At 42.2% G+C, this 142,626-nt stretch overlaps 8 protein-coding genes across 23 annotated transcripts; 6 read left to right on the forward strand and 2 right to left on the reverse strand.

Annotated features, from left to right (window-relative positions):
- Window positions 1-3,203: 3,203 nt before the first annotated feature.
- On the forward strand, window positions 3,204-22,049 carry ldb1b (LIM-domain binding 1b). Of its 5 annotated transcripts, XM_070916788.1 has the most exons (11): window positions 10,243-10,355; window positions 16,029-16,131; window positions 17,040-17,084; window positions 17,368-17,443; window positions 17,530-17,632; window positions 17,770-17,942; window positions 18,452-18,574; window positions 18,667-18,750; window positions 19,920-20,043; window positions 20,137-20,285; window positions 20,709-22,049. In XM_070916788.1, exons 1-11 carry the CDS (start codon window positions 10,322-10,324, stop codon window positions 20,937-20,939), a joined length of 1,245 nt encoding a protein of 414 aa, XP_070772889.1. In that variant the 5' UTR covers window positions 10,243-10,321; the 3' UTR covers window positions 20,940-22,049. The 5 variants fall into 5 exon arrangements, with proteins under 5 accessions (XP_070772874.1, XP_070772889.1, XP_070772865.1 ...); XM_070916773.1 differs by lacking the exon at window positions 10,243-10,355 and adding an exon at window positions 3,204-3,292 and having other exon boundaries at window positions 19,920-20,285; XM_070916764.1 differs by having other exon boundaries at window positions 19,920-20,285.
- A 4,136-nt stretch (window positions 22,050-26,185) lies between these two features.
- Window positions 26,186-48,768, forward strand: armh3 (armadillo like helical domain containing 3). Its single transcript, XM_070917363.1, has 26 exons — window positions 26,186-26,318; window positions 27,535-27,644; window positions 27,735-27,791; window positions 28,576-28,722; window positions 29,943-30,050; window positions 30,145-30,237; window positions 30,339-30,413; window positions 30,518-30,604; window positions 31,481-31,537; window positions 31,656-31,699; window positions 32,244-32,304; window positions 32,441-32,487; window positions 32,825-32,900; window positions 36,154-36,247; window positions 37,803-37,904; window positions 38,183-38,241; window positions 38,321-38,386; window positions 38,739-38,808; window positions 39,046-39,106; window positions 39,204-39,292; window positions 40,151-40,233; window positions 40,536-40,662; window positions 41,116-41,191; window positions 43,255-43,333; window positions 47,341-47,457; window positions 47,872-48,768. The coding sequence occupies exons 2-26, from the start codon at window positions 27,543-27,545 to the stop codon at window positions 47,962-47,964; spliced, it is 2,070 nt and encodes a 689-aa protein (XP_070773464.1). The 5' UTR covers window positions 26,186-26,318; window positions 27,535-27,542; the 3' UTR covers window positions 47,965-48,768.
- A 5,468-nt stretch (window positions 48,769-54,236) lies between these two features.
- Window positions 54,237-66,138, forward strand: LOC139303377 (A-type potassium channel modulatory protein KCNIP2-like). 7 transcript variants are annotated; one of them, XM_070927203.1, is made up of 10 exons: window positions 54,237-54,538; window positions 57,112-57,114; window positions 62,623-62,725; window positions 62,931-63,051; window positions 63,245-63,314; window positions 63,941-64,011; window positions 64,302-64,409; window positions 64,512-64,616; window positions 65,286-65,348; window positions 65,456-66,138. In XM_070927203.1, exons 1-10 carry the CDS (start codon window positions 54,466-54,468, stop codon window positions 65,501-65,503), a joined length of 765 nt encoding a protein of 254 aa, XP_070783304.1. In that variant the 5' UTR covers window positions 54,237-54,465; the 3' UTR covers window positions 65,504-66,138. The 7 variants fall into 7 exon arrangements, with proteins under 7 accessions (XP_070783304.1, XP_070783277.1, XP_070783286.1 ...); XM_070927176.1 differs by lacking the exon at window positions 57,112-57,114 and having other exon boundaries at window positions 62,623-62,730; window positions 62,894-63,051; XM_070927185.1 differs by lacking the exon at window positions 57,112-57,114.
- Window positions 66,139-67,180: 1,042 nt separating this feature from the next.
- On the reverse strand, window positions 67,181-86,886 carry LOC139291084 (junction plakoglobin-like). Its single transcript, XM_070913002.1, has 16 exons — window positions 86,734-86,886; window positions 76,661-76,710; window positions 75,988-76,158; window positions 75,621-75,874; window positions 74,413-74,651; window positions 73,901-74,102; window positions 73,459-73,603; window positions 73,171-73,274; window positions 72,731-73,069; window positions 72,002-72,154; window positions 71,747-71,866; window positions 71,491-71,641; window positions 70,317-70,438; window positions 70,001-70,040; window positions 69,217-69,354; window positions 67,181-68,286 (listed from the first exon to the last, which is right to left on the reverse strand). Exons 2-15 carry the CDS (start codon window positions 76,671-76,673, stop codon window positions 69,224-69,226), a joined length of 2,184 nt encoding a protein of 727 aa, XP_070769103.1. The 5' UTR covers window positions 76,674-76,710; window positions 86,734-86,886; the 3' UTR covers window positions 67,181-68,286; window positions 69,217-69,223.
- An 18,764-nt stretch (window positions 86,887-105,650) lies between these two features.
- Window positions 105,651-119,237, forward strand: hap1 (huntingtin associated protein 1). The gene is made up of 14 exons (XM_070915620.1): window positions 105,651-105,855; window positions 109,666-109,742; window positions 110,011-110,127; window positions 110,234-110,328; window positions 110,876-110,984; window positions 111,736-111,814; window positions 111,903-112,033; window positions 112,262-112,336; window positions 112,896-113,107; window positions 114,546-114,764; window positions 114,958-115,295; window positions 116,217-116,405; window positions 116,655-116,757; window positions 117,591-119,237. Exons 1-14 carry the CDS (start codon window positions 105,651-105,653, stop codon window positions 117,964-117,966), a joined length of 2,325 nt encoding a protein of 774 aa, XP_070771721.1. The 3' UTR covers window positions 117,967-119,237.
- A 4,445-nt stretch (window positions 119,238-123,682) lies between these two features.
- LOC139300836 (keratin, type I cytoskeletal 19-like) lies at window positions 123,683-128,100 on the forward strand. Its single transcript, XM_070924038.1, has 8 exons — window positions 123,683-124,046; window positions 125,239-125,367; window positions 125,635-125,717; window positions 125,996-126,152; window positions 126,368-126,529; window positions 126,670-126,795; window positions 127,315-127,570; window positions 127,686-128,100. Exons 1-8 carry the CDS (start codon window positions 123,756-123,758, stop codon window positions 127,790-127,792), a joined length of 1,311 nt encoding a protein of 436 aa, XP_070780139.1. The 5' UTR covers window positions 123,683-123,755; the 3' UTR covers window positions 127,793-128,100.
- Window positions 128,101-133,010: 4,910 nt separating this feature from the next.
- Window positions 133,011-135,471, forward strand: krt15 (keratin 15). 6 transcript variants are annotated; one of them, XM_070924014.1, is made up of 8 exons: window positions 133,014-133,287; window positions 133,321-133,598; window positions 133,872-133,954; window positions 134,093-134,249; window positions 134,372-134,533; window positions 134,656-134,781; window positions 134,938-135,155; window positions 135,268-135,471. In XM_070924014.1, exons 1-8 carry the CDS (start codon window positions 133,071-133,073, stop codon window positions 135,377-135,379), a joined length of 1,353 nt encoding a protein of 450 aa, XP_070780115.1. In that variant the 5' UTR covers window positions 133,014-133,070; the 3' UTR covers window positions 135,380-135,471. The 6 variants fall into 6 exon arrangements, with proteins under 6 accessions (XP_070780098.1, XP_070780106.1, XP_070780091.1 ...); XM_070924022.1 differs by having other exon boundaries at window positions 133,342-133,598; XM_070924030.1 differs by having other exon boundaries at window positions 133,014-133,284; window positions 133,360-133,598.
- Window positions 135,472-137,259: 1,788 nt separating this feature from the next.
- krt98 (keratin 98) lies at window positions 137,260-140,736 on the reverse strand. Its single transcript, XM_070924039.1, has 8 exons — window positions 140,335-140,736; window positions 139,638-139,720; window positions 139,327-139,483; window positions 138,518-138,679; window positions 138,260-138,385; window positions 137,680-137,900; window positions 137,515-137,525; window positions 137,260-137,408 (listed from the first exon to the last, which is right to left on the reverse strand). The coding sequence occupies exons 1-8, from the start codon at window positions 140,671-140,673 to the stop codon at window positions 137,311-137,313; spliced, it is 1,197 nt and encodes a 398-aa protein (XP_070780140.1). The 5' UTR covers window positions 140,674-140,736; the 3' UTR covers window positions 137,260-137,310.
- Between the last annotated feature and the right edge of the window lie 1,890 nt (window positions 140,737-142,626).

Genomic DNA, 142,626 nt, shown 5'->3' on the forward strand with positions numbered 1-142,626 from the left:
TGTGATAGGCCATTTGATGAGCTCCAAAATCTCTTTCCTGTTTCCTCTGTCTTCTCTGATGCCTTTTCCTCACCTTCTTGTGTTGTGTTTCCTGTCTGTCTTTTATACTTCCACAGCTTCCTTTGTTATGTATCTGTGTTGTGGCTTTGACTATCTGCTAACTGTTAACGTAGGCTATGTGTGTGTGTGTGTGTGCTTGTATATAAATAATTATGGTAAGGTGTAAAACAGTGTGCTTTGCGCACATATCCGCTTGAAAGTATGAACTTGTCAAAAGTGTCTCTATGAAACTGTTAATGTGGGCAGATGTATGTGTGAATCACAGTTTTCATTTGTAAATGTGTGTGTGTGTGTGTGTGTGTGTGTGTGTGTAGAAGCTCATCATGCTTGTGCTATCCTTTTTCTGCCACATTGCCATGGCGACAGTGCCCTCCCGGGGTAATGGGGGACGAGTGCGCCAGAGCTATTTATTCTCTCCCTCCCTCCCTCTCTCCATCCATCCATCCATCCATCCATCCATCGCCCTCTCTTTTACTCCGTCTCTCTCTCTCTTCATCTCTGCCCTCTTCCTCCTGCAACCTCTCTGTCTCTCTCCTCTCTCCATCTCCGTCCTCCCTCCTCCTTCTGCTCTTTCTTCCCCTCTCTGATTGGCTTAACACTCTCCTCCTCAAAATGAGATACTGCCTAATGAGAATAAGGGTGAGGAAGAGAGGTAAGGAGACAAAGAGCAAGTGTCTTAAAAAAAGGAAGTAGAAATATGTGGGGGAGGCGATCTATGCAGACTTGTGTTCCTCGTCGCATGTTAAGAGAGAACCTGATTTCACAAAACTCTGTGATGTCATTTTGGAGGGAAACAGCACAGGATGTCTACACACATATTCCTACATTTAGCTCTGTGTCTCAGCCATGTCCATGTGTGTGTACTGTAATGTACATTCACGTAGTCTCTTGAGGTGTGAGTATGTGTTTGGATGGGGTCATGACTTTTGAAATGGTTTGAAGATTTGAAAATCTCTGAATGAGCAGTGTGTATGATATGTGTATGTTTGAAGCAGAGGTTACCAACCTTTTTGATTTGTCCCCTTAAAATGAAGTCTACCTGTGACCCCTTGTCATAGTTGTAATACAGTGTGGGTTCAGAATGATGAAGGCTGAGGGGCGGAAACTATCCAGTATTTCACAAGAAAGTAGCAATGATTATGGAAAAGTGCCATGAGTTAGATGAGAAGTTTGATACCACCCTCATGTCTGTACACTAAATATGAAGCTACAATCAGCAGCTGGTTAGCTTAGCTTAGCATAAAGACCTGGAAACAGTGGGAAAGAACAAGCCTGGCTCTCTCTAAAGGGAACAAAATCAACCTACCACCACCGCTAAAACTCACTAATGAACAAATGATATATTGTTTGTTTAATCTTCACAATGTGTAAGAAGTTCCTTTAGTTTAAAGGATAAAGCTGTCAACCCTCTATGTTTTACTCATTGTCAACAAATCCCATGAGACGATCAGAATGATGGTGAGCCTCTCAATAATTTCTAACTTCCCAACTCTGTGTGTGGCACTCAGGTCCAAGCCAATTGGTGCCTACTGAAGATTTCAAACTTTTTAAATATATATGCTTTAATTTAAAAAAGGCAATTTCATTAAACAACTGGGCACTGCAGCTTTCAGCAAACACTAGTCAAACAGGTGTAAATAGTGCTTTTGTTGGGGACTATTTTCAGCTGTGGATTAATACACATTTGGAGTTATAGGAAGTTATAGTGAGTATTTACAGCAGCAGGACGATGTGGAGGAGCATGTCAGCTGGTGCAACAGTGTGGCTCCTTGATGGATTTTTTTTTCTCACTTCATAGTTGATTTCTGTTTTGGATTTGTTAATGATAAGTAAAATATAAAATATCACCAGACTTCCTTTAAGCAATCAGGCGTCATCTTGTATATAACCTGGGCCTAACAATTCTCACGCACACGTAAACTTCTAACAGGGAAAGACAATGACATAGTGATGGAAGGAAGATTACAGCGCGATGAAGACAGTGGGAGGGAGAGGTAGAACGGAAGAAAGAGTAATAAGGTAACAGAGAGACAGCGAGGGAGGAGGGGAGGGAGGAGAGGAGGGAGGGAGGGCAGGAGAGATAAATGGCCGAGTAGACAGGAAGATGAGTGAAGCGAGAGAGCAACACTGTGTGGCATACTGCAGACAGAAAGACTAACGGAGCGAGAGAGTGAATGGGCGAGAAAGGGAGACGACAGAGAGAGAGAGAGAGAGAGCGGAGGCACGTCGATCGCCCCCTCCTCTCTCCTCCTCCCTTCCCCCCCCCCCCCCCCCCCCTGCCCTCCCTGCCATGTAGCAGACCTTCGCTGGATGGTAACAAGCCACTCAGACGGCTGCAACACACACACACAAAGCCAGATTTCCTGAAGATCATTTAAACCTTCATGTACGTGTGTGTTCATATGTGTGTGTGTGTGTGTGTGTGTGTGTGTGTGTGTGTGTGTGTGGTGTGTGTGTGTGTCATTGTAGCAGCAGCGGTGAAAAACAGCCTCTACATATTTAAAGGGGGAAAAAAGGACCCACATCACATGGTTGTTATTCTCTCAAATCTGCCTCTCAGGTCACTTTGACAGTCCACTCTCTCCCTTCCTCGCTCTAGCACACACACACTCTCTCTCTCTCTCTCTCCCTCCCTCTCTCTCTCCCTCCCTCTCTCCCTCCCTCTCTCTCTCCCTCTCGAGCACTCAGCCTCTCGTTCCCTCCCTTTCTCTTCCTCTCTTTCTCCCTCTCTCCTCCCACCTGAGCTGTAATTTGCAGGGCTGATGAGGGTGAGGGCAGAGCAGAGGCAGGAACAGAATTCTTCTCTATAACACACACACACACACACACACACACTTGCACACGCACACACGGTGTGATTCACAGTGTGCAGCTACAACTGAGAGAATCCGATCCTTTGTGTGTGTGCTCTTTTTTTAACCTCTTCTTCCCCTCTTTCTCTCTTTTCCTCCCTCGTCGTCACTCTCCCCTCCCTCCCTCTCTCTCTTTGCTCCCTGGTGGTGTGTGTGTGTATCTGTGTGTGTGTGTGTGTGTGTGTGTGTGTGTGTGTGTGTGTGTGTGTGAACTGTGGGGATAACAGACGCTCATGTGAGCAGCCTCAGTGGCGGCAGCAGTGACTGGTGAGAAAGAGGAGAGAGGAAGAGAGCAGGGATAACAGAACCACCACCATCATTCTGATCGGATTCACACCAGACATGTGAGAAGATGTCCGTGGGCGGCTGCGCGTGTCCCGGTAAGTAGCTGCCGTGGTGATGGTTGCCGTTAACGACAGCCCCGCTGCTGCTGCTGTTGCCAGCCGCTGACTTTTTCTGATCATTGTTGTTGTTGTATTTTGGTTGGTGAGTGCAGCCGCTGCCGTGGCGTGACTGGGGCAGAGAGAGGCAGGGAGAGAGGTGCCCCGGGGCCCTGGGGCTCTGTTTGCAAAGGCTCATGGGAGGTCGCCCTCTGTGATGGCTGAGAGGATGGAGAGCAAAGAACATACTAGAATAGATTGATCAACATGTCGCCTGTTTCATTCCTACTTTTCTCTTCAGTCTGACAACAAAGTGCTTTTTCCGCTTAGTTTGGAGATTAAGAGAAAAAGATCTTTGTTGGCGGTGCAGACATCTGGGCACGAAGTTGTTGCCATGGCACCACTAATGCTACTTCTTTTTCTCTTCCTCCGCCAGTTTGTTTTTGTTCTTGTTGCTTCTGCTGCTGCTGCTGCTGCTGCTGATTTCTGACTGATGGTTAACGACAGTGCTCTTTTGAGGTCGGCACAGATGTTACACTCACTTAGCCACAGTGGAAGTCCTGTGAAATACTGGCTGACTGGCCTCTCATGCAGAGGTAGCAGGAAAAAGAAAAAAGAAGGATCAAAGTGTGACATTTAAAGGGCAAAGGTCAACCGGCTTGGATCAAAGGCTTGCACGATTGATTCTGTACCTATTATTATAATTCTTCTTCTTATTATTATTATTATTAATGAATGTTTGATGTTTCATTTAGGATGCATGAAGAGCAGGACGAGAGTGATACAGTCAGATCACTTTTTGTCCCTGATACTGACATGAAAATGATGCATCACCACATTTGTTGGGCTGCAAGCGGTACATCGGTTTCAGCATCAGATGTTAACTCCTACTCTCATTGTTGCCCTGTTAGGGAGTTTTCATCTTCTTGTACCCAGAAGTCCTTTCTTCTTGAGTTCATGGGAGGAGGTCAGTGAGTGCACACCTGAGATGTACTGACCTTGTCTCGCATGTTACGATCACCAGTATCACCATTTATTTGTTGCTGCTGCTTTCCATCACATCTACTTCCCGCCGTGTCTCTGTCCTGTCTTGGCTGTTTTTTTATTTGAGGGGGATCAGACAGACAACCTGGTTTCATTTCAAACTTAAAAGCAAAGTCGACAACATGATAACAAAACAACTCTGCAGTCAGAGTTTTGCTTGTCACTATTTTTAATAAAATTGGTTAAAGTTGTGTAACAGCCACAGAGCTTCTGGAGCTGAGCTACGAGAGCGACCTGGGGGGAGTAATATCCGTCCTATTAGACCACCATATTGAGAGGTGTGTGACTTGTTCACTGTCTGTGAAGGCTGAGGAACTCCCCGCAGTCCCCAAACTGTTGTGTTTGGGTGTTGAGTGCCTGACAGCAAACAGATAATTCTTCTCATTTTACCGACTTTAATCAGACAGAGGAGAAAAGAAAATGAGGAATCAAGGTCTAGAAATAAAACCTGCACCGCTGAGCCTCAAGGCAATATATTAAGTGTTGCAGCGATTTATGTTGCACTCCTCATAGGACGTGTAGGACATGAAATATAATCCTACAGCTGAAAATGTATTCATAATCATGACAGATGTGCTCAGAATCTACTGTCATACAATATACAGCAGCAGGAGAGGAGGAAGTAAGTGTGAGAGAGTTGTGTGAGTTGTTCTGTGTGTGTGTGTGTGTGTGTGTGTGTGTGTGTGTGTGTGTGTAGGGTGCTGTATCACCCTGACGTGGCCGCCTCTCCTCTCTCCTGCCTACCAGGCCACAGTGGCCGCTGTGGTCAACCCTCACACAGCCGGGATGTGGATAGAGAAATTAAGCCAACCATGCATCCAGGATCAGATTACCCTGGTGCCAGTCTCGACTTTAATCATTAGAAAGATGGAAACACTAACTGGTTCCATGTTTTGCGGTTTGGAAAGTCTTTAGCTGACAGATTTGTTTTTTAAAGGCGGAAAGTTTAGGAGGAACAAAACAAGAGACAATGCCAACTCATCTTGGCCTCTACAGTTGCAGCACGTAGTATAGACGGATGAACGGACGATGGAATGACAGAATGAAAGACTGAAGTGGAAGGATCTTGAAATGTGGAAAAAAAAGACAGAGATGTCGGCAGTGTGATCAAACCAGACGGATTTGGTATCAGCAAGGACAAACCCTCTAGACCAGATGACAATTTGTCTCGAACACACAATGGCACAGAGAAACGTGGTGTACCAGTGTTACATTTGACTGCATGCACACGAGAGTTTGTGTGTGTGTTTTCAATCTCTGCGCAGCGCCCCGTGCTATGAAGGCAAACGCTGCCACCTCAGCCGTTAAACAAGACTGCACAGCAGAGGCGGGAGCGTTTGTTTAGAACCGGGCCTTAGCTATCTTGCGGTCAGATTGCATACTTAATCAGCGTGGTCATGGAAATTTCCAAAAAGACGCTACGACCGCACTCCACTTTTGCACTCATATTGTTCTCCCTGGTGTTCCCCTTTCTTTTGGCCTCAGTTTCTCTGCTTTATGGATTCTCCCCTTTTTTCTGTTTGTCTCCAGATTTCTTTGCAGCTTTCGACGAGGGAAAAAAAGGAGAGTCGAGTTGCTTTTCCACATCTTCTCTGGCTTCATTGTGGATTTTTCAAAACTTTAACTTGAAAAAGGCGACACAAGTGATGTTTACACTTTGTCAAAGGCCAACAGGGAATATGAAAAATGTCACAGTTATCATACAAACCTGGAGGTCTGAGCGATGTGTGTGATGAGTAAAACTTCACCTATAGGCCCACTGCTGCTGTGCAACATGATGTAACTAAAAACCAATGTAGAGACTGCCTCCAAATATGGAACAATCACTTCCATTCACTCACGTCAACTTCAAATGAGCCAAAAGCGTGACCCTCCAGTGATGCTGGTTAATTTGCACACTTACCTCAGTTTCTCTACACATTTAAATCACTTAGAGAGTGTAGGGAGATTCTGTTCTGACTAACTACGACAGAAATATAATATAATATGAAATTACAAAAGAAACTACAAAGTCTCTCTGTAGTCGTTCCCCTTCTCTTTCCCTCTTGTTTACATTCCAGAGCTGTGTTCAACACAGACGGATCCTCCCCCTTCTTGTGTGGGCTCAGAGTTTGTATGTGTACGTGTGTGTGTGTGGATGTACACACACGCTGCATGTGCCCCAACATGTGGATGACATAAACAGTGGAGCAGAGTGTGTGTGTGTGTGTGTGTGTGTGTGTGTGTGTGTGTGTGTGTGCTGTACGTTCACAGAAAGAAGTTACACTACAGTATGCTCTCTGCAGCTACAGATGTTTTGTGGTCAATCAGACTCTGCGTTGACCTACCCAGACCTTACATCACACCCCCCCCACCTCACCCATTGCTCCTTCACCTCTATCCTATCTCCCCCCTGCACACTGTTTCACTATGCACTGTGTATATACCTTCATCCTTCCGTCCCCTTTCCCCCTCCCCTCCCTCCCTCTTTCTCTTTGACTCCCCTGATTGCTAGCGTATGTTGCCTGGCTGGCTGGGTGAGGGGAGGGGGAAGCGGGGTAAGGAGGGAGGAGAGGGAGAAGGGGAGAGGGAGAGAGGGAGAGAGAGAGAGAGGGAGGAGAGAAGGGGGAAGGGACTGTGCCCTCTCATGCAGAGAGTCACATGGTGTCCCTGATTGGAGGAAAATGAGTAAAGACTGCAGCCTGGCTGAAATGGCAACAGACAAAAACGCACAAAGGCTGAGCTGTTTAGAAACGGGTTGCACAACAAGAGAGCCTGAAGAGGAGGAGGAGGAGGAGGAGGAGGAGGAGGGTGTGACGGAGGGGAAGAGAGAGGGAGTGAGCAGATACTGAGGAGAGATGTGGATTAAGAGTGAGGAAGAGCAGGAGGAGCAGGGAGGGTGGCAAGAAAGAGAAAACAGGAGAGAAGACGGTGACGGAGGGGGGAAAAGGCAGAGAGCAGAAGAGCCAAGAAAAGAGAGAGAGGGAAGTGGGAGATGAGCACTGTAGGAGTGCAGGAGGAGTGGGAGGGAAGGGGAGACAGAGAGGGAGAGAGAGAGAGAGAGAGATCAGACCGTGTTTCTATGTTTTCTGCAAGGCTGAGCGGTGACGTGATTGGCTGAGGGGGGAGCAGACCTGACTCTGAGATCAGAGACAGACAAAATGGCTCCCAGAGAACAGAGAACGCAGCATCAGGGCACTGTCATCTCCCCTCACACAGCTGTCAGCTGACACCAGCCGCAGCCACACACACTCACCCACATCTGACACACACACACACACACACACACACACACTGACTGTTAAAGGCTAAGCCACCTGCAAAATGCCAGTGTGAGGGGGGAAAATGAGGATGATGACTAATAATGCTGATCATTAAGTTGCTACAACGCCTACATGTCATTTCTTTGGGACACTTTTTTTTATTGAAAGATAGATTATATATACTAATGACAAACTGGTTCACAACAGAGCCTTTTTTTCTGATTTAACACTAACATGTGACGTGCTTGCCTCTGAAGTTCCCTTGTTGCAGTGTGTCTGTGTTGCCTTCCAAAGAAAATCCTGAGTAGGGAATTCACCCAGCTAGTGAGAATATACTGTAGGGCAGCATGAAAACAAACACACTGGCTCACTGTGGCCACAAGAGGGCGCTGCTATCAAAGGACAACCTCTGATTGTAGGTCAGTTGTAATTTCTACACCCCTGTGATGATGCACGGTGAAGCAAATCAAATGGAGAACGATCGCTTTGTGCAGAATAACACCATCATTTGCATCACAGTTTTGATTATTGTTCATTTATGTGGAGTTGTGGTGGTGTTGTTTGCTCCTGCAAAGGAGCTGCATCAATAACAATTTCCTGTCTGACAGATAAGCGGTGGTGGAGGAAGTGTTCTGACCCCCAGAGCAAAACACTTCATTACAAGTAAAAGTTGAGGAAGTAAAAAAGTAAAAGCACTCACCATGCAAAACAATTGCCTCTATGAGTGAATATTTATATATTTTTTATTATTAATCAGATGTGGGCAATAAGGAGAACATCCTCTACCATGGTATATATATAATTTTTAACCATGATATTGCTATTTATTGTTATAAAGTACATGCACAATCAATGTTTATGGATAAAATAACTACATGGGTAATGTCTGTGTTTAGCAAATCCAGAGCACATTATTCAACATAAATTCAAGGTACTTCTTCACATTCATGCATTCATCCCACAAATATTACCATAAAGCAGTCATCTCAGACTATGAGTTTTTAGGCGTAACATTTAATTATAATGGCGGTTTTGATAAAGCAATTAGAAAACAAATCAAACAAGGTGGGAGAACAGTGTTTGCAGTGGTAATCAAAGCTTGCAGACTGACGTTTACCTGCAGACATCCACTTATTTGACCAGTTGATTCTCCTTATGGAGAAGCGTGGTATGGGGTTCCCATACTCTTGACCAGTTCGAAATGTTTCATAAAACATTCCTTTAAAGTTTAATGCACGTGAACAGAAACCGAGTTGGGGAGATTTAAGTTTGATAGAATTGTGCTTCTGATTATTTTTTGGGCTCATTTAAAGAGTGCTGCCCATAAAAAGACATCATACACTGTTTTTAAGTTGCTTAAGAGACTGTATGACAACTATAAATATCAGCCAAAATGACCAATCTCACTAAGTTTTTATCTTTCTATTTCTTTTTTTTGTTTCTTTAAATATGTAACTATGCCCATACAGCTCATGTAGAGGTTATCGTGGAGTTACTGCAGTATAAAGAGCACGGCAAAAATCTCTGATGGCAGATACATTTACACCGCCTCATGTCATATTGCCCAACCCTGCCAATAATTCGCATTTTTATGTTGTAGTTGGCCGAGGCAATGATAATCTTAATTACTTTATATAGTGTTGGAGTGTTTAATCTGTAACAATGCATCATTTTTCAGTCACATTTTAGTCAATGCATGTTTTGTATGTAAAATCAATATAGTAACTGCAACCGTCAGATAAATGCAGTTGAGTGTAAAAGTACAATGTTGCCTCTGAAATGTAGAGGAGTACAAGTATAAAGTATATGGAAGTAACACCGCAGAGAAGTGTCAGTGATTCTGACTCACTGACTTGTCGATTTACAGCTGGCCAATGTTCTCTGTCAGTGCTCACTCCTCCAAAAAGTGGCAGCTTGTCCTTTGGATCTTTTATCAGAGCTGAATCAGACAGATAGATAGAACTCCGTCCCTCCATCCGAGTACAGAGGCCTGCGCTGCCAAATCTATCAAATCTGGCAGATAGAGACCTCTGAAAAGAGCTCCAGAGACATCTAGCTTCCATATAAAGGAATCCGTGCAACTGATGTGTCTACAGTATGTCTGGCTTTATTACTATGAAGTGGTAAAATGCCATGGAAGCTTTGGCGTTACACTTGGGGAGAGAGATGTAGTGAATGCTATGAAAACAGGAGGGCTTCTGTTTTTATTCCTGTTTGAGGGGGAAAGAACGGAAAAAAACAACAATTAACTGATGTCAATCTCATTAAAAGTGAGCTCTCATCTTTAAGGATCAGTTTAGTCAGGGCTGTTCCTACACTCGTACTGACATGAGACTGTTCCCAGATCAGTGTTTAAGACTGTGACTGTGTTGAAGGGAGGGTGACTGGGACGGTTGTTATCAGAACTCTGGCAGATGTGTGTGCTGTTCGGTTTCCTGTTGACTAGTGAGTGGAAGTGGCACGCTGCACACATTTGTACATACATAGGCAAGAGCACACACACACACACACACACACACACACACACACATACACAGACACAGACACACACACATACACACACCAGCAGACACCCGCACAGACATGCACACACACATACTGTAGGCAACCCCCCCACCCCTCCTCGTGCCCCTGAGCCTGACAGTCTGGACATGGGAGATATCAGAGGGAGGGAGAGGCATGAAAACCAAGTGTTTGAGTTACATCAGTATATAGCTGTGAAAGTGCATTTGTAGGTGACAAAATGGCGATGTTAGAACAGCTAGAAACTGAAGGAGGTAAGTCTGACCTTTTCCTTGTCGTATTCCTCACAGCTGATTCAGCAACAAACCCCCCCCCCAGGTCAGTGCTAAAAAATACAGCTGGAAAAAAAAAAAGATTGTTTTTCTTGATGTGTCTCTTGGTTTGTTGATGTATCAGAGAAATGCTCTGCAAGTTTGGGCTCTTCCCTTCTTCGTTTTGACTTTGACAAAGGTGAATTACACAAGTTGCACTTGTAGGTTTAAGTGTAAGCTTAGTGAGAACATCACACTGTGTACTTTCGGGAGTTTATTCAGCCACTGCAAGCCTCAGCTTTAATCACTTATTGTACATGGATTTATGGCTTTAGGTGTGAATGTGTGACTGCGAGTTGGAAAATGAGGCTAGCTGGTGAAGTGAAGGTTAGGCAGCAGTGTGTGTGTGTGTGTGTGTGTGAGCATACTCGCTGGTTGGGGTGCTGGTTGAAGATAAGGCCTGCCCTATGCCTGAGAGCGAAAGAGACGGTGTGTGTAAGCCCTTCAAGCCTTATCCTGACACACCTCCCACCCCCACCTCTTCTCCATCACCCCACCACACACACACACACACACACACACACATGCAGTGGGGATTAACCCCATCATGTACCATTTCAATGGGCGAGCTTTGGAGACACACACACACACACACACACACACACACACACACACACACACACACACAGGATTAACCCTTGTGTGTCCATTTCCATGGATGATTCTTTGCCTCGCTCCGGTTGTGACAGCATTGACTGCTCGTGTTGCCATGGCTACAGGGGCCAGCGAATGTAAGATAGGCAAATCCACATAAGTCACCCACAACAGACACTCTAAGCTACTACTGACTACACCTCCCCCTGGTACTAGACACACAAAGATGCTGCCAAAAGACTGACAGGAGCCTCGTGAGCTGTGAAGTGCTCATGTCACAAGCTTACCATGGTCAAACCAACACACATAAACTCAGCCCAGGCATCTTTGTTGCTGGTCGGGTGAGAGACAGGCCTTAGAGCAGCTTATCCTCTCTACATGTCTGGCTCTGGGAGACGCTGCGCCATCCTCCAGATTTCTCCCAACGTGGGAGTCTGAAAAAGAGGTCCACAAGTTCGCACATAAAGATCTGCAAATATGTCAGAATAAAGCGACACATTCTGTTACAAGGACAGACACAGCCAGAAAATTAAATAAACACACAAAGAACATACAATGAAAGGTCATTTTACCTGGCTTCGCTGTGATGGGTGTTTAACTGATGAACTAAATGATTACATTAATGATAAATCCAATCAGTGAGTTGGTCATTCAAGTTATGGCATTTAATTTAATTAATGATTTTTTTGCCTTCATTTTGGTAATGCATTTACATTATTAGAAAGTTCCTTTATATATATCTATATATATAGATATATATACACACACATATATAGTAAAAAAATATACGATATAAAATTTGTCAGCTGTAACACCTCGTGGAACTGATCCTGGAGTGAAACTGGTTCTACTGACTTGGATTACTCTGACCACTCCTCATCTATAAAATACATTTTTACAAGGTTGTTCCAAGTCATGATTCTCCACACAATCACAGTGGAGTGCATATTTTTGTACCAGAATAAGATTTTATCAAAGGGTCACATTATTTGAAACTGTTGGATTATATCATAACAATATTACCTCTCAGCACCGGTGTGTTCAGATGTGCAGCGTGCCTCTGTGAAAGCCTGTTAACTGTTTCCACAGAGCGGCTCCAGAGAGCAGCTTAATTTGCGAATAAATCATTTATGAAACATTGTGTTTTCGCTCCCTGTGTACATGGGTAGTGAATAAATCAGAACCATGTTCATGCTGGTGGCTGCAACGTCCTGAAATAATCGAGGCGGGGGAAAGCACTTCAGTGTTTGAAAGGAGTTTTTCAACCTGTCAAACATGTCAGGAGTCCGAGTCACTTTTTCCTTTAGGGATGAATACTGTATATCAAATTAGCAAATATGATGACATACACTTGCATAAATATATGAAAAACTACTGACCTAATACTGCTTGTTCTTTTTATATCCCAACTTTGGCCATATGGGTGAGTCCTCGCTGGCTGTGATCTGAATATCTGATTATAATTTGAGGCGATTTAAGCAGATTTAGAGGCCTATGGGATTCTCCTTTTGGCTTAGTGCTTCCTGTGTGTGTGTGTGTGTGTGTGTGTGTGTGTGTGTGTGTGTGGAGAGATTCCCAGTGGTAATGGATTTTTACTGTCCCACCTTGGAGACATTTCAGTGTGCAAACTCAAAGACACAAGATAAGATCTTCATTTCCACTTTTGGCTGATCAGGCTGCTATCCACAGTGTATACATGTCCAGGGTCTTGGCTGTCACTGTCTCAGTTCAGTTGTTTGCAGCAAGCTGATGTGCGCTAATTAGGCAAACATGAAAACCACTTTGCAGTCAGCATGATCTTTATTTCCACACACACTTCCACTCGGCTGCATTAGGCCAATTCTCATCTGTGTCAGTTACAAGGAACGGGATGGGATGCAGGGAGGAGGAAGGAAGGGAAAAAAATGCTTACCAGACAACCTTCATGTGCAGTTGTGCATTAGTAGGGGGGAGGAGGAGGGGGGGGGAGAGGGCGGCTGGCGGTGCTGGGCAGAGGAGAGAGGAGCAAATGCATTGCGGAGGGAGAGGAGGAGGAGGAGGGCCTACAGCTATTGTTCATGTCCTCCCGTGAACAAAGGGCTCATCTGGGTCCGTATGTAAACCCACAGCAGGCTTCAGCCCATTGACAAGGCCTCATGCGGGACAAAACATAACCGACCGACTCCCGCAATTTAGGTCTTATTCCGTTTCAGTCTCGCGGTTTGAGGAGATTCTTTCATTGATCCTATTCAGAGGGACGTATTGTGTTGGTACGTTGCGTCCAGCCAACCGCCGTCCAGCGGGCCTATCCGTTTTTACGCACGGAGCGTACACACGGTCTATCATCACGGATCTGTAAACATCAATTTTCTGATTGGACTTCTTTGCAGGTAAAGGGTCGCTTTTACCAAACACACACTTTTGACTGCAAGGTCTATGCGCTGTGGTGGTTAAATGTTGTTTACGAGCTGCCGCGGTTGTAATTTGGCGTCTTATTTCGGTGATTTCTCGTTGAAAAGGGATTTAACGCTAAGGCGTTAGCAAGACGGCTAACAGCCGCTAACTGGTTACTAACTGTTTTCTGGCTTGCTAACGTTAGCTTGCCCTGCAGGCCTACAAGGCAGTCAACGGTTTGGTTGTTGAAGATGTCGAGGTTATTGCTCGTGATGAGTCTATGTTTACATCGCTGTCTTGCTTGTTAAAAGGAGTGCTGGTTGGTGTTATGTAGTGAAGTTCACTCGCGTCCCGAAATCACCTGTGTTTAACATTTTAGGCTAGCTAACAGCTAAGTGTTAGCATTATGCGCTTGCTGCCTTTCTAATTGCCTTTGTAACAAGACAACTCCATGTCATATGTGCTTTGACCGTTAGAGTTATGAACCACACAGATGGGGAAAAGGGCATTTTAAGTGCCGCTTAATTTAAAAACTTCTGAATCATGTCGGTTTTTGTAAAAAGTTTGCTAAAGTAGGTTAATGGTTCAGTATAACCTAACGTTAGCTATCGCCTATATTGCGTTTGGACAGGCTACTTCTCCCCCCCCCCCAGCAATCATGGTGGCAGTCTGGAGTGGCAGGAGTCCAAAACCACTACAGGTTATTCTTATTTAATGAGGAGACCTGGTAAGTTAATGCTGAATGGGTTTTTGTGTCTGGAGTATCAAATGTTAAAGGTGTTTTTGATATCCATGTCTCTCAACATTTGAGATTTTGCTCTGAAGGTTGGCCGACCATCACTCAAGCCAGGACGATATGTGCATGTATAATGTGTATATATGTATATATATATATATAGTGTACTGTGTCTGCTTGTAAGAGAGAGGAACATGATTCCCAGTGGAGGAAGTGGAGTCCAGCTGATGTGATTGTGACTGCCTGTCATTAACCGCTAACAGGAGAGGAGATGAGCTAATGGAGCTCTCAACAACTAATGGACACATAACCATCGATTATTTATTTATTTATCAACTCCATTTGTTTTCCTCTGGTGGTGCATCCAGCCCATAGCATAGCAGCGATGGCTCACACAGTAAAAAACTTGTTTTTACACAAAGTGAAGGGAGGGCTTCAAATGGATCGAGGTTGTGTGGCTTTTTTTTTCCCCATGTAGAAGCTTCAAATCTTGTTTTGAAAATCTGCGCACCTTCATGTAAAACTCTCTTGTTAATTTACTATCTATTTAACTATAAGAGCAATGATAGACTATGTGGCTGCTGTTATACATACAGTAGGAACGTAGCAGGGCTGTAACTCCTCTCCTTTAGAGATACACTGCTGATATATATGGGATGATTGATTTCAAATTGATTTTAACACAAATGAGTGATTTAAGAACACCAATTATGAATGTTAGTGTGGCCCCTAAAGTCAGTGTTGGGCTGGGCTGTCTGTCCATCTCACTACAGTCTGTCTGCTGATATCTGTATTTATATTACTGTAAAGTCTTCAACCAAAATACAGCAAGAGAACATTTGATAATGCTAGAAAATGTCTGCTTTTTTTACCTCTTCTTACAGAGGAGAGGCTGTTTTACTCTTAATTGTCTTATGGTATACTGGGAATACATATTTCACATCCCTGCTGGGTTCTCAAATCACAATTTCCCCTGCTTAAAAACATCCTATTAATACAGTTAAAGCTTATTTCTTCCCGTCTGTCTCTAGATATATACCTCTCTTTCTCACACACACACACACACACACACACACACACACACAGTGTCAGAGATATGTTTAATATGCAGAGACAAGACAGAGAGACATTAATAAGGCGGGGCTTCACCATGGTGACGGCAGGGGTCGTGACCTAGAGGCCGCCACGCCTGGATGGCCTTTATAGGAGAGCTGGGCAATTAGAGTAGAATAAGGGTTGGTGCTGTGTGTGGGCAATTCATCAGTTTTTTGTTTTTTTTATGTGGGTGTGAATAGAGTCAATATTGACTCTACTGTTTGTGTTTGGTATTTGTAGATGGTGGGCAGCATTTTCTGTAGGAGGGCAGCAGGAGCGCATTGTTTACAGGAGACTCCCTCCTCATCATGTTGTTTTGTGTCTTTATGAAACAAGATTAGTATATTGGGGATGACCTGTGAATGAGTGCGGCCAACTGAAACTGGGCCATACTGGCCAGTTCAGGCTGCATGTGCCTTCAGTTCACCCTCACATGATACAGTCATTCTTGTCAAGTGTCAAAAAAAATGACATTACTCAAAAAGTGAATGACATTACCACTGTAATTCCCAATGGGAGTACCATCTTCTGTGTTCCCTTATTTCTGTCCTTTGGCTTATAATTTAGGTCTTCAATAGCTGGGTCAACATGCAAAATGTGTTGAAAGGTATGCAGTGTCAATCATTGCATTTGTGGATTAATAAATACAGCATTTATTACCAAAGACACATTAACCATGTTTTTCTGGTTAAACTGTCACACCAATCAGGATTTTCTTTCCATTATCTGGAACCATCTAATATCTAACATTTTAAGTAACTTCTGAACCTATAATATAAAAAAATGTTTTTTCTAATTTTTCCTCACCTCTCTTCCAGGCTGTTCCTCCAAGTCATTCAAGCTGTACTCCCCCAAGGAGCCCCCCAACGGCAGCACTTTTCCCCCTTTCCACCCCGGCACCATGCTGGACAGAGACGTGGGGTGAGTTTTATGTCCGTATTTTCTGCTCTGGGGGAGGAGTTCACTGTTCTAGCCTTTAAACATCTACAGGTGTTTGTATTATTGCATACCATGGTTATATGGGCTATGTAATACCATGAGTTTAGTTTTCGTTTTAGTCTTGAAAACATCCACTGGTAATCGATTCAGCTTGGCTGGTTTCAGTGGATAGTTTGGTTGAAATAGGATGTTTCCAGAACAGCTGCCATGTTTTGTCCATTAGAAACTTGAGGTAACATCCAGGTACAGCCCAGGTATGCCTTTACTCTACTGTAAAGGCATAATGTCACTTCCCAGAATCAGGTGCTGAATATGAAACATTTCATGGAGGTGTAGCATACAGTCTACAACACGCTCTGGTAGAGCACTTTTTTTAAAAACTGATTTTGGGGACACTTTGGGTGCAGGAAGGTTTATTGATGATATTTTAGCAAAAGAGGGCACCTGTCAATCTTCTGTCATTTGGTGAAAGGTTGATCCAACTACCTGTGTGTTTTAGTGTAGTGTAAGTTTAGTCTACCAACAACGTTACCCGTTATCCAGGCACAAATGCCCGTTGAGTTACAATGACTCTACAGTGAAAATTGTGGACAGACTGTGTGAGGCTAGTGCTTAATGCTAAAGCTGATTTGACTTGACTGGTGTGGCTCAGTAAGGTTAGAGGGTATATCTCTGCTGTGCCCCACAGCTTGTCTTTTTGCAGTAAGCAAATCAGCTGCAGTTGGTGAATGTGTATGTCTGAGAAGTGTGTTATTTACTGTCTCCTTGTATCGTCCAATTTGTGCCACGTTTGGCTTGCGTCCCAGGGTCGCAAAGACAGACTAGTTCCTGGAGGAGGGCATATTAGAGCTATAGCTGAATGTAATAATCTCTGTCTCTTGTTTCTCCAGTCCCACTCCGATGTATCCTCCCACATACCTGGAGCCAGGAATAGGGTAAGACTACATTATTTCGTGTTATCTCTGCAATAATAATGCAAGTAAAGATAAGGTGGTAGCAAGTTGTGCTCTTATCTCTCTCTTAATAGAGAGTATGCATTTAGTCTGTGACGTGGCTAAATGAGGTAGTGACACAGCCCCAAAAGTGTGGAAGCTGTGAGAGCTTTAACATTGCTGCCATCAGGATGATTTTATTAGTTCCCTTACATCTTTCATAATTCCACAAGCTAACTGTCCTGCTTTTGTTTTCTCCTCTTTCTGGCTCTCTATGATGGACCAGGAGGCACACACCATATGGCAACCAGACAGACTACAGAATATTTGAACTCAACAAACGGCTACAGAACTGGACAGAGGTTCGTAGGCACACACATGCACACTCAAAAACAATCCAATAATTGTGTCTGTGGCTGATCTTTTTTTCCTCCTCTACACCCTGTAGGAATGTGATAACCTGTGGTGGGATGCATTTACTACAGAGTTCTTTGAAGATGATGCCATGTTGACCATTACTTTCTGTCTGGAGGATGGACCCAAACGTTACAGTAAGAAACAAAGTCCCTGGAACACGTTGCCTCTCTGTTTCATACATATACCAAAGTCCTGCAGTCACAAATGGACTACATACTGTAACTTGTTTCCCCCTTGTGTTTTCTCTCCACCTCAACTCTCTTCACCTCAGCAATTGGCCGGACGTTGATTCCAAGGTACTTCCGGAGTATATTTGAGGGCGGTGCCACTGAGCTCTACTATGTGCTGAAACATCCCAAGGAATCTTTCCACAATAACTTTGTCTCCCTTGACTGTGATCAGTGCACCATGGTCACCCAGAATGGAAAGCCCATGTTCACACAGGTGTGTGTTTTGTGTCTCAAGCCATTATTGTGTCCACTCCTTGTTTGGAAATATGTAAGGCTATTTCTATAATTTATTAACAGATATTATTGAATAAAAAGCACTTGCACGGTTTTAAGAGGTAGAAACATTTGAGGTTGTGGCTCCTAAACAGAATCAAAGCATACTGACATCTCCTCATAGATACAAAGTTCATTCTTTCACAAAAACAATGCAAACATTTGAAACGAGTTGTGAGCAAAAAAAAAAGGGTTAAAAAAAAAAAGCTGTTAACTTTCCCGCCTTACCAGATGGTTGGAAACCTCCTTGAAAGGTCATTGTGGAGTTAAGTCTAAGCCTTCTTGCAGTGGTCGCCAGCCACTTGACAGTTTGGAAGTCTTTCTTCAGCAATGTGATCAGTTACAACCCAAGTCTTAAACATGTAATGTGTGCAGCTTGTGCACCCGTCTTTGCATAGATTTTAGAGTCCAACTGCTGTGTACTGACGTCAATCCTCTGTACTGCTGTAGGTGTGTGTAGAAGGCCGCTTGTACCTGGAGTTCATGTTTGACGACATGATGAGGATAAAGACGTGGCACTTCAGCATCAGGCAACACCGCGAACTCATCCCCCGCAGTATACTGGCCATGCATGTGAGTGGGAATGCCTATATATATAGTTCACTTATGTATATAATGATGTGTGTGAGTGTCAGCTTTGTAATCTGTCTATATTGATGTCTCAGGCCCAGGACCCACAGATGCTGGACCAGCTGTCCAAAAACATAACAAGATGTGGCCTGTCGAACTCCACCCTTAACTACCTCCGAGTAAGTGAAGCACATACACAACATTTTGCCTCTAGAATGACGCTGGTCTTGAATGTTTTTCTCCTCGTTGTGTCTTGATACTGGTCCAGTCATAATTTAGTAGGAGCATTTAAGAAAATTTCAAAGTTGACTGTGATGAAGCAGTTCAACATGATGATTCACTTACCTGTGTACAGCATAGATGTTATCCAAACCATAGGTTTTGAGGGTGATGACTGTGTTTTAGTAGTGTAGTTTAGTTTTAGTTTCAGCAGGGGCTGTTGTCAAACAGCAAACAGTCCGTGCTTTTAAATGATAATTACGCAACATAAATGTAACTATTGAGAATGACAGAATATGGTCTGCTTTATAAATGTTGCCATAGATTGTCTTTATGATGCTCCAGTACATTCACATTTTGGACTTTTGTTTTTTTTACATTATAATGTAGAGAGATTTTGGCCAATGGTGGCACTGTAGAGCAATGTTTTGATGATTGGGTCCCCTTATTGCATGTATCTCGTGTTATACCAGCAGACACAGCAGCAATAAAATAAAAGTGGTACATGTTATTTTTGAAATTGGTCTTACTTCTACAAAATATAAACATGCCTCTACATCTTGTTATATTTTTACACCTCTGCTCTACACCTGGTAAAACTACCTGCCATTGCAGCGCCACACTTGTTGCATCCTGAGCCCCACCGTGGTCTTGTTTCTGTTTTTGAAGTCAAAAACTAGATGAGAAGCTATGTGGTCAGAGGCAGCTGCTTGAAATCTGATTCTGACGAGTTGGCCTACACTGTGTACATATGAAATAATGATACTTGTTAGTCATAATGTTTTGTTAGCTTGTCGCATGGTATCACAGGCCATACTAGAGTGCTCACTAGATACTACCTGTCCAGAAATACTGCATCTGGAGTTCTATATGGCTCAAACTCCATGGGGGGATTGATGGGAACATACACCGCTTTCCTCTGCACTTCAGATAGTGATGTGGCTGCTCGGTGAAAACACTTGAACCGTGTTTATTTGTTTGCTTCTCGTCTTTTATGATCTGGTTTTCCGATCTGAAGTCATTTGCATTGAACACCAGCCTATAATGATGGTGCTCGATCAATTGGAGCATCTTTAATTATCTAAAACACTGTGCAATCTCTAACCTGCTGTCTCTCTCCCTCCTCCAGCTGTGCGTGATTTTGGAGCCAATGCAGGAGCTGATGTCCAGACACAAGACATACAGCCTCAGCCCCAGAGACTGCCTCAAGACCTGCCTCTTCCAGAAATGGCAGAGGATGGTGGCACCACCAGGTAGGTGCACAACATGCAGAGATATAGGCACACAACCATGTAAACCCACAGTACACATATCTGTAACTTACTTTCTTCATATCTTCTCTGCAGCTGAGCCATCAAGACAGGCCCCAAACAAACGGCGGAAGCGTAAGATGTCAGGTGGCAGCACCATCAGCGGAGGAGGAGGAACTAATAACAATAACAACAACAAAAAGAAGAGCCCTGGTAGTGGCTTCCCTCTGTCCAGCCAAGTTCCTGTGAGTACATCACTGCCATCTAGTGTCAGTACTCTGCTATTGCACCTCAAAACTGAAACATCACCACTGTGTTCACAGACAGAATGAATGCATTTAAAAAAAAAAAGAAAGAGAATCATGACATCTGGGCTACATTTTGACAGAAGGCATGTGGGAGATGATGAAACTAAGTGGAAGAAAGTTGTATGGTCTAATGAGACCAAATTAAGGTCGTATTTTGGTCGTTATATTAAATGCTGTGTTTGGTGTAAGCCAAATACAGCAGAAACACTGCGAGATAGCTGCACCAACAGGTTTCATGGTGGGGATGGACTTGTGAAAGTAGCCATAGAGGTAGAGGGTAAATGTATACTTGACAGCTGTTGCACCTATTCCTCCCCACGAAAACAAAAAACGAATTGCTTCTATTTTGTGCCTCTGCAGGACGTGATGGTGGTGGGAGAGCCCACACTGATGGGAGGTGAGTTTGGTGATGAAGACGAGCGTCTGATCACACGGCTGGAGAACACGCAGTTCGACGCGGCCAATGGCATCGACGACGAGGACAGCTTCAACAACTCTCCGGCGCTGGGCTCCAACTCACCCTGGAACAACAAGGCCCCCTCCAGCCAGGAGAGCAAGAGCGACAACCCCACCTCACAGGCATCGCAGTAGAGCCCAGAGCCCCGCAACCTCAACACAAACCCCTCTCTGTCACTCCTCAGACTCCACCCTAACAGCCACGAATGCAAACAGTCCATCGCCTGCTCACCAACCTAGACATCACCGTAGAGCTCCGATTCATCACATGCAGGTGGCCCGAAGGAGCTCAGTATGTCTCAGACAATGTCACTGAGCTAGAGGAGGTTTTACAAGTTTTCATCCCCATATTTAGGCACTGTGTCCCACCTCTGTCTCCCTTTTCCTCATCTCACACTCAAAATGTCCCATCTGCTCTCGCTAATTTTCAGTTTGGACAGTGACCGGGTAGATGTAACCAAGGAGGTGCAGGGATTTAATCCAGTGGTGAACTGCACACACTAAACTATCCATACTGAAGTTCACATGTAGGAACGGGCAGGGTGAAGGGGTATGTTGGCAGCGGGGCTTCGAGATGGTGGCGAGTTGCTTAGGGACCACTTGTCCACCTGACATCTAAACATGGCTCTCAATTCTGGTCTGCTCTGTTGATGCACGTCACTCGTAATGTTTCTTAATAGAGTATATATGTGTGTGTGTGTGTGCGTGCGTGTTAGTGTGTGTGTGTGCGTGCATGTGTGTGAAGTGTATGAGGAGAGAAAAGAGGCAGTCTGAGCTTATTTGTGGCTTTGCTGAAGCAGACGGACCAGAATTTAGAATCGGCCTATAAAACCATTGAAATCCACACACTAGTAGGAGCGCTGAAATGTGGCACTAGGGAAACTTCACACACACACAAACAAACACACACACACACAAATAAACATAATGATTGAAGGATTTTGAGTCCCCTAGTGCCCGAGCCATCTCTGATTAGACTACAATGGATGCAGTCTTTCAAACAGAGAGCATTTACAACACACACAAACACACACACACTTACACATTTTAAGAGTTTTTATACAGTATATATTTCCCTAGAATGTTTTTTAATTTGTATTAAACGCCTTCATTTCAATTGTTACTTTTTTATTTTCTACCAATACTGAAAAGCTACAGACCAAGGAGCAACACAGGACTTTTATCCCTCCCCCCTCTAAAATATATTGTTTTTATCTTTTATGTTTATAAAAGAGAAATAATTTAGTGTGGATGTTTTTATTTTGTCTTTTTGTTCCTTTTTTGGAGATTCAAATTTTTGTGTATTTGTGCTTGTATATTTAAGGTAGTAGCAAAGTTCTGTCTGACTGTAATAAAATGTATTCTTACTTAGATTTACCTAAAGCCATCCCGATCTAATGTAAAGAAACAAAAATAGGAAAAAGGAGAAAAAACACTCATGAACCTGATCCTCTATCTTCCCACCTGCTCTTTACTCTTCCCTCTTTTTTAAAACTTGTGTAAATTAAATTACAAATCCCCCGGGGGTACAATGGCACCATGGAGTGATGATTTTACTGTTTCAGTTGATTTTTTTTTTTAATTTATTTTGGAAATTTTAGAAATTCACTGGTATTTCATCTATACAGGAAGTGACTTTTCACTTAACAATCACAACTTTGTGCACTGCAACTTTCAACTTGATGTCAAGTGAATGTGCTCACTGAATTTTAGTTAACCGGTGAATTTCATGTATGATCACTGGCTAAAACAGAGACTTTGAATTTGTTTTTGTCTAAATTACCTTCATTTTTGCCGTGTTTTTCATAACCAACAGAATGATACCATCAGTCATCCTCTAAAGCCAGCTTAACATTCAGTTCAGTCGGCATATTTGGTAGCAATGCTGAGTCTAAAGTGTCAGCTCTGTTTATTGTTTGTACATTTCATTTCGTTACAGCAACAGTTCTGATTGAGTTTGAATGGTGACTTGTACCTTCTCCAATCCCTGTAGAAAAATCATCGTTTGATATATATTTTTTGATTTGGTTAGTTTCTGCCCTTGATAATTAATGTATGGTACCAATAAAAAGATACATTTTCACTTTAAAAGATTATGTAGTTGGTGATTTTCTAAGTATTGCAACACGGCTGTAAATGAAGTTGGTGTTTCTGGGTTTTGAACACTTCAACCATGAAATGATGTTATTGCTTTGTAGTTCTGACACAGCATAGCTAGTGGAAATAACAGGTGTTTTCAATAAAGCTGGAATACAAGGCATGGTTTAGTGTTGCCCTCTGCTCACTAAACCACTGCTGAATAACCAGAGAGGGTATACAAGTAATGCTTTGTATACCCTCTCTGTTTTTAGATTATTTAGACTGAAGAGCCATCCAGAGCTACAGAAAGCATTAAACACTAGCTGAGTAGTTCTCCTTGTGATAAGTAACCTTCAAGTTGTGATCAGAATGAAAGAGGAAGAGTAAAGCCTCAGGTGCTTTTCTCCTCATTTCCCCTTACTGTACTGAGTGGGATCACATCTCTCTGCAGCCTGGCTGCTGCAACCTGCCAGTGAAGATGAGCTATCAGACGAGCTTCCCGGTGCTCCTCAAACCTTGTCCTTAAGGCACAGAGGCCTGCTGCTATTTTATCCTACAGGGTCCTTGAATAAGAATGCCAGGCAGAATGGAAGAGCCCCAGGGATCAGATCGTGGGGCCACTGCTCCAAGGCCTTGCTTGTGGGACAGATTCTCACACTTTCTGCCTCTCCCTGTTATGAAAAACAGATTGTGGTTGGTAAGGTTGGTCCAGGTCCAACTTGAATAATGCATCTCTGCCTTCTTTATCATGTCTGTGTCCCCCTTCTATTGACAGAGGTCAGGTCAGGAGACTGACCCTTAAATACTGGGTCTCCATGTCAAACCCCCTGTGGTACTTCCACACCAGCCTGCCACACACACATCCACCTGCCAACTATCACACTTTCTCCTCAGGCATTTACCCCTCTCCCTGTGTCACACTGTACCTGCAGAGCAGTAAAGGCTGTCAGTGAAGCTTCCAGCCAGCTGAAACACAAAGGGTCTCCTGGGGTTGAAGTAAAGCAGTAACAACCTGATGAAAACTCTCACCTGCATGGAAGAGCGGACAGTCCTTGTCCTCATTCTGGCTATTTCAGTAATCACTTCACACCTGACACTGCCAAGCTCTTCTTTTGGGATTTGGCAATATTTGTGAGTCCCACAAAGACAAAGAAAGAGAGGATATGTTTGGATAAAGGAGCAGCAAGTATATGTGCTGGAACAAAGGTCCTTTAATCAATGCTGCATTATGATATGACGGTGTTGTCCTACGGTGAGCCGTGTTAATTAGTCATCTATTAATATGTTGAGCCACTTAACACGTGCAGCTCTCTGTTACTCTGTCTGTCTGTCATGTTTCTCAGATAAAACTGTTAATGTTTTGCATCGACTGCAGGCAGTCTTCTGAACCAATACTGACAAAATCCTAAAGAAGATTCACAGGTGAAAAAGCTGAAAATGTTTGGGGAGTAAAGTAATGCATGTCGGCGATGAGTTATTCGATGCGTTCAATTTTGATGAACTTTTACTGAAGCTCCCGCTGGTCTCCATGTCTCTGTGTTTGTGTTCTGAAAGGAAGAAACATTTTCGAAAAGAAAATCGCAGCACACAATTCAGAGCACATCAGGGAGAATGATATTTACAGAGCTGCGTCTTCTTCATGATGACTCTCACTTGATTATACTTGCAATAGCTTGTGTAACAATATGAGACATCATTTACTCTCTCACAACAGTGAATACTTAGGATTACCATATTCAAGGGCACCATAATCGACTACAATAAAAAAAGGTTTGATAGAGAATTTCATCTAAAACTGAAGCTTGCTTTGCTGAATGTTGTGTGAAAGCAACAGTCATTCTTCAGGTTTAGTGCAGACTGTGCTACTGTACCACTTTGATGCTCACTGTGCACATGTGCAAATCCATCAGGACAAAGTGGATTAGAATTATCTGTGCTGAGGAACGTAATAGTATGTCTTTGCAGACATGTCTCTGTCAGATGCTGGCCACATGTTGAGTTAAACTTAGTACACTAGTGTAAAACCTAATGAAACACTATCTTTCAGACATGGTGTTCTGCAAAGCTACAGAACTATCATGCTGTTCTGCCACAGTAGCGTCACACTTTGTTGTTGAGCTGTTTCTGTTTTTCACAAAATAAAACATTAACAGATCTTCAAGCTACACAATCACTACCATAAGCAAACTTACAAGCTACAGAAAAGATAAAAACAACCTGCCTTGTGAATGTTTAGTGTGTAACTTTGTCTACCTGCCTCTCTGTGTGTGTCAGCTAATGCTCTCTTCGACTCCTCAGCTGCTATTCTTCTCTCTCTTCTGCTTCTTTCTCATTATATTCTAATTTCCCTTCCTCTCTCTGGCCTCATATCCTTCTCCATCTAATGACACGGCAAAAGCAGAGCTCGTCTCATTTATTCTGGAAATTGAGGCGCTCAGCGTAGTCTTAACCAGAAATATTGCACCCTTGATGGTAAAGTTAATTTACCAAGGGACTCCTGAGGTCAAAACATGGAAGCATCACCTGTTGCTTTAAATTGGAGACAAAACCGTTGTGCAATTTATTATCTGGGCGCAGAGAAACCAGATAACCAGAGAAGAGTCTTTGTCTCGTTCACAAATGTTGACAAATGTGAATCAACAATCTACTGCAGTTAAAAAGCAGTTATACATTTTGCATCTGACTGACTTGTCTAATTTCTTCTGCGGGTGATCAGGAATGCAAAAATGCCGGAAAACTGCCATCAAACATTGTAATCAGTGCAAAAATGAATGTCAGAGGAGAAATTAAGCTCTGACATTTTTATATATATTATATATATTTCATAACATTACTGAAATGTCAGTTATCCTCCACCCTCATGTGCTTCAAATCAGCGAGAAGGGGCCACAGATCACAGAGACAAAGGACCAGGTCCCTTCAGCCCTTTAGTCTACAATTAGATAGGAGCCCTTTAGTTGTTTCGTTCAAAAGGGTCATTGCGAGATTATTTTGAAGACAACTTTTGCGTTACCTCGCACTAAGTTTTGCGTTCACTTTACCTCGAAATAAGTTTTGCGTTTCCTCTGCAGCTAGTGTGTTGGTCACGTCCAGCTATAATTCACTGTCTTTTCAAAAAGCAGAGCTCCGACATTACTTGACGCGAAAATGTTTCCTCATTTTACTTAATAGGTTTAGGCTCAATTTGTGGCATAATCTCACAGATGACGATTCAACGAAGTGACCATAGCTGCCCATGGCTAGTATCAGTGGTGTCAACACTCAGGACGCCAGCTGCCGTCATTAAACCTCAACGAAGAAGAAGAGTATCTGTGGGGTGCTAAGACCCTGAAGACCATCAGGGGGCTGTAGATAGCAGTATGCTAGCAGAGGCTAGTGTTGTCACAAGGATTCATGAACTACATTTACGACATAGATTTTAATACTGAAATCGAGGTAAGAACAAACCACACTCCTAACTAAGCTGCACATACCTAAATAATTTAACATAGTAATGCTGTCGATAATCGCACCCTGACATTAACTAGCTAACGCTAAATCAGCGTTAACATCCTTGTCTGACAGGCTAGGTTAGCTAGCAAGGTAGCGTTAGCTTTAGCTGCGAAGACGGGACATTTTAGTAAATTTACGCTTGGTGACCTAACCGCTAATAAACTCAGTGCTCATCGAGTGTCGACTTGACAACAACGCATGCTTGTTAACGTGACCACGTTGCTGCTAGTCTTTAACTAGCTAGTTTGTTAACGATGGGTCAGTTAGCTAGCTAGCAGCCCATCCCAACTTGCACTTGGGCTGACGTTAGCTACCTGTTAACGCTAGCTAGCCATATCATGTGCAATCAATTTTAGCAAATGTCAGCTGACAATTATTTCGCTAACCCAACAGCACTTTAGCTAGGCGAATTATTCAACGTTACTTATAACAGATTACTCTGCTGACCTAAACGAACGTGTACGTTCATTATGTTAGTTCCTTAAGCTATGTCACTGTCGCTTGACCAGCCGACTATTAACAGTGTGTAGTTAATTATTAGGACTGTTTCCAAGCACAGTGCTCTTCTGTCATTCGGAACATAGTTAGTCATTAACGCCACATAGTTATGGCTTTCAACAGGTGATGGTTCTTGGTGACCTGACCAATTATGTTATGCAGTAAAGTGTAAATCTGTGGCTGAGGACAGTAGACAGCACACCGGCATAGTGGCTGGAGAGACGGTAACGTTAGTGACCATAAAATGATGTGTTCAGTATTCAGTGAAACCAATCTTCAGTGATTTGATCCTACTAACAACAGTATTGCCTGTGCAGCCAAAGCCTTATGTATCTTACTCATCTTTGCCATAGACCTTTTTATTGTTGTCCAAAAAGTATTCAAAACGCATTAATGAGCTGCATTGTTGCACTGGCTGATATATTTCTTCATGATGATGAACATGAACACTGTAGTTTACTCTGACTCAACTCCACATACACTGTCCTGGTGCAGTAAACAACCCACCTTTGCACCAAATTCATGGCTGAAAATTGTTCCCGTCAAACACCCTATTTACTTCTGTTAAAGTAGCATTTGATGAGATCTTGGTGATTCACGCCATTTACTTTTATGTCATTCATGCACATCCTTATCTGGCTCACTGTGTCTCTTTCCTCAGACTCAGTCATGTCTCAGGTGGAGAAGAAGTCAGGGCTGCTGAGGAGGACGTCGTCCTCTAAGAAGCCCTTGAAAGAGAAGGTGGTGCTGATGTATGATGAGATTTTTGCAGTGAGTATCACAATGGGGTAATGAGAAGAGAGAAGAGAAATAAAATTGTGCCCAAATGTAAACAAAGTCCTGTCTGTTTCTTTGATTTAGAAAGAAGACCCTGCCAAAAACAACCCTCGCTTCTGGGATGAGCTGTTTCTTATGAAGGTAAAGTGAAATTAAATAAATACTTGACAAAAAGCAACATCATGGTGAATAGAAATACGTCCTGCATAAAAGTGTCAGCAATGGGAGCAGTAAAGCTAACTGGTATATATGTATAATATCAGTAATACAGTTTCCAGGACAAAGCCTGCCAAAATATTGAATTGGTAAAACATATGTATGTAACTGGCAATACATTGGAGAAAAAAGGCAATGTGAAGAAAAATGCAGATAATAATAATGATAAAAATAATAATACATTTTATTTATAGAGCTTTTCAGGATACTCAAAGACACTTGGTCATAAAAAGTAACATACTGAAAAAAGAAACCATACAACATTAATCATACCTGAAAAGCAGTTCTGAAAAGGTGAGTTTTGATTAGTGATTTGAAAATGGACAGATCGGTACAGTCTAGTTAGGGCTGCATGGCACACTGTATGTAGAGAAAAAGAGGAAGTAGTGACGTGCACAAATCAGATACAGTCCAAACAACTGCTGCACAGATTAGTCAGCTGTTAGCATAGGCCTCTAAACGTTGTCTGGTGGTCTAATTTGCATAGACTGTGCAGCTGCTCTGCTTCACCACATTTCTAATTGGCTGTGTTGATGCTGTTTTGACAGGAGGGTGTTGTGAATTAGTTGAATACCTCCTAATAACTTCGGTCTCCTCATCATCCTCAACTCTTATGCACATTCACCATCTATCCCTTCCTTTGCACCCAAACTATCTTTTCCTCACTCATTTTTTGTTTTTACTTCCATTCCTCCTTCCCATGTTTCAGGTGAACCTAGAGTACCTGGAGTCCAAGTTGGAGAGTGTAGATGGGGAAGAGGTTCAGCGGATCCAGGACAACATCAACTCTCTGTTCCACCACTGTGTTCAGGCTCTGGCAGAGGAGCACCAGATCAAAGTGGTCAATGCCCTGCAGGTAACTAAAGCTCAGGAGGATCATCTAGATTCTCACCTGCAAGTTATATTGCATGTGTTGCCATCACATCAGAAGCATCTGAAGTATGATGATGAGACTATGACCAGTGTTTCCCATACATAAGCTCTACTTGGGTGGCCTGTACAGGTAAAATCCGAATATCATTTGTTTTATTTCAATCAAGACGCGTAATTGTCATTTCATAATGCACACAGACCAGCAGACATTCAGCCCTGCGGAACAAAAAGTCTAGAGTGTTTTACCTGGGACGTTTTGGCAGTGCACCAGTTGTTGTCGACTATAGAAGCAACAGTTTCCCAGTTAGTAACAGCGAAAATGGGGAACTATTAGTGTCAAACTGTATGCCGACATTGTTCAGCTGAAGTCAGGTCTGTCTGTGGAAACACTTCAAACATGACATTTACGACGGCATCACCTGAACGTGTCAATTAGCGAAACGAGACGAAACTATACTGGAAGGTGAATCCTTCTCCTCGCAGCGTTCAGGCAGCCTCTCACTGCAGATTAGGGCCGTGTCAAAGTAATAACTAATGCTCCAGGAGTGTGTATCGCTGCAGATATGCGACCGTACTCGGCCGTAGAGAATACATAATTTAAGCATATGGTCAAATGGCTTGAGCACCTCTACAGTGTGCCTGCAGTGTGCATGTTAGCCAGTTAAAGTAAGAATTATGGCCAGTGAGCCACTGTGACATTTTTCAAAATAAGTTTTGTTTTTACTGCTGTACCGAAAACATAACAAACTGTGTTAACCCCCAAAACCGAGGTACATACTGAACCGTGAAGTTTGTGTGCCATTACACCTCTAGTATTGGATGCCTAAAAAAGAATGCCTTGTCATATTTAGTGTGTTAATGTTAACGTTACACGTCTTATTTTAACTTATCGGGGTACTTGGACTGGCTAGCTAGTAATGTTAGCCACGACACCAAACTGAGCAGTCAGTGCAAAGTGATGTATAGATACGTTGGCTAGCTAGCTAACATAACAGTTAACTATCGTTACGTCTCTTAAACCTTTGTTTGACTAGTTTATTACTGAACCCAGCCATCATAACGCCGCGCCACCCACCACAAGTTAATTCTCAACCTGTGGGAAACACCGTATGACTGGAGTCAAATTATCTTGGCTTTTCAGTTTCATGGGTTCAGTTTTATGTCACCACTTCAACACCTGTGCTCCTCTGCCTCTCTCCCTAGACTCTCTGTGCACTTTTCCGGGGGGTTCACCAGAAGAACAAGTCTGCGTCTGGCTTCGACATCATCAACATGCTCATGGGGTTTGACAAAGCTGAGCAAAGGATGAAGGTGTGTGGGGAAAATACATTGAGAGGGGCTAAAAGGAGCGAGAGAAACGATTTGTGTCCATTCACGTTATGTCCTGTGTTCGTGTCTCCTGCAGGACCTGATGGAGAGACTGGACAGCCTTCTTTGTGGAGATGGCTCAGAGAGTCTGAAGAGCCTCTGTCTTAAACTGCTGCTGTGCCTGGTGACGGTGAGACAGAACAGCTAGATGAATTATGATGTGATAGGCTTTGGTGAATACTTGTTCGGCTGTTGAAAACATCACAAATATGTGAACAAATGTGTTTACAGGTGACAGACAATATTAGTCAGAACACTATACTGGAATATGTGATGATCAACAGCATCTTTGAAGCCATTCTACAGGTCAGTGAGTAGCAGAAGCCTGTGTCTACTGTAATTCTGGGATTTTTATTTTATTTTAAAACCGTCTTTCTTCCCAATTTGGTCGTCTCTGTTCTCCTCCTCAGATTCTATCAGATGTGTCCAGTAGAGGGCAGCATGGTTATGATGCTGTGGTCCTCCTGGCTCTCCTGGTCAACTACAGGAAATATGAGGTGTGTACACATACTCACTGGAACTGTACTTGTTTTGTCGATAGAAAAGTCTTTTTAGCAGCTGGGAGGCATAGTAACCATTAATAAACGGTGTGGTAAATCCTTATTAAAGTGTCACTGCATAGAGACTGAAAGTGCATCCAAAAGCTTCAGAGCATCCTGACTCAGAAACTGATGTCTCAACTATAGAAGATACAATACAAGCAGCTGCTGAAGTCTCTTTTAGTACAGGATGTACAGTACAGGTGTGTGTGGTCTCTAGGAAGTCTTTTCAATTCACACCCAAGGGCAACATGAGGGAATAATAAGAGTGTAAGATTTTAATTGGCCTGTTTTAATTACAGTTTTTTTTTTACAAATGGAGTGTTGCACAGCTCAGATGAGGATTTTCTTCATCTGAAGTCTGAGGAAAAAGGTTTATCCATGAACACACCAACAGGATATTTGTGAAGGTGGAAGCTGAACATGAACATTTCTATTTTTGCACCAGATGTGCGTAAAACTTTCACTTGGGCTCTGTACTCAAAAATTTGTTTGACACGATTAAAGTCTGCTGCAACATTCTGCACGTTAGGTATGGCAGCAGCATGAGAAATACTGCTAAAAATCAACTAATAGAGATGGAGTCGTCTTTTGATCCAGAATCACACAGGTTTGGCTTCACTGTTTGTTACCATTAAAGCTGATCTACATGCATTTTAGTTGCATTACTCAGCCTGACCTGACTGTAGTCTGTTGTTACTGTATGTACTGTAGATGAGCCCCTTGAGCTAGGGGACAGAGATTTGTCCTTTTTAAGGGTCAATGAAGTATTAACTTCAATAGTTGTGTCAAATATTCAACAGCTTCTAATTTCACTGATTTTCTCTTTGTTAGTCTGTGAATCCATACATTGTGAAGCTTTCCATTGTGGATGATGAGCCGACACTAGATGTAAGTATGTTATAACTTAGTGTATCCTCCTAACTGCAGAATAATAAATAGCCAGTGTGGTCACATCAAGCAGATTTTCCAAAGGTTTGACTGAAACACTGGATGTTTTCTCTCCCAGGGAATGGGTATGGTTGTCCACCAAGCTCTGACAGAATATAACAGGTGAGATCTAAAAATGTCCCATGTGTCACAAACGTGTTTTTAATGATACAGTGCGTGATGTGCCGAGGCCGCCGGCGTCATCAGTTTAGTTTGATGTCTCCCACAAATGTTCTATTTCTATTCTCTTGGAGAAAAAAAACAGGCCCTTTTTATACTTTTAGTTATTTATATCTGGCAGTTTTCTTTGGCAGTCGGTAATGTTTTTTGGATGAGGCGAGGTTTGGATATTAAAATGCTGTTTGTGAAGGAGGTCTTGTCTGTCTGCGTGTGTAGACAGATGCATTAAAGTGATGGATGACTGCTCCATGCAGTTCATTGTTTTTGCGTATAAACTGAATGCCCCTTCGATAATAAATTGCAGGGAGAAGAAGGAGATGTTAGGTAAATGTGTGCTAGGTTATAAGTGCCGTGTTTGACTGAAAACGTATATCTCTGCCTCTGCTGTGTGGCCCCACCTGTCTTTCATTTATTTGTCATTCTCTCCATGTTGTCGTTACTTCCTACTTCCTACTTTCTGCCCATCGTGTTCTTTTCCCTTTTTTAGGCAGTACAAAGACAAAGAGGAGGAGAACCAGGGTGGGTTCTTCTCCACCCTCACTAGTATGGTAAGATCTTACTCTTTTATTTTAAATAGATTGCTCATTCTCCCATTAGGATGCATTTGGTATTTAAAGAGTTTGATCTGCGGCTCCATATTGGGGTAACTGTTTGCTGATAGCTTGATCGTTCTTCTGTCCACAGGTGGGCAACATGTTTATAGCAGATGTTGATGAGAAACTCTCTGTACAGTAAGTGCAAAGTGATTTAAGCTCTTACCCATCAGTTAGACTCAATTACATTGTTCTATGCCGTCAATGAGAGAATCTATTACCACTGCAGTGTCTTTTGCTTGTCCCCTGTTTTGTCATTGTAAAAGGTTCCAGTTGGAAACCAAAGTTTAAATGATATTACATATTTTCTGTAAGAGTATAAACAGTAACCAAACTGCAATCAAACAGTATGAGATTGTTAAAAAAGTGGCCTTCTGATGCATGAGCCTAAAGCTTTTTCCTGCCCAGTCTGATGTTATGTGAAGACATGGATGAATGAGCAGAGACTGACCACTAACTTCCCTTTCTTCTCAAGGACAAATGAGGCAATTCTGCTGGCACTCTACGAGGCTGTGCACCTTAACCGCAACTTCATCACTGTATTAGCACAGGTAAGATTACTTTTTCTCCTAGTGTACATGTGTGCTGACCTGAGGCCCAATTGGAGCTGATTTTCCCCTTACTATTTTCATCATTTTCTTATTGTGTAGAAGCCTCCATCCCTGCATAGTCACCCAAAAGACAGCTGGTAAGGAGAAACCTGAAGTTTATCTAGAGCAGGGGTGTCCAAACGTTTTTCACTGAGGGCCACATACAGAAAAATATAATAAAGGCTGGGTATTAAAGTTAACAAAATCAATCAAATGTAGGTAAATTATGCTTGATAATTGAATATGCTTAAAGAAAAAACTTTCCATTCATGGGTTTTATTTTTTTTTTTGTACAAAAAGAGTTGGCAGCTCATTCTCAAAACAATAGCCTCAAATTGCTTCTTAGTCAGGCAGTCTGCATATAAGTTATTAGGGTTAGGGTTGTTAACAGATTAACTAACGTTTGTTAGAAAATGTTATCAACTTTAATTGACTGAATGTATTAAGTAATTGGGGTTGTGAACACATGAATACTGTATAATATATTTTTAGCTGGGAACAACGTTGCACTTAGTGGGAGCAGTGATGCTGCGCTTTGGACTGAAGGATAGCTGGCAGGTCAGGAGTAAGCTTGGTGGTTGAGATGCGAAGGACATCACAGAGATGGCTGTCGGTCATTTTGGTTCTCAATCTGCTTTTGTTCAGAGTTAACAGAGAAAATGTTTGCTCACATATGTATGTTGAGCCAAACACACTCGTCATTCTTTTTACGTGGCGTCACATCAGAGGAAACTTGGCCTTTTCCAAACTCCGGCAGAAGTTGGGTAGGGAGAGAAGCTGATGTTGATTCTTCAGGGAATCATCACACTGCATTTCGATAAATTCTAATTGCAGACGCTCCTCCACTTCTTCTGCATCCATCAGGAACAGAGTCGAGAACAACTTGATTTCTTTCTCAATGATAGAAAAATCTTGGAAGCGCTGACTGAATTCTGTCATAAGAGATGTGATCACAGACGCATATTTCCCCTTTTTTAGCAGAAAGGTTGGCCTTTGGAAAAGCAAAATTGAATTCAGACAGCGTGGGGAAGTTGGGGACACTCAACATTGAAGTTGTGTCTCAAAGAGACGAAGCTTCGCACAGAATGTTTTCATGTGTGCATAAAGTTGTGGTACAAGCTGGTCCTTGCCTTGCAGGCTCTTGTTCAGTGTGTTAAGGTGACCAGTAAGAAATGGGTCACTCAGTTCATGAAGAGGTTGGCCCTTCTCTTTCAAAAGCTGGTCAATTTCTGATCTCGGGGAATAAAACCGCTGCAGCACGGAGCTGCCACTCAGCTAGCGCACTACAGAATGATACAGTACGTCCCCGTATTCAGCATCAACACCAGACGGGAAAGCTTGAAACTGTCTGTGGTGGAACCCATGTGCTCGATTTATGTTGACAGTTTTCAAGCTGGACCGTCTTGGCACAGAGGGCTTCTTGGTGGATGATACAGTGCATTTTAACAGCCTCACCTCCACTCTCTCGCACCTTGGCGCACACCATAGAGGCCATTCCTTTGTGCTGGCCTTTCATAGCTGGAGCCCCATCCGTTGTAACTCCACACAGCTTGTCCCATTTAAGTTCCATGTTGTCAATTGCATCTACACAGCTTCAAAAATGTCCTTAACCGTTGTTGTGCCCGTTAGACTCCTAAGATCAAGCAGCTCCTCCGTAATGCAAAAGTTATCGCCAACTCCGCAAAATAATTAACAGCTGTGCGGTGTCTGTGGCATCTGTGCTCTCATCACATGCAATCAAATAAAAATCAAAAGCACAAGCTTTATGTGACACTTGGTGTTTTAAGTTAGTTGACAAGTCTTCGATTCACCGCACAACTGTGTTTCTTGACAAGCTCACATTGTTGAATTCCTGCATCCTTTCTGGGCACACTATTCCTGCGTTTTCTTGTGTTTTGTAAGCACGGAAAAAAAACTGTTGTCGAGCTAGCAGGCTTGCTTCCATTTGCTTAACTTTCTCTTCTCGCTTGGCACCAGTGTAGGATGTGTAGGTCTGATGTTTGGTTTATAGTAGTGTCGTCGTATATTATATTCTTTCATCACTGCAACAATTTCATTGCAAATCAAACAGACACACTTCCCCTTGACTTCCATGAAGAAATATTCATTTTTCCACCGTGTCTGAAATGATCTACACTCACTTTCTATCTTGCATTTCTTTGGTTCTGCCATTTTTGGTCATCTGTGACAAATTCTTTCTTTCCTTAATTTTGTTTAGTGGAGAAGCTGCCTTGTTGAAGACAGTAGTTCCACCTAGTGTTAAAACTAAGAAGTACAATACAGTCAGGTGCAAGTTTCATTTGTGGGCCATATCCATTATATTTTTGTAATTTTCTGCGGGCCAATAAAAAATGGACCACGGGCCGTAGTTTGGACACCTCTGATCTAGAGGGAATTTAATTTTTGCTCAGAGGAGATTTGTGGCTGCAAAATAAGAGAGATTGCAGGCTTGTTCAGGGTCTGCATAGTCTGAGCACCACAATAGGACGTCAGTTACTATAAGACTTTACAGTTACAAAACTCTGACAATTATCCTAGTATTTGGCAGACTTTATTGTTGGTCTTTAACACATTTCACAAATCCTCATCGTTCTTTTCCTCTCTTCCTGTTGCTGTGAAACATTAGCAAAAGGTTTTCTATCTGTGATTTGAAATCTAATAATGATGGGCAACACAAGAAGACAGTGTTTAGAGTAGAGAAGACAGATGTTATATCTTTATTTTATCTGTAGATCTTTCACATCAGCAGGAGAGTTGAGATACAGTTATGCTGCTATTAGTACACGTTTCTTTAAAGGTGCACTAGGTGTGAAAATCACTTCTCCACCATCACTCAGTGGACTTTGCTTCTCTTACTTTATTGATCCCTGCGAGGACACTCAAATTCTGTGTTGAAGCCACCCTAACTAACTAGCTGAATACTGAGGATTTCTCAATTGCATTTAGGACAGCAGCCACTAAACAGTGCCTCCGGACTAACTTTCATTCTGAGGCCACGAAGCCACACCGCTGCTTTTTGCAGTGCTGGAATTATTTACAAGATAAATTAGCAGCGATGATGTACGTTCCATTTTGTGGAAATGTTTTGTGATACCAGAGGTAAACACTCTGTCTCTCTGTCTTCATGTGAATCTCCTGCCCAGCCTGTACTGTTGATGTTCTACTGCTGTTCACTGTTAATGACAGATCACATGTGTTTTTGATCTTTCAACAGAGCCATCCTGAGATTGACATCCCAGTCACACCCACCACCCCTACTCCAACCACCCCTACAACACCCCTTGGCACAACACCACCCTCCCTAGACAGTAAGTCATACACCGTTTCATATTTTTATTTAGGGAGACATAGTCTGTACTGCATATAGTATTGCTTTCTGAAGTCTGTATCAGCGTGTACTTCTCACTGCCGTCAAGTCAGTTTCTAGAGACACATTTTCTGCAGCGGGGAGGAGCTGAGGTGAAGCTAGAAAGCAGTGACTACATAAACCCTGTGTTTCGCCTGTCAGAGAAGAAGAATGGGTTTTGGCAATTATTTGTTTATGTCTTTATGGTTAAGTGTATAGTTGAAAGTTGTTATGATCTCAGTCACAGCCCTTTTACCTGAATATATTTGGAGTCGAAATTGTCAAAACTGCCTCCTAGAAGCAAAAATTCAGTGATTAATGGAACCCTTACTTTTTTTTCACCTTTAAACAGAATTGGAACAAACATTAATCCCATTAAAACACCTGAGGTTAAGTTTTTTGGGCTCTTTTTTCAAGGGGCTCTGTTTCTTTGCCTCAATTTACTCTTGCTAGTGTTTTTACATACATTTTTAAAAACTCTCCCTCCAAACATGGCGGCTCTCACTCACCTCTGCCTTGAACTGACGCACTCAGACATAGAGACACACATGCACCTTCACCAGCAGCCTTCTCAAATATTCAATAGATTTTAATCTCCTCTGATCGAGGAGAGTAAATGGCACATCTAATGTGGGTTTATTACATTTTAATAATCGGATTATTACACCATCCCACATACTTAGTATTATCTCTTTAACTTGAGTGCATGTCTGTCACTTCAGGTTTCATGGAGGGCGAATGTTGTGGGCACATTCAGAAGCAGGTCACTTGCACACACGCTGTAACTGTTAAAAGGTGCATGTTTCTATCTCTGGCTAGCTCTCCCTCCATTGCCTCAAACCCAAGAGCCATTTTCTGTATAAAATATTAACCTCCAGTTTCAAATACCGATGAATGTTTCACGTGTAGTGCATTATGCCATGTCATGGGAGCTTCGGCACTTACAGGGCCCTCCACTTAGACCAGAAATCATTTCACACATGTGCCTGCAATCACATGTCAGGAATGTATTTTTCCCTTCCACAGTACACAGCCTCCTGTGATGATATGTTTCTTGACAGTGTGAAATCTTCCTCCTTTGGGCCTGCAGTGATCTGCGCAAGAAGGAAGCAAATGTGGGTTTTGGGAAGGAATGAGATAGAAGTGACCGGCTCATCATTTATCCATGAAACAAGCTGTATGTTTCAGAAAGCAGAGATTTTTAAATGGACAAAGTTGCTTGTCTAGACAGTGCAGCAAGCTACAGTAGCTACAGTAACGGGACAAAGACATCACTTCTTGTAATGCTGTTATTTGCCTGAATGAGCACTCCGTCTGCCCAAACATTTTATTCTCACATTTAGACAGTAGACGTCATTATTAATGGATTAACTGACCTGGAACTGACTGCGCAGTGTTGTGACTTAAAGTTTGATTTGTTGTAACTATGTTCTTTCTTTCTGTTTAGTTACTATTATGTCCTTTTTCTCCTTTAATAATTGTTTGATTGAAGTTTTATTTGTACATCTGCTGTGTAGTGATGAACAACCCAGAACTGCCTCTGGATCCCAACCTGCAGACTAGCAACCTTCTCATCACCTTCCTCAAGTACTCCTCCATTGTAATGCAGGATACTAAAGGTAAACAGAAACCTTCATGCCCTCTTCCTCTTTGTCTCTGTCACTCTGCCCTCTTATAATTCTTCATTCTTACACTTTTTCTTCTCTATATCTGTCCTTAAGTGTTCTCACGTATTTGTCGTAGACAACAGTGACAAATAAATGCTGTTCTCTTCAGTCCCACAGTTGTTATCACACTTTACAGCAGTCATTTGTTTCAGTCACTCCCCTCCCAAAGCACCTGAGGAGAAAAAAAACTGTCTGGAGTCTCATAAAGTCTCATATTTGTGTGTCTCCAGATGAGCATCGACTCAACAGTGCTAGACTGTGCCTAATCATCCTCACCTGCATTGCCGAGGTAAGAGCAGCTGCACTGCTGCAACATTTGCACCCTCCGCGGATTGTCTTTGTTCTGACTTCACCTCTGTGTGTGATAGGACCAGTACGCTGATGCCTTTCTTCATGATGACAACATGAACTTCAGGGTCAATCTCCACAGAATGGTGAGTTTCTGGTCGGGGGGTGAAAGTGAGCAACAAAGTGATGGAACAAATTAAAAAGTTACAGCATTACAAGCATTTTCACATTCCTATCAGTGAATGTCAACATATATTTTGGACTTTGAGTACATATGCAGGTGTTTCAGCTTTTCAAGTATTCTACTATAGTGATTATGACATTCAGTGTGTTTACATGCTCTTGAGTATCCAGGTTACTCAGAGAAACCAGGCATTAAAACTGGCATCTGCCAATGTGGTTACTATACTAATACACCTGCCCCTCTCTAGGATGTGCAGTACAATGTGTTCGTGTGTAATTACATACTGTATATTTCAATTCTACATTTTCTTTCAGCCCATGAGGCACAGAAAAAAAGCAGTGGACAAGAACATCCCTTCACGGCCGCTGGTGTGTGCTGTTCTAGGTATGAGGAACTTTTATAACTGTTGCTTACTGTGGGCTCTGATGTCTGACATTTTGAAGGCTAGTTAGTTAGCTATAACTTCTGATCTACCTTCTGGGTTTATGGGCTACAAACCAGATGTTGATGTAGGTTGTAACATTTGCCAATCTACAATCACAGCTGTCAGAGCTGTGTTTTTGACTTGTTTACAACCCTTTCCCTTTGTATCCTTCTAACAGTTATTTTTTCTCTGTCTAGATCTGATGGTGGAGTTTATTGTCACTCATATGATGAAGGATTTCCCCATGGATTTATACTTGTGAGAACACCTGCACATCACGCGCACACACGTTTTTCTAGCCTCATCCACCTTCCTGCTCCGTCACCACAGTTTTACGTGTTCATTTCCTGTGCAGGCGCTGTGTGCAGATCATCCACAAACTCCTGTGCTACCAGAAGAAGTGCAGAATCAGGTTACACTACACCTGGAGAGAGCTCTGGTCAGGTAAAGATCACTTTCTCTCTCATGTCATTTATCTGGATAATAAGGTAGGCAGGAACCTTTTCCAGGGGACCACTAGTTTTAGGTATTTCAACTATGTTTCTGAGAAATCATTGTTACGCCGTTGTCATGGAGAAGGAGCCAAACTATCAAATTCAAACACTTTGTCGTGAACAAAAGATGGCGCCATAGTTGATTTGCTGGGCATCACCTTAAGAGTTGAGTAAATAGTTACTGCTTTTGTTTAACAAAGCCAATTTCCTTCCAAAGTCATTGGGCCTGTTGTTTTGGAAATGTATTGCATCATTGAGATTAGATAATGAGTCTCTAAAGAAAGCACGATCCATCCTGGTGGCTTTGTTTTTTCAGCCTGGTCAACACACAATAGGATAACTTTTCAGCTTGTAACGGCCTCATCGTACTGTGTCTCATTAGAATCCAAACTCCTCTAATCAGACCAATAATCAGCTTAATTCCCTGAATGACACAGACCCTCTACTCCTGGTGGTGATAATGGCATACCATGAAATAAGACTGGAGAGAAAAAAAGAGCCACATTAAAGCAATTGATGTGTTTATCTTCTTTCAGCATGTTGTTGTGCCAGCTTGTGTTGGAGCTTGTTAAAAGCTTCTTTTTTTTTTGTGCGCTCACATTTTGGCTCTTCTCATGGGTTTTGTTTTCCTCTATAAAAGCTTGTGAAAGGACTTGATTTGGTGTTGCAAGGTCCCCCCCCCCCCCCCCCCGTGTTTCCATTATCTACTTTAATAAAGACGCACACTGCTGCCACATGCCTCTGCTGGTAGACGACTATCAACACTCCAGATTATTTCATTAATGTATGCGCGTCTCCCTCTGCGCAGCTCTCATCAACCTGCTGAAGTTCCTGCTGTCAAATGAGACCACACTGCTGGCCAAGCACAACATCTTTCATCTGGCCTTATTGGTGAGCAACACACACTCTCACAAAACCTGCAGACAGGGCCTTGACAGAGTACAGTGCGAAATGGAAAGTAGTTTCACAGGGATATGTGTCTGCTCCTGTAGTAAGAGGAGAGCCAGATGTTGTATCAGTGGTGCTGCTCGAAGCCCAGCTGTGCGTGTGACTCAAATCACACACAAGAGTCTAAACTAGTTTGTCAGAGAGACAAAAGATGCCAAACTGATGCAGAATACATTTGCTTTCCCTTTTTCTCTTGTTGGGTTCTTTTTGCTTGTTGGTCAACTAACGTGTGTCTCCTTATCCAGGTAGTGAACCTGTTCAACATGTTCATAACATACGGCGACACGTTCCTGCCCACCTCCAACAGCTACGACGAGCTGTACTATGAAATCGTACGAATGCACCAGGTCTTCGACAACCTCTACTGTATGGGTATGTTAGTAGAAACTGCAGTGTTTAACCTGACCAGAGCTGAAACCATTTTTGGAAGTTCTCATATAAAAGCTAAGAATGGCCGAGTCTCAACTAATAGCCATCACGGACAAATAAAAGCTGGGTAGAAAAAAACACTGAAGGAGGTGGAGTGTCTTGTAGCATGCGACAACAGGTCACATGTTAAATTCAGCATAATGTACATTTCTGCAGCACTAATTCCATCAGTACAATAATACTCACGCCACCTTGATTTTTTTCACTATTTTCTGACATTTAATAGACCCAATGATTACTCGATTCATTGAGGGGGAAAAAAAGCATCAGATTAATTGACAATAAAAGTGATTGTTGGCTAGAGCCCTAAACCTGACAGGTGTGTTTAAGTGTGGCCGTATGTGTGCATCTAACTCTGTTTTTATCTGTCATTATCTGTCGTTCTCTGCCTTCCAGTTCTGAGAGTATCAACAAACACAGGCCAGTGGAAGGAGGCAGCCAGCAAAGTCACACATGCCCTTGTCAATGTTAGGTAAAAACACACACACTCTCACACACACACACACACACTCAGACACACAAATACTGTATCTTAAGAAGGAGAAAAGAGTCATATTGGATTGAGGGGAATTGCAAATTAGAATGTGATGGAGAAAGGTTAAAAGAAAGTGAATGAAGTTAAGTCTCTGGAACTATAATTTAGGTTCTTCATCCCCAGCTGGTTCTTTTTTCCACTTCCTCCCCTAGGCCCCTCTATTCGATCATTTTTAAGCCTTTATCTCCTTCACTCCAACCCTGCTCCAGTCCACACACTTGGTCTCTCCTCCACCATTTTCCCCTGTAATCTGCCTTTCCTCCTCCATCTTCTCTGAGGAGGTGATCCACTGAGGTCACCCTGCCTTGTGGGCCCCTGAGGGCACCCGTACGAGCGGGGATACTCCCCCGAGGATTCACCCACTCAACTGGGCTCCTGGTGGAGCAGACTGCACTGCTTTAAATATGCAGTCTCATGGGGTTGAAGGGAAGGCGGGGAGGAAGCAGATTGAAAGAGTAATATTTGAAAGAATAGATGAATAAATGAGAGAAGGCAGAGAGGTATAAAGAACCCACAGAGACTGTGTTGAAATGAACTCAAATGAAGGGACCAATTCCATTTTACCCCCATCAGCTCATTCCTCCATACGCTGCCTTCCCACTCGTAAATGACAACTACCACTACGGAGAATTCTCTGCATTTTTGCCACAATAATTTATTTGATATATGACGTACTCTAAGTTGGTACAAAATAAGCCCTTTCCTCTCACAGCTTTGCTTATTGCATCAGCTTATATTTGAGCCATAAAGCAGTTAAGTTCATAAAAATATATGCCAATGCTGGAAAGGTTTGCCTCTTAAACGGCCTGTCTGTATCTGGTGCTGTTTACAACTTTGGTTGCCAAATATCATGTTGAAATTGGCACTTTTTAAACTATCTCACCTTGAATATTATTAGTTTGCACCTAAACAAGAAGTAACCACACACATACATTCAAATTAATAGCAAGGTGGCTGCGATTGCACTCTGTATGAAAGTACTTTGGGTCTGGGGCTGTTTGTCATGGTTTGAGTGAGGATACTTGGTTGCAATTCAGGGAAATCTTAATGCTGCAGCATAGAATAATATTTTAGACTACGTCCACACTAAGCCATCTAATTCTCGTATACAGATTTCTGTGTTTCAGTGGAACGAGTATGTAAGGACGTGATTGCGACTCATAAATACTGCCTGCTAATCAGACAGCCATTCCTATGCTGCTGCGCTGCAGTGCTGATCAGATTGTTAATTTATGACGACGACATTGTCTGACAAATAAACATAAATACAGGATAATGACAACAGTTGTGCTGTGAAAGTTAAGGGCCACAAGAGATTGTCTGTTCACTGCAACACACCCTCTGGCCATGACTTGTAACATCGATGCTTTGCAAGAGCTCTGTTTTCTCCGTACACACTAATTCCAGCTTCATTAGTCGAATTGCATTCAAACTTAGCATATTTCCAGAAAATCGGAAAAAGAAAATGCAAATAAAGCACTTTCCATCAACTGCTGTTATGCAAATATTAGTTTTTTTATCAAGATAAACAGCTGGTGGCACTATTTCTCCAGTTGGGTGCTAATAAACATCGCAGAGGAAGGCGCAACAAGATCAAACTTTTGGTATTTCCACTCAAGTTACTCAAATTTAAAAATGTGCATAAAACAGATGGATGGAAAACGTGCTCAGTGTGGCTGGCGGCCCAACACAGAGAGAGAAAGATGCATTTTTGAATTTAGATGGCTTAATGTGGATGTACCAGCTTTGTGGCAACAGCGAGGGGAAGGCCCTTTCCTGTTTCAACATGACAAGACCTCGCTGGCTGCACAAAGAGGTTTTCCTTGTTTGTTGTGGAAGAACTTGACTGGCCTGCACGGAGCCCTGACCCCAACCCCATCCCACACCTTTGGGACGAACTGGAACGCTCATAGTTTTGGAAACGTAGTGTACATCCTCGGACTTTGAGGAAAATGTCTATTCGGCTTTATTTCAGACGTGTTTGTGTTTTTGTCTTTAAGGGCCATCATCAACCATTTTAACCCTAAGATTGAGTCGTACGCTGCTGTGAATCACATCTCCCAGCTGTCAGAAGAACAGGTAAACACAACACTCTTTTCCTCCTTTTACACTCTGACTAAAGCCACATGTAAATAACCATGAACCTTCGCAACATATCGGGGCGAAAAGTATGTTTTTTAGTACACGATGGAAAACACTCAAACTTCAAAGTGTTTGAGAAGAGGTTCACTGCATTTTATTTTGAAAGAATGTCTATTCATCAAGTAGTAGTTACAGCTGTGTGGCAGAGATGGATGACTCCGACATCGCTGATTGTGATGAGACAACAAGAGCAGTAGTTATCACACCCCACTGAGCTTAAAACTCATCATGGCTGATTCGCTGCACGCAGGTCAGGCAGGTGGGAGGAATAAGAACAGTAACTTTCATCATATTCACCTCTTACTGCACTTTTAAAGGAAACATCGGCCTAAAAAGAAAACTTAAAATGATTCTGTTTAAACAGATTTTTGTGTGTATATTTAGAGAACAGTAAATGTTTCTCTGATGTCTGCAGCCACTCTTGTACAGTCCCACTGTTTTCCAAACACAGATTTGAGCCATTAAGCAACGGGACAACTTCTGAAACTCTTCAGAGTTATTCCTTCATCATTAGTGGAAAAAATCTGGAAGGAGGCTGAACTTCACTGATATGAGCGTTGTGAGCTCCATTTAAGACTTAATCATTTATGTTGAATGAGGTGAGGATGGGCCTTTTTTTACAAGCTGATAGGAGAGTGATGGATTTGGTCATTATACTCCCCAATTACCTCTCTGCTGTTATCTGCTAGATTTATTCACAACAATGAGGGAAGGCAGAAGTAGCTTTGGTGTCTATGAGCTGCCAGTGATATTAACATCCTTCTCATTAGATAAAGTTGTTTTTGGATAATTGATAGTTTTGAGTAAAAAAAAAAAAAAAATGGTTTGAAAAATGCCTTTTAACCAACAAATTGCTCATGTCGATGCGTTGTGAGGGAGTAAACCGCAGAGCAGCGTGAACACACAAACAGCAGCCTTCAGTTCAAATGAAGATGTCCACACTGACAGAGTGCTTCAGTGAGAGGCTGGAGAGGCTGTCTACATCCTGTTCAGACCTGTCCGACACAACCTTTTCACACTGACACTCAGAAATACTGTGCAAAATATTATAGGAGGTCATCAATGCTGAGCTATTCAGCTGTTAAACATCCCATTTTAAATGGATTGCCTTTCGTAAATAGTTTGAATTGCACTGTATACTTAGTTTACTGTGGTTATACTATGTAGGAAAATATAGATATTGGATCAAGACAGATAGTCGATGTAATATGACCCAGATGGGGGACAAAACCTTGATCAGGACGTCTGTTATGTGAAGGACTTATTAAAGGCCTAACACCAGTATTCTTGTTTTGGATAGTGCATCCTGATGGTTCTATTAAAGAGAAAAAATTGTGACGATAGAATTTGAATTTGAACCACAATGTCCGTCTCTCCTCATTTCCTGTCGTCTCCCTACTGTCGTCTGCTTCAAAAGGACTGTAATTTTTAAAGGTATTTGTTTGTTTGTTTATTAGACACTGTACTAGTCTTTTTGATTTTGAAAAGAGGAGAGAATTGAGTGAACCACAGCAAGAGCTTTCATCTGAACACGATGCATTACATCTTAACTCAGGCTGAACAAAATAATGCTCACAGCAAACGAACGCAAAAGGTTAAGACTCATGTAAATGAATCCCCCCCCCAAAAAAAAACCCCAGCCCGTTGCTTCTTGCATCCCACTGATGAACGTTGGTGTAACCAGAGAGCTGTTGACTCAGACGTGTGTTATGGAGCAGAGAAAGGTAGAGGTAGAGAAAGCACGAATAGGTGATGTTTTTAACTTTGGTCCAATTGAGGGACTTTCAGATTCTCACTTCTTGAGACTAAGCTCTGTCCCTGTCTCCTCGTTTTTTAAATGAAGTGTTAAACTTTGCATATCTTTCCCTCTGTGCATGCTTAGCACACACACACTCACACACTCACACTCACACACACACACACACACACACAGTAACCACCTGTACTCTGTCCGCCTGGAGCGTCTTCATTCCCTACAGTGACACTGGAAGATGGATGGCCTCCAGAAACACGCGGCATTTAAACGAGCCGCTGTACTCCGTCTGTCTCTCACACACAACACAGTATTAGAAACACACTTCAGCACACGAGGCTGCTTTTGTATCCGCGCTTCAAGATAAACACTGACAACTGCATGCACACAATCATATCTGCTCATTGATGCAGAAAGTTGCTGTGTGTGTGTGTGTGTGTGTGTGTGTGTGTGTGTGTGTGTGTGTGTGTGTGTGTGTGTGTGTGTGTGTGTGTGTGTGTGTGTGTGTGTGTGTGTGTGTGTGTGTGTGTGTGACACTGAACCCAACACTTATCATACCTGTCTTTGCTAAAACAGCAAGAGGTAAATGTTACATGGTCTCTCTTGACTTTTTCTTTAATTCTCTATTTACTTTTACTCAGTTTTTCATGTTTTGCTTCTTCCCACCACCACCCTTCTTTCATCTTTTCTGTCCTTTTCTATTCGCCTCCAGTGAGGGGGGGGGGGGGGGACACACATTAGCTGAGGTTACCATTCAAACCTACGTCCACCTTTCCACAGAGTGTGAGAGTGATGGAGAGCTGTGAGGGAGATGGAGGGATATGGATTTGAATTTTTCATCAGTGTACCATCAGAGGTTGAAATAAAAACAACAGCACTGTTTTCCCCCCTGAGCAGAGCTGTAGATTTATTAGAAGAAAATAAAAGGAAGAAGAATGTTTTCCTGCTCCTGACCCTCTGTTGAGAAATGTTCCAGTGGTGATTCAGCTGTACAGTAGCTGCACTGCCAGGGCTAAAGGAGAATATGTATGTTTTGTGTGTGCATAAACCGATGAAGACTTACTTGTAGGTTAACATCGGTATGTTTATCTGGATCAAAGCTGGACTTGTATGAGAGGAGTGTTAGTCTATATGGAGCGTGACAAAGTGCAGCTCGTGCCTCTCATTGTGAATGTTTGATGCTGTGTGTGAGTGTTGCAGGGACATTAATAAAATAAAGGGAAAGGTCTGGTTAGGGGCTATTTCACGGCTGAATGGGGGAGTGGAAGTGTGAAGAATCTCTGTATAATTAGCTCTGATTTCAGCTCACCTTCTTATCTCAGCTGGACTTTACTTCAGGCAAGTGTGCCCTTTGATCTTATAATAGCACACATACACACATACACACTCCGCTATACTGTATTTGCTTGATTGTATTCTTACTCTGACTTAAAAATGAGAAGCGAGTCCCTCTTAAAGTGACCTCCTTAATGCAAAAATGCCCTTATTGTGAAAGCCTGTAAGTCAAACTAAACCTCACAGAAGACTCTCTCTCTCTCTCTCTCTCTCTCTCTCTCTCTCTCTCTCTCTCTCTCTCTCTCTCTCTCTCTCTCTCTCTCTCTCTCTCACTCACTCACTCACTCACTCACTCACTCACTCACTCACTCACTCACTCACTCACTCACTCACTCACTCACACACACACACACACACACACACACACACACACACACACACACACACACACAGCGGCTCAGTTTTGTTACAGATTTCAAGACCAGTCTGCTCACCTGAAAATAAAAAATAGTTTAACAACTACTGTTGGATAAGCCTAACAGAGTTTCAGCTAATGGTGCACAATCTTGTGGAGAAACAGGACAAAACAAACAAGTAAGAAAGCAAATAAAAAGCTAAAAAAAAAAAAAATCCATCAAGTTGTGGATGACGTGTCTCTTTTTCCAAACGACCGAGCACATCCCTGATAACTTTGAGTTGATTGTGACAGTAAGCAGTGAGTGACTGGAGGACTGGAGGAACCAGATACGAGTCTACACCCCTCCTCATGATCCCTCATGAATAGAAATGCTGTGATGAATTCACGTTTGACTGTTCGGTGACTCTTCAGTGCGAGGTACGATGCATTAACCGGTCTGTATCATGGAGCTGGGAGGTTCTGATCGTTTTCTGTTTTCTTCATGTCTCACCCTGTTAGGTGTTGGAGGTGGTTCGGTCCAACTATGACACACTGACCCTCAAACTGCAGGATGGTTTGGACCAGTTTGAGAGATACTCGGAGCAGCCCAAAGAGGCTGCCTTCTTCAAGGAGCTGGTAAGAGAGAGAGGGCAATGCACTGTGGCTTTTTGTGGGTTTAATGCCGTCTACTAAGACTCAGGTTCCTTCCCATAATGCAACTCAATAGAGTCTGCCTGCTGTCCCTGCCTGGTAATTGCCCCATGTCGCTCAAACCAATCTAAATGTTTTAGTGGAGGGCCAAAATATAAATTGACAAAATTGCCGGGAGGAACTTTAATTTTTATGACGTTTCCTGCAATTTGAGGCACGTGTGCTGACATGTGGAGGCAGTGGAGTGTAATAAATCAGCAGTCTTGCTGTCTGTGGGTTTAGGATTAATCCGCAGCTACATATGAATTGATATGAGAAGCCTCAGCCTCTCTGTGTTTATAGACACACATGACCACACAATCTCCCTGTCTGTCTGTCTGTCTGTCTGTCTGTCTCCAGGTGCGCTCCATCAGTCTGAATGTGAGGAAGAATGTCTCTCTGAACACACTGAGTCAGGACGTCCTGCTCAAAGAGTTTTCCACCATCTCCTGAGACACACACACACACCCACAGCCAGCCTTCTTCTCCTCCCTTCAGATGGACATACACGGCACATGATGTGCGTGTGGACATGTACACACACCTTTCATACATACAACACAAACACCAACCAGTGCGATCCTCAATCGTTCTTCCCATGATTCGTCTCAACTTCTCACCCTCTGTCTGAACAAGAGACGGAGACACCGACGGGCTGGATGCACCTTAAGGAAACACCTGAAAACTCTCCAGACTTTCTCCCTTTGTGGTTGTTCATATATATGTGTGTGTGTGTGTGTGTGTGCGCGATTACCTTAACAAAGTGCCCGTGTTGCACTGGCTCCTCAGTGTGCAATCTGCAGTATTGACTGGACTGTTAGCTGACACATGAAAGTTTGGAGTGTATTCAAGTATTTTTAAACCCCGATGTTCAGCTCCACCTTTTCTGCCACTGATTATGTTGTAAGTAGCTTCTGCCGTCAAACTGATCACAGTACATGGTTTATGATTTATCTCTCCAGTAATTATTCCAGAAGATTTAGGCTTTGAGTGAAACATTATGTCCTCCCTAACAACACTGGTAATGGTGACCTTGAGTTTGAATCATATTTAAATCCTCTTGGATTAGAGCGTGGATGCTTGTGTGAATGTTAACTTTATTCTCTACACGTTCAAAACACATTTACAAGTGTTTTGTATTTACATGGAGAACATTTTGAGCAGTAATTAAGTTGGGAATGCTCTGACCTGATTAAAAAAAAGACTTTTTATTGTTGCAAACCTTTTGTTTCTGAACAAAGCCATGGCTAACATTCACTACTGTACGAGTCATTTCTCCATTAGTTTAACAAGTGAATCTGAATGTCTTGAAGGGAGCGGTTAGCGTCGAAGGAAAACTATTCAGACAATGGTTAAACCTTATGGTTGAGGAAGGTGATTAAAGCTGGTGTGTCTCTGGTACATGAAGGCAGTTTAGTGAGGCTCTTTCCCATTCAGAACATTAGAAATGATTATTTGTGACTGGAAGCAGATCTGACTTATGCAATTTCTTGAAGTGTAGGGTCTTGTTTCTTTCATCTCTAATTCCTGTAGGTATATTTATGTTTCTTTTTTAAATAAAGGTTGGTTTCCTACTACTCAATTAGTGCTTCCTATTTTGACTAGTCAAGAAACATTAAGAAAAAAAACGTACTCTTAAATCTATATTGTAACATCAAAACTGACCTTTCATTTTCTTTTGTATGCTTTCCAACAACCACCCTCATCTGTGCAACACACACACACACACACACACACACACACACACACACACACACACACACACACACACACACACACACACACACACACACACTGTCCTCTGCTGACTCTGCCGACCCAGTCTGAGTCTAATACATTGGGTGTCAGTGGGAGACTTGATTTCTTATCCCCACACGCTGCAGAAGTGAAATATGACTTCACTCTGTGAATATGGTCTTTGATAACAAATGCTTTTCTTAGGTCTTAGGTTTCTTAAATGTTGTTAAAGTGGCAGTAATCAATATTTAGGGGTTTAACAAATTTCTAATCAGACAAAATAACTAATATTTTAAGGATAAGTTTGAGTGAGAAGAACAGGAAAAAGTGTATATTTGACATAATATTTACTGTACATTGGTACTTGATTAGGACATGTTTACTACTAAACATCAGGGATGTTGTCACAACATTGTCTTAAAGATATTGTACCAACAGGACTCCTTCACATCTATTCCTGAGGGACTTTTTTGTCCTTTATTTCACCTCCAAGTCTGTTGAAGTCAAGTCCCAGATGATTGCGTGTAAAACCTCTGAAGGAGACATACTTGATAACGTGAGGACTGCAGTTGCAGTAAGTACGAGGTAATTGCATACAGATTGTTTGCACTGATACATCTTGTTATCAAATGTGTCTATACGGTAAACAGTCTGGACACACGTACATAATGTGGTTGTGTGTTCCATATCTCATCTACTGAACAGCGTGAGCAGGACTTTTACTGTGGGAAGGCGACACACACTCTGTTGTCATTTTGTGTTTTCAGCGTTGGCAGCAGCACCGTGCACAAATGAAGGAGGAGTTCATAGGAAAGAATCAATATTCTGCAAGTGCACCCTAAATATTTGATTCAATAAATTCAATATTTGTCTGAGAAGTGAATAAATGAGAAGCGTCAGGTCATGGTTGCTGAAACCGGTGATATCGCTGTGAGAGAACAGAAAGTACCCTGCTCCTTCAGTCTAGCTGCTCCTCCATCCCCTCCTGTTGTGAAACTAATTAGCCAATATCTCTGATAAACTTTGTCCTGGAGCTACTTCCTAATGATGTCTGCACCCTGAGGCTCGCACTAACAGCACCAACTGAATCTTTGGTTTGTCAGGAGCTACTCAAGGTAACAAGCAGAGGTCAGGGTGGACTTGAAAGGGGGTCTGGACAAATCAGTGACTAACGGCGGCGGATCCACATTTTTAAATTTCTGCCATATTTCTGGAAACTAACATTCCCCGATGACGAAAGTGGGTTTTAGTAGTAAATAAATGTGCATTGTCTGCATACTGGTAGTGTAAAGGGCATATCATCTCTTTCTCTGTCTTTGCTTTTGTCGCGCACACATTCAATTAGAACTGTGGGACCGAGTGCTGAAGAAAATGACACTGATAAGCCTCCAATGGACACGCAGGCGCCGTGTCAGTGCAGACATCCACTGCCAGAGATGTTAATGTGCTTTTGTATGTACTGGGAATAATACTGTGGCATGGATAGTGTCCTCTGAGTGTGTGTGTGTGTGTGTGTGTATGAGAGTGTATTTGTGGTTTCTGCAGATCACTTTGTGAAATGTCTTTTTAATATGGTGGATGTCAATCCCCCGACATGAATCTATTCCAAATCCTCTAATTTTGTTGGCTATATTGTATATTGGGCAGTATATCAACTCCCTGATATAATCTGTGTGTGTGTGTGTGTGTGTGTGTGTGTGTGTGTGTGTTGGTGACAGCTTAGATGCTCAGACAGAGCCAAGCCCGTGCGTTTTACTGTGACAACCCATTAACGCTGCTGTGTGTTTATAGCGTTTCATTTAAGCATATCAGCCTTCTCATCAAATATTCATTTGAGGGGAGATTGCCTACTTTGTCTCGCCTGAAACTCCAACCCCCCCGCCCTCCCTCCGTCATCCCCTCACCCCTTCGTTTCTTTATCTGTGTGTCCTCACCTGTATCTGTCTGCTGAAAATATGAAAAAAACTAAATCAGCTCAAACTGCCTCTTTCCAAGGGTGCACCAAAGCAGAAAGACACCTTCTGAGGACATGTGGCACTATTTTCTTTATGTCTTTTACTGAATATTATCTTCTGTTTAGCACTGAACAGCCAGTGCCAGCTCACCTGTTTGTGTGTGTGTGTGTGTGTGTGTGTGTGTGTGTGTGTGTGTGCGTGTGTGTGCGTGTGTGTGCGTGTGTGTTATTTGTCACCTGTATCATTCGCGCATAACTTCAGGCATCAATCAGAGCTCATTATTGGTTATCTGTCAGCTCCACTTTCCAGCCTGCAGCAATGCTAAACTTCTCTGTAAACCCCTGTGGGGTTTTACACCATCAATACTGCAGGATTTAACCGTCCCAAGGAACATAATATATTCAAATACCTCTCCACTGAGTTCCCTCTGTCTTCTTCTGTTTCCCTTCTGAGATTCTTTCCTTCTCTCTGTCACAGATCTGCTTCTCTTTCCTTTTTCAGACTTTCATTCTTTTTACTTCACCAGGCCTCCTCTTGTGTCCTCCCTTGCCTTTCCGTTTTCTTCATCCTGCTCTTTCCTTGAGCAGTTGATAGATATTTTCTCTCCTCGCCATCAGTCTTCAGACATGGGACATAATAATCCCTCACCCGCTCGGCTGTCTTTAAAGAAGCTTCACCACCCTGTTTATCCCCAACAAGCATTATTTAGCTTTTCTTGGCAAAAGGAGTTTTTACAGTTTCATTTTTCTGTGGTGGTTTGAGAGTTAAACACTCGAGCCCTATGGACGGCAAACTGGTCCACCACTTTGGTCCAGACTCTTAACAAATCACGTGGATTGTCATGAAATGTTGTACAAACATCCTTGTTCCCCAGAGGATGAACCCTACTGCAGACCTTTCCTCTAGTTTTATGTTTTTTGAGAAATGTCTCAACAATTATTGGATGGATTGCCATGACATTTGATACAGATATTCATGGTCTCCAGAGGATGAAACCTGGTGACACTGCTGATCCTGTGCCACCGTGACGTTGACTTTTGTGGTTTTGAGTAAAATGTCTTGACAACTGGATCATCAGGTACATTTGTTTCAGACATTCATGTCCTCCTCAGGATGTTTGTAATCACTTGGTGACCTCTTAACCCATCTAGCGCCATCATCAGGTGAACCTTATCATTTGGTTTATTACTAAATACTTGGAAAACTAATGACATTCCCATCAGCCTCAGCTGTACTTGTCTTGCTAATTAGCAAATGCTAACACACTAAACTACCTTGATGGACAGAATTTTATCTGCTGAACATCAACATGTTGTTGAATCGTCATTGTGAGCGTGTTAGCATGCTGACATTAGCATTTAGCTCAAAGCACCACTGTGTTTATGTGCAGCCTCAGAGAGCTGCCAGCTTGGCTGTAGAGACTGTTAATCTGCCTCAACTTTATGGAAGAGTGCTTCCAAGTTATTCGATTTTGTGGTTCTTGTGGGTTTTCATTTGACTAGAAACACATTTTCTTTGCAAAGTGAGCGTTGAACTTGATCATTTTACAACAGGAAAAGCTCTTGGAAGGAATTGCAGCATCAAAAGAGAAGATCTAAAGATGTTCGGTCCAAAAGTAGCTATTTGGGGCCGAGCTGGCATCCTGACTGTGAGAATCTCAACATGAATACATCCAACCAAGCAGTCCCTTAACAGTTTAGTGCTCATCTTTTCTTCAGGATCCTGAGGCATTATAAGCTAAAAAAAAGATGGTGAAACTTTTATGGACTATCCTCCTGATAGTGCTGTAACACTGTGACTGTTGGCAACCTAATTCATGTCTGTCCAAAAGAATGTGACATGTTTTACAAAAAGTAGAATTACAGCTTTGAAAATGTACTCAAATAAAAAATAAAAAATAGCTACTCAATTACACCCTTACCGATGATTCCCATAAAAGCTTAAGGTATTACATGTTAGAGGGTTTCAAATAGAAGTTTCTGGTGGGAAACAAAGACGTGGAAATCTTGAAGTTTATCCCACAAATCAGCCCGCGGCCTCCTCTGTCTCCATCCAGCTTATGGTGTGTGTTTATGGATTTAATATTCAAATTGATCACGACCTCGGTGCTGGCGTTTTCTGAAATATGAGTGAGTCATCAGTTAACGCTGCTCAACCAGCTCAAGGACGTGGAGCTGACAGGGTGGGCTATTGATCCGCAGGTATTACTTCTCCCCACCGAGCCAAAGCTACTCAAGTCTCGAGCCAAGGTGAGACCATCCATCAGTGGAGCAGAGATCAGCAGATATACACTCCCACGTATCCGTCTGTCTGCCTGTCTGTCTGTAGCACTCCCTGTCTTGCTTCATCACTCCTCTTCCTCTCTCCTGTCAGCAGCGGTGGAGGAAGTATTCAGATCCTGTATGTAAGTATAATCAAGTACTCAGTGCAGAGAGATGTCCCCTGTTACACTATTATATGTTATATCATCAGACTATTGTTACTCATGCATTCATGTAAAAGCAGGACTTTACTCTTGTAGTTGAGGTGGAGCAAGTAATGATTATAATGATTATTAAATCTGAAAATAGCCCAAAGCGACGCCTGCACGTTGCTTGTTTTGCCCAGCCAACAGTCCAAACCTCAGCATGATTCAAAAGAAGTGAAAATGATTCAAATGATTCAAAGGAAAAGCAGCAAATCTTCAAGTGTGAAGCTGAAACCATGAAATGTTTTTTTTTCGTCTCAGCTGTATAAAGTGTTTGGGCAGTTTCATTTATAATGAAACACATTTTATAAGCTCTTCATGTGTTTTGTCTGCAAGAATCTTAATTTGTAAAGTAAATGAATGTATTAAAGGTACTATATCCCCCTCTGAAACGTAGTGCAGTAGAAGTAGAAAGTGGCATGTAAAGTACGTTGAGTACATGTACTCCACGGATGGTTTGAGTCTCCTCTCTCTCTCTCTGCGCCACCCTCAGCTCGGACAGACTCTCAGGCTCCAGCTGACAGCAGCGGGACTCTTGAAGCAAAGTAAAGTCGTCAGACCAGACGCCCCTCAAACTGTGGATGCTGAGCGGGAGGAGAGGCGAGCTCCGCACGGACATTTACGCGTTTGCTCTTCCTCTGTTTGCGACCAGTTTGCGGCTCCACGCACGCCGACGTTTTTGCGGAGCAGTGACATGCAAACGGGGATGAAGTCGTAGACGAGCTGCGGCTCCGGACGCACGCACACAGATCCGGCAGGCTCCGCGCGGTGGTCTGGTAAGAACTGAAAACAAACATGAAGTCCAGGAGTCAGGACCAGAGTCTGTCTGACTCCAGAGAGCTGGACAGATCTTACGACCCACTGACAGGTACACAGTTTTCTCGTATTTTCTTTTTCTTTCCTTTTTTTTTAATATGGGAACGTCAACGTTTGCTGGATTTGCTCCTGTTTGCTGACCTGGCTTGGATCACTGCGCGCTCACGAACGCTTGCTTTGGTTTTAGAGTAAACTGCCATGTACAGTAGAGGACTTGATGAGTAAATAATGTTTGACGACAGGACTTAAACCCACTAAATGTAATACACCACAGTCCTGTTTCATCATCTGTCACTGGAGCTGCTGCAAACCAGTCAAGGGACAAAGTGTGTATGTGTGTGTGTGTGTGTGTGTGTGTGTGTGTGGACAGTCCACGCTGCAGCTGCTCCAAACAATCCAGCAGCCTCATTCACATCACTTATGAATGAATTGGAGGCTGATGTTACAGCAACACAGGCAGCTTTGAGAAACATGCTTGAGGATGGATGGATCCTCGTGAGCACATGTGCTTTTCAGCAAGAGTGGTGTGTTTAATGTAAAGCCAGTGTCTCCATGTGGCTGTAAGGACCCAACGTTTGAATCACATCTACAGTTAAATGACTGCAGTAGTCTTAACATAACTGTTTAAGACATTTATCAAGAAAAACAAAGTCACACCTATAAACTGAACATCTCATGGGTTTTGATCTGTTGGCTCAGACAAAAAAAAAGACGTTTGTTATTCGTGATGGACGTTTTTCTGACATTTAATGGACTAAGTGAATTGACTGATAGTGAAAATAATCACTAGTTGCAGCCCTAAATAACATATCAACAGTATAAATGTTGCTCATAAAACTGCACTGTGGTGATCATCGATATCACAGTAAATCTGCTTTACAAAAGCAAAATGTGGGAACAACTTCTCTTTAGGACAAAATTTCGCAAAGATGCACGTCAATAGAGCAGCATAGTTCAGACAAACACGCCGATGAGGCCTGAAGCAGAGAGGAGAGAGAGCAGAACAGGAGGAAGTCGTCGAAGGTGATCCCTGTCAGTGTGTGTTCATGGTCTCAGTACATCACAGAGGCTCCTCTTTGTCAGACTTTTATTTTCCTCATGAGTGCTTTGCAAAGACAAGCCTCTTTAGAGACCAGCAAGCATCTCACACACACACACACACACACACACACACACACTTTGCTTTGTAAGGCTGGTCTGACGTTCTTCTGACAGCATCCCGAAATAGTCTTTTCCTTTAAACATAACTAAATAACTGTATAAAAATAACTGCTTTCATGTAACTCAAAGAGTTTAGTTTTAGTTTAGTTTGCAGGATATTTCTAAACCACTGTATTTATAACGGACAGCTGGTACAAAGAGGAAGGTTTATTTCATGGCTGATAGTTGTTGCTGGCACAATAGCCAGTGTGATATCCAGTCAGCAGCAGGTTAACCAAATAGTGAACAGGTGCATGAGCACGGAGGCTTTATGGGGCGTTCAGGAGACACAAACAAACCGTTTTATTAAAGAGTGAAGCACAGGGGCGTCGTGGTGCTCAACAGCCTGAGGCGCAAAACTGTGTAAGTGCAGCCTTTACTCTGCTGTATCTGTCAAATAAACACCCAGCAGTCATGTTAAACGCATTGATGAAGCAACAACTTATGGAAAAAGTCAGTTGAAAAGATTTATCAGCTAAAAACATTCAGACTGAGCAGAAAAGTGTCTTTATGTGCAGCTGCTGAAAACCTCATGCTGTTTACTCCTGACTGTATTCATACATTATAGATACTGGATCTTTTTCAAGTCATCACTTTCTACACTACACTTTGAAGGGCTCCAGCTCTACATTCTGAGAAATACGCTGACTTTCTTGCTTGCTGAGAGTTAGATGTCATATCTGTGCGGTAAATATGAAGCTACCGTGAATGGCCAGTTATCATAGCTTAGCATAAAGACTGGAAACAGGAGGAAACAGCTAACCTGTCTCTGTCCAATGGTAACAAAATCCACCTACCACCACCTCTAATCTGATTAACACGTTACATCTTGTTTGTTTAATCTGTAGGAAGAAAAGTGTAAAAACCGAATGTTAGGTGTTGCAGGGAGTTATGTGCCGCACTATTTCTTGGCCACTATCAGTTGCCGGGCAACCAGCAGAGACTCCAGGGAGTTACAACTCCTGCCGTAACCCCCTGTAACAATGCAACGTGTTGTGTTTACACCAAAGCTTAACAAACGAGATGTGAGCTTTAGAGGTGCTGTCCACTGGACAGAACCAGGCTAGCTGTTTCCACCTGTCTCTAGTCTTTGTGCTAAGCTAAGCTAACCAGGTTGCTGGTTGTTGTTGCATATTTACTGGCGTTAACACTTCGATTTTTATTCATGACATTTTTGTAGAACACTCAAGAGGTTTTTCCCTAATGCATCAAAAACCGTCAACACTGATAACATAAATATTACATTTATATAACGCAGTTACATTGCTGATTTCAACATAAAAGCCCCTCTGAGCCATGTTGTAGGTGCCAGTTGGCTGTAGTCTGGACGGATGAAGAGCGTTGTATTCAGATAAATGTTGTGTAACAAATAATCAACGCTGATCCAACTGCTGAGGTGGCGTCTGCCTCTGTGTGAGGGCACAGGAGGTAAAATGAATTGATATAAACCTCTGTGATGTCACTGGAAGAGAAAGAGTGTGTGAATTTAAATATGTTTGTGTGTGTGTGAGATGGACGTCTATAATCTGAACCATGTCCCTCTGAGGATTATGGTAAGCACAGAGGCTGTTGCCCGGGCAACATTATCTTACAAACATTCATTTAGCGCTGCATGACCTTCCTTAAGCTGCCATGACCTCCCAAGTAAACCCAAAATGCTTCCAGTGAGCAAGGAAGGGTGTTTGGGTTTAGGGTTATAATAACATGAACGCCACCAGTTTAGGTGTCTTTCTAAGCATTTTTACCAATTATTTTACTGATTTATTTACTATTACTTTACAAACTCATAATAATCTCTCACATTGGATCGACATGTTTCTAGAGCACATACATAAACAAAGGTTTGCTTCTTTACTTACATACACATGCCTGCTTTTTCATTTTAGCTCGTAATCAGGAAGGAAAGCTAACTTCTGAGAAGAAAGATTTGTTCTTTATAGGACAATGAGGTCAAAGCCTCTGTATTCTCTGTGGATTTGGGAGGTTTTGAGAGAAAAGTGCTTGAAAATGATGAACTAATGACACAGTCTTACTAGTAGGTCAGTTTTCTAAGAAAACTAAGAAAAAAAACCCCACTCATTATGCATAAAACTCCCACTTTGGGAGGCTTTCATCTCCACTGTGATTACATTTATCTCCCAAGTCAATATTTTCAAACAGCTCTTTTTTTCTTGTTGCCAGAAGCTTGATCCAGCCGACCGACAGCCCATTGATTAGGTCCACTGCAGAAGTTTGATGTTTGGAAATGGCAGTAAATATTCTGACTGATTTTGTCTGCCCTCAAAAAGAACTGAAATGCTACGATTTATGCTATCCTCGATCTGCTAAAGGGGTTTGGGACTTTACAAAGTCCTTCATAAACAAGTTATAAAGTCTTTACAAGTACAACTTGTTGTAAAGAGGTCCTCTTCAATGCCTCGCAGCCCTCCTTTTTATGGGTTTCTTTATTTCTCTCGGTGTCTCCCACTTTTCTCCATCGACGGTTTAAGTATTTTCAGCTTGAGGTGTTTGCTGGTGTGGATAAATGAGTCTTTAAATGTGTTAATAACAGCAGGGAAGAGTGTATTGATCTGCCTCAGAGGGCTGCTTTTGTTGAAATTGATCCACACAATCAAAGACACCCAGAGGGTCTCCAGAAGTGAGGAAAAGCTGCCGGATGATCTCAGCACCTTCTGAAGTAAGGTGAGTCAGTCAGTTATTCACCAGTCAAACCCTGGAGATGTTCGACGTTGCATTTGCTCATATTGTAACATCATGATACAGCCACATTATGATCTTACATAACTCACACAAGCAGCTGGAATGATGCTTCAGCCGAGGTAGACGTTTATAAACTCTAAGAACAACCTCCTGCTTACTGTGCAAACGAGTCACATCAAACGGCTGCCCTGAGAGAGCATTTCAGTGACTTAGAACATATCTGTGATCAATGCCCCGCACTCTGTCACGTCTAAAAATACCAGCTAGAAGGAAAGAAAACAGCAGGGAAGTTGTTGTCTCTCCGCAAAACGGTTCTCCAGTTTCTGCATCGAAAAGCTGTGATGTTTGTGTCGTCCTCGTTGCCTGTGTGTGTGTGTGTGTGTGTGTGTGTGTGTGTGTGTGTGTGTGTGTGTGTGTGTGTGTGTGTGTGTGAGAGAGAGAGGCCCTGTAAAGCTTTGTTTGTTTTTCCATAGTTGTGCAGCTGCTGTATTTGATTGTTTGATTGACATATCCTACATAAAGGCCGGGTAGCAACTGGTTTGTTCTCACAGAAAGAAATGATATTAATAATTCATGCTTACTTACAGAGGCTGTATGCACACATATAATATACCATGAAGGAAGTTAGGCCTGTTTTTAGTAAATCCTTCTGATATGCCCTAGAGCAAAACATTTAGTCCCTGTGTTCAGGTGTTCAAGTCGTTTGTGGTTTCTCAGGTGTGAATGCACGAGTTTCACTATATGTTTCCGCCTGGAATACAATCCTTATTTACTTTACATTGCTGATGACCGCCTTCCAAACACATCAGAGTTTCTTAGAGTGTGACAATAAGTATGATTTGAATTGTGCTTGAGTTGCATCACATTGAACATTGTGCCACCTTGATTTATTTACTTATTGTTGAAGTTATCAAATTGTGATATTGAAGCTGTAGGCTGCGACAGTTTTGAACACTGCTGTTGGTGTGTTTACATATTTCTGACAAGAATTTAGAGACGGCTTCATGTACCTGCCTCACCTTTTACACATGAGACGTTTCAGTGTCTTCTTCTCGTGGCCGTGACTGGGAGTGGAGGTGTATCATCAGTGCTTTTTAGAACATCCAACAGGTTGCTTCACCTGCCTGTTTCGGCCTGCTGCAGCGCTTCATCTTTTCTCTGACTCTGAGGCCTTTAACAGGCGAGCGTAATCTGACTGTAGAGCAACGCTGCCCTCTAGTGGCAGGAAGGACACACGACTGTCTGGAGACGCACCTTTCATTGGACAAAACACTCTTTCAGCTAATATCAGCGTCATTTACAGGATGCATTTGGGGTTCATTTCAAATCCGATTTATTTTTCAACCCTTTGAACGGCTGCTTTTGGTATGAGGGTGTAAAACTGTTTGAAACAACAATTAGCGACACTGATCAACTCTGTCCTGACGGTGAAGGCTCATGAGTGACTGGAGGAGAGCCACTGATTAAATGTGAAATCAGAATCAAAAGAAGTAAATCAACAGTCGCTTGCGTGAGCTTATGTCAGCATAGTTCAGTCTGCAGCTTCTCTTTGTTCTTGAGTTGTTTTGGGTCAATATAAAGTCTCTGTGGCTTTGGACAAGAGAGACACTACAAAACAAGATGCTTTTAGCAACTGAAAGCAAGTGAGACCCTGAAACAGAACACAAAGAGAATTCAGGAGCAGGTGGAATAGACCCGGGAAGTGATGGATGAAGGGGAAGTTTGTGTTTTTTTACTGTAGCAGGTGGAGGAGGAGGAGGAGGAGGAGGAGGAGGGAGGGAGGAGTTGGGCTGGCATGGGAAAGGGGAGACATGCAAATGTTTTGTTCAATAATCAGCTTGATGAAGACGGTTGCAATCTATTAGATCTGGACTGTTGATTGATTCAGATGCAGCTTTGGAGCGAGTTATCAGTTAGGCAACAGTTAGAGAGAAAGACTCTGGTTTGGAAGAGAGGACGGACAGGCTAACAACAATAAGAGACACAGAAGCAGAAGACAAAGGAGGATTGGCGCTCAAATTCATCAGAGAATGAGTGAACGTCCTCTTTGAAAGGACAAAAACATCTGACTTCTACAGAGGGAGGAAGGTTCATCACATGCACCGTAAAGATGAGTGAAAACTGATCTCAGAGCCCTGCAGAGGAGCCAGAGCTGACACATAAACAAACTCAGCATGGACCAGGGGAAGAGGAGACACCACAGTCTGCTGAAGATGGGCAGACACTTTTGCCGCTGGCTGACTGGCGCACTGTCAACAGGTATACTGTCGAGACAAAGGGAAGAGCTGACAGAGTGATGCTCAGTGTGTCATGATTCTATTAGATATTCTGTGTTTGACTGATAACATGTCTCTTGACCCGAGAGCATTCAGTCATTTATAATGTATGATATTTAGTGGGTGAAAGTTAGTCACACATGTTGAAATATTCTGTTAGATGAACAATTGAGTGTTAAACTGAGGAGTCCTGACGAGTTCCTGTTACATGTTAGTTGAAGTGGCAGTTAGCTGTGGCTGCTTGTGTGTTGGACTCAGACAGAGACAGCTGAGTGTAGGTGCGGTGCAGAGGTATCCTGAGTGTCCAGTCTCTATATTGTTACGGCAAGGAGTCAACACAATGTGTGTGTGTGTGTGTGTGTGTGTGTGTGTGTGTGTGTGTGCGTGTGTGTGTGTGTGTGCAACTTTCTCAACTGGCATATTACGCTTCTTTCTCAGTTTAAAAACTTAAACCTCACTGAACTGCTGGTGGCTCAGTGGTCAGAAACTCACGCTGCGCAGCTGCAGCCTTTGTTCAGACTATTTAGTTCTGTCTAAACATCATGTAGCTTCAGTGAAGAGCTGGAAAGAGTTAATGGAGAATATATATGAAGTCGTATCACAGTCTGACATCTTCATATGTTTTTTTTTTGATATTTGTTTATCATTTTTTGACAGCATAGCAGGATATAAACAAAAAATGAAAAACGAAAACACAAAAGGAAACAGCACATCCTGAGTAATAACAATAGCCATAATCATAATTAAATTGAATACAGAGCAGTTTTTCTCTAAAAAAGTACAAAAGTGTATATACAGTTCAAAGAAAAAACAGCAAGGTGCATCACATTGGACACAACACATTAGTCCTTAACCCTGAAAAAGTGCCAGCACAGGGTCCCAGATCAAACACACCTCCTCTATCTTCATTATAAAATCACAGTCTCTCCAGATGTGATGTGTTTGACATTTCTCCCAACCACAAATCGTACTTGGGTTCATAGTCTATTTTCCAAACTCGCACGATTAACTTTTAATTAGATGATTTTAACATTCGTCAACTTAAAAACGTTAACCATGGGGGTTAACTCAGTCTGGCTGTTGGTCAGTTGGTCCAGACTGAATTATTTCAACAACTATTGGATGGATGCCGTGAGATTTAATGGAGAAATCCATGGAGGCTGCCTGAGAATGAAGGCTTTTCTTCACTGGGTCAAAATGTATACTTTGGTTTATGACTAAATACCTGCAGAACCAATGACAGCTGTACTTTGTGTTTAGTGTTAATTAGCAATGTTAGCATGCAAAACACTAAACTAAGATAGTGAACATCATACTTCACTAAACATCAGCATGTTAGCATTGCCACTGTGAGCATGTTAGCGCGCTGACATTAGCATTTAGCTCAAAGCACCACTGTGCCTGAGTACAGCCACACAGAGTAGACTCTTTTTAAAGTCCCATGCTACAGGAGATCACTTATCATCTATTTATATTTATCAACATTTTACTGGATTTCCAAAATTGCTTCTTTTTTTAGTTTAACTGACACATCCACTCTGAAATCCCTCAACATTTCGACCTTATTTGAATCAGAGAAGCTGGTGTCGGCTGCCAAACACAGTTCTTACATTGATTTAGTGAATAATTTAAAGGATAAAGGTTTAAAAACACACATTACTTCTTTCCATGGTGTATCTGAAGACAAAGAGCTTGAAACTTGAATGATATTGGACATTCAGATCCCTCTCAGTATGACCAGTCATTGCTCTCAGCCCTCACACGCTGGACGCTCTCCAAACAACTCTGATCTGACGGGTCACGCTGGTTCAAAGCCAGGTCAGCAAACTAATTTTTATGTGGAAAGTCATTCAAAGTATTTGAGTGTAGTTTGGCCAGTGTTTTATCCATCTGACATGGTGCGTCCTCACGTGGGCCACTCTATCTGCCTCTAATCTCTGCTGTGATTGGTTGTTTCCAGGTAATCCACCGTCCAAACCCAATAAAAAGACCATAAAGCAGCGGTTCCTCAAACTGCTCCCCTGCTGTCACTCTGGCTCCAGCCCTTCAATTAATCAAAGCAAGTGTTAGGACACACAGTCCATCATCACTCAGATTCCTCTTCATATGAATGTAGTCACTGAGAAAATGAAACACTTTTACACATCAGCCTCTTGGTGTGTCACCCTTCCTTTATTTCCCCGCTCTTTTTGATGTGTTTCATGCACACTCTGGTGTATCTCAGGGAATAACTGTTTCATCTCTCTCTCCATCCCTCCGTGCAGGAAGCATATCTGATGAGGCCGAACTGTCGACGGTGTGTTACAGGCCGGAGGGGCTCGACCGGCTCGTGCAGCAGACCAGCTTCAGCAAGAAGGAGCTGCAGGTCCTCTACCGGGGGTTCAAAAACGTCAGTCAGAGATTCCAGTGGCTTTTTGATTTGTGCACTCTTTTACTCTTTTGTCTGTGAATATGGAGTATTTATACACTCTATTTTAAATTATTCATATGCATGAGAAAGCGTGCGCGTGTGTGTGTGTGTGTGTGTGTGTGTGTGTGTGTGTGTGTGTTTTTCATTGACATACGTTGTTTCATCCCGGCAGGAGTGTCCCAGCGGGGTGGTGAACGAAGAGACTTTTAAAAACATCTACTCCCAGTTCTTCCCTCACGGGGGTCAGTCAGATCCTTTTCCTTCAACTCTTTTTTAAAAAAATCTTTATTTAACATTTTCTGGTGTCAGCACATTAAGAGTCCAAATATGAGCGGCTCTCTAAACCAGTACGAGCTGCGTGCAAGGCAGAGATCTTGCTTCCTCCATCTTCAGTGTGTTCATACCCAGAGACACGTAATCATGTGTCAGAGTCTGCAGTCAAACACTGCACCAGATTATATCATGCTCTCTAATTTAAGATGTGCTCGGTGGAGAAGTGATCTGCGTTAATCTTTGCTTAGACTGAAGATCTGAGGGGTCAAATAAGGGACAATACCAGTTTGAACTGAAAATGATGAAATAATTGTATATTACCATTTGGAAACGTATGAAAAACACTTCACAAATTTAAAGTTCGTGAATGTGTAGAAAATATTTGACTACAGAAAACTGTGTGAAACTCTTAACTGTGCACACTTTAACTGCTCGACCCTGCTTTTATTCAGACATTGTTACGTACGCTTTAAGCCCATGAAAACCTGCAGGACATACGATTGCATGTCTCTGTCATGCTCGGATTTGCTGCACTTACCTTTATTCTCGCATTCATGGGGATTTGAATGGTCACTTTATTTTCTCTTTCTTCCAGATTCAAGTATGTATGCACATTTCCTGTTTGAAGCTTTTGACACCCACAGCAACGGAGCGGTCAGCTTTGAGGTGACTTTTCCATCTGTTCACTCTCTGCTGTGTTTTTTCCTGCATCATTTCCTTCACTTCTGTGTTTTCTTCCTTTGTGCACAAAGTCAAAGCGCAAAGCCTCTTCAAAGAATGCTTCTACTTTTACTCTGTTGATTTACTGTAAAGCACTTTGTAACTTTTATTTGTTGTTACCATGTTTTACAGTATTCCTCTTCTTTCTTTTACTTCCGTTCCTCTTGCTTTCATTTTTACCTTGTGACTCACTCCTGATGTTACTATCACTTTCCTGATCTCGATGATGGCTCAAGGACTTTGTTATAAGTCTGTCGATCATCCTGAGAGGCCCCATCACTGATAAACTCCACTGGGCCTTTAATCTGTACGACCTCAACAAAGACGGCTGCATCACCAGAGAGGTACCTGAACCTTCCCTCTCTCTGTGTTTGTGTCGTGTGTTGTGTTGGCAGCTCTTGGCGGCGCAAGATCTTTATTTCTTTTCCTCCCTTCTGTCTGTCCAGGAGATGACGGATATCATGCACTCCATCTACGACATGATGGGGAAGTATACTCACCCCAGTATGAAGGATAATGCTCCCAAGGAGCATGTTGACAACTTCTTCCAGGTAGAACACACAAATCATCAAACCAACACACTCCAACATCATCCAACACTAAACTCAAAATGAGTCAAAGAGCAACAAATGTCCACACATGGATTTCCTTTTGCAATGCTTTTGTGTGGACTGTGTTCGGCCATGTTTTATATCTCACCAGAACTACTCAGATGAAGCATTTCACATCAGTCCCTCATAATGTACTGGTACACCATGTGTTGTGCACCATCCATAATACACAATGATGGGCAGTACTACTCATTTAACTAGAGGACAGGATTCGAATCTGCAGATGCTGTAGATAGAAAATGAAAATCTAAAACACTCTGCACCAGATTTATTTGTTTTTCTGTGTATGTTGTTTGGTCTTCTTTCAAGGTAGTTTTTGACCACAAGCAGCGCTGTGGAGCAATGTTTTCATGAGCAGGTCCCTGGTTTGTTTGTATCTCTTGCACACAAAGGGACGCACAGCCTTCCGCTGATCTTCAGTCGATGGTGTTAACGCGCCAAGAGGCGTAGCAAAGTGCCAACAAAAGGCAACGAAGACGACCGCTAGCAAGCAAACATGAATGTAAACAATTCAGGTTAACGAAACTGAATGTAAACGTAACTTTGTTGGTTTACAAGAAAACTCCACAAGGTGCCTTTAAGTTACTCTTTCAAACATCTGTTTTCCAGAAAATGGACAAGAACAATGACGGAGTGGTCACCATCGAAGAGTTCTTGGAGACATGCCAAAAGGTCTCCTGCGTCAAATGCACATTTAATGACATGACTAACAAAAACCTCCATTGCCATCTGCAGCTTTCTCACTAGTTTAACTTTGTCCCCCTTGTCTCACTCTCCAGGACGAAAACATCATGCAATCCATGCACATGTTTGACAATGTGATCTAAGGCCTGGCCGACACAGACGCGAGACTTTCCCTTCTGCCTGGAGCTCATCCACAGTCCTTCAGCCCCCAGCCAGAGTGGACGGTGTTTTCTGGGCCTAAACGGAGCGGTGCAGGGTGCAAAAGTCCTGAGGATATCTACCCCAAAACCACCTTTTCTTGTGATTTTTTTTTTTTAATTAAAAGTGTATAGGAAGGCATCACAAGGTGGATCAAATGAGCTGTGCAGACCGATTTGAACCAGCATATTTAATGCTGTAGAAAAGCAGCTTAGTAACAATAAGCATCGAGGAAACTGCCATGGCCTATTCACTCATACAAATGATGACTATTAACGTATCATATTTTCTCTATTGCATGAATGAATGTGCAGACACGAGGACGAACGTATCGCACACTTTCTATACTCACAGTTACACTACAACGAAGGACGGCTCTAATGAAGGGATGATGTTTGAAATCAAGCAATAATCTTAAAGTAACATGTTATCAAACCTTCTCTGTCCTCCACTCACATGTATTGTACTGCTGTATATTGTGTCTGCATGATGTGTCTGTTTTGACCGCCCATTGAAATGTTTAATCAAAGTGTTAACATATTTTCTATATGGACGTGGTAACAATGATGATGAGATTGAATAAAGCCACACTGTTGCTATGCAGAAGTGCATCATTATTTGATTATTGACCAGCTGGAATATTACAGCCGCTGATGTCGCAGTCCTCCTTGACTTCTTCCTCTTGTTACAGGTTTTCCAGCCACAGGTTCAGACGCCATCTTTGCCATTTTTGGAGTTTTTTTCTTTTTCAAAATGTATGGAGCACTCCTCACAAAGGTTTTTGTTTGTGCAGGGCCACAGAGTGAAGTCTTATTTCTCAGCATGTAACAAGAGGAACCTCAGGCTGGACATCAGAGCAGCAATAGGAATGGTGGAGCTTTTTCCTTATTTGGTTCATCAATTTAAGTAACTCAAATTTAGTAATCAATTTTCCTCAAGTAGAAGATACTAATAAGAAGAGTTTGAATAATCTGTCTTTTCAGCAAACATCTTGTCACCCGCCTGTAATGACCTGGTTAGACACAAAAAGGAGATACAATTTGGAGGGTGAATATGGAAAACTCAGCAACCAAAAGAGGGAGAGGTGTATGTTTTTTCTCATTTAAATATCAATCAAACATCCAGCGGAGCCACAGAGGCAGTGTGGGGTACAGAAGGAGAAGAGCTTGAAGATGCTTTGAACTGAGGAGAAAAAAAAGAAACATCAATTTGACTTTAAGACAGAGCAGAATCACTAGAAAATAGATCTAACAAATCACAACATTTGTGAGTGAGTGAGTGAGAGGAAGAGATAAAAGAAGCAGCTTGAGACACATCTGAACACTGGAAAAGAATCTGCCCAGTTTAAGCTACAGCACTGTGAAGAACAAGGGCACAAAAACACCTCATCTTTCTAGAAGAGAGATGTCTGTAGAGGTGGAAGATACTGGGCTTCAGTAGAGTCAGAAACTGATCTGAAGGAAGTACCAGGACAAGCAAACAGCAGCTGCAGTAGATGAACTGTCCACTCACCTCCAAAAAATAAGCAAAAACTTTCAAGCGGCTTCAGACTGAACATGAACTTGATGGAAAACAGGTCATCAATCTCTGATTTTTTGACTCAATAAAAACAGACGCCATAATACGTTTAATATATCCTTTATTTTTATTACACAAAATTTCAGTAAAAACTCTTATGAAGTAGAAAGACAAATTTCCCCGTCAGTAGTTTGCTCCATCTGTAGGGCCGTCCCCGACTATACTATCTCTTGTGTTGTCTAATGAACCAGTTGAACTGTTGAACATCTGTAAAACCACATGGTTGTTCTCCCGCACATTATTACCGTCACATACGATCTCTTCTCTCAGTTCAGTTTGTGATGAAAGACGTCTTGGTTAGGATTCTGTTAATGCCGGATGACGCGAACCTTTCCCGGTGAATAACTTATAAAAAGGTGAGAAACAATTCCTAAAAAACAAAACAACCGTCTTGGTCATCGACACTCCAAAACGTAATCCACATGTCAGGTCATTACATAAGGGGGTGGGGGGCCCTACGTTGCCCTCTCTCTGTCAGAGACCTCCACATCTCCTCGTCTGTTCGCTCCTACTGATTTAGAAAGAACGAGCCTGTGTTAACTGACTCTTAACTGTTGTCGGGTGACAGCGGGAGAAAGTTGACAGTATATAGTGTCAAAACTACAGAATAGACAGCAGTGTCTGTTACAAAGGCGTTAAGAAAGAAACAGAGCGGTGAGCAGGTGCACCGTGCACGTTGAGCCACCTCTGGCAGTGTTTTCAACTATTACTCTCTTTTTTTTCTTTTTCTTAAAAAAAAAAACCAAACAAAAAAAAAAAAAAAAAAAAAAACGAAGCTACATGATTATCTTCACAAAATAAAATCTCTTTGGCATAGAATACCCACCCAAAAGCGTAAACACACATACACACACACGCTCACATGCGCACGCACACACGCGCGCACACACACACACACACACTCTTTAAAAGGTTATCTAACAGAAACCTACAAGCATCGTCACTGTCAGAATTATAAATCAGCAAAAGTATGCTATAAAACAAAGTTGAGCCCTGTTAAGATTATGAGTCCCGTACTCAGTGATAATTGCATATATTACATCAGGCTGAGAGCAGAGGGAATAATCTCTACTGACGACTATATTCTCTTCGTCTTTGTCCCATTATGTCCCATATCAGCTCCTCTGCTGCCTTTCTTTCTCCTCTGGGTCTGTAAGAAGAGGAAAAAGTGTCATGATGAGAAAAAAAAAAAAGACCCCACAGAGCTGATTTCACAATATTTCTGCAGGATCACAAACTTTCAACTCTGCTTCTCACAGCTCAGCTCAGGTTATTAAGTTGTCGAAAAGAAAAGTTCGAACTGTTTATTTTTAACTTTCATTTCACAAGAGAATGTTTTTTGTTTGTTTTTGTCTGAGCTCTTCTCACTGGGCAGGAAAAAGGTGATGCCGCATACGTCACTTCACCGATCAGGACAACAGTGGAAGAAGCATTCCAGATCTGCATTGCTTTTGAATGGCATCAACATATATGATGAGACAAACATTTCTCTTGGCTTCCTATTAAGGTCAAAAGAAGTTCATTTTTTTCATTTCCATGTATGTGGATAACTCCTGGCCTTTAGTCTTAAAAGATATCATTCGATACGATGACGATAAAAGTGACAAATCTCTAGAACATGTTGTCAATTTACTTCTTCTATTGTGAAACGTCTTAATTCACAGTTCCCAACCTTCTTTCCATCTTTTATTGATTGAATGGAGCTCATTTCTTTTTTTTTAATATAATAACATATTTGAAGATAAAAATATTATTTTTTTGTTTTGCTTTATTATCTGCACATCTATTCTTATACATGTATTTATAAAATATATATATTTATTTATTTATATATTCATGCCTTTCATCTCATTCATATAGTTTCATCTATTCTTATATTTTGTTTTATAAATACTTTTATATTGTACTGTTGAAAATGTTATCAGCCCTCCTCTTGTATCTTGTATCATGTACTTTGTGTGTACAAATATGTGATTTGAAAAAAACTTTGGCCTCTTATTTAGTGATCAATATTTAAATGTTATCGAGAAAACTTTTCAGGGGATTTTGATTGGCTGAGGTAACGTCTGCATGTACTGACCTTTAAGTCAGTAATCGATGTTTTGTCTCTCGTAGACCATGCTGCCTGCGTAATCGTCATGCATCATATTTCCGTCCATGCCATCCAGGGGCATGTCAGTTGCAAACCCTCCGTAGCCTTGGTAACCAGCATCCAGCTCTGCAAGAGAGTACATTTGTTTTGTTTTTTACTTGTTACACACTGGAGCAACAGACTCTACGTCATTTAACTTTCTGTGTACTTCTTACAGCTGCTTTCATGATAGTGGCAACAGCAGTACAGTGTGGAAATCATTTAACATTTCAGGCACCTTTTTGGAACACAGTGATCGAAGAGAGAGAGAGGAGAAAGCTGATCCCTTTCCCCTTAGAGTCTCTCTGAGAGGAGACAGAAAATACCAAGGCCATACAAGGAGAAAAGCCAAGAGAAGGAAAGCACGGGAATTAAGAGAAAGATGAAAACACAAGATAAGGAAACGCCAGGAAGGAGATCGGCGGAGAGAAAAGCTTTTAGATGTGGCAATGAGGAACAGGTAGTGATGTAACAAGAGAAAAAGATTCAAGAATAAAACTAAGGAAAGAAAAAGTTGGGAAGATAATTCAATATCAATGCAAACTAAGCCTGAGCTGCGCCAGTCATCGAATAACCACTGGGTACCTTTTTTTAACTAGAAAAAACTATTTTCAGCGGGGAGGCAACCTGTTAGCAGAGTACAGCATTTTAACACAGCGGTCGCTCCCTGTGGTGGAGTGACCCAGAGCTGAGGAATGTGCTGCATGTGCACATTTCAGCCATAGTTACTCACCATCTGGATAGGGTCCCTCCATGGGGACACTGTTGTGGGCCTGCAGAGAGGTCACAAGAGGGCAAAGGTCAAATAAAGTCAACACTTTCATATAAAAAGCTTCTAAAGTATTAATAAAGATCCTATGATAAAGTTTCTTAAAAAACAATTGCTTCACAGAATGTACTCTACAGCTGTTTTACAGCATTACATAAAAGGTACCAAGATGAGTTAGATAAACACAGACAGTTGAAGGGAATAAAAAAACATGTCTATAAGGAATCGACTTTAATGTTCAGTTGTCACGTCCAGGCAGCAGAGGGCGCCAGACACTCACCATCTCCCAGGCAGCGGCATCGTGTTTGAACAGAGAGTGTGTGAGCTCCACAGACACTCGCTTCTTGTAGTCCAGGTTCTTGTCCTCGGAGATGCGGAAGAGCACGGCTGCAGCGTAAGTAGCTGAGGGGGAGAATCGGGACACATTCAGTGATGCAAAGACCTCCCACTCCTTTTAATAAAAATAATGTGTTACAGTGTGGGTGTACTGAGAGAGAAACAGATCCACATTTAAGTCTGGACTGCACGCGTAGTAAAGTTGTAAAGATGGAGACAGCAAAAACACAATCGTTTTAGTGCTAATTACTGCATGAGTGACTTGTAGGTATTTTTTCTTTTATAGAACTCACTGAGGCATTATGGCATTATTATTTACACTAGCATCAATTATTAAGCTTCAACAGCACAATGTGTGGAATTAACATACATCTCTGTGTGTGTTTGTGTCTAATTCGGCCATGGTGCATCCACATGTAAATGTAATATAAAACACATACTTTCAATTAGCTAAGCCTGTTGATTGAAGCAAGGAATGACAAAATTTAATAAAATAGCCATTTTAAACATTTTCCCTCATCGCAAATGGTGTGATGAGGAAAAAATAGAACGCAAATTGATTTTACTGAAAGAATAGTTTGATATGTAGGGAAACGCACTTCATCACTTCCTTGACGAGAGTTAGATGAGATGATCAATGCCCCTCTCATGTCTAAGAGTGGCGTCAATCAATCTAAACTCTTGGCAAGAAACAATACATCAGTAAGATGAATTACGTAATAGAAGAAGAAGTAACTATGTGTAGATTGTTTTAGCATCTTTCTCTGATACGAACAAAAAATTAATATCTGCAGATAAAGTTAGTTAAATGATCAATTTATCATTTATTTTAATATTTTATGCAGTCAAACAACCCATACATGTAGTTAAAACTCTATCATTGCACCGTATTTCATAATTGTATTCTTTAAATTTAGGCTTCAATATGTCATTCTGAAATGTGGCGGAGTTAAAATACAGAGTCTTACAAAATGGACATCGTCGCGTAGGGCGAAGTACCTGGAAACTGCACTTACAGTAAGTACAGCACTTGAGTAAATGGACTTTGTTACTTTCCACCTATGACTAAATGCTACATTACGGTAAGCTAATCACAGTGCATTATGTGGGTGTCCTACCGATGCCCTCGTTGTTGGAGTGCAGCAGCTCCATCAGCGGAGCAGACGCTCCCTCGCTGTCGATGACCTCAGCCGATGGCTTGTCCAGGGCCAGCTCACACAGGACACCCGCCGCCACACGCTTCACGTTGTCCACTGGAGAGTAAAGGAGCTGGGGAGGGGGAGGAAGAAAATGAGATTGAAAAAAAAAAAAACATACATAAGGAAGTTGATTATCAAGATAAGGAAGTGTGAGAGCTCCAGTTTCCGCCGTTACCTGAACTAACAGAGGGATGGTCTGCAGGTTGGCGATCTCTGCTCTGTTGATGGGATCTCTGGCCAGGATGTGCAGAGCTCCTGTGCAGCCCTCCACAATCTCCTCCATCCTCACTCCATCCTGAGGAGCAGGACATAAAAAGAATAAATGACACTGAAGGATACAGAAATCCATAAGTAATTCACAACTACTAATTTCCACAACCCTTCAAACCCACACACAGTTAGTCAGCAACATCCTTTCAAACTCGTGTACCTGGTACGTCTGCTGGGAGGATGAACCATGTTTCTGGGCGTCCTGGTGGGATTTGATCAGCAGGTTGACCAGACGGGGGATCGCTCCGGCGTCCCTCAGAGGGGCCTGGTTCTCTGGGCACAGGGCCAGGTTGCGGATCAGGCCAACCACAGCCTTCAGGCAGGGAGGAGAGACAAAGATACCGATCATGATGCTGCTCACTGTTATTGGTCAGCAAGTAAAACAAGGCCGACAAACCACTTCAAGCTTTTCCATTAGGAATATGAATTGATACGTTTCTCCCTAAAGTGTGGTCTTGTAAAACATACTGTTCCTGCTGTCATGTTCATTTCATGCTCTTTCAGGCTGACTGAGACTCTGGCTGTATGCCGGGTCTGCCATCCCATCTGTCCATCTGTCTAGTTCTCCCCATTTTCTCCAGTCTTTCTCTTTGGACCAAACCCATTAACTCCTCAATTGTTTGTTTACAGTCCTTAACTTATGTTCCCTCAAACACATGCTTTCCTGTCTGAAGTCCTTTCCACCATCTCAGTGAGACAACACTCATTTCCTCTATTGGCTCAAATAAGGGTCAGTAAGATTTTGAAGATTTTTTCACCCTAACCTTGTAAACCAGTGAAAAAAACCTGCATGAAAAATTAAGTTAATTATTACATGATTTCTGAACATCATTTCACAAGCTTAAAATCTTATTTGAGCCAATACCACCCCTCCCTCCCTTCCCTCTACCTTGATGACGGGCCAGTAGTAGGGCTGGTTGAGCAGCTTGACGATGGCGGGGATGCCGTAGTGGTTCCTCACAGCATTCTGCGCCAGCTCGGCCTGTTGGTGGCGTGAAGTCAGGTGGCGCAGAGCGCAAACGGCCGGCTCAGTCACATCCTCCTTCTCACTGGCACGCAATATGGCGTGGATCAGCGCCTCCACGCCGTTGCTCTGGGTGACCAGAGATTTGTTGTGGGCATTGTTGCACGTGAGGTTTGACAGGATGCCGGTGGCGCAAGTGAGCATGTTGAGGTCGTCTGAACTAAGCAGGCCAACCAGCACCTGCAACAGGCTGTCCATACCCTCCTGGAAAAAGGAAGAGAACAATGTCACAAAGTTCCTCATGTGCCGAATTATTAGAAATAAAAGAGGAGAAGAAAAAAGTGAAAGCGGGTGTGGACACGGACCTGCTTGGTGGCTGCGTCGGACAGATTCCTGAGCGTCCACAGACAGTTCTGCATCAGACGCTGGCTGGAACCTGTGAGGTGTTTACCCAGAGCCTGCATCCCACCTGCAGGGAACAGAGAAGTTAAATCACTCCGCTCTCAGCAACATCACATTAAGTGTGCTGTCATGTAGCTATGTGGTTGACAAGAAGCCATTAACCACAGTTCAGATAACAAAATGTTGACACACCTGCATGACTACCTTGTACACACAGGTGTGTGCTCACACAGAATACATATATTACATACCGGCCTCTACAATGGCTGGTTTGTTGCTGGGGCACACAGAGAGGACTTTTAGCACACGGCTTGTGGTCCACAGCAGCTTCTCATAGCTGTAGTTTCTCATGATGTGAACTAGACCCTCGGGACCCCCGTTGGCAAGGATGATCAGCTGTGAGAGAGAGGGACTGTCTGAGTATACAAAGTGCAGGTGAAGTGAAAATAACTTCTTTAAAGAAACTTTGTAAAGAAAACCCTCACGGTTTAAAAGTCTTATAAAGCCGTGACCTGTCCAGGCAGATTAACACCAGTTAACCACACCTATACCCTCAGTGAGCCAGCACCTGAACAACTCTGTTCACATGCCACACCCAAAACAAAACACATGCACACACAAGCTTAACAACTTCAACAGTGTCAAATTACAATACTTGGCTGGTATGAAGTGTACACACACACACACACACACCTTGCTCTCCTGGTTGCCATAAGACAGCAGCTGCAGACAGTCCGTGGTGATGGCCAGGAACTTGGGGTTGCTCTTCTTCAGCAGGGGAACCATCTTCTGCAGGCCGTCGGCCAGACGAACAGCCATCTTGGCTCCTTCCTGGTGCAGCAGCAGGTTGTGGAGTGTGGTGATGGCATAGAAGAGCACAGACTCCATGGGAGAGCTAAGGGAGAGTAACAAATGGGTTAAGTGTGTATTAAAAAAAAAGGCCATACGTTAAAGGAAAATTCCACCATTGGATGTGCTCACGATTCGATGAACAACCCAACGAAACAACAAAATGGGCCTTGAAATGCAACCAACATTGCCAAAAGCTCTTTTCTAAAACTATTTCAGTGTTTTAGGGTGGATTTTCCCCTTCATACCTACACTACATTACATTTTCCCAACATATTTAAGCAACTAAGACAACAACAATTGACTGCAGTCAAATAAGTTCTTCAATGCGTGATCTCTCTTCCTCTGCGAAGTACCTGAGCATGCGGACCAAAGCAGGGATGCCTCCAGACTTGAAGATGGAGAGCAGGCCCTCTCTCTGGTGGGACAGGTTGTGGAGGATGCTGGCTGTGGCCCGAGCTGTCTCCATGTCGCTTGTGTTCTGCATCGCCCGCACAACCGCTGCCACCATCTGGGGGGACTGCATCAGCGCACGCCGCGACGCCTCCTTGCGTGTCAGCTGGTTGACAATCTGTGCAGCCTTGCTGACCACCACCTGATGAGAAACGAGAGGGGAAAGGTTAATACATTTTTACTGGTGGGAATAATACATACACCTGGAAGTGACTCTGCCTGGTTTCAATGCTACTTCTATTATCATAGAGGATGATATTCAAGATTTTCAAGTTCAAGATGACAGCTTCAAATTTGTCTGACCAACTGTTCAAAACCCCAAAATATTCAATGTACAATGACATAAATATAGAGAAAAGCAGCAAATTCAAGAAGCGGGAACCTTTCATGACTTTTAATGAATTATCAAAATTGCTGTTGATTGAAGGAATAGTTTTGGGGAAATATGTTTATTTGGTTTATTGGTTTATTGAGAGTTAGATGATCGATATCACTCTTGTGTCTGTATGAAGCTACAGCCAGCAGCCGGTTAGCTTAGCTTAGCTTTGCTAGCACACAGCCAGCAAATAACCCCTCCTGTAAAAGCACAATGTGTCAGTTTTACACTTCAGTTTTTGTACGGAGTAAGCAAATGAGATATATAGTGCTATTTAGTGAGCTTTAGAGGTGCTGGTAGGCGGTTATCTTCGGACAGAGCCAAGCTTGCTGTTTCCTCTTGTTTCAAGTCTAAGCTAACTGTCTGCTGGCTGTAAATGTTGAATTATTATATTTGATTTTCTGTCAATTGACTGATCAATTAATTCACTAATCATTTCAACACTAAATTCCTGTATACATACTGTATACAGGACTTAATGTTTAGAAGATACTGTGAGTTAATTTAGTTTCAAGAAAGATATCAGGTTGGTTCATCATTAAGTGCAACAGTAATAAATTCAACTCAATATAATTATCTCATAAGATCCTTAATGATGTATCCATTAACAGCATGTTTTACTAAAATACTGTACTAATCAGACTGTGTGTGTGTGTGTGTGTGTGTGTGTGTGTGTGTGTGTGTGTGTGTGTGTGTGTGTGTGTGTGTGTGTGTATGCAGGCATGCGTTTATCACCTGGTCTTCATCGTTGAGCAGTTTGGTGAGCTCAGGCACGGCGCGTGTGGCCAGCTCGGCGTCGTCCTGGTAGTTGATCAGATGGACGATGGCTGTCTTGAGCATCTGGGAGGGCTCGGCCAGCCGCTGGACGTTGGTCATCTGGGACGGGTCCGTCTGAGTTGACAAGATGGTGGTGCCTCCCTCCAACGTCTCCGGGAACATCGCAGCTCGCACCCGCTGGGCTCTGGTCATAGCGTACTGGGTGTCCAAGCCTACCGAGAAGTGAGATGATGACAATGATGATGATACCACAGGCCACGTGTGATTAAGGCAAAAGATAAAGTATATGCATTTTGGCCCAATTTGCCCTCACTTGTGGTCTTACCAGGCTCTTCCCTTGTGACAGTGGTGGTGGTCATGGTGTAGTGCTTGGAGGAGGTGTAGTCGCCGTCGTCATCTCTGACTGTGGTGGCTCCAGACTGGATGCCTGAGTCTATGCCATACATTGTCTGCTGCCAGTCTGCCACCTTCATCCTGCCACTGTCAGACTCACTCACTGCCAAGCACAAAGAGAAGAATTGTGGGATGTTAGAGGTGTCAGACCCAAGTCATTTATTAACAAGTTTGATAAACATGGAGTGACGGTCTTGAGGATATTTATATTGTGCCTTGTCATTATTTTTCATTCAAATATTTACCAACTTTTAGATTTTTTTTCTGTGTTTTGCCTCCATTGTTCTCCTCAGTGGACCAGTGTTTTACTTTTATGCCACATAAAAGGAACCCTTTTACAGAAGTAACCTTTAGTTATCACTTGTATTAAGGAAGTGACCTCAATAAAAAAACATGAAAACAATAGATGGAAGTAGGAAAGGTCATGATCAAAATGTTCAGAGGTCTCCTTTAAAAGTTGTGCAGAATGAGTGAAAAAGTGAACATAAAAATGCACAAGCTAAATATAAAAATTCACATAAACTCTCTATATTATCATAGAGAATGTAAGTACATAAAATACATAAAAATGTTTAAAAGCAAGATCTGAATTGTGAAGTACTTACCATGCATTTCCATCCTTGCCTCCCGTTATCAAAACAACGATGGAGCGAACCTAAAACACAAAGAAAGCCCAAGTCAACATTTCTTCAGCTATAATGATGGTGATAAACTTCCCTGCACGCCTGCCTCTTTTCATGAATTAATAAATATTCCAGCAAGGTCTCTACTCCCTTATACAGGACTGTCATTCAGTTTTTATATGCCACCGGAGTATGACAGCTCACAAGATGACCCCCCCCCCCCCCCCCCATGCACCCTGACCTGAAAATGACAACACAGAGCAGCAGCGGCGGCTCATGGGGGAGGAAGGGTGAAGTGGGCGGAGAGACAGCTACAAGTCAGGAATGCTAGCCAGCCCAAGTGACCTTTCACCTCGGGCCTCCGCCCATACAGCCGTGGGAGCAGCCTGCTGCTGACGCATGGCAATCAGGAACCTGCTCGTCAGGTTTCGACTCCACTGGGTGTGTGAGTGTGTGTGGGTGTGTGTGTGTGTGTGTGTGTACAGACAGTAAGCCTACTCCTCGTCACACACAAGCCTAAATGTCTAAGAAAATGCCTGCATCTTCACTGTTGGACTTATTTCAAATACTACAACATACTGCGTTTAACATTTACTTGCCTTCTGGGTCTCATTAAATAGGGTTCCAGTAATCTGACATCCTGAGGCATCTTGTGTACTGTATTTTTATTTTAACAGTGCTCCAGATTGAGTAACTGCCATGCTTACTTGTTGGTGCAAGTTTGTTCTACACCTCCTACATTATCTAACTATCATTCTTCTTGCTACCTTTACTCAGGTATTCAATCCTCACATCTTACTGTATCTCATCGTAAAATAATAATTTTTACACACTGATTTTTCATGTACCATTAAATGCTTGCACCTCCGAGTAAAAATGTCAAAAGTGGGTTGTGCATGTGAATCCCAGAAATTCTAAATTTGTTCATGAGGATGAAGCAAAAGCTGTCCCTGTCAGAACAATAATATGGGACTATATCTCAAACATTAAATCTAACATTCATGAAATGAATGTGATGTTGCTGCATTTCCCAGATTTCCTTTGCACGCAAGATCCTCATTTTAATCTAATTTGTAACCTTAAAATGAAGACTAAAATATTGACAGTCCTTGTAGACTTCCTTGTTATGCGGCTCCACAGACCCAAAACAACCTCTCACTGTCACAACATGCCTGGATGTTTTCTATCTCCATGTTTCTGCAGCCTGAATGTCACCCACCACAGAAATCCTCTTTATCACAGAAAAAAATCTGCATCCATAATATCTGCCTGCCACTGCATGTGACATATGGCCGATACAGTACAATGCATTCACTGTGCTGTTTGCAAGTGTTTTCAGATGTCTGACTGTTACTGACAAGGTTCTTTGCTGAGCACATTGCAGGGTTGCATTGTGCTTTTGTGTGTACTGTACATGTAAGAGAGTATGTTAGCCGATTTCTGCCGGCACTGCAGGTACAGGGGGGGGGGGGCTCTACACACGGCAAAGTCAACAAACAGAGGCTTCAACAAATGGAAAAAAGGAAAAATCTTGCCATCCTTGAAGCTCTTTTGTATGACAGCTGGTTATATCTAGATTTTGTGCAATAAGCAGCTATGCTTATCTTCTGTCATGACTACTAATAAAACAAGCCTGGGCTAGAAGTCACACTGTCAAGCTGCTGTGTTGGCACAAAACGAGCTATAAACCCCTAAATTACCACCTGTACCTGTGCTTACATTCAACTTCACGAAAAACAAATTCATACTAGCACAACTTAGCAATGTAGCGAGTGCTGTAATCAGAGATGATCTATGATTTTGAAGGAAAGGGATTTGTACAAAGATGAACTGCTCTGTCTGTCGCTCTGCGTCACACTGGAGCTGCTCACGACGTATTAGAAAAAGCACCACTCCCTCATCTTTCTGCCCCCTGGCTTTGCATAAAGATGTGTCGTGTTGTGTTTCAGTCCCTCAGCAGACCTATCCCACTTTTTCCCCCAGGCATCATGCTGTGTGTGTGTGTGTGTGTGTATATCATTGTAGCTTCTGCAGGGGGGTGGGGTGTTTTCCATTAGCTTGTATGAAGAAGAGACAAAATGTGTGTACTGCATGTTCCTCATTAGTTTGTGTCTGTCCTCAGTTTTCTCTCTGTGGCACTTTCATGGACTAGCAACTCACTTGCAAGTCCCCACATATTTTGTTCGGGCCTGCATGTGTTATTTACGGTGTTCAAGATGCGTTCATACTGATGTTTTTGTAAAAGGTCCCAACACGTCCTTTTTTAACTCACTTTCACCTTCTCAGTGAGCAGCAGCTCAGCGAGTTTCAGCTGTAGTCAGTCTGGCACGAAATCCTGCAGGACCAGGCCCCGGAGGACTGTCTGTGCTTGCAGCTACATGCTACTGACTCATAAGAGCACAGACAGAAACTATGCTTACATTCGCTGTGTATTCCTGCCTTTCTAACGTAAGGTGTGACACAAGCATGAGGGCTTGTATGTCAAGATGGTAAGCGACTGCTGGCTATCTATCCATTGATCAATATGGATCAATAAGTAAGAATAAATTTACATAAATCGGACACACTTCAGCTTAAGTTCTGTATATTCCAAAGGCAAAAATTTACAAAAGGAACTACAAAATCCCACGTGACTTTTTGTTTTAAGCCGAACTACAGCATGTACACCGTGTCCTCACAGAACTTTCCTGTTCTCTGTAAATCAGGGACCGTGTTTGTGTAGTCTTTGTTTTCCTGGGCGAGGCAGCGGGTTCAGCCAACTGTTGCAATGCTGTGACACGCCCCGCATATCGCCTAGGTAACCGAAACTCTGCTCTGCCACTGTACTGTGGGCTTTTTTTATCTGCTGACCCATCTGATGTCTGAAGCTATGCTCACTTGTTTGCTGATAAGTGTCGTTGCCTCTTGGGTTTTCTCATAATTTCTTTCGTTTTTTTCCTTCCACACAATGGAAGCGACTGTAGTCCAAGCCAAGAGTAAGTAAAAGCAGTACTAAGTAAAAACTAAAGCGAAACAAAAGAATCCCATAAAACTTTTCTTTTTATACATTATGCTGATAAACTGAGCAGCGAGGCTTATCTGCTGATCCCTCCCATGTTGTTCAGTGCTGACTAAAAGTTGGTTGTTTCTTTTTCCTCTGACTGGACTTTGCTCTCTTCCAGTTAATGAGTGATGCATCCTTTCACTGTAACTTGCTCTACCATTGTCATGACACCATCATCCATCCACCCGCACGAGCGCACAGTAACATGTAAGCCACCCCTTTTTAAATCAGAAAAAACACACATCTCACACCCTTCACCTCCCACTATATTTGTTAAGCAACAGCCTCTGTGGATGACTTCAGGGGGCTTCTTCCACAAAAAAAAAAAAAAAATCCCCTGCAGTATAAAACCAGGAATGCGGATCAGTGAAAGCTGCCAGTGAACAAGTTGCAACAGAAAAAGCAGAGGCGAGTACTGTTCAGCACCAGATGCTGAAACGCTGGTGTGACATTCCACGCTCACGTAGCATATTCACTCTGTCCTGTGTCTGCGCGTAAATCTTGTGCTGAAAAAAGTGCACACATTTCATATCACATAAATCTTCACTGACTCACTCTCATTACTGAAACTAGCAGATACTACTGGACTGTGACAATGGACGAGCATCTCCTCTCTCAGTCATGAGAACAGGTTCACATGACACCTCCCCAGCAGTGACAGGCTCTAAACAAGGGTGTGGCAGCAGAGAGTGGGTGTATGAGTGAACTGGGTGAGGCTGAATACACCTAATGGCTGGAGGGGCTAAACTGTAGATGTGATGCTTTATTCTCAGTAAATCCTCCAGATAATTAATAACTTATGCAGTTACAAACTCAGTATAGATGTGAAAAACATTCCAGCAGGCTAGATTTTGACTTTGCTGGCCTAAGCTCCTCTTTGTATCACAGCAGGAATGAATCGGGTCAGGGAAGAGGCCCAGGGGGCTGGAGATGTACTCTGGTCGTACTCCAGAGAGGCTCCTAACATACATGACAGAGTTTGCAGTGATTTGTTATTTAGCCTCATGCCTTTTTGGCAGGCGGGGATGTAAATAACATGTCACCAGACCTTTGCTGCTCTGCTAGGCTTTTACAGGCCTGCTTGAGAATATTGGACTTGTATCAAGTGTAAAAGCATAGAAATATGCTTATTTGAATTATTGCCATAAGTTAGATGAGAAGACTGATACCACTCTCGCGTCGTTTTTATGCTAAGCTAAGCTAGCTGTCACCTGGTGGTAGCTTCATATTCAGCGTACAAACATGAGTGGTAACAATCTTCTCATCTAAGCTTTTGTAAGAAAGCGAATAAGGGTCTTTCCTAAAATGCCGAACTTTCCTTTAACTCAATTCTTAAAAAAAGAAAATCTTTTGTTTATGTTAACTGCACATTCTCATGGCTGTCTGAACATTACGGCTTTGTTGTAGAAACCTAACCTCATCTGGGGGTCTGTGATTTCTAACAGGCTTGCTAATGTCATGTTTAGGCTGACATGCAAATAAAGCAGATTATGTTCCCACACATCTGTAAAGCTTCCTGCACCATCTGCACAGACCAACTATTCAACATATAGGCTGCCCTCACACACACGCACACACACTCTGTCACATATATGTCCCCTGACATGCAACACACACTCCTCTTACCATAAACAGTTTCTTTAACATAACACCCTGCAATCACACAGCTCAATCCTCCTGACACAGTAAATGGCCACGAGCAGCCAGCTGAGCCTCCAGAGCAGACAGGGTGCAGCTGACATTGTGCTCTCTGCATCTCTTCTCCACAGAGTCGGGGTTCAGCCGTCCCAATGGGAGACAGCTTAACACCCCCACCAACCTTCCTGGTCCCCAAACCACACATCCCTTATCCCCCACTCGTCCAACAATAGCTGTTATGGCACTGTAATGGAGGCAGCAGGGGCTAACTGGGGGATAGCTGTTTGTTATAAATCAATAAGAGAGGATGTGAAGTGGTGCACAGCTAATGGATTTATTGTGGTGGGTGACAGGAAGTGGTGGTCAACATTATCTGACTCACCAACACTGCTGGGCTGTCTGGTCAGAGAGGGGAAGTTCATTAGGAGAAGCTGTACTCTCACAACTGTTCCCACATACCGACGACGCGAAACTACAGTGACAAACAACTGTAGGCTGTGTCACGTCATGCTCTAAGTTTAGGAAGAAGAACACAGCTTGAAGTCCACATTTTGTAATAGCATTCACTCTTTGAGAGAGAGCAATTGTCAATTGACTGTAACAGGCAGTTGATGAAATCCAGACCATAGCAACGCAGGCATGCCAAGAGCCCACAGAGAAAGAACAGACAATGAGATACTGCTGGTGTGCACTTGAGCAACACGCAAACTGAATTTGTCTAAACGTGGCAGAGATACAGCAGAGCGTGCTGCCCTTCCTTTGCCTGATCTGGACACATTCCCAACAACACAGTCGACCACAGTCAGCACGCCAATGAATAAAATAAGCAGCAGAATGGATAATGGCCCTAGATCTGTCAGTTGATTCACTGGAGCTACTTTAATGAGTCAAGCCAGTGGATGCAGCATAGTGGCTGTAAACTGGTGTGTAGTTGTTTACTCCCTGTGGGATCTCGCTGTGAATCAAAGGAAATGTGAGCTGTCTCGGAGGAGGTGCCCGAGAGCAGAGCAGGATCAGATTACACGACGCTGATAAAGAAGGAGGGAACGAGTAAAAAGGGGTGTACCCTGTGTGGCAATAAACCCTCATTTGCAAAGCAACAAAGTTCACGAAATGGTCCATCACATATCAGACACCGTGGGAGGAACAGACGTCCAAAGATTGTCTTCCATATCAGCAGAACAACACACCATAAAGATGTGGAAGTCAAATGGCTGGATTTCATTTTACTTTTTAAAAAATTAAATCCAATATTTGAACATTTGATGACTACTTGGTTTTGGGGTGAAGAAAGTGTTTTTAGGACAATGATTTTGTCTTTGGGCCTACAGCAAGTAGGATGTGCCCCTCTCTCCATGTTGTTTGGTTGACGGTAGGAAGGAAGAGGATGAACTAAGTCTCTGATACAGCACAGAGAGCCTCTGTGTTACTTTGTTTGGGGTAGAGAGGAAAAGAGTAGCCGCATTGTCCCATTGACTGCCGTCAGAGTGAAAAGGAAACCGGGTCTCAAGTGTCCCCACTGGATGCAACCAAAAAGGCTGACGCACATCAAGATGGCTCTGTGTGTTCACTGGCCAAGTTTGGTGGCCAACACTGCATCCAAAGCCCTGTTTAAAAGGCCTGACAGGGAGTTATTTCTTGAACTGCCACAGCTACGCATCGGTGTGCGGCTGTGCACTGAGGCGATGTGACAGATGATTAATTTTTCAGGGAGATTAGAGGCACGAGGGAGGTGCTTTGGAGAGCAGGGCAAAAGTCTGAAGGGACCCAGAAGAATGGAGCGCTCCTTTCTAACCAGTTGAAGTTTACAGTTTGTTTTTCTTCAGGAAAGCCACAACAAAAAAATAAAGGAAAAACATAAAATCTAAATATTTGAAGAGTAAAAGCGAGCATATTAAAAATTGAGTGACTTACTCTGACAACAGTCATGCCATTTGATTAATGTACTGCTGTTGTCCAATAATAAGCTCCAAAATGTCAACTTTAAAAAAAAGGAACAAAGAAGAAATGAAAAAGGAAGAATAAAAGCCTTGATTGTCTAAATGCATTTCTCAGTTTATCCAGCGTTTTGTGAAGTATTCACAGGCTCCAGGGTTGCTCAACTTTCTCAACCCATGAGAGCATGAAATCCTTCAAAAGCACTGAAACAGAAAACAACCAAAACCAGAGTTATGAGATTTCCACTCAACAGTGACGATATGCAAAATTAACTTCCTTGTGAGATGTTGCCGTTCTTCATGTTGTGCATCTAACAAGTCAAGCTTCCCCTGGTGATTTGTGTTGTGTTCCAACCACACCCTTGCTGTCCTCGCTTTTCTCAATCTCTCATAGAAGTGTAATTAAGGGACAAGGAGGAGGAGGAGGAGGAGAAAAACAGACACCACAGGACTCATCAGAGTCACTATGCTGAGAAGCACAACTCAGCCAAATCATCCAACTGTGAAAACTTTATCTTTTGAGTCAGTGCTGGAATCTAGTTCACTCCCTCTCTGCTTGGATACGCCGTCAGTAATGAAAAAATTATCAATGGTAATGTATTCATGAGGAAAACAGTAGGATTCAGCTATTTCCAGCATGCTGTTAAACGGGTGCATGGGTGTTTTGGGCAGAGCTTTGATAGGAGCTGACTTGAAATGATCAACCTGGCAGACATATATACAGCTTTTAAGAGGAAGTGATGGGAAGAAACAGCCATTAGGCCTTTGACATTTTAAGTAAGGGACATTTCTTGTCCTCTTTTGATCCAACCAAGAGAACTGTTGCGGGTAAATAATTAATTTCAGTGACTGTCATGGGTAGGGTTCAGCTGGGCAGTGCCAGCTGTACTTGCTCAGCATTATACCACTGCGCTCCACTGGAAGCTTCTGATGAGATCTTTTGTCAGTGACAGCAGAAGTCTGTTACATGTATGGATGTTTTCGGACGATCCTGCCAATTACTTAATTACTGTATTCATCCTAAACAAAGAGACTCAAAAATCTTTGGTTTGATTTAATTAACCCCTTCCCCCCTAAATATCTAGTGTTTAGTTGCACCTGCCTGCTTTACCCAATGAAAAGTAACCTTCTTGCAGTGAGGTTTTTTGGTCAGAGATAATTATAATAATGATAATAATAATATTGGAGCACTGGGTGTTGACTTCTATCGTAGCTGAAGGGAAACTTTATCTCTCTGTGTCCCTTTCTCCATGGGAACAGTGAAACACAGAGGCAGGGTGATATGCAAACACAGAGCAGGTCACGCGACGTGTGCGCTGAGTGGCTGTAACTGAGCCCCTGGAAAGTACTCAGTAAGGCACCACTGAGCAGAGACAGAGGCGAGGTAAAACAGGGCATCCACAGAAAAAGAAATCCTTCAAGCTAAACAAAGAGGTTAGGATATATGCCATACACTAATCCCCTTTACAAAGTGTAGACCTATTTATAAACTGAAGGATCTCCTGGCCCCTTGCTCTGCTAATGTAGGACAGTATCACGGAATTAAGCAGGAGGGGGGGAGATTATCACCGTGCCACCACAGCTGTAGCTGCGAAATCTACAGTAAGTCACCCCCCCTCACCCCCCACCGCCGTCCCACCGCCCGTCCGCCCCCTTCCCCGAGGGCAGACATGAACAGCTTTCCAACCAGGGTGCTGTCTGCTGCTGCACTACTTGATGACACAGACCCGGGGCAAGCTCGGTGGAGGCCTGGCTGGCAGAAAGTATTGGCACCCTGTCCTATTCAACCTGACACACATTCAACTGCCTCAGCTGGACGCATTAGTCTAGAAACAAGTTGGATGCCACAAACTTGTTTGGCGCTGGTCTCGGTGCTTTGTGATGGTGACTCTTGCCGATAATGATAATAAAGAGGACAATAAGTAACGTGATTTAGTGTCCAAGAGACGGAGGCTCAGTTTTGAAGAAAAGCTGTTTAACTTCTAATTCCAATGTGACCCATGTGAAATTTGACTTAAACAGATATTGAAGTCGGCAGCAGAGGACACTGCAAATGACTTGATCGGATAAGAAAAAAAGCGGATGAGATAAAAGTCATTTAAAATGGATGCTGATTTCAGTGGATTTACTCATGAAATCTAATGAAAGAAATTTGTGCTCCTGCCGTCACTAAGCAGGATTGAACTGCTGTCCTGTCAAGTCTGGAGCATCTGCAAAGTAAGGTAGTGACATCATGGAAGATTTGGCAACACCTGGAGACATCACTGCTGGCATGGGAAGCTGTGTGGGAGTGGATGGGAGCTATAGCAACACCCAGGCATTTTAGGGTTATGATTCATTCTTCACTGTCATACATTACAGATGTGTGTGAACAAGAACTTACTCCCCCATGCACAATTAGCTCATTCTATTATTTACTGTTGTTCGAGCTCACATATTTAAATTCAGGGCTACAACTAATGATTATTTTCCATTATCAATGAATCTGCCAATTAACTTCTTGATTAATATGAAAAGTGTGTTGGTGGCATCTTCAAATTGCTTGTTTTGTCCCAACCAACAGCTAAAAAAAAATTATAATTAAATTATAAAATCATAGAGGACTAAGAAAAACAGAAAACTTTATATTTAGTACTCAAAATTACTTAAATGATTAATCGATTATAAAAACAGCTGCCGATTAATTTTCAGTGCCCCAGTTCTACTTCTAAGTTTATATCTATGAGTTAGCGGGACAATAAATGCGTTGTTGTTGTTGTTGTTGTTGTTGTTGTCTTGCCAACATATTAAGTGTCCATAAAGTTTTATGTGAAAGATTACCACTCCGATACAAATTCTATGAGCTCTTAATTTTCTGATTTTAATTGAAAGAAAAGGAAAAATGTTAATAGCCTCTTTCTCTTCACCTGCCTCTCTCGCACGCGGACACACATCATACACGCGCGCGCACATACTCGGACACCACTAATGACACTGTGGGACTCTATTGACAAGTGACGTCAAGCTGAAGGATCGATACTGGGGCCAAAAACGTCGTTCTGGTTTGGCAGAAAAGAGCTCTGTGACACTTCGGACAGTAAAAACTATCGAGTAAAAGTAAAAGTTAAAAAAAAAAAAGCGAACTTTTGGGGGCCGGAGAGAGAGCTCGCGCATTACTCCGAAACAGCAGGCAGTGGTGGCCAGTTTGAGGCATGCGGAAATGAAGTCCAAATACAAGGCTGGGTTTGCACCCAGGTAAGCAAAAGATGAAAAACGTGAGCAAACATTATCCCACCCAAACACACACACACACACACACACACACACACACACACACACACTTATAGAGAAAGCACCACCCGCAAAAAGAAGGAAAAGGCATGTACGTCGGAGACAAAGACGCTGTGAGCAGTTTGAAAAGTGTCGGCGGAAGTAAACATACATTCAGTGAATCTTACCTGTCGAAACACACGGAAACACTCGGTTTTGTATTATTCCAGGTCAGCGTTGTTTTCTTCGGGACGGTCACGGGACACTTGTCTGTATTCCCCTTCACTTCTCTTCACTTCTCTCCGCTCTGTCCGCTGCTGCTGCTGCTGCTGCTGCTGGTGGCGGCCGACGGTCCTCTGAACAGAAATGAGTAAAAGAAGCGTCACCTCGGCTCAGACTCCGCCTTCCTCGCCCCCGACCCCACCCTGCCGCAGCTCGACACACTGCCGGGAGAGGCGTTACACTTTTATTGTTAGGAGCTGTGGTCAATCAAATAAACACAACATTTAAACTGCCACATCGCTGACTGTAATGTTAGACTCTTTTATTTAACTTATTATCACAGCAAAACTTTACAGGCCCGTGCTTTACATTCATCTGATGATAATACAACAAGAGTTTACATACATCACATGATAATGGTAAACTATATAGGCTACAGTTAGCCCATACCACATAATGTATGATACATTATCACACAGTACTGTGAGAGCAAAGTACAACGCTCACTGCAGACAGATGAGCTGTTAGAGCTTCAGGTACATTACAGTAGATAATACAGCACAGTGTTGCGATGACTTTTGAGTGGCTCAAGCATGCTGATATTACTATTATGTGTGTGTTTTCGTTATGTTTCTCATCTCAGAGAGACTACGACGACGACGCCGCGTGCTAACAACCGTCCCGCTCACCTGCGTGACGGCTGACCACACCTTGATTACATCACGAAACCAGACGACGAAATGAGTCACTGCAGCCGGGAAGCAACACGCTGTCTGAGGGGCAGCTCGCAGAGAAACAGTGCTTCCTTCAGAGGTGCTGGTGGGGAGGGAGGGAGACATTTATCACGTGGACGTTTTTAAATCTTTGTGTTACATATAATAGTTCTGGTCAAAGATCTCATGATTTACAGATGCTTCTGTAAAACTGGATTGTGAAATCAGTAAAATGATAAAAAAAATATATAAGTGATCTGCTGATTACAATTGGTCGTAAATCAAAATGCCCAAATGCCTTGTTTTGTCCAATCAGCTGTCCAAAACCCAGGCTGGAGTTTTAGACTTAAACAGTTAATCCATCCTTAAAATTGGATGGAATTCAGTTTCTGACTAATTGATTAATCGACTAATCATTTATATAGGTGACCTAACATGTTATTGCCTGCCTTAATTACAGGAGTTTGAAAGCACTTGGTGAAAACAAGGCATGGCCTGTGTGACACTCCCAGAAGTCAATATATAGTCATAAAAAATATCTTTAGTTTATACAGAGCTGTAAGGGAGCCAAAATAGGCAGCAAAGACGTATCTGTTTTTTGCCGACTCATTTTAGACCTGCAAAGGCAGAAAAAACAGAATTGAAATCCCTCCACCTACAGACACCGGCGTTGCAGTTAGATGTGAAACAGTAATAAAGTGCGCACAGTAAACTTGTCTCGCCGTGACACACTCAGACTGGATGACAGACTCAGATAGGTCAGGCCGTATACTATGTCCTGCCTTGGGGCATATTGTCACGGCTCTCTCCTATATGGCCATTGTGACAGTCATCATCTGTGCCTCCTTGAATGAAAGAGACAGGGACGGAGAGGGACAAGGCATGCTGGGCCACTGCTGATTATATATGCCATTATATTTGTCTGAGTGGATGCGTTGACTGACAGCCCTCTCTTTAAAAACAGCTTCAGGCCCAAATTACACTCCCAGGTTTTCATGTGTTGCACGAGGGCCTTGATTTTTATTAGACTATTAATTTAATGGGACAGTGTCTTCATAGCTTCATACTCTCCAAACTGTTACCTTACCTTGCATTTTGCGTTTTGTCTTCCACTTGTTTTGGCTTTCTCAGATGCTCCCTGGATAGTGGACACAGAGGCTGCAGACAGTGACATGAATGGTGCCATTGTTTTGAGCACAGCAGCTTCTTTATTTTGAAAATTAGCCAGGAATTAAAAGAGTGGGATTCATGTGGGACTTGAGCTCATGCTGGCTCTGTCAAAGACACCTATCTTTTTGGTTTCAGCAATCATTCAATATTGAGCTTTTGATGTCTTTTATAAAACAGTCATTTTTATGTAGAATCATTTCTCTATCTCTAGTGAAAATAAGTTAGAGGCTGCTTGCTTACAGCTTATGTATATGTATATGTCTTTCTCTTTGTCTCTGTAAAATGTCACATCATAGATATATTTATTTAAGTATGATACGCCTCCAAAGACGTTTTCTGGCAAAGATGTCTGCACTGGTGTCTGGCAGACTTAGCTCCAGTCCCGCCCTGTAACCTCCCAGCAAACAGACCATGAATCTCACTGTATGCTCCAATCTGTCTTTCATTCCAAGGGCAGGACACGCTGATATGATGTCCCTGCTTTACAATACTGGCCTGTTTTGCTCTCTCTGGTCCTCTGCCTCTCACCCCACAGGAAATGGCCCTATTGTCCTTGGGAGAGGAAGTGGCCTGGAGCAGACCACTAGCTCACTGGATTGATTCAGACTGTGGTAAATTATTAATCATTGCTCACAAATGGAAGACACGCAGACACTGTACTGTGTTGGCTGTCCACTGAGTAATGTTTTTGAACAATGGGCAGTAGAGCTGCAGTTGACCACCTGTACCAGGAGAGAGATACGCTGGTACTTGGAATATAAAGACATGTTTTAGTGGCTGCAGCATTTACTGTAGGTGGGAGACTTAGCTGAGTGTAAAACTGACCAGACTCCACAGACGAGCTGAGCCAATTTTTGACATTGGAAAGAGCAGTTGACAAAACAATCTCCACTCAAGGTTCACTTACTCGGTACTTCGATCCTCATGGAGTTTGCTGACTTCTCGTGGAGCTGTAGATGTTTAAACTTGGAGACAGCAGACAAAACAATGCCCACTCAAGGTCCACTTACTTTCTTGTTCTGGAGCTTTTTACCGGAACAAGCAACATTGTTTTGTCAAATGCAGAAAAGCAGTTAATCCAGTGGTGTATAAAGCTTTTCTTACTTCAAAAGACAACTCTACCAGCTTGATTGTGAATTAGTATTTTTGTATCTAAAATGAGATATCCACAAAGGTTCATACATAATTGAGCAAGAGATCTTTAAACCAAATTATAAAGAGGACTAAGGTCTTTCTGTTTGTTCACACTTACCACTAGAGGTCGACAGAGACTCACACAATCAGTTAACACATTTGTTAGGGTCAGATCAGATGTGTGTGTAAGTTTGAGGGTGCACAGTATGTCTGTACACGTCTCAGGCGGGCTTGGTGGTTGGCTCTCAGGGTTAAAATAGCTCAGCATTTGATCCAGTCACATGTTACTAGTTGTGAATATTCAGATAAAGTAAGAGAGGCAGCTGAAAATAACTACAGTTGTTCTTTTAATGGCACACATAACAATCAGGCAGATGTTAAGCTGTTAAAGTCATTGTTGCTATTGGAAGGGGGTCTGCTTGAGCTATGTAAGTACATCATCTACACGTCATCATCTACACTGATCTGTTAAATGATAGCTAATCTTTGATTATTAATCAGCAGTGCAGCCCTTCATGTGTACATCCACTTACAGTAACGCTGAGAGTTTGTCACCTGTCACACACTCTGTGCAGGCTCGATCTGTGTCTGATGGGACAACCAAAAATATCAACCGGGTGTGATGTGATTTCCCTGGCTTAAAATACTTTGCATGTGACCAGCTGCTACTATAGAGCCTTGCTTAATTTCCACGGGTCCATCACCCTCTCATATTTATTACATACAGCAGAATCATATACAGGTCAAGTTACATTGAATACTGCTGGCCATCCTTTTTATGTGGACTTCTGAGTGTATAATATACAGTCTCAGATGTTCAGGTTTATCATAAATGGACGACCTTTGATACTATAGTGCCTATCGGTGAAGAACTACATGTCCCATGATGCTTCGCTGTCAAGATGACCAAATGGAACGCAGAGCGGACCAGCCGTTGTGACAGCTGAGCCCCAAGTTTGCTGAGGGAAACTTCAGCGCCGACCACGACCCACGAATGAAAATAAGCATGTAAGTTGAATCTGTTTCCCTTTCTTTGCCTCTCACCGCCATTACAGAGAGAGTCCTATTGTTCACCTGTCGCTGTTGTGTCTGTTTCTTTATCTGTCCGAACTCGGTGAGGGGAAATTTCCATAACGGAGGGTGGAAGTGTTGATGTTAACAATTCAAGTTGTCCTGTTTCTAACATCTTCCAAACACGTACCCTTTGACCAACACTTGGAAAGTTAATCATTACTTTTGTTACACTTTGGTCAGACGTGAATGAAGAAATTGTGCATAATTAAAAGTGTGCTACTTAAGGTATATTTGTAGCTAGCTAAGTTCTATTTTCTGGCTTGACCTCTGCGGTAAGTTATGCTTAATTATGTTATTACAATGATAACTATCATCAATGGCTTTAAAGTAAAAGAAAGAACCAGTGGTCAACTCTCAGCCCTTGACGTTTTTGTTGCTTTTACGGTACAGCAAAAATGTTCAGTAACCATTAGCCTAAACATCGCCTCTCATCTTCAGCCCCTCCTCTGTCACAACACTGGAGTATTTTGGTTGAAAGAAGTCAACCCCTCCTTGTTATCCTGCAGGTGGGGGATTTGCAGTAACAATAGCTTCTGTGTACCTTTAGAGACTCGCAGAAGGTGCACCCTCTGTACGCACACAAACTGGTGGGAAATGAAAGGCACCTTTGTGTGTAGACCTCACATTATTCACTGTGTATTCATCACAGCCTGCTGAGATTTAAAGTAGGGAACTGGCATCACTTTGGCAGAATGCTTACCCAAATACAAACAAAAATGAGGTCTAGGTATTATGTTGTGTATGAAGTCAGAAACACAAGTCTACCCTTCATGTAATACAGCCAAGGGGAAAGAATCATTAATCTGTCTCAGCCTCTCTCTATCTGTGGGCTCTCCTCTGTTTGTGTCGCTCGTAACCTTCACACAACTTTGCACTCATAATAAATATTAACAAAGATTGAAGTTTGAAAGAACACCATCAAAATGCATTAAAACACCTCATAAGTACACTGAACTCATTTTGTGTTATTAATATTATTATATTATTATTAATAGAACTGGCGATTTACTTATTCTGTGATCAGACAGTTTCTGCTTTTCAATAATGTTGCCAATATCAGACTGTATTGAAGGAAAGTTCTTGTTTGTCTGCTTATGTTAAGACATTTTAGAAATCTGGCTTATTTGCCAAAAAAAAAATCAAAAATCATCATGCTATTGGCTCCGAAACGCAGGTATCATATGGCCACTAGTACTGAAACATTTGACACTGACACGTAGCCCTAGCTATTTATGAATAACAACAATCTCTGATATTTCATTGACTATAAATTATTACTACCTCACTGTTTATTTCTCCTGAAATAAAAAATAGGACAGCTTGTCTTGTATCAAAACATGGAGCAAAAACAAATGTACTTTTATTTGATACAGAGTGTTTAAGACTCTCTACTAATGCCTGAACATAAACAATGCAATGCAGAATTGAAATGCTCAGTTTTTGACTTGTTTACTTGTTTGCTCAGACTTTCCACCAGCACTGTTCAGAGATTTTATCTGCCTGCGTGTCCTTACAACCAGTGGAACAAAGCCCAGACTCCTGAGATCATAACTGGGTTTATTTGACCTTTTATTACTTAGACGTTCTGATTAGCAATAGCCTTTGGCAGCAAGAGTATGTGTTTCAGTTTTTTTGATGGGGCAATGTTTTAGATCTTCCTTTTTTACTTTTCTGTCCTTTTTCTAAGGGATGGGAATGCAAAACCATTTCAATAGCTGATTACTTTAAATGCTGTCCAAAATGCCACATTTTACATTAAGAAATAATTTTCTGTTCTTTTCAGTCATTAAACGTGTTTGTGGAGTGTAGAGGTGATTCCTTTTAAACAACAGATTCAGCTCAAAAAGTTGTAAGGCAACGTCTTGTGTGATGTAATTACATATTTTAGCTATTTCCTATGATAGCATGCCTGTGTCAGGTTACATGTTGGATAATGGAGGTGCTATTTTAGAACAAGTGAAAACTAGAATGCCCTTTTTTGGTAAACATGCACCAAATAAGAATCACTTAAATTGCAATGAAAACATGCAGACCAGAATTAACTACAAATGTCATTTGTTCTGATTCTAAGGTTGGAAATTTATCACTGTGAGAGATTTGTTGCTTATAGCATATGAAGAAATTCAAGTGGCATTAAAATCTGTGTCTTGTTTTGTGATCATATCTTGTCAGTGTTCTTGTTCTTTGTAATTATGACTGAACCAGTACAGTATGACCCCCCCCCCAGCTTTCAGTTAAGCTATCTTCAACAAAAAGCAGTGGCCTCTGTGAGCTGCAAGTTAAACTAGTTACCGTACACACCACTGCTGTTGTCCTATAAGTCAATATCTGTTTATATCTCTCCCCCAGGATGTAGTCTAAACCTGCTGCCATCAAGAAACTGTTAATCCCTTCCAAGTGTAAACATGCAAGATACATGAAGGTCCAAATAATATTAAGGCAGACACTCTGAAGAATCTTTATTGTTGTAGTTGAACAAAAGAAACATCCATAAATTCATAAAGAGGATGAAACATCCACAAGTTTGATTTGTGCGGCCTTTGTAACAAAATGATAGGTTTGTTCAGTTTTAGATAGCTAGTAATTAATCACTGATTACTGTCTGTAAATCAGTGACCAGTAGTGCTGGGAATCAGTCTTGGCATTATTGCTGTGATAAAGACTGAACTATAGGTGAGTAAATCTAATTTGGATAATACAGCAGAAACTAGAGCAGTGGAGGTTTGCAGTGTTTGGCTGATGCAAATGACTGACAATGAGGAAGAGTGACACCCTGACCTGCTGCTGTGGTATACAGTAACCTGGACTCACAGACCTCTGTCCTCCTCTTCTTTTAAGTTGCTTCTGTCTGTCCATTGTTTCTCAGGCACACGCCATGATAAACCAGCACGCCTTTTCTCTATATGTCCCTCCTCCTCCTCCTCCTCTCTCATCCCCCTTTCAGCCCCACCTCCACCCGCCTCACTGTTGCTTTCTCTCTCTCTCTCTCTTCCTGATAGGACACACTCGGGACAGGACAGAAGCCGGCCGGTAAAGCAGCACTAGCAGCATTTAATTTGATGGACACACGCACTAAAGGAGATTGCACCCAACACACACAGGACATCACATACTAAGATAACTACTGCAGCAGCACAGTAAGTCTGTTTCAGCTTTTAAGTCATTCTATGGCTTGTCCAGTGTTATTAGCATTTAGCATGTCTCTGTTCTCAGTCTATGTTGATTAGCCTTGATCCAGCACAGAAGCCTTTACCTGTTTTGTTTTTCTCCCCTCCTGGTACTTTTCATGTCAACACGACTAATTAAAAGGATGTTTTGTCTGCCTAAGTGTGCCACTTTGTGTGCAAAAAATTTTTTACTGCCATATACTATGTAAGTCTGTTGATCATCTTGTCTTAGTTGAATTAGTCACGGTTATTTTGAAATTTCGCTTTAGGCTCATCTCTTTGTACTTTTGAACCAACCCTGCTGATTAGATGTTCCGAGGCAATTTCATATTCTGTTCTGACTACGTGTTATGTTTGTCTCTGAATTGTCAATGTCACAAAGTCTTTTTTATTTTCGGTCTGTTGTTGTTTAACGTTCAGCTGTTTCTGATCACGACACGTAAGGAGGCCTTGCAATTCATTCTAGCAGTAGTGTGATGGGACTGGTATAATATAAGAAATGTTGACCTCATGCTGTAACTGTCATTATAGAGTTTGTACCCTGAGGCAGTTTTTTTTTTCTGCTTGTTTAATTTGATCAATGATCAGATGAAGCTAATCAGTTAAGGATAGAGAAACAAATGGAGAAACAGATAAATAAATACATAAGATAAATACATATTTTGTGTGTGCAGAAATGTTTTCTGTCATTTCAGAGTGTCTCAAAGACACGTTGTGGTGTGAATGCAATACATTTGAGCAATTTATTTATCTGGTGTGAACCTCAAGGTAGTTTATTGTAGTTTAAGTTGTTTCCTCCCAGATTTCAGTTTCATATTCAACTCTGGGCAGTGGCTTCTCCTAAGAGAAGCTCAAACTTTGGAGGTTGGATAAAATGTTTTCCTAAAAATTTAAAAGACTACACAATGTATTTCAATATAATAAAATAGATTGAGCTGGATTCAAATAGGGCTTTAGATTCCTCTCCTTAAATCTTTTGCCCCCGTCTGTATTAATCTGTTGTTTTCGCAACATGATGGCACTCTTTAAAGTCTGAATCCCGCTTGCCGTCTGACTGGGCACACATACAGGTTTTTGATAATGGATTGGTTTTAAAGGTCATGGCAGTCAGTAACTGAGCAGACTGTGTCTCTGTTGTACACTAACCTAATCTTTCACTCTGAGTCCGACAAGTTGTTATTCCTGCCCACATCTCAAAGATCTTCAGGGTGATTAAGTTGGAATATGAGTCTGATGTTTTGAACCAAAGTTGTGCGTGTCCCTCACAGCTCCTGCAGCAGATTTAAAGGACCGCATGTTGAGTGAACAGAGCAGATTGCCCTTTTAAAGAGTGAGTAATTGGTATTTGGGTTTTTGTGACCACTTTCTCTTCTCGTGGAGTTGCTGTCCACATATAGCTCTCCCAGTTGTCAGGGTGACATTCTTGCTCATGTTAAGGTCCTCTGTACACCGGCCTGTTGTTTGTTTCCCATGCTCTTTTCCTCCTGTTTGTCTCTTTTATCTACGTCTAGTACTCTCTTGCTGTTATGCTGCCTTTCTCATTTGTTCTCGTCCCACTCATCTGAACACCATACTCTTTCTCCTTGTACTGTAATTAGTCAATTAATCACATACAAATTTGATAGTTGATTCATTGTTTGTCATACGAAACAATATAAATGCCACACATTCACTGGTTCCAGCCTTTCTGGTGTGATGCTCTGTTGCTTTTCATATTGTCGGTCGGACAAAACAAGCAATTTAAAGACGTTACCTTTGGCTCTGAGAAATTGTGAGTTTTCTATGATTCTGTAGACTAGATGATTAGTTGATTATTTTAAAAACATGATTGACAGATTGATTAGTATTCAAAATAATCATTAGTTGCAGCCCTACTCTTTCCTAACATTACAGGTTTAAATGTAAGCTGCCTCATCTTTATCAGTCCCTTTCCCAAGCCTTTCCGGAATACTTTAATGTGGCAAACGTCAATATTTGTTTTGTACAAGGCATCATATCCTGTCTTTTGTCATGATGTAGGCTTTGTGTTTGCATTGTGCTGGCCTGAGCCTGATATTTAAAAAAAAAGAAGATGTTATTAGTAGTATAACAGCTATCAGCACAGATATCTGTGTATGAAAGCGATCCCTGTGGCGAGATGACACAAGGCTGTACTGCTGCATATTAGATCTTAAAATCCTTGTGTAAGTTTGAAACTCCCATTTCTCAGCTGTTTCCTCCAATCAACTTGTGGTTGATATCACGGAGTGACCAATAAACTTGTCCTTTTATGGAAACTTGGCAAAGAACGTATGGTTAGTTAACGGTTAACCAAACAATTCTCCTAATTCAACGCTATGGTGGAGTCTGGTGCTTCAGAACAACTGTCATTCACAATAATGAGTGCATGATGTCATCCATGGGATTATAACTGGCTGTGTGCAGCTGGTCAAAAAATTCAGATGATATATTTATATTATTTATGTAGATAGATACAGATGAACATTTTAAGATAAGGTTCCCTTGAATGGATCCCTTGAATCGCCCTGGCTTCTACCTGCATCTTACTGGACTTAATGATGGCAAACTAAAGGTTTTAAAGGGATTCAGAGTTGAATGATTTATTACACAGTAGAACAGCATTATTTTTCTCAGACAGATTTGTCTTTATATGTGTGGGATGTTCACTACGAAAATGCAACAATATTTTATTAACTGAAGTTTGCAGCCCAGTTTGTAGTCAATTTGATGACATACAGAGCTGCTAATTCATCTTTTTCTGTTTAATGATATATTCTTACATTTTTGCCTGCCTTGTTAGGATTAAAACAGAATAAAGGATCAGGGTGAATGTCACAGATGTTGTAACCTGAGCAGCAGAAATATTGCGTCAATGGTTGGCAACATGGATAGACATGCATCACTTGTTAAACATATTGCAGGTTGATTGATCCATAAATGTCTTGTGATGCAGAGTGTGTGTGTGTATGTGTGTGTGCAAGCAGGTTGCAGGTATTGTGAACTGTCTGTGGACTCAACGGTGTGCTCAGATCGTGAACTGATGCACGTCTGCTTATCTCTGAACTATAACATCCTGTAGAGGCACTGATGGGTCATCTTATCCTCTTAGGTGATTAGGTTCAAATATGTAATCCAGCCTGATGTTTGGATCTTGGCATTTTCCACAGATAAGTCAGGTGATGTTGTTAAATTCAGCAGAATGGGAGCTTTTGAAGAACTTGACTAATTAATTAAAGTTTTGATGATTTTCTGTTGTGCTAGCTTTGTAATGTCACACGTTACATCATTTACGTGATCATTATGTCATGATATATCATTACATGAGATATTTTTCAAAAGTAGTTTATGCTAAACAGCGCAGTAGAGCAGAATATTGCAAAGAATTTCTGTAATGCAGAGCCTCTTAGCCCTGCCAATGACATTCAGTCATTAAATGGCTGCAATTATCCAGACCATGTGTGCATTATTCTCCAGTGTCTTGAAGGCCTGTGTCGTGTGTTGCATGCTGGAGTTAAGTGAGTTTATTTGCACTCTGAGGGATTTAAAGCACTTTAAGCTAAGGCCCTGGTTACTGTTGTTAATCTTACAGATGTTCTTGTTGGTTTTTAAGAAGTTCTATTCAACATTGTTAACTCTTCTGTTATATTAATGACCTTGGAGAACGAACATACTCCAGACTGCCCTGTAAGTTATGAAAGCAGGATGAGTTAATCCACCTCCATTATTTTGCATCACACAGAGTCTCTCCTGTCATTATTTGGTACAAGGACTTGTGAAAGTTAATTTGAAGCTTGGTCACATGAACAAGTTAAAACAAAGGGCATGCTTGCTGCCAGGTAGTCATTTTTGGCTAGTTACAGAAAGGGTCAAAAGAAAAGAGCCTTTTGGCTAGCTTGCAGAGCGTGACATACTCAATCTGCTAGTGACTAAGTACCCATGTCTCAAATGCACCTCAACCCCTTTAGTGCATCCTCCCTCCCTCCCTCCCTCCCTCTTTCACTCCTGTGTGCCTGTGCTCACGTACACACCCTCCTGGAGGGGCATTGTTTGCACAGAGTACCAACGCAGAGCTTTTCAAACACCCTTTACCTCTGTTGAGTTCAGTTCAGTTTCGTCAAGGCTCCAAGGTCAAAGGCAGGATTTTCTGCTGCACGGTTTCAGTTCAGACGTCACTTAAAGCCAGAAACTGCAGCCTTTCTTACTGTAGTTCATGTGATTCATTTTCATTATTTTATTAGCTTAATGTCACATTGATTCAGGTCATAATACACTTTCAAAAACCCCTGAGGGCATTTAAGTCCGTTATTCTGTGCGCTAATCTTCTCTGCAGCTCTATTTTGTTGTGTATGAATGATACTCTGGCTGATTACTCAGCTGACAGTTTGGTTTTTTTTTCTCTGGCACCCTGCCTAGCACAGTAAAAAGACGAGAATACAAAGGAGGGAGAGATGGCTAATAACCATGTCCCCTTGTGTCACCCCTAAGTGGCCGACAGGGTCTCGCTTGGCTGCATGGCTAACAAACCAACAGTGTGTTTCACTCACTGCTAAATTGAAACTGACAGTATTAATGTGAAAAGCTTGGCCATGCCTGTTTTTTTCCTCTCTCTCTGTGAGTACATAGGTTTTGTTTGGTGTGCATGTGAAATTAAGATATTTTTATACCCACTAAATGAATTTATGTTAAGTGAATGTTATTCTGCTGTGGTGAGAGCCTTGACTCTCCTCACAACAGTGAGTAGATCTGATGGGGGTGAATATTAAAGCTGAAGTGTATGCAGGTGGTGTGACTCCTCTGACATGTATAAGAGACAGAGGATTGATGGGGAAGTGTTGGCCATAAACCAACACACTCAGCTGATTGGATGGATTGTGCAGAGGAGACCAACGAGGATAAAGGGAAATAAAGGGCTTCTGGTAGTGATACTGATACTGGTTGGGGGGGTCATTCATGTGTAATCAGGTGGGTGTGTTATGATGTGTACTCAGCATGTGCATGTGCTCTCACTGTACTTACCATGAGAGCTGTTGCTTTAATTGAGCGTAACCCTTTGCCCTCTGGCTAGCATGTTTTATTGAATGCAATAACTGGGTTGAGATATCAAGTGTCCTTTTGTTACCGGCCTGGGTAAAGCATGAAGCCTTTATGTGACGTGAATGCATGAGCAGAGCATTATTGTAACAATAATACACGGCTTTTTGAACAGTGTGAGAATGTGTTTTGTTGTATTATCTATATAAAAATTCTGCAAGATTCAGTACATGTAAAAAGTACAGTTTAAAGTCTTACACATATCTTTGTGTGTTTTGACTAAAACAATTATGATCATTCCCATAAACACATTATGCTTGTGGTGTATTGTTGTACATTACCACATTTATGGTTGCCTTAATAGTATGGAAATATGCTGCTGGGCTGGCATGATATAAATTGAATTGAATCTGTTTGCAAGTTTCCATTATATTTTAAAGAAAAAACTACATGTTACATACTCATGTTGTCAGTTTATTAGGTACACCTACAGTCCTGCAATACATCCTACGTTTATGAAGGTGTAGGGCATAAATTGTGACAGCTAAAAGGTTAATATTAAACAGTTAATCAAAAAGTGGTAGCTGTTCTAACAGTTCTATAAGCAAGCAAACTGCTGTCATGTGAAAGTAAGTGTGTTTGCTCTGAGAAGTTGGGGAACAGAAGATACTATTATAATTTTTTCACCCTGTGCTCGATAGATAGCAAAGCCTATGTGTGTGTATGCAGCAACCGGTTAGAACTTATTATTAAGGGTGAGATTGTGTCCACATTATGTGAAGGTCAGGTTGGCGCGTGAGATGTTTTTCACTCATTATAAAAAGGATGGGAAATTCTTGAGGGTAAGAGGAAACTCAAAGACTGCTCTTGCTGTGAGACTGTTATGTCTTTCTCTCTTGTGTACACTATAAAAGAAACTTGAATTCAGATATACGTAGAGTTTTGTTAAGAATGTAAAGTAGACAGGAAAAGGTTATAGGTTATGTTCATTTGATGTTGGGACTGTTTTAGAGAGGTGTTGATTTAACTGTGTGATCATTTTTTAAATGTTTCTGCTATTTAGCCTACCTCATTGACATAAATGGAGTGTATTAGATTGCATTTGTTTTAGCTCGGTGAATAAACTGGCGGGTGAATGTGTCTCTTTTTCCATATGTGTTGGGCAATATTTAAAATGGGTGGCATAACTGGCACATGGCGCATGATGTCAGAGACAATACTGAATCAGTCACAGATCAGTGCCAATCTTGACTTGCTTTTTGCATTGTACTATATTGAATAAGACACACTCTTCCTCGCTGGCGTTAACGGTTCTGTGTGTAATTCATATAGCATGTACTGCCTAACGCTGTGTGTGTTTACAGTGTTACAGTTATGCTGTGGAACCTGATCTGTGTGCTGCTTCAGGCATTGGTAACTCTATCGCTGTGACCCTAAAACACAGACAGAAGGCCAGGCCCTGCTTTGCCTCGAGTGAAAGGCTCTTTGATCAAACAAAAGGTTTGATGCTGGGAGAGTTCAGATCTTTTGAAAAATAAATGAATCTCAATCACTGACATGATTAGATGTATTAGTAAGTGCAGCCTGGGTAACAAATGTTTATTTTCCCCATGATGGTTTTTTAAATGTCACTTAAATGTGAAATTAATTACACACAATGAGAAGCAAAATATATATAACAGAATGCAATGTACATATAGTGCGTTGGAGTTTCTTTTTTTTATAATAATGATATGAGACTTTCTTCGCTAGTTACTGTTTTGATACAGATATACAGTATGTTATAGTAGCGCTGCACAAATAAGTGAAAAAAGATTTGAAAAATACAGTAGGACTCACCTCAGTTTCCAAATCAGCTGAGGCTGCAGTTAATATGAGTATAAGAGTTATATACTTTGTTTTCTGACCAATTGTGGGTCTATTAAATTGTCCATGGTGAAACAAAAACTTTCATTATGTTCCCACAGAGTAAATCTTAAGCAATGGCTCAGTTTTCCATTAGATCTATTTTCTCAAAATCTGATTGAAAACACATATTGCACACCATATTGCAGTCTTGGCATTCAGCACTGTAAATGACAAAATTGTAATATTCAGCAAAATAACTGTAATATCAGTATTGTGCAGCTGTATATTAAAGGCGTCCCTGCACATATTCCTTTAACATTCAAATGTTTCTAACTAACTCACTTCTAACTTCCTTCTCTTCCTCTTTGTATTTTCCTTTCTCTAGTCATTACCCTCTCAGCCAATCAGAGCCTGATGACCTGGAAGCTTGCGTTGTCTCCCTGAGCCACCAGGGGGCCTCAGTCCCACAGTGGGACACCCAGCTCTGAGTTTGCCTTCACCCTGAACCGTCCAGCCCCAGTCAAGCTGTCCCACCCTGCCTCCTCTCCCTCCTCTTCTTCTCCTCCTGCTCCTCTTTCTTCTCCCTCCTGGCCCCCACAGTCCCACCTGGACTCCCAGTCAGCCTTCTCCCTCCATGAGGGGCGGGGGGAGGCGCCGGGGGCCCTGGATGTGGCCCCGCAACCTCTTCATCTTGCTTCACCTGGGAACCTCAGGGACGTGGGACAACAACCCTGCAACGATGTGTCAACTTTAACAGGTAAGTCACAAAGGATCTTTTTAAAAGACCTTTATAAATAATGAGGGTCTTATCTATGATACATAAACAAAAACCTCACTTACTCATCTATCTGCAAATGATATGTTGATAATACTTATGAGTTAGAGAACAATAGGTTCATAGATGTTTCAATAGAGGGCAGTGTGCCATTGTAGGCGACATGTCAGCCTAGTTGTGGTTGTTAATGTGCTGCTTCCTTTCTCTTTTTCTTTCCTCATACATAAACAACATGCATAAACACACTTGTGAAACTATACAAACTGGCACCTGTACAAACGAACACTCCACACACTCAGACCTTTGTTCAGACCTGCCAGAGTTGGAGATAGTGAGCCTCCTATCAGAGGGTCGGCCCAACTACACTATTCGAGCAGACAGTGTGTTTGGATACGACAATGACGACTGGCTGCACACCCCTCTGCTGCCACCAGAAGTCGCTCTGGGACTCACACACGAGCAGATCGAAGAGACGCTCAAGTACTTCTGTGAGTACTGTTTTATTGACACTTAACTCACAGTATAGTGTGTAGTGATGGAATTACCAGTGTCAGGCTCTGTAGGCTTTATTGAAATTAAGCCCCACTTCGTGTTCCCCACGTGATCTTTTGACCTTTGATGTTGAAATACATTCACAAGTAGAAAAGATACAGTATATGTGAAACATTTGTAAACACTTTCCTACCTACAATTACCTGTTGAGATGTTTTTTAGGGTTTGCCACATTATCTCAAAGACGTGTGGTCAACCACAGAAAAACTATCAGCAGCTTTTTTGATAATCGAATACTCGCTGAAGTCATTTATCCAGCTAGAATGCCAAACCTTCTCAATTTCACAGATTTGGTTTTTCTGTATCTTATTCTATAGTACGCTGAATATTTTTAGTTTTGAAGGGTTGTTTAGGGAAAACAAGCAAGTTGATAATGACACCGTGAGTTGACAAATCTTTCAGTATTTTCTGACATTTATATTGATAAATCGATTGATCGATTAATCAACAAATCAATCGGTAGATAAATTGATAATGAACATAGTTGATGAGTGGGATAATATTGCCTTTTCCCTCTCATATTTTATCCAGAAATGAAAATAGATTTAGATTATTTGTGTGTGTGTGTTTATGACCTGAGTGTGTGAAGCCTAATCTCCCCTCCCCTCTCCTCCACACACTCACACGCTACATTTCAGTCACAGATGTCAAATGTCACCAAGCCGATTAAGCTGCCGTCACTTGGCTTCCCAAGCAGTTTCCACCGGAGGGCCGCAGACGACATATCCCAGTGGCCACATTGTTGGCAAGTCAGGGTTTATAATTAGATGCATAGATTGTCTAGACCTGTGGGGTGATTGACCTTAACTACTATAAGGCTTGCTTTTGTAGCTATGTGCATGAGGGATACATTTCATTTTTAGTGACTACCCTAAAACACTGTGATCTGCTCTCAGATTTAAAATGGAGGTCTCTGGTTCTGTTAAAGTGTATTAAACAACATTACTGCTTTGATTCAGTCTCACTGCTCTTGTCAACCTTGTTTCCAGCAGCAGCAGGCAGCTGTTTTCAGTGAAAAAGCTCTGTCAAACACACTGTACGCTGCCTGCTCAGCACCAAACAGCAGACAGACAAAGTTAGAGACTAGCTGGTGAACACAGTGGAGCATTTAGCAGCTAAAGAGCGGAAAGTCGGTGGAGACAAAAACAGAGTTCTGTGTCTGCAGGAATAGACAACTGTTTGCTAACCCACTTGCCCTATCAACTTTATAAGTTGATAATATGTCAGTGTTGTGCGGACAGCTTGTTGTGTGTTGCCCCAAAAAGTCAATCAAGGCACATTTAAGGTATGTTTGGTGCAGGCAGATTTGTTTATTCAAAGGATTGACTGGAAAAAGAATGAAATGTGTTATTTAGTTATTTTACTTTCTGTAAATAAATGTTTTTTTCTCACAGAGCATGTGAAACATGGCTTGAGAGCCTAATGTGATTGTAGTTATGATGTGAATAAACCACAAATGACATTGCACTGACTAACACAACCAGTGTTCCCAGGAAGCATTTGAGAAAATGCTTAAGCCACACCTAAAGTAACGTTAATGACATGCAGAACCACTTATCCACAACAAGGAGTACATGAGAAAAACCCACGAATCAACTCAGACAAACTGCAGCAGAGGGAGCTCACCTGTCTGGTTAAGTTATAAGCATTGTCTGCAGCATATTTTGCTCTTGTAGTGGGGAGTTGGCAGACTGCAGGTAGAGCACGTCTGACCTTTAATAAATAATGATTTTGGTTTTATGGTTGGTAGTTGGTTTATGTATTAGATCAGAAATACGTGCACTACGTGATTGTTGTGCAGGGCGGTATTTCTGTGGACGCTGTAGACCAAACCAGTTTGACAAATGACCTTTCAGGGTGTTTCCTCAGACAAATATTGACCAGTGATATCAGCTCTCAGTTTGCAGAGACTTGTACTGGTGATATGGTGCATATTATATCCTCACCTTGAGCTACAGTAGTGGTTTGATTTTCATCAAGATTTTATTCAAACTCTACTTTATTGCCTGTGTTTTAGTAACAAACTGCCTCTCATGAATATGTTAATAGTTAGTTAATATAGTTAATATAAGGTTCAATCATCCAGGTGTCTAGAGAAGGTTGAATCAAAACACTTGACTGGAGTGTTGATTTTATTACTGGGAGGTGACTCAAAGACGAAGCCCTTGTCACGCCCATGCTTGTTATTGTGGGCAAAGTACTCGAGACATTACTGATAAGCTGTATTCCCTTGCAGCATTTTCAGTTATGTCGTCATAATACTGGCCTGTTAACTTCAGCTGGTCGAACCGTTCCTGTAGAGAGTGATGTGATTTCCACTTAAACCGTATATGTTTCATTCAGATGTGCCGCCCTCAAAGGTTTTATTCTGCACGGACTAACAAATGCTCACAAAGACAGAGCGCAGGAAGAAATGGGATGTAACCGATGGCCAAAGTTGTGTCTCCTCTGTCTCTTGCGTGCGGCATTTGACCTGGAAAGAGTCAGCTTGTGGTTGAAAAATGAATGAAGATGTTAATATTTGATTGTAAGAAAACTGCTGTGTCTATGGTAGCAACTGCAACGGCATGGGACGACAGAGACAAGACAGTGAATGTGATGACTCGGTGTAGAATGGAAATTTCTTTGGAAATTCCTTGGATCTTGATTGGAATGAAATTAAACGATTCATTTATCGTTTTTATCATTTATATGTATATATATATATATATATATATATATCTCAACTTATTATTCTTTCTATTATTCTTCCTTGTGGTTCCCTCTCAATAATCCCTGTCCTGTCAAAACACATAAAATCATAAAATGTATTGCCTCCATCAGACCCTGTAAAGTGGTCGTGGCTCTGTCTGCACCAGTATTACGCAGAGCCCTCTCTCCATCTGGTATTACGTATGTGTGCAGAACAAGAACAGCCATTGGCATGGGCGGAACCTACCATCTCCCTCAGTTTCACGGGGGTGGGTGGGTTTAATGCAGCATCCTTTTAAATTGCACCAGCTTTGCCATCCTGAATTATTCTTTCAATTATAGCCATATGATACTTATCTTTTTGTGCTTGGACAAGGTCATTGTGATCAATATCAGCTTTTGTGGCTCGTGGTTTAGATTTTTCTTCCTCCTTCACCCCTCCTCCTCTTCCTCCTCTCTTTTCTTACCCGGTAGTCCAACGTGGCCAGGTGAACGGAGGCAGGCATGACGACAGATGGCCCTTACAGTCTGAGGGATTATATATTAACACCAAGCCGCTCAGATTCTCTTGCACACACAAACACAGGTGTATACACCCACTCACGTAGGCTAGTGGATACGCTTTTCTCAAACACACAGGCAGGCCAGTAGAATGATGCCAGAGACACAACTGGTGTGTGACAGCACAGCGAACACCCTGTAGAATCAGAAGAACGGGGATTTAACTGATGGACGGAGAGACGGAGGGCAGCTTTTCTGCGGCCACCATGGAGGTGTGGAGCTCCTCGGCATCTGAGGAGGAGGAGGAAGAGAAGAGCACTGCCAGTCTTGTGGAGGAAGTGGTGGAGGTGGAGAAGAAAGGCACCAATAGCAATAACAATAACAATAATAACAACAACAACAAGGACAGCCTTTGCAGGGAGGTGACACAAGGTGAGATATGACAGAGGATAAGCTTGCACAAGGGACTGGTCAGTGATCTGGAGAGCCCAGGCTTGAAGAGAGAGTTAGAAATAAATTAGATATTAAGCCTTGTCGTGCTTAATGTTGTGATTGTTCTGCCCCGCAACTCAAATATTGCTGTCTGGTATGTTTTGTTGTACATTGCATTGTCAAGGTCTTTGTTATCTAAGTGCTTTAATACTTTATAGTGCACTGCGTGTACTGCAGGGTGCAGTGATGTCACTGACGGTGCATCACGCAAATGATGATTACCATTCAACAAAATGCTTGCTTTTGCAGTTCTTGTCACAAGACTCCTTTAGTTCAATGTTAAAGTGCCCTGAAACGTGTAAAGTTTTATATATATTGAGTTTGAATGTTTCCTCTTAGTGTGGTGAAGGTCACTGAGCCTGTGTGTGTGCGTGTGTCCACACATGCTGCAGCAGCATGAAAGCAGTTGTCATTGACCGTATTATGAACTTGTGTTTTTTCTTCTACTCCTGTTGTTATTATATGAAGGTCAGAGCCGCACAATTAGGAAATAGTATTTTAATGCTACAGTTTCCATTTTGGGGGATTTCCTCCCCTCCTGACATGGTTTGAATCTCAAAGGGGAAGTGTGCTTTTGTGAATTAAATTGGTAAAATGAGATTGAAGGTCTGACTCTTTCTAACAAATGACTGCTGTTGAATGTTGCCAAACGCTCTGCTTTGTGGTCTGTGGTTCGGAAGGACAAAGACTGCAGGTACTTTAACTGTGCCGCTGCCCTACTTTCAGTCCAGTATTGTCAGTTTGTCTTGCTCTTCCTGTAATGCAATTATAGACTTTTGATCATTTGATGGTGTCGCCTGGCTTGTAGTTTAGAGCAGTTTGAGGCACAATTTAATCTTGTTATAGTATTTTTCAAGTCGACGTATGTGTTTATATTGAAGAACATGGTTGTACAAAAGGTGCTCGCACTGATCTTCCACTTTAACAGATGAGTTAATGTCAGCAGGGATTCTCCTCTATTCCTCCTCTCTGTGGGGCGTTCTTTGTCTAAACCGGCATGTGGCTGGCACCCGCGCAAATACTGCGACACAGGCACCCCTCCAGAAAAACTGGACACTCATTTTCGGCCCCTCTGTTATGCAATAGGATAAATATATTGGATATATTTTCATTGCACATATACTTAAGTAGTTTTTTATTGGATACGTTGCGTGTGCTGTGTTGATATGTCTATATTGCCAGCATCTTTAGGCAAAACTCTGCTCTCATTTTTAACCCGTTAATGAAGGATATGACACTGATAATGTTATTTATAACTCCTCATAATTCTTTATAATGAGATTAACCATTGTAAAGTGCGTATACACTTAAGACTGTTAACTACTCAAAAAAGATGTCCAGACAGATTTACAGTAGGAAGCTTTGTGAGACAACTTTTGGCTCCTGCCAATCCTGTCAAGTGTGCACCTTCAGAACAATAGAGATCAATAGGGGATCAATGTGAATCTTGTTGTTGGAGCTCATCTGTGCCTGTCTGATCCACACAACATAACAGACGTCAGCAAGGTTCATCCATAGGTACAGTATTAGGCTAGCATTTCAGGGCAGCAGCCTGGATTTAGATCAACCCAAACCCTAAAACCTCTAGCTGGCATAACAGCATCTCTTTCCATGATCTGCTCCACGCTGTGGCAGCAGTCAGGTCAAGAGGAACTAGATCAGGGATTTCGGCTGGTGACGCTTTGTGGATGTACAGTTTAGGTGCTTGCTGAAGCATGCATTCATTCAAGTGCAAATAAGCCATTCAAGATGGCGTGAAATGTAACGTGATGCTTAATTGATGAAGAATTACAACGGCATAATCCTTGTAAATACTACTTCACTTTAATGTTCCTATGGCAGACTGACACGAACTAATGAAATGTAATGTACTGTAGATGGAAATAATATCATAGGCTTATTATTTATTTTTTTTAACTTGCTGCACTGTTGACACTGTTGACAACATTTCAGTGACTTTGTAGTGAACTGGAACTTGTTTTGTATTTTGTGTGCGAGGGTTTGTGTACAGAACAGTAGCTGACAGTCCTGCTGCCAACTTTGCTTGCACTTTAAGTGCAATAGGATCTGAGGTTGAAGTTGACCTTTGTTCATTTATGGAATGTATTTTGATAATTACACAATAAGCCATTTAGTCCTCAATAGAAATGGTATATAAGCGTAATTATGCATAATTTAGGATGTAATTAGCTGTTTATTAATAAGATTGTTTGGTGTACCCCCTGATTCAAAGTAATTTAGTGAATGCTAAGATCTCGATGTCGGAAATAGATATATTGACACTATTGTTGATTAGGATTTTAAGGTGGATGAGGAGTACAAATATTATACGTTTTTATATAGGTTTTTAGCAGTGTAATGAACAAAAATAATTTTAAGATCAGAATTTAGTACATTACAATGACAATATCCATGATGCATTTGGGAAGCAGGGTTGGCCAGTGTTGCGAGATTCATCCTTGTATTTGAAGTTCATTTGCCCTGCAGCCATGTCCTTAAGAGAAACACCAGGTCCTGCCAGCGGACCTGTTACATGGCAGTGAGCTCTGAAATTAAATTAAATTAGTGAGTTTCCAACAAATTGTCAGTAAATCACCTCGCATTGTTATAGACATGATTTAATGTGATATACTTCATGGTGTGCTACGCTATACTTAACAGTGCAGCAGTTCAGCCCAAGGTTAGGTTCCTTCCATTAGCTGATTAGACTCAGCTATCTAATCACTGTGTTTCCAGGCCAATATCAAGGACCTTACTCTAATTACTTTGCTGTATGGCAACTTCCCATCTCTTAAAACCAGCTAAGCTTTCAACCAAAGTAAGATTACACAACTAATTTTGGTTTAGAGGTATTCAGTGTCATTCAGAATTACCTTCTGATGAAATTCGGATGAAATTCAGGTAATTAACAAATTACAAACAATGACTTCTCAGTGTTTGGCTCACAGTAATTGAATGGCTTAAGTAAAAACTACGTCAGTACTACATCTGTCTGAACTGATAAAATGACTTGGTGACCTTCCACACCGCTTCATCCTTATTGACTTTGAAGTGTACATAAACAAAGCATTCTCCGGGATGTAAACAAAGCTGCAGGCCAATAGCCAGTCACTGTTATCCCACTCCATGCTGTACATGTCCTGCTGCTGTGGACACTTTGTTAGTTTAGCCCTGGCCGTCTCTCCAGTTGAGCTATATTGGTATCCAGGAGAACGAGGTCTTAAATGGTGTCTTATCTGGGCTAAAAAGGATCAAGCTAAGAGGATCAGTATCTGGCTGACCACATGGAGATGTTGTGGTTTTATAGCTGTGGAAACTCAAAGGACAAACGAGATCTACTCGAGGCCCTCATTCATACAAAAAATACTGCTGTCAGTGTGGGTGTGTCAATATAATATAATAATTATGTGACAAGGGCATGTTTATGAGGGCAGCCTCTCTTTCTTCACATGACTACGTAACCTATGAACAATAATCCAAGTACTTAATAATACACAATGCGTAATAAGATAAAATCAGTTTTCATCAGATCAGTGCATTATTGCCAATTTAATTCTTAAAAATGGGCTGCCTACTCAGAAACACAAATATTGCTTAACTTGATAAAAATACAAGAGAATATCAAGTATAAACTGTTCATTTCTATTGCAGCAATGCTGGCTTGTTCAGTAGCTGATAAGCAGTCTGTGTGCCTTCTACCGCTCTGTCTCTTCCTCCATTCATTAAATCCCTCTCTCCCTCCTCCCTCAGTGCTGTGCTCAGACAGAGTGGGCCAGGTCACCAAGACGTATCATGACATCAAGGCAGTCACCCACCTGTTGGAGGAGGTAAGAGAGAGACACACAGCAGATGAACGGGATTATGGAGGATTAAATTCATCTTCCTCACTGACCGTTACTGTTTGTCACCCTCTTGTTTCTGTCAGTGTGATCAGAAGAAAGTCGATTATATTTGGTTCAAAAAACACAACTGCAATTGTGATTTCCTCAATAGAACGGTGATTGTGTATCTGCCAAATATTGAAAAATGTAAATGTGCTACAACATTATGCGCTGCTCAGTAAAATAAATGCAGCTTTTATGTATCACTTTGCAGAAAGAGCGGGATCTTGAGTTAGCAGCGCGAATCGGCCAATCCCTGCTGAAGCAGAACCAAGAGCTAACCGCACGCAATGAAATGCTGGATGAACAGCTTGAAATTGCAAAGGAAGAGGTATAAACAAGCATCATGATACACACTTTCAGTGAAGTCACACTGAAATACACGATCTGCGACGTCTTATCAATGTGGTGCTTAAACAGTCTGCTGCATTTTCTAGATTGCTCAACTTCGTCATGAGCTCTCGATGCGAGACGACCTCCTTCAGTTCTATGCGAGCACTGAGGAGATCGAGAACGCTGAATCGCACTCACCGTGAGTTTACACCCCCACACACACACACATAAGGTACACAGAGTTTGAGGAATGATACCACTGAAAATATTTAGCTTCACAAAAACATATAGTATACTAATAACTTGAGCAATTACCACACTTGCACAGGAAACACACATCTTATTTCCCTTTCAAATTATATAGCGCAACACTTTCCTTTCAATAAACAGTGTAATGATAGCCAACTCTACTACTTTATCATCACTGTTTTAACGTAAAATTAACAGCCTTCCTGCTATAGTCATTGAGTGAAATAAAAGAGATGTTTATGACTCACTTCCTGAGTCTGTGTGTAAGTAAACATATGTCAGCACATATCCACTGATCCTCTCAAATTTTCCAGCTAAGCCTCCTGCTGAACTCTTTCACATCAGAATCACTCCGTTCGATAGTAATTTTTGGATATCTACAGTTGATAATTGTCTACCTGTTTTGCTTAGATGTGTTCTGCAAGCTCAGTTTTGTGTGTGAGTGAGAAAAACAGAAAGATGTCTGATGCAGACAAATGTTTCTTTTTTTGTTGTAGAATAAAAAGGAACGAGTCGTGCAGTTCGCTCACCAACTTCGTCCACTATGACTTCCTGCAGCAGAAGCTGAAGGGTTTAGAGGACGAGAACCGCAAACTGAGATTAGAGGTATGCAACACTGCAAAGTTCTCACAGAGTGAAATGAAAGGAAAGTAGCTCATACATACACGGTAAAAGAAGACACTTCAAAATCCTCATCATTTTTATGGTCATGTCAGTATTAATTCTAGCTTTTGATATTGTTCTGTCACTGACTATATTCAGTGTTAATCCTAAACATGTATTTGTAGAAACTGGTTGAAAATACCAAACATGCAGTATGAAATCTCATTATATATTCCATCCATCCATCCATTATCTATAACTGCTTATCTGGGTCGCGGGGGGGGGGGCTGGTAATGTAAACGAAACACATTTCTAACTATATATCATTAATGTGATGCTAATGAGAAGTCAGTCAATATTTGGGGGAGTAACACCTACTGTTTAACCTGCGCTTACTGTTTCCCATGCTGTCCAAGTGAAAGTGTTTTATGGTGTAAAGTACATCTTTGCCTTAGGTATTACATGCTGCAAGGGTCAATTGAGTTTATCTGAACTCTGGTAATTAAAAAAGTGGATTTTCTTTCAAATCATTTGTATATTTTCCCTTAAATTAAATTGTCTTTTTGTGTGTGTTAGCTTTAGGATTGAACCTGGTGTGCTGCTGATTGAATTTAACATATACATGAAATGGATGTAGCACCAAGAAATATGAGAGATGTAATGATTCACAACACGTATTGTACAGTTTAATATAATATACGGATAATTTCAGTTTTAAAAGTATGTCATTTTGACACTGACTTTACTTCTGCAGGCCAGTGAGCTCACAACAGAGACGACCAACTACGAGGAGCAAGAACAGGAGCTGATGATGGTGTGTGTGGAAGAACTCTGTAAGTGTTTACAGTCTTGTTTCACGATATGACAATAATATATAGATGATGAGTGTACAGGTGTATTCACGGGACTTGCATGTTTCAGCGTCTGTCAATAAGCAGGTGGTCGAACTGTCAGAGGAGCTGGCGCGGAAAGTAGAGGATTCCCTCCGACAGCAGGAGGAGATCAGCTCACTGCTCGCTCAGATTGTTGACCTGCAGGCCCGTTGCAAAGGGGTGAGAAACACACACACACACACACACACACACACACACACACACACACACACACAGATTCACCAGTCAAGGTTCCCTCAAGGAGCTTACATAAAACAGTTACTGACTTTATAAAGAGTTATGTAATTGATCACGTTGGCCCTTTGCTTTCAAACGTTTGAATGTTCTCTATGAATGGACTTAAATCACAGTAAAACTCTCCTAACGTTCTTCTCTCTGTCCCTCTAGCTCACGCATGAGAATGAAGAGCTGAACCAAAACCTGAGTGCCTCCCGTGAGAGCCAGCAAAAACTTAAATCAGAGGCAAGACACTTACAATCACTTTGACAAATGAACTCACTTTCCCTTCTGGCTACAAATAGAATGTGGACTAAAACATGCTTTTGTGTTTTCAAGTCTTCAAACATGCACAGGTGTATAATGTAAATATTTGCAAAGACAACCTACGCTCATTGAATGTAAGTGTAGGCCAAACCACAATGTTCAGAAACAAACTAGATATGAACCCTGTTTTTAACTGGAGAAATACACACAATTATGTCAAAAGAGAAGATAAATAAAACAAACTGCTGAATGTCAGCACAACCTAAATGCTATGACATTCTCCACCCAACCATCAGTGTGTAGCCAGACCTCCAGAGCTCTTGTCGATCTTCTGGACTCTTGGAGAAAGTCAAGATACAGTGGACTATCCTTAGACTTCCACCAATGTTGACCTGAGCACTGAGGTGCTGTTTTTGGAGGTGGCACTTTTAAAACTTTCTTCCAATCGAACAGCTGCCTCTGATTTCTAAGATCACACTATCACAAATAGTTTCGACTTGTACTACAGTTTGACAGATTAGTGTCCTCCTGTCTGCAGCTCAAGGACTTGCAGGACAAGTACTCAGAGTGCGAGGACATGCTCCACGAGGCCCAAAAGGACATTAAGAACTTGCGCAATAAGAGCCTCCCCAACAGCACTGTGCAGCGGTACACTGCACTGGCCTCTGTCCTCCCCATGGACTCACTGGCAGCCGAGATAGAAGGCACCTTCCGCAAAGGCCTGGACACCCCGGCTCCCTCAGAGTACAAGTGAGTCTGTGATTTTGTGCAAGTCATCAAGGCTTATTTGATGCTTAAATGCCCTCTTACCTTTAGCATGCCGTAAACTCAGACACAACCCCCCCCAGAGTCTAATTTATATATAGGTGTATGTCTAGATGTCTCGGTCTTTATGTTTATTCTTTCTTTATATAGAATGAAACCCCTTTCTATCCTGAAAGCTTTGTTGGCGTCAACGACCTTCAAAACCGCCTCCTACCTGTTGATCTCATTTCTAGCGCGGATGTATTTCCTCCCGAATATCCTCTGTATTCTTCTGCTTTCATGCACGAGTTTCCCCCTCTCCTCTACCCATCTGATCTCCATGCGCATGAATTCCTTAACCTGCTTCCTCAGTTTGGTGTTTAAGGAGGCCAGCTTCTGGTTGGTTTTCTTGGCTGATTGAAGGGCTCGTGTAAGTGCGAGCACTTCGGCGTCTACAGCTGCTCTGCATGCACGTGGCTGGTATTGTCTGGCATCATTACTGCGCTTCTCTCTGAAAGACGGCGATATACAAGTAGTGTTCAGCTAAAATCACAATCACATTTATTGTGTCCATTTACATCTGTTGAAGAAACCTGTTGCTATAAAGAGCTACTTTTCATTAAAGACACAATTTAGCTTCAAGTCTATAAAAGTCAGACATTCAGCCATACACCACAGTATAACTTGGACGAGTTAAGCCTGGGGCTAAGGTCTTTTTGGGGATCTGGAAGTCATTTTAGTGCAAGTTTAATAATTAATGAAGAATTTATTTCATCGAGAAATATTTCTTTTCATACAAAAGTTGATTTTAAGTCCTCCAAAGCAGTAGTTGCTATTCTAAACTGTTACGCGTGCACAATTTTGAATTTGGTGATGCTCCCTGCATCCCTCTTCCATGATCACTACCTTACAAGGTAAAGAAAAGTGCATCTCCTTTGTCATACACCTTTCTATTGTAGCTCAGCATGTGGAGCGACTTTAAAAGTTGGGATTTAAATGATGTAAAGGAGCCACTTTTAAACAAAGGGGACCGATAGGGGGTGGTGGCAAACCTCCTACCCCTCCTAGCTCCAGTCATCTAGGTAATTTGATTTAATTTTCTAGGTGTTGTTGTACTTTTTGCCTCATTCTTCTCATTGGTTAGATGGGATCCTGTGCATTTTACTTTGAAATGAGAAGACCAATATAATATGACTACGACTGTTTCTGAGTTTCTGCCATGCTGTCCTGCTTGTGTCTTACTACTTAACATAGATATAGACAGTGTTTTTTGTTTCTAAATAGATAATAATTCATACAATTTGCAGCTTGAAAAATGCAGTGATAGCATTAGTGGTTATATGGTGAATAAACATTTTTTTTCTAACAGGTCTGTGACTGAGATGAATAATGTAGATTGGGTGTAATCTTGTTATGGCCACTCATGCCCTGTTTCTCCTGGCAGGAACCACCCGTGGCGTGTGTTTGAAACCGTGAAGGTGGTGAACCGGGCTGTGAAGCTGCGGTCTCTGTGCCACTCCCCGGGGCTGCCAGGCTCCAGCCCGGTGTCCGTTCGCTCCAGTTGCACCAGCACCCCCCGAACCAGCTACTATGGCTCAGATAATGCCAGCTTTACTCTGGAGGACAAGCCAAGCTCCAATAATGCTCAGAAAGAAGACAACAGGTGTGTTTGATTATGCGTTCATACTACATACTTGCACTATTCTACTTGTGATCATTTTATACACATGTACACTAGGATTTTGAATCGAAGTTAAAATGACTTTCTTTGGGTGGTAACTCATGTGCATGTTTTTGCGACATGAGTTTATAATGATTAAGTTCAGTTAAAACATTGTCTCATTTGTTCACCATAGTGTTAGTGGGCCAAAGCGTCTGGGCCAGCCAGGCACGCCAGGAGGCCAGGACCTCGAAGCCGCCTTGCGCAGCCTGTCAGCCCGCCAGCAGAACCACTCCTCCGAGCGACCTTTCTTTGACGTGGAGCGTGAGCGTAAACTCCACGCCTTGGCAGCAAACTGCGAGGAGGGCGAGGGCTCCAGTGGCTTCCTGACACCAAATGACAGCCTGGCCTCCAGCCCAGCGCCATCAACAGGCACCAACTACTCCAACGGCAGCTCACGACACTCCTGTGGCTCCTCTGGAGGATCCAGGTCCTACCTGCCAGACCGCCTGCAGATTGTCAAACCTCTGGAAGGTAAAAGCTTCAGCTTGATGCTGTGTCTTATCTGTTTCTTGTAGCTTATTCCTGCATATGTGGAGTCACAATGGAGCCTAAGAATGTGTTGGTAAAGATCCCAACAAGGCTGGCAGGTTAGTCTGTGGTGCCAATTACATACCACATGTGCAAGGCAAAAGTTTAATGACTTGATTACAAAAGTAAAACTATTATATTACATGTGACTAATTTAGGAATGAGATGACTTACACACACATTTAATTAAAAAAACAGGTCTTAGCTGGTTGGGTCAGATTTGAACCTTTCTTCTTGCTGTAAGATTACAGTATTCAAGGTACTCTCTGGAGGTTTTGACCACTAGTAGCGCTATGGAGCAATGTAGAGTGGTTGCCCTTTTCATTTATTGCCCAATATCTCATGCACATGCATGAGGACGCACATGCACAGTCCTGCTGATGGTTTCACGCTATTCCACTGATCAGCACTAACAATGCGCCAAAAAAGGTTTCAAGTTCTTCCAAAAGTCGGTTTAGCGGATGTTATGTGGAACAAAATGCATTTAACACCTTTATTAGACTTCAAGGATACACAAAATGCATTTTGATGAGAAACTGTAAATGTGAACATATATACATATTTTGCCAGACTTTGCAACCCATAAGACCAGGGTCTTTTGGGGAATCTACCTTTTATAAAAGGGTAGCTGCAGGTCTTAAAATGTCTTAAAAAGCATTGAATTCAGTTTCCTCAAGAAGAGGCCTTTTTTGGGCTGTCAGGAGACGTTACACTTATAAACTAAAAGTGGGATTGTTTAGGCCATATATTCAGTTTTTTTTCATCATCCTTTGGTTAGTTATTTACAACAGTCTAAACAACATGTAACTGCGTTGTATTACAACATTCTTCAACTGCAGTTCCCTCTGACTCTCTCGTCGTCAGGCTCGGTGACTCTGCATCAGTGGCAGCAGTTGGCCAAACCAAACCTGGGAGGCATCCTGCACCCACGCCCGGGCGTCCTGACTAAAGACTTCAGGGAGCTTGAGGTCGACATACAGCACGTCTACAGTCTGAACGACCTGGAGGAGGACGAACCAGACCTGTCGCAGTTCTCTGGAGCGCATGGCATGGGTAAGACGCATGTAAACACACGTACACTTGCTACGTACTTCTATTAGTTTTGTCATTCCTGTTCACGTCATTAAATGCCCTCTAAAATCAATGTTTCCTGCTTTCTCTCCTCATTAGTCAAGTTTGCATGTGCGTATTCCATCAGTTGTGTAGTATAACTGTAGTTTCCAGCTTCTTGTAGTTTCTCTTTCGGTGTCATTTTCTTCATGTGTAGTTTAATGCGGCTTTTTTCCCTCCATGACCTCACAGTCTCTCCATCCGGTCCCAACCTCCCTCAGACCTCTCCCACACATACCATTACCACCTGCCAAGTCCTCCAACCCTCCCTTCTCATCCCCTCCTTCTCCACTAGGTAAGAATATACATACTGTACATTACTGTACCACTGCCTTTGTAGGGGTTTTTTGAGCATGCTGTCTTGTCTTCGTGTTTTTGTCACAGCCCGGACCAAGTCAATTAACTTCTTGGATAATTTGATTTTGTATTGTTGTGATGGACTGTTCTTTAATCCAAAACTTCTTTTTCAGCGTCACTTTCATTCAGTAAGTGTGGATATTCCAGATGTTTCGTCTCGTCAATGCTGCTTTTTTTTCTTTCCCTTAACTTATTCTCTGTGCTTCCACAGTGACAGGAAACGTCTGTCGAGGCTCTTTCTCCAACTCTAAAAGGAGCCTTCGGGGCAAAGTAAGAGTTGAGGGTTATGGATAAACTGTGAATGCTCGATTTCAACGTCAATGACGGAGTGACACAGTAGCTAGTAGTAGTTTGTGTAATTAATAACATCAAGGTTTATAATTTATGAAGCCTTTTCTGCTTAAATTTACAAAAGTCTTAGTACTTACACATCCTGCGCCTCCTACTAACACACTAAAGGCGGCTGCGCTGTTACATCTGCTACACTACATGGTTTAATGTCTCTTGCCCTTTTTAAGATTTTAGGATCTCAACAAACCACCAGATCCTGTTTCATCCTGGCTGCCACACTAACATCATGTTTATCCGTCTTACAGAACGACACTAACAACAAATGAAACAGAGTCTGTTTACACTGTCTTGTGTTTTTATTCTTTTGTGTATGAGTTTGCGTGTATGAGTTTGCATGTTTGCGCAACAAGAAACCATTTAGTTTTCTCATTTATTGTGCTTTATTTTAGTTTTTAAGCATTATTTTTCTTCCGTTGGCAGCGTTTGCTCTTTCGGCCTGCCATCTTGTCGGAACTGTGAGCTCCTGAGCACTTCATCGCCGTCCCACCAGCAGCATTTTGGCCTGGGAGGCCGGACCACCACCACCACCACCACCACCACCAATGTAACCGCTTCATCACTGGGACTCGTGCAGCTGCTGCATGAGCGTGGCATCTCAGCCTCTCCTTACCCCCACCACAACCTGCACTACAGCCAGAGTACAAAACCTTCACGCTCCGCAGCAGGAGGCTCATCGTCGGACAAAGAGACAAGAGGGAACATTTTCAGTTTGAACTTGGTGGAGAAGCTTCAGACTCTGGGGCTGCACAGAGTGGCAGCCTGGGGGATGATGGGCCGCACTGGCAAAGAGGGTTGATGGGGGCTGTTCACCACTTAACTCCACTCTCATTCACCGTAGTGACTTTACATCCAGCCATGTGATTCCCACTGTGCAGTTCAGGGCATCTTGAAAACATAAAGCCACAGGATGTGCTAGAGCCATACTTAAGTTGTCGGTAGTGTACAGTGATATTCTTTTCTATGAATTTGTGTACAGTAGTTGTGTGTGTGTGTGTGTGTGTGTGTGTGTGTGTGTGTGTGTGTGTGTGACATCTTCATCTCAGGACAACCACCTGATCACCAGTCTGTTTGACTGCGACCTGCAGAAGTAGCTTCTTTTTACACACAAAAAAATAGAAATATCATGAAGAAAAAAAAATGTTTTATACTTTGTTTGGTGACTGTCGTTTCACACGTCTCCACAGCCACTGGTTTTAAAAGAAACCCTCATCACCTGTCATTTTTGTTTGTTACCAAAGTGGAACATCACTCATGTGTAAATAACAAAGTTGTCATTTGGGAAAGTAAAAAAAAAAAAAAAAAAGACCACGCGCAGTAAATTATTGTTAGTTGAAACCACAAACCAATGCTGTCACACTGAAGAACCTTGGAATGCACTAAAATACACTCTGGTCTTCCTGCTTATTCGCTGCTACATCGAGAAAAGCATGTTGTATATAAGATTGTCACATATACTGAATGAAACACTTGATCAAGAAGCATTGCGATGACATCTGCCCCAAACTGGGACGGACGATACGCTGACCGAATCATGTTGTTATGGCTGCGTGCAGTACAGTGTCACCTGCCAGATGATGGAATTTCTGACCCTGTGGACTTTATCCTGAGCCAAACCTCCCCAGAAACAAACCAGGTCTGCCATGGTGCATCATCAATGGGATTTTTAGAAGCAATACGTATATTTTCTGTGCTGTGCTGACTGAAAATCTCGCTCGTGCAAATCTGCTGTATTTCATCAGGAATTTTGCAGTTGCTGGGATATACATGAAATGAAAAAAATTGTTTTGGACATTCAGAGTGAATTGTCAATGAAGTTAAGGGGAATCCCGTCTTTGGCATGTTTCTTTGAATCTTTCTGAACAATCAGCTGTAGCAAAAAGGCATAGGATACTTTGGATTAAAAAAGGGAAGAAATCCTAAACACAGATTATAATAATTTGTGTTCTGAATCAACCAAACTACTGTTTCTCTGCACTACTGTTTGCTCTGTTCTGTGTTTGCATCACGGCTGTATATGTCTGTGTGTAAATTTGACCACCTGTGAATAAAACTTTGCATTTCCATCCAGCACAGTTTTGCCTCTCTGTTCACCTCATGAACACATAAGACTATTGTGATCAATCTGCAAAATAGTTTATTTATAAAGTTGCAGGGAAAGTGGAACATTGACTTCATATAAAATCTGAACAAAAAGCAGTCAGTCTCAGGTTGTTGTTGGCACTGTTGACTCTCACTCTGCGTCCCGGCGTCCGAAGTCCACCCAGCCCTGGTAGTCTCGATCTGACATGCACTCCGAATTCATCACCTCTGTGAACAAACCATTCCTACATGAACCACATACAAGGGTTCAGTACACAGATCTTAGCATCTTCCTGGATCTATGCCCACTCACTCCTTGTCTTATTGATACAAGCAAAACAAAGCAATCAGAGAAGAACTTTCACGCCCTGACCCGCAGCATACCTGAAATTGCTTGCATTATTTGTTTGGTCACAATCTCGCGTTCATCCTCCGATAGGTGTGCCCGTCTCTCCATCCGTGCAGAGCGAGTCTGAGGCGGCTCCCGTCTGCCAGCCGACTCTCTCACTTTCTCCCTCTTGGCTAGAAGCTGCTGGAGTATGTCAGCCTCTCCAGCCGCAGAGGATTCAGGTGAGGAGGCCGCACCGGACACGAGCAGTGCAACCAACAGTGCAAACACCACAAGAACTTTCCCTGACATGTCTGCGTACAAGAAGAAAAGAGTTTTTGGTCAAATCAGATTTACATTTACTCAAACAGACAAAATAACTGTCCAAAAAGACAAAGTTACTGTACCTGTGAGGACAGGATGAGATATGTGCACAGTGAAGAGTTGTGCTTCTGTTGCAATTCTGGTGATTCTGAGCAGATCTGCCCTTTTTATACCACAAGTTTGGTGTAAGCGATGAGGACTAAAATCATACAGTGTTCTCTGATTGATTGGTAGACGGACGCTTCGGGAGGATGTGCGTAAAGGAAATGATGGACCACTACATCCACACACCCATTATTATGCTCTTCACTTACCTGGAAAGGCCTTTTTTGCACTGCAATAATAATAAAACAAGTCAATGTGTTTACATAAGAAATCCAATACTCAAATACAGAGGATCTGATGTAACCATGGAGACACCGGCTGGAGGCTGGAAACAGGGGTGTCTGCCGTTCACAAGTTATCAACTGTCTCTCTAATCAGATATATCTGAGCATCAGCAGTTTCTATTATTCTAACACACATGTTGGAAGAAGACACGTTCTGTGCTCCATGTGCCTTCATTTCCACACTGTATGGACTGTATACATCAGTGTTTCACTTTTCAAAGTGTGTATAATTTAATGATTGGTTGGAGGTGATTATTGCCTGGCCTGGACTTTCCAGGTGACGTACACTCTACCCTTTTAGTAGAAATACTACAGAGGGTGGCTGTTTACATACTGTATAGATTTGTGGCACAGTTATTGTGTATCCAGTTTCCACTGACAATAATAAGTGATGTATAATGTCTAGAGAAACGGAGAAACAACATGCACATAGCCTTAAAATATGTTCTCCCAGGCAGTGAAAGCATCACCCAGTCAGCTGGATTTACTCCATAGCAGTGCCTGGGTGATTATGTGCTCCACTTTGATTTATGCAGTGAGTAGAAGTGACAGCAACACAATGGAAAGCAGAGAATGCACATGTCCACCTGCACAATGCCACAGGATGCTCTGAGCTGGCTGTCGGGTAAATCTGAGCAGCCTTACAGCAAATTAATTACGCTGACAATAATCTCGTTGGAATGTTACTCGTGAAGTTTGTTTGATCTCGGTAATTATATCTAATAATCCTGTGGTGGAAACACAATCTCAGGTCATAAGATTTGACATTTAGGCTCTCACCAGACTGGTGTGACAGTCTTACACCCATCAGTGAAATCTGATAAACGTCCCAGAAACCGCACGCTGTGGACAGCTTGTTCCTTCGAACTTTGAACGTTCACTTCCTCTCAGCTCTGTGTCAACTTAGAGAATTCTTTAATTCTAAGTTGCAGGACTTTTAAGACTGGTGAAAGGCCATGATGAGTCTTTTAATTACAGTATGAATAAATTCATGATTGTGTCATGGTGTCAGTAAAACCACAATTTCTTCACCACACTTCTGTAGCTGCTTATCTCTCTCTGGTCTAACTTTCATTTTTTGGGTCCTGATCATGTCCATAAGTACTTAATAACAGCAACTGGTGCCTTTTTGGTTTACTGCAGTAAAAAAGAAGGGACATGGGTTAAAAACAAGCCATTTATTAAGATGGTGATGTAAACATTGTTACTCACACCAAATGAATTATCAATAATAACCAGATTAATAACAAGTTGCTGAAAAGACATTTAAGCTTAAACACTAAAACAAAAATAACTAACCCTCAGAATCCTTTGGATTATGTTGCTAAATACAAATGTCAACAGTAGCTTGTCGCTGTAATGGTCTGTGTAAATATGGGTGTTAGTGAAAGCCACAGTCACTGTGGCGTGCAAAGATTTGTCTGTCTCTTTCCCCTGATGGGTGTGTCCCACAGTCGTTTGAGGTGGTTTGTATATTCTTGTGTCATTCACATCAGGAAACTATGTCAGATAAGCTTCCAATGAAAAGGCGTGGCAGTGTTTTGTGTGTGTGCATGCTGGGTTGGGGGTCTGGCTTTGAGATCACAGTCATGTTTGTAGAGACACATTTTCTAAATGACTTTTTATGTCAACAGCTATTAACTGTTTTGCCAACTCCCTTCGCTTTGCTGGAAAGGGCAGACATATTTGGGTACTCAAAACTAAACAGAAAGCAATTAAGAGGAACCAGTTTCACACATCTCGGTGTCCACGCCATTCCTTTCAGAGGTTTCTTTGACATCTGTGCATGTTCACTGCAGTTTGAGCTGAGGAGAGGGTAAAACCTTGATGAGACTTAAATACAAATGAAAACATGACAATGATGATGATGATGATGATGATGGTGGTGGTACAGGTAGCTGCAGAGAAAGTGTGACTGTTGTGAAACCATGCATTGACTGTCACTGCTGTGCTCTGGATGAACCTCATTAATAGTTGTTCTACAGCTCTACTATCATACCAAGGAGATGATACAGGTAGTTCAGTGGACAGGTAGATCTTCTCTGCTTTTAATATTATTCAGCCATATTTGCTTGCAGAGAAACATATTTAATTGGATGGATTCTAGACAGACCGGTCACAAAGTGTAAGAGTCAATGGTGTCCTTTCAAACAAGCTTCACTCATCCACTGGTGGACCTCAAGGACGTGTTATATTCTTTACACAAACAGCCTTCAAAGTGAATACCACAACAGACACATTACAAAGGTGTAGATGTGTGCACTACAATGATGAATCTGTCTCATTGAGTCTGTCCTTCTGCATCGTGACATGGTTTGGGAACCTGAATCTGGCCAATAATGTGAAAGTGCCCCGTAAAGCTATAGGGGGTGAGTCAGCCGCAGCTCTCTTACCTTTACTATAGGCAGGTGCTAAGGATCCTGATCACACCCTGCAGAGGGAGTTTGAGCTCCTACCTTCAGGCCATAGATACAGAGTTTCTGCTGGGAGGACAAAAATATACAACACAGCAATTAGTAGCCTGAATTTGCAACAAGTGATCTCTGCACTTATAAACACTTTCTGTATTCAGCTTTTTGCACTGCCTTCATTTGAAGTGATCTTGCATTTGCACTGTTTGTCCTTGTGATCTGTCAAGACTGTTGCATTATGTGATTATGTTTTTTTTTTTTATGATGAATGTGCCTTCTTTTGTGTGGGAAAATATAGTGACCCAAGGGTCAAGTCAAGTCAAACTATAATTTTGACTTTGCAATTTGCAAGTCTGCAATTTGTCAAAATATTTCTTACCTTAAAGCGTGTCTATGTAACTTCAGCCGAACAGTGGCGACTATGAAAGGATGATAGTAAATGTTAAAACATAGTGTAACAGCGGCACAAAAAGAGAGGAGTCAGAAAAGACACCGAAATATGTATCTAATGTTTGCTAACACAAGCCACCATAAGCTACTGGTCATACCAGACCAGGTCAGGCTGTGACCCCAAAACCCCTGAACGTAGTGAATTTAGGGTTTAGTTGTATTTCTTATAAATCCAACTTTTCATTTTGTAAGAGGGAGATTGTGTTTTTTCTTCGTCAGACATCGTCTGGCTTTAAAGGAAACACTAGAGGAAGTGAAGTGTGTGACATCTGAAGTATAACTGACAAGCAAAAACTATTATCTTCAGGATGGTTATCAGTTCGCCAGCCACCAAGCCTAGCCAGCCTGCCCAACGACATGTTCAACCAGTCTTCCCCAGATCGTAACTAAGCTTCTGTACACACCTATTAGGTTTTTTAAAAACAAAACAAGCATCTGCATACCACACATTGTTATGGCATGGAGCCAGGCGCCGTCTCCTTGTCTCAGAGTCCTATAAAATGCACAGCTGTCTCAGACAGGGACACTCCTCGCAGTCTCTCCAGCTGTGATCATCACCTGCAGGTCACCTCCACCTCCAGCACCTCCACCTCCACCTCTCACCATGTCTGTCTCTCTCAACCGCCAGAGCAGCTACAGCTCCCGCAGCATCTCCAGCGCCGTCAGCATGGGCGGAGGGATGCAGTTTGTCGGACTCGGCCAGAGCCGCATGTCCGCGGGATCCTTCCAGAACCGCGCGCCCAGCGTGTACGGGGGCGCCGGGGGTTTCGGGACCCGCATCTCCCAGTCGGCCTTCTCCTCCGGGGGTGCGACGTACGGCCAGTCTGCAGTGATCAACAACGAGAAGATGACCATGCAGAACCTCAACGACCGCCTGGCCTCCTACCTGCAGAAGGTAAGACATGATGATGATGATGATGATGATGATACCTACAAATTGGGGCAACACTCTCACTTTCATGTGCTTTCCCTAAAGCCCTGGGAGAACACATCCCTCTGTTAGTGCTGCACACAGTCTTTGTTAGACCTGTACTGTAATTAGGCTATAAAATCTACACAATTAGCTAATTGCAAAGACATTTCAATGGGCTCAATTTGTTCCCTATAATACTGCTGCCTACACCTGATGAATGCTCAATACATTAATCTCTCCTAACACACACACATTCATACCTTACACGCATGCAGGGACACACACACAAAAGGTAAACTTTAAAGGACACGTTCACAATTTTTCCCGGCCTCTCTTAAAACAATAATCAGGTGTCCACATGCACATTGAAACAGGTTCTGATTGCTGTTATCATTCCTGCTATTCATATCGGCCTTTAGCAGATCTTTTCCCAGTTTCAATGGAAGTGATAGAGGACATAATCCACTGTCCTCACTTTGAGCAAAAATGTGTTCCAAAGTTTATGTGAAGTCAATATGAGGCTGCAACAGTCTTGAGTTAGACAAGTTGCAGATATTAAAAAGTATAAATCATTGTAAAATAAACTACCCAACAATATATACCTCTACTTAAAATAAGCTCCATCTTGACCCGCTAAAACATTAAAATGCTTCTTCATTGATATTAATGCATTAGGCCTAATATAAAAAAAGAATACACTACTGGCAGGGAGCTTTCTGCTGCATAAAAAGTACATTTTGTTGATCATACTTACATAACTTTAACATAAGTGAAGAATTAAGAAAAGGATTTGAATACTTCTTCCATCTCTGACAAAGAATCCAGTCAGACAGGATGCAGGTTAATGGACCTTATTAAAGGAAAGTAGACAAGCGTGTGTGTGTGTGTGTGTGTGTGTGTGTGTGTGGTCTATAACAACCAAACTAATGACGAAGAAATGAATATGTGAATTAACCCAACAGGCAGCTATAGAGATAACCTACTTATCATTACTCAGTCAGTGACAGTCAACCTTTACAAAATCTTATGGTGGTAAAATATATATATGTAAATGGCACAATGAAAAACCCAGGAGTTATGGGCCAGAACTAAAGTGCTTTATAAACGGCCACCTCTTTCACCTGTCATGCTTCACCTGTCATTGCGTGACGCCACCCTCTGGTTGCGTGTGCAGGTGCGCACCCTGGAGGCAGCCAACAGGAAGCTGGAGCTGCAGATCAGAGAGTTCTACGAAAAGAAAGGTCCTGCTACCTCCAAAGACTTCACCGCCTTCTTCGCCACCATCTCTGGTCTCCGAGCTCAGGTACCGCTCACATGTTACCCATCAACAAAACTATTCTACAACACAAGAAACACAGCGAAAAGCATAAATGTGGTGTGCAAACAGGGACAGTCCTAAAATAGCTGTGGAGTCCCTCTGTGTTGTATAAACTGTGGGTTTGAACTCCACATAAACACTTAATCATCTATAGTGGCTTTCATACACATAAATGTACCGATATGTCTGTCCAGTAAAAAACAAGTGAACGTGTGAATAAATAGAGACAATTTTTCACACACCCCCATTTAGATTCTGAGGAGATATTCAGAGAACCAAGCGATCAACCTGCAGGTTGACAACGCTCGTCTGGCTGCAGACGACTTTAAAATAAAGTAAGTTCACCCTCCTCTGTTGCTTCATGCTAAATCCACATGCACCCTCCGATAATTTCATTTGGATATACGTCAACCACGTTTGAAGAAAGTTTTGTAATTGAAATCTGTAATTTTGTAAATACGTTTTTTTTTTTTTTTAAATGTTTAATTTATATGATTTGAATAACATTTACATCCACTGAAACATCACAAAGACTGAAGAAGTAGTTGAATGGTCATATTTTTTCTTTCACCCATTTAATTTAATTACAACTACACCTGGCTTCCGTCTGTAGGTATGAGACAGAGCTGAGCATGCACAAGATGGTGGAGGGCGATGTGGCTCGTCTCCGAGGGGTCCGGGACAGTCTGACTCTTGCCATCAGTGACCTGGAGATGCAGATAGAAGGTCTGAAAGATGATCTGGTGTACATAAAGACCAACCACGAGGAGGTGAGGACAGCTCCAGAGAAACATCTCTGTTGTCACGTTTAAAACAAAATTTGTAACAAAAAGGGTTTGATGATACTGAATGGTGTAAAGGCAGGATGGCTTTTTGTCTGTTGTGTGTTTAAGTACAATGGCACCATCTGTTGGTGGTGGCAGCCATGACTCAAACGCCTGTGGAAGGGCAGGGGATAAAAATGTGTCCCTTTTCCATGTTGCAGGAGATGCTTCAGTTTAGGGTCCAGCAGAGTGGCGCAGTTAATGTGGAGGTGGACAGCGCAGAGTCTGTTGATCTGACAAAGGTCCTGGAGGATATGAGGGAGCAGTATGAAACTGTGATGCAGAAGAACAAGATGGAGCTCGAGAAATGGTTCCAAGCTAAGGTGAGACAGGAGAGCAATGTCCCTGAACATTTAAAAATGACTCCATAAAAACTAGGATGAAATGATGGCAATGTCAAGGGATTTATTGAATCTATATGTGATATATGTATGTGTGTTTGTGTGTGTGTGTGTGTAAAAAGGTGGAAACTCTCCAGTCGCAAATCGTTTCACATACAACAGCGGTGCAGACGTCTTCCACGCAGATGTCAGAGCTGAGGAGGACCCTACAGAGTCTGGAGATAAATCGGGAAAGCGCCCTCACCGAGGTAGGCCACAGACGAAATGACAGAATGCAAAAGCACACTTTCACTGTGTAGGATTGTGGGGTTGTTGGGTTAGCTGATCATACTTAGATTAAAGGGTAGGTTCACATATTTTCAAATCTGTCTTAACACAATACTCACATGCCCATACGTTCGTTGAAACAGTTTCTGCTGTAATTATTCCTCCTGTTCACGGTGGCCATTACAAGATCCTTTCCTGACAAAATCCACAGAACAAATATATTCAAAACTAACTTCAGACAAATTTCAGTTCAAACAATGCAGAGGGCTGCGTTGGTGGGAGCGTGTTGTTTAAAAGATGCCGAAACGCTGCAACTCAGGAAAGTTATCACTGTGACAACTATTTTATTATTCGACACGACGACTGCGAGGCAAACTGTAGAATTACGACGTTCATCTTTGGAAGATCTAACTAAACTAAACTAAATCTGCTGAATATTAAAATACTTTCCTCCGATCACACTCGCAGTTTTCCTAACACCATTCCCGCCTGTCCTGCAGATTCAGTTCCTGCAGAAGAATGTGGACGAGGTGAAGAGCCGATACAGCATTCAGCTCAGTCAGCTGCAGATGACCATCAACATGCTGGAGGCCGAGCTGCAGCAGCTCAAAGTCTCCATCGAGCACCAGCAATCCGAGTACAAGCTGCTGCTGGACATCAAGATGAGGCTGGAACTGGAGATAGCTGAGTACAGGAGGCTGCTGGACGGAGACATGTACGAGAGGAGGGCTGTGGTCAAGGTTGTCGAAGTGGAAGGTAAGAATCCCCATCATTCACTAAACCCACCTCCTGGCCTCGTAACAATATCATTGAATGAGGCTCCTTGCACTGAAGTCACGTGATGCATTGTGTTTGTTCTCCACCTCTGCAGAGCATAAACCCCACATCGAGAGGAGAGTGAAGACCATCGTGGAGGAGATTATTGATGGAAAGGTGGTGTCCTCCAGTGTTGACACCCAAGTGGAGGACGTTCAGTAACACCTCTGCTCACCGCTGCTGCCGCTAAACTTTTTTTTGTTGATTTGGCCCTTAAATAGAAACAATTGACTCCTACAATACCTTAATGCTTAATGAATAATTGACTAGGCTCAGCTGTTAATTTGTCATTTCAACCAGGTATATGATCGTTATATCGGTATATGAAGAAAATCACTTTAACGTTTGCTTTTTAAGGAGGTTACCTTGGCATGTTCTTTCTTTTCTTTTAATTGCAATTATATAGCAAGGTTTGCAGCAAGTGATGATACGAGACCCAAATATGATTAAAACACAGATGACAAGCAAAAGATGGTGATGTGTATTCTTGAAAACAAATGTGTATTGCAATTCAGAAAGGTGGATTATAGTTTGTACATGGATTTTTCATTTGCAAAATGTCATCATGGCATAACTTAGTCGCTAAAATCATCACTTTTTGGACACACAAATAACATAGGAGCTGTAAAAGGGTCAAGAAAGAAAATGGGTTCAAGGTACAATCATAGCAATCGTAATAATACAAAAATCTGACATTAATGTGCCATTTAATATTTAGGGCGTAGTTTCCCTCATGACCACCAGGTGTCACTCGGTCCTTCTCTCTAAAAGTGAAGTGAACTTTAGAGGATTGCATAACCTTGTTTTGCTTGAGTGGAAACAGATTGTTGCTGCACAAGATACATTTAGAAGCACAATTATTTTAACTTAACACAGGACAATACAATGGTCAAGGCACAATATTGATGGGGTGTTGTAAATTGTGATACCAAATATGATTTTCACAGTTACATGCAGAGAAGAAAAGCTTTTTTGTACTCTAAACAGTTAATGGTTACCCTTGAATCACCAAGGCTTCTTCATTTGGGTGGAGTTGAATCAAGTGCAGACTTGAGAAGTCCAATAGTCTAAACATCAGTGATTCACCTGCATAATGACTTAATAGACTCCCTTTCTTTCACGGATTTTGTGCTCTATTAAAACACAATTGTTGCTATTTATCATCAGTGTTATTAAGTGTAATTAGTGGCCCTGAAGTATGATTTTCATTGCAGCTTTGTGCAGCAGAGAAATATGAAATTTAGTCAAAGAGGACCAGATTCATTTTCCTCACTGTCTACACCTTACAATTTGAATTATTCTGCATGACTAGACATAACAAATATCAAATCAATTTAACAAGCCCAATGTGCACCACTGTTGGACCCAACTTGCTCCCAACATACATACAGAAAGTCCCATTTTAAATTGAAATCCTAACGTTAAATTCGCCCTCCTGGTGTCAAACCTCATGCCTAATTGTAAATGTAAAAAGTTGGGTGGTCAAAAATTCCCAGCGCATGTGCTTTTTCACTTGCGACTAGTAGGTCGTGTTACTTCATGGCTGTGTGCATCACATGAGGAAATGTAGGATTTCTCTCAGCTGACTGCAATTATCTCTATTATTACCAAAACACAAGTGATTAAGGGCTTAATTGAGTGCACATGGGCTCTTCATTCAGTTCAGTCGACTCACTCTATCAAAGAGCCAATGAGGCTCTTGATTTAATATATTGGTTACTTTTATATCTCGAGTTCAGAGTTCTCTGTTGTAAATTTCCAGACCTCTCAGCACATCTGAACATAAGAGGTGCTGCATTAATCATTCCTGACTGTCAAGGGTGCGGCCAGTACCTGCGGCATACCAAGGTGCAAGGGAAATCAGTCGGGGCCTGAAATAGAATAAACAAAAAGCACAAAAGGCAGACGAGTCTTGTCAAAAAACACCTGATGCTGCAGTGAGTCATCGCAGCCCTCACTTCCTCTCCTACACGAGGTAGAAAGTGAGATATTGTTTTATGTTGGCTCATACAGTTACACACCCAGGTAAAAGCACTGTTTCTCATGTTGCAGCGCATTCCAAACATATTGTTCCTGTTTTCAGCACAAGCTGTGGTTATTTGTCGGGATGCACTTCGTACTCTGGCTTGAATGGGCCTTTTGCATTCTGAGAAGTCGTTCCCATTTACATGAAAAGTGGATGGGGTGTGTGACACAGTAAATGTGTCAAAAAGACTTACTGATATGGTTTTTGGCAAAAGCCCCGCAAGTTGAACCGCGAGCACAACTCCCCCACATGTGCATTGCATAGAGATTGTTATCTGCTAGATTCAGGGCATAAATCAATTAGTCTGCAGTGAGGTGTGAATATATTTTAATCTTCTGAAAAGCTGACAATTCATTTTAGTGAATGGAGAATACACCAATTTGCAGGAGTGTCTGAATTCATTAAAGACATGCTTCTTTCATACCTTGCTTCACACATGAGAACCACAGTCACACCTTGATCCGCCACCACACATACCATCACCATTAATCACTCAGCTCACATAAACCACAACTCTGTGCCTGCTTCACACAGTACTGTGCAACCACAGTCTCATCTGAAGGCTACTGAGCAGCTCTTTAGAGAGAGTCGAGTGTCTTGCTCAAGGGCTAATTTGTCTGTGTGGTTTTTCCAAGGAATGAAAGTAATTTAACTGCAGGAGCAGATAAAACTCCTGTAATATTTCTTTCTAAGTGAGTAAGTGAGAGCAATAATTCAGCCAATTAAGTAAAGTACAAAGAGAAAACAGGGAAAGTCATTAGGAATCATCCTCTGGGGACCATGAATGTCTGTAAATAATGTCACAGCAATCCATCTAATAGTTGTTGAGATATTTCAGTCTGGACCAAAGTGTTGGACTGAATGACTGACTGACATTCCTGGAGTCGCGCTGCTAGCATGGCTTAATGCTGCGCTACATGTTAATGTGTTAACATCACTAACATGCTAAAGATTACGTGCTGAAGCATGTTAACAGCAAACTGTAGCTAACATACTAAATGTTACATTTTCATAATATTTGATAATAGCATCAATGAGTCCAAACTGATAGAAGAGATATAAGTTTGGTCTATCAGACCTTTATCAGAGCAGACCTGCACTGATAACATGCTCACCAGACACCAGTGAAAATAGGTTGAAGGTGAATGTTTAACAATTGTTTTTCACAAGAGCATGAACTTAATTTCAGGGATCTGTCTTTTGAATGTGACTGATTATTGAGATAAGGTTGAGACATCACCTTCCTCGACATGCAGAGCAGCGTGAGAGACCTCTCTGAGAGTGAGTGATAGTCAGGCTGGTCTATTGTTGCCAAGTGCCTGAAGAAACATGACTCATACTTACCTCATATAAGATACCTCATATCTATTGCAACAATTACTATTCAATTGTCTTTTTTTTTATTTGATAAATGTTCTTTATATTTTCATAGTTTAAATTTTTTGTTGCAAGTTGTACAGTGTGTGTCAATATTATATTTCACGAAATGTGAGCTATTCTGACAACTTCTGTCAATCCACAGAAAACAGATGACTTTTATAGACTCTTATGCACTTGTTGATTACAGTGAAACATGGTTTTCACAGTGTCTGAAATCATTGACAATTGTTCTTTGAATTCTGACAGTAACCCTTCAGTAAACTTTACATAAACAAACTCAACCAGAACATTTTCTCGTAATATGCTGTGTTTAAACCTCTCCACCGGTGCCACACCCTTATGTTATTCTATCCCAGGGATGTCTGATTGCACAAATATAACAATGTGCACAGATTCTGTCATGTTGCGCTGTGTTACACGAACGCACATTTACACCATCCTTGGTTCTGCTGGTAGTGCAAAGGATACATATTTAGGAAGTGAGATTGGACACTAATTGTTTGAAATGGTGGTAAAGTAGTAAAGGGGCAGGGTTTCTATACGGGAATTACTCTAAAACGAAAGAGTGCAGGCAATGAAACCCTTAATGAAGTGCAACTAAGCTGTAGAGAACTATACATTACAGTGTGTACACACAAGAAGTTGGTGTGTTGGTGTGAAAATGCTATCTCCAGAGAGACAAAAATATCTTCACTCACATATTACTGGGGTTTCAAACTAATCAGTATCTGGGACATTATTTATAGCTGTTTAGCACATGCATGAGATAAGTTTGCAACCTCAAAGTGGCAAAAGCAGCAGTGAAAAGAAACATCTGGTTTGTATTCATCTAAGCTGTGTCTATGCACAGTCTGTAAGAGTCATTTGTTAGGTAGAGGTAAAACAACTCTTTGTTAGATTTAACCACAAGCAAAATGTCCAAAATAATACAAGCATTGTTCTTACAATGTGAAAGTCAATCCAAAACTGCAAGGAAAAGGCCTGCGTTTATTAATTAAATCAGCCCTTCCACGTGCTTCATATGAGACAGTTGTGCAAAGTCCTCTGGGACATTGTAAAAGACTTTAAAGAAAAACTGTGGAGCAATGGAAAGAAGCAAACAAGCAAGAGCTTGTTCTTGTTTGGGCATGATGCACATGCCAAAGTACAAAGCCAAGAAAAATAAAGAACGTGTAGGCACATCTGAGGTGAGCTTTCCAGCAGTGCTGTGCCCAGTCTTGAATAAAGCCAGGTATCAACTGACATCATGAGTGTCCATAAAAAACGCTTCTACCTGGCAACCCTGCAGGCTATTGTTGAGCAAGACAAAAGACAGTGTATAAAATCTAAAGTTTAAGATGTGAAACACTGAATAAATAAAGAACCAATACTTAAAAGATGATTGAAAGACCAAGAGGTTTGTGAGAATAAGTGTGCTGGCTGAGTGTCAAGTGAAAAAAACGATCATACGGATCCATTGCACAGTATTTACAATGCGTGTTGCCTTGGCAACCTAACAGGTTTGGCTAGCACAGTAAGGCAGTCTTGCTCAAGAATGACGGGACAAATTCAGTAAAGACACATCACTAATTTGACTGGATAACTAACCTGAGGCTAACAGTAACGGGTGTGGCTGTTTTACAATTTACAGTATACTTTGTAGAAATAAAAGATGGATGCCCTGTCTTCATGCACATTAATGTGGAGCATGGGAATGAAGGATGTATGGAATAATGAAGCCATTGTGTTTTGTATGAGGTTTGCAGGTAGTTGTGAGGTTTGAATGTATTCAGTATATTTCCTAATAGAAAAGGATTAAGTTTAACCCTACTTTCTCCTCGTGATTGTTACCCAAAACGAACCTGAAGAGTACGTGTGATGGGTGGAGCAGAGCAACCATTTTAGGTAATACTCCTCCCTTCAATCCTGCGTGCCCCCACCCACACCAGAGGCAGCAGCAGCCTTGAGCAGGATAAAAAGGGGACAGAGGCAAAGCTGTGCATCTGTCCATCTCATTCTCTCCAAGGCAGGCAGACCTCCTGAGCAGTCTTCACAATGTCAATGTCAACGAGATCCAGCAGTTCTTATTCTTATGGAAGTGGAGGTGGAGGCCTTAGTCGAGGCTTTGGTGGAAGCACAGCTGGAGGCTTAGGTGTAGGAGGTGGAAGCATGGTGCGAAAGGCATATTCTTCAAGTGTGTATGGTGGTGCAGGTGGCAGTGGAGCAAGAATCTCCTTGGCCAGCGGTGGAGGCGGCTTCGGCAGTGGAGGTGGTGCAGGCAGCAGCTATAGTTACAGAATGGGAGGCGGTGGAGGCTTCGGTGGAGGTGGAGGCTTCGGTGGAGGTGGAGGCTTCGGTGGAGGCTTCGGTGGAGGTGATGGCACGGATATTGGGGCCAATGAGAAGGCCACCATGCAGAACCTGAACGACCGCCTGGCCTCCTACCTGGAGAAGGTGCGCAGCCTTGAGAAGGCCAACGCTGAGCTGGAGCTCAAGATCCGCCAGTTCTTGGAGAGCAAGACCTCCCCCACTGCTCGTGACTACTCAGCTTTCGAGGCCACCATTGCCGACCTGCAGGGACAGGTATGTCACATGACTTCTGATTCCTGAATGAGATACCAAAGCATGTCACACTGTAATTTATCATACAATGCAACTATCAGATGAATGTGTTCATAATGATGCATTGGAACTTTAACTTACCCCAAGTGGCAATCCATATGAATGGTTCTGTAGATGCCACTACTGTCCTGTTACATGCAGTGTTGTTGACGGCATCCTTAATGTTTACAGAGGCTGTTTGCAGTTGGAGACAGTTTGATGAAAAAATTGCTCTAATTATGCTTCTTCACACAGATCCAGAATGCCACCTGTCTCAATGGAGGCATCTATCTGGCCATTGACAATGCAAAACTGGCAGCAGACGACTTCAGAACCAAGTAAGTGTCCGGCGAGAGACAGAAAGTGTTTAAAACAAAGTGAAAATGGACAAACTATGAAATTACTCTGAAGCAATACATGGAAGATGTATACATTAATGTTGAAGTATAAATGTCTCATCTCTTGCTGCCTCACAGGTATGAGAATGAGCTAGCCATGCGTCAATCAGTGGAGGCAGACATCGCCGGTCTAAAGAGACTGTTGGATGAGTTGACACTGGCCAGATCAGACCTGGAGATGCAGATAGAAGGCCTCAAGGAGGAGCTGATCTATCTCAAAAAGAACCACGAGGAGGTGGGTAGCAAACGCTCAACAGTCATCTGAGTAGATTTGCATTGCGATGAATTTGCTCGTCTCCAAAGTTGAATATAGTGTACTCAAACAACATCCACCTCTTACCACCTCTTATTCAACAGGAATTGGCAGCCATGAGGAACCAGATGAGTGGACAGATCAACGTGGAGGTGGACGCAAAACCACAGGTGGACCTGTCCAGCATTATGGCTGAGATCCGTGAGCAGTATGAGGCTGTGGCCAACAAGAACCAGAAAGAACTTCAAGGCTGGTTCCAATCTAAGGTAAGACTGGACCAAAACCCTGGTGGTGATATTTACTGTAGTCATTTCTCATTGTCTACTTAGACTGTTGTTCAAACGTATGTTGTCACATTTCCACTGATGTTCTCCTATGTCTACTGCAGTCAGAGGAGCTGAACAAGGAAGTAGCAGTCAGCACAGAAAGTCTCCAAACGTCCAAGTCAGAAATCTCTGAGATCCGTCGCACACTGCAGGGCCTGGAGATCGAGCTACAGTCACAACTTAGCATGGTAAAGTGATAATCATCTGGGGCTAATCTTTACTCTTCTATACCTTTACATCATCTACCTATCCCATCCTCAGTGAGATACAATGTGATGCACCCACAGTGTGTTTCATTCTATTAATAATTAATAATTAATTCTCTTCACCTTTCCCTCCTCCAGAAAGCGTCCCTGGAAGGTACTTTAGCTGACACAGAGACACGGTACGCCATGCAGCTCCAAGGCCTCCAGGGGCAGGTGACGTGCCTGGAGGAACAACTGATGCAACTGCGTGGTGACATTGAACGCCAGAGCCAAGAGTACAACATACTGCTCGACACCAAGACTCGCCTGGAGATGGAGATTGCAGAATACAGGAGGCTGATTGACGGAGAGGGCAGGTAATTTGTCTGCAAAGAACAATTCTGTCCTTTCATCATAAACTAATAACTAGCTCGGTAAGTTGAAGCATTATACTGGTTATTAAGTGCTGTAATTCTCCCCCTTCCACAGTTTCACCAGTTCAAATGCCAGTTCAAGGACCTCCAGCTCCAGGGTGATAGTGGTCACAGAGGAACTGAAGGACGGCAAGGTGGTGTCCTCCTCTACCACCTCCGCCTCATAATCTGTCTCATGCAGCAACACAAGGCCACATCTAACTACCTTCACACACACACATGTGAATGCAATAAAAGGCTGCCAGTTTGCTGACAACAATTTTGTCCTTGAATTATTTGTGTCTTAATTCAAAATAATGTCATTATAGTGGCATTGTTTTGGCATGAACCAAATGTCTTTTGAAATTACGTATTTCATCTTCATCCTGCCAAGAGTCACTTTAGGTGTCTGGTGGGTTTGAGATATGATTATTTTGACAGATAAATTAGTAATAAATTAGAGATAAATTAGTAAAACCTGCTTGAGGCTGTAGCTGTCACAACATGTCCTTAATGTAAAAGATTTAAAACCATTTGAAACAGTACCATTATACCTACAACGCCTTAACACCTCACAACAATAGAGTCCTGGGTTTGAATCTGCTTTCTCCAGCAGTCAACATGCACATTTGGATGTGAGCATGAATTTGACTCTCTGGTTGTTAGACTGGACTGGCAACTTGTCAAGGAGGGAGTTTGCCTTACTTTTACCCAATGCATGCTGGGATAGGTCCCTCATTACACTGATTAAATCAGCATCATTCAATGTTTGGCAACTAGGGAGCAGAGTATGTACGTATTTTAAGAAAATGAAAATGGATTGCAAGCATTTATTCCAATGCTTTTGCTTTTCTAGGCTCACTAAACATCACTGGTTTAAAAATGAATAATATAAAGAGCAGTAATTGACCTTGTTTGCAATTTAACGAGTCCTGTTCAAAGTCTCTTTCATAATGGTGGTCTTTAAGGGAAAATGAGGGAACATTGAGCCACAGGGGATTTTTAGTTGCAGTTGGCTACTGAGACAAATTGGCTGGAAGGCTGACTTGCTATGGAGTTTGTCTTTATTACGCAATCAAAAAATAGGTTTGAGAGCAAAACTATCGTGACTCATGTCATCGAAAGGTTTGTTTGCGGATCCAAAAGTTTTGCGAATCCAAAATGTTGACCTGAAATCTTGTGAGAGGGACCTACAAAAGACACGTCTCTATTGGCCAGTCTTGATTGGAGTGACAGCTCCAATGACCACAGTCAAAAAGCAACCTACATGCACCAGTTCAAACACAGCATTCTTGCTATAAGACGACATTGATTTTCCCGCTCTTTCTTCTTCACGTACTTCAAAACTCCCTCTCACATTTATTAACAAACCTATTTTTCGATTGCATGATAAAGACACAAAAGTAACTCCATAACTTGCCACGCCTCATCAAGCTCTCTTAACACTGTACTTTCATGGGGCAGAGGAACTCTAAAATTAGCTGACAGACACAGCAGCAGTTATTATGGCTACTGTACTGTTAGCAAACAATGCCATTGCATCCAGCAGAAACAGAGCAACATTACAATCCCATTGGAACCACCTTATTAATGTAAGTCCACTATTAATTGGCCTTTTAGCTTTGGTTTGGTCTCCACCCACAGGAAGTAACTATACTGTTACTTTTAGTAACTTTGACATTTGGTGCTGTGTAGGTAGTGTACAGTGGGTCTACAGTATATATTTAGCTAAAAACAGCGTGTTAGTGAGAGCGATGAGACGGAACAACACAATGTGCCGTAAAACAAAAAGCATCTTAAGCAGCACGCGTCTTAAAGGTGCAGATTTGGGTATTAATTATGTAGGTTATGTTACTACGAGTGACCCTTTTCTCACAGCACATATTTAATCCGTTGTTAATATAAAAACATTGATTAATGAATGCAGAATACCTGGACGAATAAGTTCAAGCTATTGGCAACTGTATCTGATTTGTAGTGTACAAAAACTTTCATTATTCGTCAGTGAGGGGCAACAATAGAAATGTGGAATATTCTGGTCATTATGAAAATACAACAAGCAATAAAGTTTAATTCAACTGCATGGTTTTTATTGATTTTTGCTAATGCTTCCAATTCATCACTCAATCTGATCCACGTCCACATCAACGGTCTTGCTGCTCTCGACCACCTTTCCATCCACAACTGTCTCCACCACTGTGATGACCTTTGTGACCACTGAGGAAAAGAACAGCAGGCGTGAGAAAATCACATCACATTTCTTAAACTTAAGTGGCACTTTAAAGATAGAATAAGAATCATATGCATGTGAAACATTGCTTACCTTGTTTTGAACTGGCAATGGAGAGAAAAAGAAAAAAGAAAACATTAGTCTAGAACAAATCTATAGTACATTGTCATTAAATGTTAATCTGAAATGTTTTTTCTCCATAATCTCTAATCCCCCTCCCCGTCCAGTCAGTGTTTCTCTCGCTTCATCGGGTCTCACCTGTCATCCTCCCCATCCAGCAACCTCCTGTACTCTGCGATCTCCAGCTCCAACCGGGTCTTGAGGTCCAGCAGCATGTCGTACTCCTGCTTGTTGCTGGCGATGTTGGCGTGGAGCTGGGACAGCTGAGCCTCCAGGCTTGTGACCATGTTCTGGAGGCTTGCTAGCTGTGCAGCGTAGCGGGCCTGAGTCTCTGCCAGGGTGCCCTCCAAAGACGCTTTCTGTTGCGGTCAGAGGAAGAAGTTGTGAGGTGGGTTGGCAGTCAGTGATTAAAATTCAGAGATGTCACTTCAAATCTGCTGCAAGGCCTGTTGGTGCAAGTGTGTAAACTAGCATCATGTGGTTTGCTTATTTGTGTTCCTGCAGAGAGTTTGATCAGAAGATTGATACCACTCACATGTTTGCATGCTAAATGGGAAGCTACAAACAGCAGCCGGTTAGCTTAGCTTAGCATAAAGATTACAAAAGCATCTTTAAAACTCTCAAATTCATGTTATGTGTGGTGTTGTTAATATGTGTGGAATCACAGTGTGAAATCCAAAAGTTAATCAATCTTAATTGATAATATATGTTGACATACCATGCTCAAATGGGACTGCAGTTCGATCTGAAGCCTCTGGAGGGTGCTCTTCAGGTCCTTAATCTCTGTGCGGGACGTCACCAGAATCTCTGTGTGTGTGATCACGTCCTGCTCCACCGCTGAGATCTGGGCAGATCAGAGAAACAACGTTAATTGTTTTACCCAAACATTTTGATAGATTACTGACATACTATCAAGATAAAAAACTCAATGTAACTCTTTAAAGTGGCTGTATTCTCAGCAGCTGTAACTTCTCACCTTGTTCTGGTACCACGCCTCGAGTTCCTTGCGGTTCTTGCCGATCACGCCCTCGTAGTGTTCCCTGATCTCTGTCATAACCTGGTTCAGGTCTACAGAGGGAGACGCATCCACGGACACATTGACCTGGCCGCCCACCTGACTCCTCATCAGAACCATCTCCTGCAGGGGTCAAAGGACAACACCTCAGTCAGACAGAGTAATAACGTGAAATCATGTATTATTATTACAATCCAAAGAGGGGTATCTTTTGGTCCTTCGATATGTGTTAACTGTGAGTGTGTGTGTGTGGGTTCAGTATGCCTGAGTGGGTGTGTGAGACAAACGAGGGGGGGGGGGGGGGGGCAATGAGCTAATGGAGGGAGAGAAGAATACAAGGAAGTGTGCAGAGAGAAGAGGGGCAGGCCTGGGAAAAGGGAGAAGGCGGCAGACCTGTTTATAAAAACATTTACCTAACATGGAATTTCCTCAGTGCTATCAGAGGTAAGGCAGAGGTCGTGTGTGCACATTCTGCCCAGCTTAGGCCACAATAGATGGCTGTGATAAATGGTGACAACTTTGTCTCACAGTGAATAGCTGCTGTGTTTAGCTCCCTGCTGCTGAAAAGATGGACGATGATGAACAGCGTTTAATCACCAGCGTAGTAACATTCTGTTATGGGTATGTGCGCACACAGAGTGGGTGTTGGCCTGTGTGCAGGAATGTATCAGGGCTGTTGACAGATGTAACAGATCTAACCCATTAACAAACCTCGGCTTGGTTCAAATGGGTGCACCACCACCTGCTGTGCCTCATCTCTGTGCTCTCACCTCTTCGTGATTCCTCTTGAGCATGATGAGCTCGTCCTTCAGGGCCTCGTACTGACTCTCCAGATCCATCCTGGCCAGGTTCATCTCGTCCAGCACCCTCTTCAGTCCGGCGATGTCTGCCTCCACAGCCATCCTCATGGCCAGCTCGTTCTCATACCTGAGGGGACGAACAGGGCAGAGAGGTTTTACTGGGTCCTTAAGGTTAGAAGTTGTCAGTTAGACACGAGTTCACGCTCGCACACATGTGAAGTTTCACCTATGTGGCAGCGCGCCGGGGGGTAGAAACACACAGAGACAGAGAATACACTCACTTCATTTTGAAATCATCAGCAGCCAGTTTTGCGTTGTCAATGTCCAGGATTGTCTTGGCATTGAGCCTAGAGGCGATACGAATCTGAGGAGAGAAGAACAGACAGGGAAACAAGTCAGCGAAAGTACAGTTGATATACAGATTTATACTGATCTTTACTTTTTGGAAAGGATCCTTTAAAAATGTGGTTCTTAAAGAGTTACAACAAATAATTGTACTCAGGAAGGATGTTTCACTGTTGGACAATTAACTTGGTAAAGATGGAATATAACAGTACAAATGACACAAAACTTAAATATTGACATATACAAGCTTTAATGAAGAAAAGATACATGTGCAGCTGTGCAGAATTGATGTACTGTAAAATATGGCCCCTTAATAACAACTTGCTGATATACCTACACTGCTTCCTTTTGTTATTATCGCTGTAACTCTGTCGGCAGGATGTGATGCACAGTTGGAATGAATCTTACTGCTTTCTGTCTATGGTATGTGCTCCCTGATAAGATGGCCGACTTCCAAACTATAGTAATGATGGGTTTACTGGCTCTCTAACTGAATTGTCAACTGTCATAACATCACATACAGTGCGTGCCAACAGAGACCTACCCCTCTGCACACACTCACAGTGAATGTCAACAGCAGAAAGGTGGGAAGAAAACACTGAAACACAACCATATCTGCCTCCATCCTCTCACCTTTTCCTTCAGGTCATTGATGATGGCGAAGTAGCTGGTGTAGTCGTGGGAGATGACGGTTCTGCTCTGGTACCAATCTCTGATCTGCTTGTCCAGGCGGTCGTTCTCCTTCTCAAGGGTGCGCACCTTCTCCAGGTAGGAGGCCAGACGGTCGTTCAGGTTCTGCATGGTGGCCTTCTCGTTGGCCCCGACGTGGAGGTCCAGGCCATCAGACAGGTTGAAGCCCCCGGAGGATGGTGCGTAGCTCATCTGGGACGAGGAGATGCGGGTGCCACGGCCGCCTGCTCCACCATAGACACTCATGGTCCTCTGACCGTAGGATCTGGTGCTCATCGACATGCTGGGAGGTCTGGATGTGGACTAGGTAGGATTACTGGAGTTGATCTGCAGTTGAAAGCATCACTTTGGTCTCCTTGGTTATATAGCTGCCACACGCAGCAAAGTGGGAAGGGCTAGAAGGGATAGTTGAAAGGGAAGAATGCGGCTGACAGGCTACCCCCCTACTCCTTTATGCAATCTTTCCATCAGTATAGGTGTGACTGGTGAGTAGGGGTTCATCCACCTTTTTTCAGGTTAAACTTGTAATTCCACATTTTATCGTTTCTCAATGAAAGGACATTCTTTGAATACTCCTCAACTCCTTCAACAAGCAGGTACACAAACACATACACTTAAAATAATGCGTTCGTATAGAATAAACTGCTATGTGTAACTATCTTGTAAAATATTCACTCACAGCAGTGACAGAAATGGCACATACCAGCGACAATTTCACCTCAGTGAAACTTGGGGCCAAAGGTTGAGGGCAAGGCATTTCTAAGATAGCAAAGGCTATTTTTGTCACATCAGCTTCTAAGCAAGATGTTCAAGATTGTGTTGATTAAGATTTGTACAGTGTAGTTGTAGTAATGAAGAATTTATATTTTTGTGTTATTCACCCAACAAGATGATACTTACATTACCCACAGTGGCAAGAGAAAACTAAAGTAAGCAGAACACATGGTACTGTGTCTGTATGTGTCAAAACATGTCAGACATCAACTTAAATCCAACGTACAGGGCTTTCATGCTGTGATGGTAAGCCTCCAACAAACATTGAGCGAAGTCACATTGTATGTAACCATGTAATCTGCATCCATCTATCATGTCAAACAGGAAAAGCTGATCACAAAGACCACGTTAGAATGACCAGTATAATATTTCATTGTCCGCTGGAGCTCTTAACTGAACAAACACACATCTCATATTAAGGATGATTGCAAGTTATATAGGAAATATGACTTTGTATGATAATATCTTGAACACATACACCTCACGCAAGCAACCTGGAAAATATGTAAACATACTGCTTAATTATATGTACATCACTGGTTTTTCATCTACATTTAATATCACGGAAACATATAACTGCCTTAACTGACTGGTCTATAGAATTATATGTAGTTGCTATAATTCATTTGTAAACTAGACCAGCTGAGTTGATTTTAGGCTACGGATAAAGAACAGGCCATTTTATTTATTCTTTGTTCTTCACAAAAAAGAAACAATTACCTGATACTAGGATTGTATCATAGATGGTGAAACACTGACATTTAATAGATACGACAGAAACTATAGTTGCCTTTAGATTGGTTTCCCTCTGAACATTGTAGGATTCCTTCTCAAGACAAGCCTGACAGGTCACTGATAAGCTAAACTTGCTTCACTGGTGAAACGGCTCTCAGCTCCGCCACAGGCCTCCATCCAGTCTATTGTTACACTTGGACGTACTGTGAAACAATCCGTAATCATCACTACCAGCTTCTAAAAGTCTGACACTAACGTATCAAACACGTATTAAAGATGTACCAGCTACTTTTATTAGTTTATAATGATCGCTGAGACAGAAGCACATTCCTGTGCCAGTAGAAAATGATCACCTTGTTGTTGCTTCTTCCACTTATCTCTTTGAGCCACATAGCCGGGCTGCCTGACTGACTGCCTTCCTCTAACATCATTTCACAACCTCCTCCATCAGCAGACGCACCGATAAGCAGGGTGAGGCCTGAAAAAGGGGATGAGTGATGGTTTGATTGCATCTGATCTGAACGTCAGTTTCTTTACACACGGCACGATGCGGGAAATAATATTAGAGGCACATGACACACATTTTGATTGATTTACGTGGGATGACTCCTGACTGAAGCCCTTGAAGTGTTAGATTTCTCAGATTTTAGACTGTGTTGGGGCTTTAAATTAAGGATTTAAATGCTGAGTTGTGATCACAAAAAGGCAAATCATGTAGCCAAGACA

Source organism: Enoplosus armatus, chromosome 2, assembly GCF_043641665.1.
Source record: "Enoplosus armatus isolate fEnoArm2 chromosome 2, fEnoArm2.hap1, whole genome shotgun sequence".
In the NCBI taxonomy this organism is placed as follows: domain Eukaryota; kingdom Metazoa; phylum Chordata; class Actinopteri; order Centrarchiformes; family Enoplosidae; genus Enoplosus; species Enoplosus armatus.

Bases quoted from the DNA above. Each gene is read 5' to 3' on its own strand.
- ldb1b (XM_070916764.1), top strand. From the start codon at position 10,322: ATGGCGATGTTAGAACAGCTAGAAACTGAAGGAG. The intron at 16,132-17,039 runs GTGAGTTTTATG...TTGTTTCTCCAG, and splicing joins ATGCTGGACAGAGACGTGGG to TCCCACTCCGATGTATCCTC. The intron at 17,943-18,451 runs GTGTGTGTTTTG...GTACTGCTGTAG, and splicing joins GAAAGCCCATGTTCACACAG to GTGTGTGTAGAAGGCCGCTT.
- armh3 (XM_070917363.1), top strand. From the start codon at position 27,543: ATGTCTCAGGTGGAGAAGAAGTCAGGGCTGCTGAGGAGGACGTCGTCC. The intron at 37,905-38,182 runs GTAAACAGAAAC...GTGTGTCTCCAG, and splicing joins TGTAATGCAGGATACTAAAG to ATGAGCATCGACTCAACAGT. The intron at 47,458-47,871 runs GTAAGAGAGAGA...GTCTGTCTCCAG, and splicing joins CTGCCTTCTTCAAGGAGCTG to GTGCGCTCCATCAGTCTGAA.
- LOC139303377 (XM_070927168.1), top strand. From the start codon at position 54,466: ATGAAGTCCAGGAGTCAGGACCAGAGTCTGTCTGACTCCAGAGAGCTG. The intron at 63,315-63,940 runs GTCAGTCAGATC...TCTTTCTTCCAG, and splicing joins CCAGTTCTTCCCTCACGGGG to ATTCAAGTATGTATGCACAT. The intron at 64,012-64,301 runs GTGACTTTTCCA...TGATGGCTCAAG, and splicing joins ACGGAGCGGTCAGCTTTGAG to GACTTTGTTATAAGTCTGTC.
- LOC139291084 (XM_070913002.1), bottom strand. The intron at 70,041-70,316 runs GTGAGTGTCTGG...ACCTCTCTGCAG, and splicing joins ATGCCGCTGCCTGGGAGATG to GCCCACAACAGTGTCCCCAT. The intron at 69,355-70,000 runs GTGAGTAACTAT...ACTCTCTTGCAG, and splicing joins GGAGGGACCCTATCCAGATG to AGCTGGATGCTGGTTACCAA.
- hap1 (XM_070915620.1), top strand. From the start codon at position 105,651: ATGGACGGAGAGACGGAGGGCAGCTTTTCTGCGGCCACCATGGAGGTG. The intron at 109,743-110,010 runs GTAAGAGAGAGA...ATCACTTTGCAG, and splicing joins TCACCCACCTGTTGGAGGAG to AAAGAGCGGGATCTTGAGTT. The intron at 116,758-117,590 runs GTAAGAATATAC...TTCCGTTGGCAG, and splicing joins ATCCCCTCCTTCTCCACTAG to CGTTTGCTCTTTCGGCCTGC.
- LOC139300836 (XM_070924038.1), top strand. From the start codon at position 123,756: ATGTCTGTCTCTCTCAACCGCCAGAGCAGCTACAGCTCCCGCAGCATC. The intron at 125,368-125,634 runs GTACCGCTCACA...ACCCCCATTTAG, and splicing joins TCTCTGGTCTCCGAGCTCAG to ATTCTGAGGAGATATTCAGA. The intron at 126,153-126,367 runs GTGAGGACAGCT...TCCATGTTGCAG, and splicing joins TAAAGACCAACCACGAGGAG to GAGATGCTTCAGTTTAGGGT.
- krt15 (XM_070923990.1), top strand. From the start codon at position 133,071: ATGTCAATGTCAACGAGATCCAGCAGTTCTTATTCTTATGGAAGTGGA. The intron at 133,599-133,871 runs GTATGTCACATG...TTCTTCACACAG, and splicing joins TTGCCGACCTGCAGGGACAG to ATCCAGAATGCCACCTGTCT. The intron at 133,955-134,092 runs GTAAGTGTCCGG...GCTGCCTCACAG, and splicing joins GCAGACGACTTCAGAACCAA to GTATGAGAATGAGCTAGCCA.
- krt98 (XM_070924039.1), bottom strand. From the start codon at position 140,673: ATGTCGATGAGCACCAGATCCTACGGTCAGAGGACCATGAGTGTCTAT. The intron at 139,484-139,637 runs GTGAGTGTATTC...TCGTCCCCTCAG, and splicing joins GCTGATGATTTCAAAATGAA to GTATGAGAACGAGCTGGCCA. The intron at 138,386-138,517 runs GTGAGAAGTTAC...TGATCTGCCCAG, and splicing joins AGGCGTGGTACCAGAACAAG to ATCTCAGCGGTGGAGCAGGA.